The sequence below is a fragment of the Micrasema longulum genome, unplaced genomic scaffold (genome assembly GCF_059751315.1).
Source record: "Micrasema longulum isolate JH-2025_06_02 unplaced genomic scaffold, ASM5975131v1 h1tg001688l, whole genome shotgun sequence".
NCBI classification, from domain to species: domain Eukaryota; kingdom Metazoa; phylum Arthropoda; class Insecta; order Trichoptera; family Brachycentridae; genus Micrasema; species Micrasema longulum.
Window position 1 is genome coordinate 19,284 of NW_028278866.1, and position 144,179 is coordinate 163,462.

General features: G+C 30.8%; 1 protein-coding gene and 2 long non-coding RNA genes across 3 annotated transcripts; 2 read left to right on the top strand and 1 right to left on the bottom strand.

Annotated features, from left to right (window-relative positions):
• Window positions 1–23,258: 23,258 nt before the first annotated feature.
• LOC148274313 (uncharacterized) lies at window positions 23,259–24,212 on the top strand. The gene is made up of 2 exons (XR_015824325.1): window positions 23,259–24,103; window positions 24,175–24,212. It is a non-coding gene; the product is annotated as an uncharacterized LOC148274313 (long non-coding RNA).
• A 3,246-nt stretch (window positions 24,213–27,458) lies between these two features.
• On the top strand, window positions 27,459–28,938 carry LOC148274314 (uncharacterized). Its single transcript, XR_015824326.1, has 2 exons — window positions 27,459–28,083; window positions 28,398–28,938. It is a non-coding gene; the product is annotated as an uncharacterized LOC148274314 (long non-coding RNA).
• LOC148274315 (uronyl 2-sulfotransferase homolog pip-like) lies at window positions 28,463–118,777 on the bottom strand. Its single transcript, XM_088237292.1, has 2 exons — window positions 118,294–118,777; window positions 28,463–28,973 (listed from the first exon to the last, which is right to left on the bottom strand). The coding sequence occupies exons 1-2, from the start codon at window positions 118,341–118,343 to the stop codon at window positions 28,820–28,822; spliced, it is 204 nt and encodes a 67-aa protein (XP_088093418.1). The 5' UTR covers window positions 118,344–118,777; the 3' UTR covers window positions 28,463–28,819.
• Window positions 118,778–144,179: the final 25,402 nt, after the last annotated feature.

Below are 144,179 nucleotides of genomic sequence, written 5' to 3' on the forward strand. Positions count from 1 at the left end.
TGTTTCTTCTTCTTTCTCTTGGGTCGTATGACCTGTTTGTGACGGCGGGCTGTCCTGTCTCCTATCTTTCATGCGGTGCACATTCAGCACACCGCCTTCTGCTTCTTCCTCACCTTACTATGTCTTCAACACCACAGGAATACCTTTCCGTTTCATTTCTGATCCAATCACTAGGAGATCTGCCTGCAATGGAGCGGATTCTGCCGCTCTGAGAAAGCTTTTTGTCCTGTTGGCTGTTGGTGTCGGCTCTCACATTCATCCCGCAGGTCACGACGAGTCTTACGCATGTATTGTATATCCTGACCTTACTTTCAGTTAGCATGTGTTTGTTTCACCATATAGTGTCAGCAAGCAGCCAGCTTATATAAATGTCTGTACCTTAGGGGATAAAATTCGAGACCCCACTTTTTGCCGCTTTGAAGTTAAAAATGCAGATATCATCTAATATTAATAAGCTATTTTATATGTTAATAAAATACCAAAGTCCATTTAATTTGTGAAAATGTTTTTTTAAGTTGAAATAAAAATCTGATAACTTTGTTTTAATGCTAAAAAAATCAGTAGTCCCAGATACGCAATTTTAATGTTTTGTACTTGGTTGCGCGAGTGGTTGGTGGGATTGAGTGGTTTGTAGCTGGATGGACCGCCAGTGGATGAAAGTCCACCTATCCTACCGATCCTGTGATCTCCAAACTTTCAATGCATGTTTATTCTCCTCGTCTCTATGGCCATGGGTAGCTACGGTTGCTATGAGAACAATTTTTCATATCCATAACAACCAACATCAACAATCACACATTTTCTCTTCTTGATAATTTCTGTCAACTACCGCATGTTTATAATTTTATCTGCCCGCATCTGATCACCATTACATATTCTGACCGCCGCGCCGCTCCGCCACATTTATCTTTATATTTCGCAAATAACTATAGTAAAAGTGCCGTGTTCACCAAAAAAAGAAAAAACTACCCAGAAGCCAGGACTTGGAGATATCATCCGGATTCCTGTCCCTGATTCCCTTTCCGGTCTTCCTAAAGGTAGGATTTTTGTTTGCTGTGGTTTGTTTTGGCGGCATACTGTTCTTTTCCGCATCTGCCATCACCGCGCAAACGCATCTTTTATTTCCCCTCAAAAATTAATATAGATCATCGATTCAGTCAAATAATACTCACGCAAAATTATAATCGACACCCCAGTACTTTTATTGTTGTTTATATGATATGTTGAAATTATCGCTTGTTTATGTTCATAGAACTAATTTTGTGGACAAACATTTTAACTAATGTGAGTAAATGGCCAGTTATCAACTTTTTCAAGGATTTGCTAAAATATTTGACCACAAAGTTAATGCTTTAAACAAAAATAATATTTTATCGGCAAGTCCTGCATTAAAAGCAAACCATTGAAAAAGTCGGTAAGTGGATATAAATAATATATATTTATGAACATTAATTGAATTTATCTCATTTCATTACAATATTTGAGTTTGTCCAAATGTTCGTAGACAAAATACTGGATTTCACCTCCTCGGGAGTCATTAAGATAAACACATAACAACAGGGATGGAAAATTCCTTAAATAAGGGAATTTGGGCGAATTGGTGAATGTTACACAGTGCCTAAAGTGGCTACTTAAACCAGCCAATGACATGTCATAAGCCCTGTAAATGAAATGCCTAGACTTCCATATTCCCTTATTTGAGGTATTCTCCATCCATGTTGTTATTTGTTTATCTGATTTCGTTTAAAAGTTACGCTGTTTTAGAAATTGCAGAATCACAAAATGTTGGTTCCTGTTAAAATTTCATTTGATCAATAGATTTTTTCATAGATGTGACTCCCGCGGTTTATCCTTTGAGGTACAGATTTGCATTTACGTTTTTAAAAACAATAAAAATAAAACGAAATGTAAGAATAAGATGCCATGCAGTAAAAATCATTTGTTGAAATGTACACTATCCGTCGTAAATTGGCTTGTAAGCTATTTGTGGAGACCGTGCGTCTAACCAGGAAAAGAATTTAAGAAGATGTAAGGGAGTAAGCAATCAAGAGAAATGGGTTAAGGCTTTTTGTGAAAACCATATGCTTCAACTAAGGAGGAGACATGTTAATGATGGATTTACAACAACAACAACAACAAATCATCACGCCGTTTCCCCTTAAGGGTAGGCAGAGAGAACAGAACGCCACATCACTCTATCTTTGCACACAGATCTCTACATTCATACATCTTCTCATGCACGCGCGCCGATTATTCCGACTTTTGACATGTCCATCTTCAAGTATTGGTTAAATTTGGTCATGCCATGTCTTTCTCGGTCTTCCTCTATTTCTGCATCCATCAACATTCGCATTGTAAATATTCCTAGCCGTTCTTTCGCTGTCCGTTCATTCTACATGTCCAAACCAGCGCAGAGCTCCTTTCTTGATTATGTCGATAATGCTTTGCGATAATTCGATAGTGTCGATAGTAAATTTATAGTCTCTAAAATTATCTACGAAATTAAAGTCTATTTTGAATATAAAAAAATGTTTTATTATTCGTCCTTATACAGGGTGTTCTTTAAACCCTGTCACATCCGAAACCACGATGATCAGTATGGGCAAGAAGACAAATTAGCATAATAAAAAAATATTTAGAACAAAGAATTTCTTTAAAAATAAAATATGAAAAAAAAAAATGTTTGCTTTTTTGTGCAAGGGAGAAGCGAAGGGGGCGTGGCCGCGAGGTCGGTGGTGTATCAGACTCCCCCCTCCCTCTCCTCGTTTCTCCCCTGCAGAAGTAAGGAACGATTTGCTTTTTTTGATATTTAAAAAAAATATATATTCTTTCTAAAAAAATATTTTAATGTGCCAATATCGTGATTTCGGATGTGACGGGGTTTAATGAATGAAAACCCTGTTTAGACGTCGGAGAATGTATTAAATGATATTTATTAAAATATGCTTGTTATTTGTTATTCCGAACCGCATTCTGCGGAGCATTATTAATATCGATCGGTACAGATAAAATATAAACGTAGGTGCATAATAAATTACGTGAGCTCGGTATGAGTTCAGACTGTATAACAATAGATTATCTACTTTAGAAATAGAGTCTGGCAATATTGTGTCTTGTCAACGTATCAAGTCGACAACGGAGTCGATATCTACATAAGGCATAATGTATCGACTGAGTGAAGTTGTCAACTGTATCTGTCAATCAGTAAGGTAACATATTTCGTCTAGCCTAACGGTAGTCAACAGGGTATTAAATAACGTTCAAGGAACATTGCCATTTTACTTGGTATTTAGATGTAACAATAGGACCGAATAGAGCACAGAATCTCAAAGTTTCACTATACTTACTTCATTATTTTATTTTATTTTTATTTTTATTTTTATTTATTAAGGAGAAACAACAGTTGTTATATAAGAATACAAAATGTAAAAAATAGTACATACATCCAGTTAAAGTTTTCCACAAATATAATGAGAGAACATGTTACACAGTAAAGAGAAAAATAATATATTATATAAGACATGAGAGAAAAAAAAAAGAGCTCGTAAGAAGGTTAAGGGATGAGAAAATAGAGTGAAGGAGTGGAGAAGAGAGATTTTCATTGACCAATTCAAAATTTCTAAATAATAATAAAATAAAATAATTTAAAGGAATATAAACTTATTACACACTGACAAATGTATCATTTTACAGTGTTTCAAAAAGTCACAAAATTTTGTATTAAAAATAACTAAATGGCGACAAAGTAAATTAAATTTGGAGCAGCTACGATAAATAAACTATGTTTAATTTAACTTCTTTTTTGCACGCAAATTTCATGAACTTTATTGTTTTCTTTTAGTGGCGTGAAAGCAGTCCGGATATGACAAGAAAGTGTATAAGTAATCATAAAAAACTAATAAAAACAAAATTCCTTGTAAATATTAATTCATTTATTCTGCTTTTAATTTTATTTATAATTTTAAAACTGCCTGCCTTATTTATATCATGAGCTAATTATTTAGGTCTAAAAGAAAATGGTTTCAAAATTATTTTTTTTTGGTAAATCATAAGAAGATATGTACTCTCATTTCTATTCATTCAGTTTACGGGTTGTTTAACCCATCACGTAATGCAGACTACAATTGTCAAATAAATAAATAAACAATATAATAAACAAATAAAAATTAAGCATAATTTATGGTTCTATTTATGATGATAATCCATTTCTGTTTTGCAATATAATGGCTTTTTAAAGTGTCGATATTAAGTTCTGGTGCCTAACTAACGTTCAACTAAAATGATTAGGTACGGCAGCGATGTTTGTATTTAAATTCGATTTTAAATTAAGTTCATTTTAATGCGATTCTATGATAAAAGCTTACGTGTCAAACAACAAATAGAAAAAGAGATCCTTTCTGGCTTTGTATTTTAAGATCAGTTCAGTAGGGAATGAAAATTTCTTCAGGTAACTGACGAAATCTACCATTTTTATTTGAATAAATTGCCAACAAGTCCCTAAGAGATTTGTACAATTTCTTTGAATGGTTGACCAATTTTCTAAAATTATAAATTTGTATGTCATTACTTAATATGTCAATAACTATGCTTATATTTGCTCATTTCTAATTAAGTATTAATGAAGAAACCATAATTACTTTCTTAAACGTTTTTAAGACGTTCAATGCGGGTCAATTAAATGCTTATTTTTGGTGCATAGCAAGATAATTTACATTGCGTCAAGGCAGGTAAACTTATGAACTTTCATTTAATAATAAACTTTTTATTCACTTACGCTTTTATACTCGATAAAAAAAGCATTTATTACCGAAATAAAATACAAATGATACTTAAATCCACAAATTTAAAGATGTGAGTCTAGGGATTACGTAATATTGTAGTATAAAAATATTTTTTTTATAAATTGTTCATGTACCTATACTATATTAAACCCAAGATCTGTCTTGCCTAAAATAAGGTCTTTATATGCATTGAACGTTTGTAACAATCAGTAAATTTATCCACATACGATGGTGAATAAGCTACAGCATTGTTAAATAAAATGCAGCGTATCTCGATCATCTGTGCCAGTTCAAGCTAATATTATATGCCGACCTTCCCAAGAATCGAACCCGAGACCTCAAGCGTGGTGGGTGAATGCGCCAACCACTGCGCTACCAGGCGCATTTTTACCTGAGAGCAGCCATCGAATCGAAAGAACTCGTACATAATTCTGATCCTATTACACATATAGACCTGTATTCTTAATCCGTTCGGACACAGCCGATATTATAACGACATACAATAACGATAACCATTGGTGTTTATCAATTTCTCGGGTAGAAATAATAATAGCTTATAATCGCAGAATAGGCAATATCACTGTTCTGATTTTACAACCCGTCAATAGTATGACTATTGGACAAACGTTCCAATTCTCGAAATGATTACATTGATTATCATGGTCGCAATTATTCATCGGGAAGCGATATGGCCGATAGAGTCAAGATCAAGGACAGAATACTGCGGCAGCGAGATCGTGATCATGTTGCATGCTGGCCTTTGAGCATCAGACTGAAGTCTACATTATATGGATCAGAAAAGTGAACAAGAAATCGGTAAGATTTCGATTTAAAACCGACGTTTAGTAAAATGCACTAATTGAGGAAAATTTCGAAAGCGAATAAGTTAATAAATCTATAGAGCAATATTATTGTCATCTTTCCGCACCAGGGGAGATATTCCAAACACTCTCGCATCCAAAGAAAAAGCTTTTATCTCGCATAGCTACCTACAAAATACGCTTGATAAAAGTGTTTTCTGCAACCGCGAGAGCGGTTCAGAATAGCAACGCAGGGCCGTGATTACAAGCGCTATCCTCATCGGCACACATCGATACGGTATAAAGTAAAATCGATATTTATGTATGAAAATGTGCACATTTGTATGAAAATTTAAAGTATCTTCGTCGGCAACCTGTAATTTAACATATTAATAAAAACAACGCATACATATTCTATTTTTCGTACATACTTAATTTTATCCCCAAAGTGAAAAGTTCAACAATGTTTTGAGTATGTCCAAATGATCTCACCCGCATGATAAAGGTTTCAGATCTTTTACTTCACAAAAGTCAACAGATGGAAGAGTTGAGAAAATGTGGATGTTCAAACATAGGCAGACTGGTGAATGTTACAGTGTGTAAAGTGGCCACACAAACTAGCCAATGACACGTCATAAGCCCTGTAAATGCCTAGACTTCCATATTCCCTTCTCAAAAACGTTTTCCCTGTCTGTTGCAACAAATTGAAATTAAGTTTCCTTTATGAAAAATATAACATTTGTATTTATGTTCAACAACAGGTTACCGACGAGTTTTAGTTCAAATGTACACATTTTTGTACATAAATATCGTTTTTACTTTATACCGTCTCGATATGTACCATTGAAGATAGCGTTTGTTATCGCGGCCCTGGGCACTGCATTGAAACATTACTTTTTAAAATTAAATTAATTTAAAACGACTTACAGTTCTGTAGCTACTGTCGTGGATTCGTGAATGTCTGAGGTTCGAACATGATGGTGGTAAAAAAAAGAGTTATTTTAAAACTGCCATTCTTCGAAAATAGTTTCACATTATAAAAATGAACTTTTTTTTAAAAGGCTGAAACCGTTTTAAAATTATTACTGTATAGAAAAACTACTCGGTATATTTAATCAAACCGTTTCTAAAAATAACTAACAGTTGAAAGGTGTTTGAAAAGGAACCTTTTTAAATTAATAAAAAATACTTTTTCTTCATAAATACATTAATGAAGAAAAAAAACTCGAAAAAAAATTTTAAAATATGTATTAAACAACCAATAAATTAAATACATGCACATTGTTATTATTAGAGCATACGTAAGAATATGTTTGTGTGCCCTTTTTCATGATAAATATATATATATATATATATGTATATATATGTCAGCCAACTATCTCTATATCACCAAACATAGATCACAATAGCCTCAATAAAATAACGTAAGAGAAGATCTTCTCAAATTAATTAGTCAAGTGTGAAGTTGGCTAGCAACCAGCAGCCATTATGCTCCAGAAAGAGGTGTAGGATTTAGTTTGTTGAGAGGGTTGGTTAGAGCTTCTACCACAGTTAGAGATTGACAGAGAAGACACGAGGTTGCTGTTTAATTTATTTATTATTTATTACATGGTGAATAAGATACAGCACTTGGTTGTGTAGCACGAGCTTAGCGGCGATGATGGGTTAAAGAGACTGCACTTGAATTACATGCTGGAACGTCGTCGAGCTGGATTGAAGTGAACTGAACTCGTAGGGCTGACTGACTTAACGGGCTGACTAACTGGCGTTGCGTCCTATGGTCTCTTTATAGACGACGTTCCTTTGTAGTTCATTTCTTTATGATAAGAACGATGTGAACGTACTGCAGAACAATGCTCCCGGCTTAACGTGCAATACTATAAGAGTTGCATAATACGAATGTATTGGATTCGATAGAAAATTATGACATTGCATCGTCGGTCATTAGTCTACTTCAAGTGAACTAATTTAACACGTGTGTGTCATCGATTATGGACTATGAACCCCACAGAGGTAAGAGAAAATATGTGCATCTTCAGCATACATTTGAGACAGTCTAATTAAAAAAATACCTGGCAAGTGTGATTTTTGCTTTAGATTCTGAGTGTTGCCTGCACTAGCGCTAAGAGTGTAGCTTCAAACCAAAAGGAGCCGTGAAATTAAGATGATGTTGAAAAATGCCAAATTGAGTTCTTATTAGATGCTTGATTTAGAATTCTTACAATTTCTTGTTCTGCTTTTTATCCATATTAAACGGGTCTTTCTTGCGCTATCCCACTGTGCACATAAATATGTTGTACTTTATTTCTATACAAGTTGTACCCGCATACCAAGCCCGTCTACTTCAACTGGTCAGGCTTGTGCTGGTTCACTAACTAACACTAACTTCATTTTCAGGAGAGTTAACTGTTCAAGGAAAACTTCATGTAAGATATACACTTTCGTGGGAAAGTTAAATTTATCAGTATTTAAGATTTAACAGGTACGTAAAATTACACCTGATTTGATTAACTGATAAATTTTATACTTATTTTGTCTACTCGTCGTTTTAAAAAACCTTTATAAGCCTTTAAGCCTGGATGTCCATTCAAATATACCCCAATTTTAAGATGTTTTTATTCTCGTACCAACCGAAATTCAAAAGCGGCGAGTTTATTTTTCAACTACTAGAACTTCTAAGTTTTTATTCGTTTACGTTGGTAATTGGAGAGTAATTTTAAGAACGAATAGATACTCTAGGATAAAGTTGATGCTGAAACAAACAAACATTATGACAATACGTCAGCAAATACTTAAAGATGGACATGTCAAAAGTCGGAATAATCGGCGCGCGTGCATGAGAAGATGTATGAATGTAGAGGAAGCGAGATCTGTATGCAAAGATAGAGTGTTGTGGCGTTCTATCCTCTCTACCTATCCTTACGGGGAAACGGCGTGATGGTTTGTTTGTTTGTTTTGTCAGCTGATATATTTTAATTTTTTTATTTATTTTTTTATTTATTTGATTTAATAGCATAATTATACATTTTTACAATTTAAAAAAATTTCACTCGTTATATTTTTACTAAAACTAAAATCCCACCAAGCCACTTTTTGTAGCTTGTTGGTGAAGATTATATTTATACTGACTTAATAATATTATTTACATTTATAAAAACAATGAATTACATATAAAAATTAACATGAAATGTTTTTTGTTCACAAAACGATTAATGGTTATTTCTCAAAAGAGTTGACAAAAAAGGTGTTTTCTAATCAATGTAAACACGGATATGAAAACAAAAAATTAAAATTAAGTAAGACTGCCATTTCGTAAGATGAAAAAGACACAGAACTCGTTGATATTATAAGGAAATACCATTAAAAATAAGAGAAAAAAAAAATTAACGTAAGTTAAAAAAACATGTGTGGATCAGATAAATTAGCTCTGAAAAAGTCATTGTATTCGAGTTGGCTTTAGATAAGTTTTTTTTAAGTGTACGTATATTGATTAGAAATGTTAATAATTAGTATATATTTAAATAATAATAAGATAGAAGTAAATATAAGGACATTCATATATTATGTTTGTACTATTTTAAGACTATTTTTTAAATCGGCATTAGACAGAAACATTCGTTTTTATTTTTGACATTTGGCCTCTGGCTGGTTTGTTTGTTCTGGAGCGGATTCCTGTCGTCTTTTTAATGATACGTGAGGCAAGTTTGAAATATATTTCAGTAATATTAAATTAATTTTGTAGATTGATAATTAGTTTGAGATCCATTGTTTAAAAAAAATAAACGTTAAATAATTTCTTGAGTGTAAAAGATAAATAAACTTTGAAAATACAGTGTTTGTTTCATATAATTCCTTTTATTTAACACATAGAATAAAAATATTTTTTTTTGTCCAAAGAAGTTATTCAGGTCTGAAATTGTCAATAAAAACCACAAAAATATAGTTAAAAACAATGCGTCCACAATTGAGATTAAACATGCAAAAAACGCAAGGTTCTCGCGTTTGGCAATCGATTGGTGAATAATTGAGCTGTTAAATTATTTTTAGCTGTAATTTTTTTTTTTTTTTAAACTTCCGTATTAGTTCATTTCATAATTAAAGTTATATATTATAGAAATAATATACGAGTGAAAAACTAATCTACAAATTTGGAAAAACATCTTCGAGACTGGTATCTTTATTATTAAATTCAATTTATTTATACAAAACAGTAGGGACAGAGAATTCAAAATTATATGATAGTATTTTCAATTGAATTATTTTTTCGTGAAGGACCTTTCAACAAAGTGTTTCGGGGTTCTCTGTTTTTTTTTCAAATTTGTGGATGAAAGTATCACTCGTCTTTCTATAATAAATTACAATGAACTTCCATCAAGAAGTTTCACTTACAAACTTGAATGTTTTATATTAAAAGTGTTATTTATTAAATTGAAAAAAAAACTAACGTGTTACATTATCAACAAAGTTTTTAATTTATAATAATTCATTTAAAAGTCATTGTACTGAGGACAATTAATATGCTTATTATGTCATCATATCTATTAACAAAACTAAATAATGTGACGGGTTCTAGACCGCGCGTTGAAATATTATAATCTAAGGACGCGCTACGCGACGCTTGAAATAATAATAAGTGCATCTCATTTGTACGAGAAGACCATGGGTCGCTCTGGGGTGATATTCCAAACGCTCTCGCGGCCGTAGAAAACACTTTTGTCTCGCGTATTTTGTGTGAAAATGTGGCCGTAGAAAAAACAAAAGTGTTTTCTACGGCCGCGAGAGCGTTTGAAATAGCACCGCTAGTATGGTAAAATAGACGAATATTTAATGAATCAATAATCACATTATTTTTAATCGTTAGGCTTAAACAAAGTGAATATTGGTTCTCAATTGAATATTTGGGTAAAAGAACGCAAATATTTCATGTTATTAAAAGAGGGAAAAAAATATTGCAGATTAGACATTGTAGAATTTATTTTGAAGGCCATTTTCAACGAGTTGTAAATCACTCACTATTTTTAAATAACTCAACATTTACTGTTATGTTAAAATAATTTTTAATTCATTATAATATTTATAGTTGAGTAATAACTCAAGCTAACAATTTTTCTGTGTTAAAGATAAGGGATTATCATGATTACATATTTTTATACATTTCTAAAATTAACAATTTCTTTGTAAATGTTTAGAAATTGTTGAAGTGAAGTTAAAATTGTGTACTTTCTCTTAACAAAGCCCTTAAGACGTGAATTGTGATGTTACGAACACCTAATAGGTCTTAATTTACCTGACTTTCTCTAGAACGCTCGGACATTTATTAATACTTTACAATATTGAAAGGAAAATTGATGCAAGATAATTTCATTTTAAAGGCTTTATTAAGTATTAACCATTGTTGATAATACCTTTAAGCAAAGGGAAAGATACAAAAACAGATATTGAAAGCATTGGATAAAAAACCAAAATGAAAGTCAAACTCTAGTGGAGTGACTTGTAGTACAAATACAGTAAAATGTTTTACTGAATAGAGTACAAACTAATAATTGTTTTAATAAAAATACATTCATACATTACGATTTCATTTGCTTTTTAGGTTATTATGTTAAAGTAAAAAAAAGTTATTTAATTAAACTGGCGAATTGCATGAAACGATATTTTCATAAAATACATTAATATTGGGAGAAAAAACAAACCACAAGATACTTTATTAATATTGAATCGGGATGTGGTCTTGTGGCTAGTGTTGCGAACTCAGAGGTTCGAGGTTCGAACCTCACTCTACCTCAACTTGATTTTCATTTTCTAATGGTGAGTTATTTACAACTCATTGAAAATGACCACCAAAATGGAAATATTACAAAAAATTATAAGAACGCTAATATTTCTTTTTTATAAAAAAATCATAATTTGAATACGTTGGAATCTTAGAGTATATACATATATATACTCTAAGGTTGGAATACAAATTCTAGAATTTTAATTAGCTTTTCCGTTGTTCGCAAATTAAATGGAACGATCGAATTCGTTTTGAGGGTTTTAGGGGATAATTGTATTAAAAAAGTTTGAAATAAAACCTATCAAACTTCCTGGTTTTATCAATATAATGACAACGGTTTAAAAATATTAATACCATCAAAACTCTTTATTGCTCACTAGTTCGACCCCATCTAGAATACAGTTCTCCTATTTGGTCTCCATTCTACAGGACTCATATTGCCCATATCGAGTCTGTCCAACACCGGTTTTTAAGAAAAGTGGCATGGTTGCTCGGATTACAAAGGGGTAATTATTACTATTTTGAAATAGGGCAATCTAATAATCTGTTTGTATCGGAGAAATGGACCTTAGATGCATTTTCAAAATACTTAATGCTATAAGTGATGTCTCATCTCTGTTGCAATCAATTTATATTTTTGTTGCCTACCGTGTCACCAGGAGTCAAACTCTGCTATTCATCCTATCTTCTAAGAGCAACATTTGTTTTTATGCCCCAGTGTCATAAATTTGCAGATTAGTCAATTAACCACACAATTCGCAATTATTTAGGATAGATCTTCTGGCTTTTCGTAGATCTCTTCGCCATTGATACAGTGAGGGATAAAGATGAATAATTGGCATGAGTTAGCTCGTGGTTTATATCTTGATCGTGTTTTTTTATATATTGTTTACCATTATTGCCTTATTCATTTAAGCTACATAGTTTTACGTTATTTTTATTCAGATACTTGTACACGTGTTATTTAGTTGTTTTTTGATAAGGCCCTATAAAATTAGTGGAATGGGTTTGAAAAAAACTAAGCTTAAGGATGCCTTTTTGAGCATTGTTAAGGCATTGTTACTATTGTTTTACTTACCCTTTAATAATATAACTGAACCTAAGTGTTATTTTTTTGCAAAATAAACAATATATAAACTTCCGTGAGAAAATTTCATCTTGCATCATTCAATTCAATCCCACCTTAATGTTCAATGAAGCGTAAAACAATGCTTAACAAGTGAAGATCTAAAATACTTTTACTGATGGGTTTCTATTAAAATCAGATCTGTAGATTGGACTTGTACAAAAAGTAAAAATTGGTTTTGGTATGTACGAATTCTTTGAAAGATAAACGTTTTCCATAATTACCCATTATGAGGTGTAAAAACTTTTAGACCTTAAGAGCCTCCGTTTGTTATCTGTTGATCTCTGACCTTTCACTTTTCTACCTGAATAATTTGGCTACTTTTTACAAGCACTTCCATTCAGGTACTATCCGAGTGGTAACTACTTATAATACTCGAGTACACAAATTAGTGCTGATTTTTAATATGTATATTGCAATCGAATAATCGAATCGATTTGATTAGATTTATGTTATTTCTTTTCTATTCTTCGTTAAATTTTAAGTTACACGGAATAAATGCACTAAATGCCAAGAAATGCAATATAATACATTTTGAAACACAAAAGAAGAACCATAACATGAACATAAAAATAAACAACGAAACTCTTAAAGAACTAGAACATGTGACTTACCTAGGACTCACAATGGACAGACAATTAAAATGGACAAAACACATAGACGGACTCACTAAAGTAATGGCATCACTACATAGCCTCTTCTACAAAACTAAAGATCATATACCAAGAAAGGAAAAAATTATGATGTACGAAGCCTATGGGGGAACTGGCAACAAGACAGACATAACAAGAATACAAAGACAACAAAATAAAATTCTTATACTAACATACAACCTACCCTACCTGACCTCTACGACTGAACTGTACAAAAAAACACACCAGTTTGACATAAACTACATGAGTAAAAGTGAGACCTTAAAAATTGTGCACAAAATAACACTGGGAAACATACAAGACGACGACATAATATTAGTCAAAAATGCTGACATACACAAATATAACACCAGACAACAACAACACTATCATATTGAAAAAGCAAAGACAAACACAGGACAGTCAAAAATACTACATAATGGACTTAACACTACAACGACCTACCTTACTACTTGAAAACTTTTACTGGAGACAAATTTAAAATCAATCTGAAAAAGCACATGATGACTGAACTAACTAGACTAGACGAGACATAAAATGACTAGACAATATTAAATTTCTAATGTAACCCTAACGGGTTTTTTAAAATTGTAAATAAATAAAAAATTATAATTTCACCGGGTGATCTATGTAGACTAGTTGACCGTGAAGACGGCTCCTGCAATGGTAGCCAAAACGTTGTGACGAACCGACCTATACGGGGATTACCCAAAAAAGACGATATATATTGATAAAAGTGGCCATGAATATCTGAAAATCTACGCACCTATATGGATATGCCCGCTAGAGGGCGAAAACACTTATTGATCACATTAGTAGTACTAGGTACTCATGCCAAATGTTTTAAATAACAATTTCTATGAAGATTAAGCACATATGAATCTTAAAAATCAGAAAATGATGACACAGAACAGAAACCCTTCGCACAGAGCAAGAGACTGTCTAATACAAAGATAATTACTCCTTCGAAGTGGTTGAGCAATTAACCTACCTGGGCTCCAGTATAACAGAGAACAATGAGAATCCAGCAGAAATTAGAAAAAAAAACTGTTTTATCAAATGCTAATGATTGCTTAACGTTTTGTGAATGCATGAATTTATCACATAATATGTACTTATTCCCCCATTAAAAAACTGAATTTTTCTCCAGTATTTTTTTATCTGCAATATGCAAAAATGGTAAAGAATTTAAAAAACAAAATAAAATAAAAATATCTATCGAGAAAAAACTTTAAAATATGAACAAAATAATATCTAAACCCTCTTCTTGAAAAGGTTTAACAAGTCTCAGATACCAATAATATATACATAAATATTAATGTGAAAGTGTGTACTATTATGTATAAAATAAATAATACACTGACACTCCGGAACGTGCTTGTGGGCCAGTGGAGTGGCTGCATCCATAAATAAAAATGGAAATTTTATTGAATGTACCTATTATATAAACATTTTCTTTTGTAAACTATGTATTTGTATAATATATTGGATTAAATAAATAAAAAATACAATAAACATCTTAAATCTGAAATTTTATCAATTGATAATAACAACCGTGTATGTTTCGGCTTTGCATCAGCTCGTAAAAAAAGCCACCTTGACTTCTAGAGGGCCTCCTAATTGTTTCTGATGGGCCATTATGTTGAGCCATTATTGCTTCCTCATCAGGCGGGTAATGTATCTTTCAGTAAAAGGCAAATCACTTGATGCTTATGCCACGTCATCACCCGATTGCCAACATTCGGATGTGCTCGCGTAATTTCTGACTAAATCGCAACGGTGATTTAAAATGGCGGAGGAATGAATAATTTTGAGAAGACAATAAAGACGCCATTTCGCCTTTTGGCGAAGCGACGCCATTGTGTGCGGCCACGCGCGTGACGGAAAGTGCTCGGTCCATGGTCACGTGATCACCTAATTAGACAGAATAATCGTATGCGTTGAATTTGAGATGAGTGACAGCTGTTTCGTCCTCTCTAGGCTTAGATCCCCTGCGCGGCTGTGATGCCACACAAGTCTACATAGAATACAAGACATGATCTCTCATGTTTTGAAAAATAATAACAGGCCTAAATTATGTAATGATTTTTATTTGATATTTTTAGGAACTTCGCTGGTCTGTCAGTAAACCTTATCTTTATTATGTTAATTAATCATTGTTGACTGTTTGTTTCTGTAAAATAATTAAATAAATAATAAATTAGTGAAAAAATAGTGTACCGAAATTATTTTAAGAATTGCTTGTATTTCAAAATATCTCCCCTTTCGCTTGATGTAACACGACGTTTCAGCACCGCTTCCAAAAGATTTGTTTAGCAGTTTTCAAGTGTTCATAAAAGTTATTCTTATGTATGAGACCTTACTGTGTCAATACTTTGCATGTTAAGTAGAATCAGAAACCTGGACGAGTGTTTTCTATAAAAAATCAATTTAGATATTATGTTTTTTCCACCTGTTTTACTATCTTAATGAGTGTACGTTTCGAGACGTTAAAGAAGCCGACTTTGTAATCGCTTTGTAAATAAATACAGACGATTGTTAAGCATACCGTCTTGGTAATTGTCAAAAATCATATAAAATCATATTCAAGCGAGCATTTTTTGCTTGAATTGGAATTTATTGGAGTTTATAATCACTTTGAAGTTGCCACTTTTTATCACAGATGGCTATTTAAACTATAAATCAGAAATATTTTTAATTTTAATTAAGCAATGAACGTGGACTAAAATTTAGGGGTAATTCATTGGTTGGATTCGATCATATGATGTCGAGATGACAAGTCGGTAGAACATACCGAGGTAGATAGACATAGTACAGAAGTTGAATATACAGTCTCTGTTTTAGATTAAGACAGCCTTAATATAATCGCAACCCTGGAAGCTAAATTTCTGTTTAGTTTCTTTGTTTTTTACTTGTTTTCGATGCGAAATCAGCCAGTAGGCCAGTACGCGCGTGTCTGCGCTGACGAATGGATGTGTGTGGGGAGTGCGTTGCCATATTTAGATTTTTCGTAATATTATAAAACTCCACGCAGTTTATCGCGATTATTGACGAAGTTATTATTATATTATTTGTTTTTAGTAATCTTTATGTTTAGTGTTATGACAGAAAATTAATTTATAATATATTAAATACATTTTTTTACCTAAATTGAGGGGAAACAATAATTCCATGCGTTATATGGACAGATCGCGCATGTTAGTTACCTACATTACCTGGCAAGATAATTTTGTAGTCTGAATATCAAAATTAATGATATGTCGTCAGTATAAATAACTATTCACACAAACACACAAAAAGTCTATTATCTTAAGAAACAGAACACAACCGGCTTTTTCATAGTGAAATATTTTCACCGGTATAATTCAATTATAAATTAGAGAGGTAGTTTGAACTAGAAGGCATTTTATTTCATTTTTTGTGTCATTATTTTATCAATTAGATACGCTAGCACCATTTGCTGAAAACGCTCTTGTTATAATGTTCCAGAAATATGTTTTACTGTTGTTGATTAAAATATTGTGAAAAATAAAACCGATTTCAAAATATTTATTTGTATACTCTTCATGTTGTAAAACGCATTCCGTTTCTTAGTATATAAAATAACTTAGAAGCATCCCCCGGCAAAAAAAATACTTACGTTTTAATTAACGAAATAGCAGGTCACAATGAAGTCCGGGTGCCGACCCTTATGCGAATTATGCCTAATGCTATTGAAATGCGATCTGTAAGATAAATATGAGGTAAACTATGCACGATCGGTGCATAAATGTCGAGATCCACACATTATGTAAGGCTGAGGTAAGGATTAACTACAAAATCAATGAAGGAGTTCTGCGCTAGTTTTGGCATGTAGAGCGAATGGAAAGCGAAAGAACGGCTAAAAAAATATAACACGAATTTTGATTGCAGAAAATTTTCCGCTTTACGAAATATATTTGCTGTTACGTTAAACATATTATTTTATTTTATTACAAGCCTTCAAAATATAATGCACGGTGAAGATTATAATAATCACGATTTATTAACAAAAAATACAATTACTTTATCTGCTACCTGTTTTAGGTAATGGATTTCTCTGGATTATGTCTAGTCTGCCTAACTAGATACAAACTGTTTTAAAGCAGACATTTTTATGCAAAATAACAATAATATGACTAACTTCTAGTTAATTTATTATTCAGTTATACAGGATTCTCTGAATTATTGATTAATTTGTTGTAAAATAGTAAGCGAGAATATTATTATTAATTAATTTGTTTTAGACCTTAATTTGTTGCTGCAGAGGGAAAACATTTTTGAGATGGGAAAATGGAAGTCTAGGCAATATACAGGGCCTATAACATGTCGTTGGCTGGTTTAAGTGACCACTTACACACTGTGTAACATTCACCATTCTGCCTATGTTTGAACATCCACATTTCCTCAACTATTCCATCTGTCGTCTTTTGTTTTAGCTTATATTTACACCCATACGAAACTAAAGGTAACTGTTTTATAGGAAAACTTTCATGGCGATTTTTTTTAGAGAGACGTTCTTATTTCATACTGACCCAGATAATTCCCCTTTCATTATTTTACAAAAAAAATACACGATTATGAATTCTCCTTATATGTTTTCCTCTTTATTTCCTCAATTGAACGCGAACAAAATGTGTCGAAAATGCTCACATTCGTCGTCTTGAAGTCCGATTTAAAGGGTTTTAATCAAACAAAATAAAATAATTATATCACGATATTTGCTTTTAATTAACGTATTGCTTTTACTATTTTACTTAAGTTACGTTGCTCATTTTTTAATTTGAAAAAAAAAAACGGACATCACTTATATTATCACCTAATATGTAAAGTATTGCTTAATATTCCATCTGCTTCCAAAAAGTAAAAGGAAATTTCATTTTTCAAAGTAAACAAACATCGTCAAGAAGATTAGAGGTGTGCGCTACTTGACCGTATAATTACTGGGCTTAAATTTCATTTTCCATTCACTTTTGAATCGATTTGTTTGAACCTTCTCGAATGAAAAACATTTAATTTGATGCGTCCGTAGGTAAATATCCACATACATGTATGTATATTCTGAATGTCGGGTTTATTTAAACAGTTTTTTATTCTAGAAGTAGAAAGTAATTTGACTGACCGGATTTTAACACAAGCTAAACATTAATAGTGCGCTTATGTTTGGAGATTAGTGCTAATGAACTTGACTGTCAAATTTTACTGCTCTAGTGGGCAGTAGGTGATGAAAAGGTGAATCGAATTGGCAATTTTAGGCTTTCGAAATACAAAGAGGTGCAATCCGATACTATTTTTTTTTTTAAATTAACTTTGCAATCCACCCTAAAAAGGATGATTTATGCCATAAAGGCTTGAAAATAATATACATTGCATAAGGAAATAAGGAAGATTGTTGATTTTTTTTGTTGGTTATTAAACTAAGACAATTTAATTTTTTTAAATTTTATGTATCGTATTATCAACGCTATGATTTTTTTTAAGTTTTGGATATCTGAAATTACTCCGTGTGAGACGTCTCAAGTTCTCTTCCGCTTCTTCTCGGTCAGCTATGCTGATTGCTCCGTTGAGTATCCGTTAACCGGAAATCTTTCACAACTCTCTTATTATTTGTTGATTCATACGGACAAGTGATATCGTTCAAAGAAGTTCGTTTTAACAAAAAAATAATTTCATGCATTTTCACCAAACTTTGCCGTACAATTTAATGCTGTAACTTTTACGGCCCGTAAGAAAAAAAATTTTAAATACTAAATCCTGTAGGGCTGATTCTTATTTGATAATGTAAAAATGAAAGAACCCAAAAAAACTACGACCAGGTGGATTTATGAAGAAGAAGATCCATGAAGAAGTAGAGAAATTGAAAAAATAACATTCTCAGGCTTTGCCTAGTATGTCATCTCACCCGCATAATAATCTCACCCGCATAATAAAGGTTTCAGCTCTTTAACTTTACAAACATCAACAGATGAAAGAATTGAAGGAATTGAGATGTTCGAATTTGGGCAGAATGGTGAATGTTACACAGTGTGTAAAGTGACCACTTACACCAGCCAACGACAGGTCATAAGCCCAGTAGATACCTAGACTACTATATTACCCTCTCTAAAATGTTCTTCATCTCTGTTGTAATATATTAAAACAATAAATATGTTTACAGAATAGACCCTCTCCCAGTGTCACAGCCAAAACATGTTTTTAATACCTTTATTCCGCTCTGTTTCATTGAAATATTATGTACTGTATCTCTTTTGACTTATTTTTCAAATGTGCCTACACTTAAAATAATATTTAGTTTTATAAAACTGATTTTTTTACTGTATAATATTTACCAGTCTGAAGATGCCCATTAGAGAGTGAAAGCGCTAATTGGTCAAATAAATAAATGGAAGTATACCAAGTATTTTTAATTTAAAATTTATATTTCAATAAAAATTATGTCATTACAATGGAATTCCATCAAGAATTATCATTAAATAGTTTAAATAAATGAAGATGTTTTCATTTTAATATTAATTGGTTTTGAGCTACATATTAGATTATCTTGGAAATAAAAGCGAAGCCTTTTTGCTAAAAACGATTAAACAACCTGCATTAAAAATATGAATAGATTTTATAAATAAGATTATTTATGTAAAATACGCATTATTTATATCCTAACCTCTGCTATAAATTAAGAAATAAAACAATAATACAGACATAAATAGAATCAGGATGTTGCTGAACGATGGTTACCCTAATTGGGGCCATTAAGGGGTATTTTAATATTTCCGGGTACTTTTATTATGCGTGCAAAATGTGATTATAAAAAATAAAACAGATCTATGTTTATTACTAAGTTATAATTGCAGATTACACGTAATTATTGGGTCAGTCAGTAGCTTGGATTGCGACAGGGTTTCGATTGATTATAAAATATATTGAGGTTAATTTATTGTAAGCAAACAATCGTGTCAACCATTGTAAAAAAAATAATCATGAATCAATTTATTATTTCACATTTTTCCTAATATTAATTAATGGGATAGTGAAATATTAAGAACTCCGTGAAAAATAGTGTTCTTAGAAAAGTGAGGAAATTTAGTGATTTTCTATATTTTTTGTTTGTTTTAAGCCACATATTTATATTTTTGTATCGTTTTATCATTGTTACGATTTGTTTAAGTTGTTTATTTTTAAAATCTACACCGAAACTTCAAAATTACGCCGCCCGGCACCTTCGGCGTCACGAGTTCAAGTCGGTGAGTTTTTCAGGTTTTTTCGGTAAGCATTTCAAAGTAAGACTACGTATTTGCATCGGCCAAATGTCAAAAAACATGGCTACCTCGGAAATTGAAAATTCATCAAAACAATATAATTTTAAAAATGATTACTTTAAACATGTGTTTACATGAACTGTGTCGTTTTTAAGCGGTCCATTTTTATTAACACCATTTTTAATGTAATTTTCATACATTTTGAAAAGCCTCACAGCACAATTAAATGCTGTAATTTTTACCGCATGTAAGAAAACATAATTGTATACGATTTTTCGTACCACAGAACTTTGTCATTCAGTGTGCTTAAAATGAATGTTCTGCACACATTTATATATTTTGTAATGGCCACACTTTAATAAGTCCATCAGCGTTTCGTAATATTTTAAGCAAGTATTTGGCTTCTGAAAAAACCCACTGGAAAGCTTATTTCTACATCGATGGGCTTAAAGGGATATGTGATGCCAGACAATTTCAATAAATAGGTATTTGAACATTGTCACTCTCTCGCAAATGCTTTTCCGATACTGTACGAAAAATTGCGAGTAATTTTGCCCAACTAAAGTCGACAAAATACGCGTTTCTGTCCCGTTTTCCTAACCCCAAAACTGAACCAATTTGGTAAGTTTCTTGAGAAACGATATCAGAATGAAATCGTTTTGAAAATATTTGTATATCGTACGTCCAATAACGGTAGATAAAACTGGACGCTTCTTTGGATTTTCAGATGATCCTAGCTCCCATTACAAATAATTTATCATAAAAACAAAGCAAATGAGTCGCGCCAATGGCAAATATCTATAGTGTGTACAAAAATTGCTATAGTGCCATAATCCAGGGAGAATTTTTTTTTATAATTACTTCGTTGAAAACTTAAACTTTAATGGTAATGACATAGGATTTAGATATTTGTGGTACATTTGTTATTTATTTGTGTACATTTATTATTGAATTTTCAATGTGGAATTAGGGTACACACCATATTCGTATGTGTGCTCTAGTAATAATACTGTATACACATGTGTCTCATTTATACAAAAAAAACAACAACATACCATCACGCCGTTTCTCATAAGGGTAGGCAGAGAGAAAAGAACACCACATCACTCTATCTTTGCATACAGATCTCGCTTCCTATACATTCATACATCTTCTCATGCACGCGCGCCGAGTATTCCTACTTTTGAAATGTCCATCTTCAAGTATTTGTTTGATATGGTCATGCCATGTCTTTCTCGGTCTTCTTCTATTTCTGCATCCATCAACATTTGCATTGTAAATATTCTTAGCCATTCTTTCGCTGTCCATTCGCTCTACATGTCCAAACCAGCGCAGAGCTCCTTTTTTGATTTTGTCGATAATGCTCATCTCAGGCTAACATAATGTACATTATTTGTGCATCTATCGTTCATAATTTTACCACACATTCGTCTCAGAGATTGCATTTCGACAGCATTCAGCCTACTTTCATCCCTGTTTTTCAAAAGTCCATACTTCGCTCCCACACGTGGATCGGGACATGTACGAGTATTATGTCTTTACTTTAAGTTTAAAAACTTATAAGAAAGTAAATTATATTTTTGTCAAATATAACTATAAAAAAAAAACATTATTTACTGCCTTATAACGGGGAAACTATCCTTAGTTAGGCAGTTAAGATTACTCACCAGCAAAAACAAAAAATATGTTTGTCTAAATATAAATAATCTAAATATAAATAAATAAATGTAAATTGCTGTAATAAATATGCAACAATTGAATAAAAAAATAAAACTAAACTTGATCATGCCTTTGTGTGTGAAACTTGATTTTTTGGTTTTTAATCCTTATCTTGCTTAGTGGTAAAACCATGAAGGCATGATTACATGTTATACACTTTAGATTGCCAGTTTGCCAGTCCAGGAAACTAAGAAATATGACTGTGACAAAACACTTTTCTACGTTATATTTTCAGTCTAATTTTTAAATTTCCATAGATAAATAAAATTACAGTCTTCAGTCATCGTTCGCCCGGTAAAATTAAATCACGCCCAGAAGAAACAAAACCATAATTTGGCTGCGTGTTTCGGGAGGCGGGTCGCCTTATTATTTTTCCATCTCATTTCCTTATCTTACTGCTCTTTGATGTATAAGATAATTGAAACCACAGATATCGAATAAAAAAATAACACTCTTATTTAACAAGTGTACATTCAATAAATTACAACAGAGATGGAGAACATTCAAAATAAGGGAATATGGAAGTCGAGTCTTTTAGAGAACTTATGATCTGTCATTGGCAAGTTTAAGCAGTCAGTTGACCATTGTGAATTTAAATAATAAAAACCTTTATTGATGCGGAAAAGATTTATCTGAAATTTACTAAGGTATCTAAAATTATATCCTATTATTGGATTCATTCTTCTTTTTAAAAAATACATAAAATACATACACAAAATTTGTATAATGTGACGTGTTTTATCTTATTAGGACATTATCAAACCTGATATACCCGTTTAAAATTTACACATAAAAAAAATGTATATTTTATTTTTTACATATTTTTAATTACAGATCTTTTTTGTGGGCAGATAATTGTTCAGTTTGAATATTTTTATATGGGCTATGATATTAATTCTGAGTTTGTTGAACATTTTGAGTTTGGTCAAATTTTTGTGAAAGGACTGGATTCAACTCTCTGGGGAGCTGTTAATATTGATATGTTACAACAGAGTTGAAGAACATTTTAGAGAAGGTAATATATAAGGCTAGGCATCTACAGGGCTTATGGCCTGTTATTAGCTGGTTTAAGTGACCACTTTACACACTGTGTAACATTCACCATTCTGCCAATATTTGAACATCTCAGTTATTTTTTTTTTATCTGTTTATGTCTGTAAAGTTAATGAGCTGAAATCTTTATTTATGCGGGTGAGATTCATATATTTGAATTATTTCACCTACATACTAGGCGACGCATGAAATTTTTTTTTTTTTTAATTTCTATAATTCTTCATGGACCAGGTGTATTTATCAACAATATTTTGAGTTTGTACAAGTTTTTATAGACAGCTCCCCAGGGGGTTGAATTCAGTCCTTGTCCAGTGCAAAAATGTTGTTATATGCGTATCCCGCGATGAGTTTTTGGCCTAAAACTCGGTAATAATATCATGCAACATTTTGAAGGCTTTTTGATTGAATAATATTTTTTGTTTGGGCTTTTGGTTTGCGCCTCTGTATCACGCCTAGCAACCAGATTGTTGAACTTGTTCAATCACAAACAATAATGGCGGACTAATTCCCCGCTTTATTCCATTATCACAACTCAAATAACAAATGATGGCAGCGGTTGAGGGCTCAGTCAATTCTCCGTTCTGTGAATCACTGAATTTGGAGGCGTGAATAAATGGTCAATGCTTCTGAATAATTAACACAGCCCTACAATGAGAATTTGTTTACATTTAACGCATGGTTTGATCATTGTGAGAAAAAATGTGCATAAATTCCTGATGTTGGAATTATTAGAAAAAATAAGATTTTTTTTTTTTTGGCTGTAACGGTTTTTTTATACATAATAAAATAGTCTTCAAAAATAGAATAGTAGAACGTAAAAATATAAAGCTCATAAAAATACAATAAAACCTTAAAACGAAAGTAAAAGTTTTATAATTAACTTTATAACTAGATTGGTTGCAGATTAAGATAGGAAAACGAAACGTTTCTTAAATATTGATTGATTGATTGATTGATTGATTTGGTGTTTATTTTGTAGAACTCGAAATTATAAGTTTCTTAAATAGCTATTTTGGTATTTTATAGTATTGGCCTTTATATTTAGCATACTAATTAATTTTTTTTACATTTTTTTTTTGCACCACAACAGGCCAGGAGGCCTAATTACAGTGGAGAATTACGTCACAGAGCACCCAGGCTTGAGAAAAATCACATTTTATTTTTTGTGTTCTCACCGGGAATCGAACCCGGAACCTTCCGTGCGTGAGTCAAGCGTCTTGACCACTACGCCACGGAGGCCGCCGTAATCTTTATATATATAATTCCTCTGTTCGTGTGATGTCTTTTAAATTTGTAATTTTGAACTTCCGCAAAACAGTGGTTTCCCTGGCCGCACCCCTGATACGTCACGTCTATTTGTTCCTGCCATTGAAATTTGTGTAGAACAAAATCGCGAATCTTGTCGTCACAACAACCAAGACCAAACACGTCACGTTTTTCTAAGAACGTATTTTTATTGATTTACATTTATATATGAAAATGTTTCTCAACAATATTCACATTCATTTTGAAAATACAATTAATTATTCAAAATCCAATTCATATATTTTTATCAGTATTCGCAGTATGTGATATTTTCCTATTTCGTTTCGTAAGTTCGTTCGTTCGCCATTATATCCATTTCGTTTTGAGACACTCAAAAACATATTTTGCTCTCTTTCACTCTCATATGATACGAATGAATTGACGATACGGATTAGTTACAGCATAAGGCCCCAGTAGCCCGTATTAAGACTGGCAAGTGTTTTTTTTTTAACAAATTCAACACAATAAAAGTTTACCTTTTTTATACTTTATTTCATTGATTTTTTTATAACATACAAAATAACAGGAGTTTGATTAAAAAAATAAATAAATACGAACGTTGTTATACAAAAAGGTTAATTTAATTTGTGACAATATTATCAAAGTAAGGCCTCTGAAATAAAAATAAACCTTCACAATAATACGCTTACTAATAATTAAAAAAGGTAAGATATTGAGCTCAAGACTGTAATTTACTACCTCATATTATATCAAAGCAACCGATAAAAGTTTCACAAGAAAAAGTGAAAAAATAATAATCAAATAGCGATTATTAGTTTATAATGTTTAATTATTATGCCAGTCAATATAACTGCCAATTGTTTGAAATATTCTGCCAAGGTTCAAATAAACAAAAATTCACCATATTGTAGGTTGATACCGTATTTATAAATAATGCGTTATGTTTTGCGTCAAGGTTTTAAGTTTCCCAAAGAAAAATGGTTTTAAAAAGACAAAGGAATACTATTACACTCTAATTGTTATAAACTGTTATAATTCACGGGGTGAATTAAGTGATAATTATTGCATAATTATTGAAGGCATAATTCAAGTACTGAATGTTATTAATATGGATTGAGATTTCGATAAAATAATATCTCGTGGGTATTTTGCGAAAAAGCACTACGTCAAAATTTTGCTGTTTTGACTTAATGATGACGTTATACTGTTGAAAAAATACTCTTAAATCTGCAAAAACGCATTTTTTTCTTTTTTTAAATATGTAAATTGCATCATTCTTTCACCTTGCTTGTAATGTACAAGGTTTATATTTACTTCAAAGGGATAGTTATTTATTTGTTTACTTACTTAAAAAATAAAATGTTATGTTAAATTTACTTCAATGAAAACTTTGTTTAGTTATTTAGTTGATCTATTATGTGAGGATCGGGTGGGAGATTTCGGCTGTGGCCTGTTTCAGGAGTCTCTCCGCATTTGCTCTAGTGACGAGAAAACCACAGAAAACTCGTCAGGAAAAGGCGGACTATTGTCGTTCGTCAACAAATCTTTCGATCCACTTGAAGAGTGTTCGGCATTTGGTGTGATACCTTTTATTGCCTTTACTCTATTTATCATGTATAATGTCTTGACAAGTCCTTATGACTAATTACTACATGCAAAAACGCACTAAGTCCTATCTACACTACAAGTCGAGATATTTTCTGTAATAAGTCAATATAACATAAATCCGTTCAGGAAAAAAGCACCAAGGGACAAGGGACGCCGTACTGGTGGGCCATCAATAACAATATTTCGGATGTATTCGGTGGAGCTTATGGAGCAGTACTGACTTGAGAAAAGGTGAGATTGGGTCGGCGACATATCCTGGAGATGTCTAGTAAGCGATGTCTACATGCTTCACTCAGGGGTAAACGTCGCAATTATTATTTTCTTTCTTTTCTCTTTATTCTAACTAATTATTATTTTACATAACGTGATAGGTACTATACATTAGATAAAATGATTACATATTTTTTTTAATTAAAGAAAAAAAACATTTCTCACAAATTAACTATTGTAGGTATAATGTGTCTTCAATTTGAATTCCTTAAGCTAGGGTTTCCTAGGACAGTAGTGCCCGTATCTTAACGGCCGTAGTGAACGGTGATGCGGTAGGCAGCCGTCGTAGTGGTGAATAGAGAGTGGTTTTATTTTTTAACGGTGTTATCAACACCATTTTTATAGGAAACCACTTTCTAGTCACCGTTACGACGGCTGTCAACCGCATCACTGTTCACTACGGCCGTTAAAATACGGGCACCGCTGTCCTAGGAAACCCTAGCTTTACTGTGGTATTATGTATCAGCGAAAATGCACTAAGTCATGTTAATCCACTATTATTTTTTTTTTTTAATGTTTCGATAGTTCAGTGTTTATTTATTAAACTATTCAATAAAATGTAGTAAATATATCAATTTACAATTTTCTCAAGTTGGCTTAGTAATGTTTGGAATTAAAAAAAAATATTTCGTTACAAACTTTGAACTTCCATTAACTTCTGAGAAGAAGTAGTAATTTTGACTTGGTGATTTTTCGCAGAATACCCACGATCTGTTGCCTAAATTCAATAATGTAGAATTTCGGCAAAAGACCGTATAATAAAGATGCAACTTTTTCGGTTAATCCTGTGTAAGTTGGATTCGTTCCAAAGTTTTGGCTACCGTTGCAGGAGCCATTTGCAGGGTAAACTGTGTGTTTTGTAGGAAAAATCTGTGATTATGTACTTGTAATTTGTTGGAAATGGTAGCCGAAACGTTGGAACGAATCCAGCTTGCACAGGATCCCCCAAAAAATGTTCTCTATCTCTGTTGTCCCATGTTTATCTTAATAACTCCCTAAAAAGTAAAATCCAGTCAACAAACTCCAAATATTATTCAACATATTTATAATTTTATCTGTTGTATGTCCAGAAATGATGCCAATACGTGAATAGAGATTTCTCTTGATGTCTTGTTACACGTTTTTATTCTAAATCTTTTTTTTGAGCATCATATTACACCAGTCAGATTATTCAACACGAAGCCTTAACCCGGTTAAATCAATGTGGTAAGTTAATCGTACCTACAAACAAGCTGGGTACATCATCATTGCTTCCGGTTCCCCAAGTGGGGCACTTAATTAATAATGCTTGTAATATTTTAAGCAAAGGCATGTTTAAACCGACTTGTTTTTCTCCTACCGACCGTCTCTAGAATTGATGAAAATATCGCTGGCAACATAAAAGAACAATCACGATACACACTTATACAAACTTAATGTTAGAAAAAGATAGAAATATTATTACTTGTTCTTAATTATATCATCATCAAGCCCTAATCTGCACCTGATCGTACATTGGACACTACATTAAAAAATTTCATGCATTGTATTTTGATCATGTGTTACAGGAAGGGAAACTGATCAGTCTTACGCTTCGGATATTTATTCTGAAGGAGTGAAATATTGCGGAGTAAAATCACATTATCATCATCATCTTTTTTCATTATCTTTTCCCAAAATTCTAAATTATATATTTTTTTTCTAAAATTGATGTTTATTTTCTCACTCTGAACAACTATGAAGAAAATGCAATAACCTTAATTGCAGATAACAATTTACAAGTTTTAAGCAAATATATTATTTTCATACTTACGCACCCATACAAACGCACCCTCTCCCTCTTTCATTCCCACACGCACATGTATCCTCTCCCTCATTCATTCACGCATACACACATTCACATACACATGAATACAAACGTCACACAAATAAAATTACTAAACTTCTTTTCTTATATATTATGTGTCATTATATTTACAGTGGATTTTTTTAATTGGCTTTAGTATTGTTAAGATTTTTCTAATTATTTTGTTTATGTAATAGCTGTAAAAATCCCAAATAAAATGAAATAAAATAAAATAAAATAAAATAATAGAATCTAAATGTACCTATTTAAAAAGGTTTCACATGCTTTATTTTTTTGTGTACTTTCAGATTATATTTATTTTCTCTTGTTTGAAAGAAGAAAAGAAGGAAGTCTGATCTTGAGTTACTCCGTGTGCCGACAAGACAGATTAAAAAACAAAAAAATATTTTAATACAAATATTTAAAAAATACCGGTCGTCTTTATTTTTTCTAAGCTAGCGAAATTGTATGATGCATTAAAGAAAAGGGTTAAAATAGTTTGAAAAGGAAGAAAAAATATTTGGAGTCCAACCTATATAAAGTGACTGACTGTCACTACGTCATACTTGGTCTGTCTCAAATGAACAGGCGGAATCATGCGCAATAACAACATACATAGTTTCGGCGAAACCCGGACATTTTTAGGATAAATAGACTCAGTTGAGGACATTTTAGTTTGACTTACCGGTTAATTGGTTGGACGAGAGTGAGTCTTCTGGCTGAAGTTTCCCCTGCATCTGGCGCAACTTGGTACTCAGGTCTCGCGTGTGCAGGAAAAGAAACAGAGTCGAGGAAATTGCCATCAGAGCCACCAGCTCAATCGTTCTGGAATTAAAAAAAAATATTCAATAAATTTAAAATTCCTATTTTTTTAAATAAATTTATAGTACTTATTTCAAAATACAGAAACAGGATGTGCAAATTGAAGAATTATTTTTTCCAGAAGTACTTCGAATAAATAATATTAAGTGATCCGTTTTTGCTTGTATATGTAATTTTTAATACTTTTGAAATGATTTTTATGCTTTTTCATACATTTTTAGCTTGTACTATGTTCATATATAAGCTTTTGATACTTTTTAAACCCATTTTAGGTACATATATTTTGTTAAATTAAAAAAAAAAAATTCTTGTAATTATTGAAAATTTGCATATTCATATACATACATGTAATTTTTAAACTTTTCATATTTTTTAATTTGTCTTTTTTATTCAATAGATTGTTTTATAAATATATAAATCATTTTGAATTCATTTCCATACCATGTATGATGTTTTTTTTGTAATTTATAGTGTATCCTAAATTTTATTCTGCTTTTGTAAATAATGTTATAGTTAAAAATATGTAAATAATGTTATAGTTGAAGATATATAAATAAAGTTATAGTTTAATTTAAAACGTCTGTAAATAAATATTGTTATCTGCATGTTTAATAAGCAATGAATATTTTATTAATAACATTACGTTTAAAAATAGTAACACATTTTACTATAAAAAATCACAAAAAGATATTAACTTTAAAGTTACGTTAAAATTGCATAAATCAATTATGCAATTAATTAAATATTGTGCACAGTGCGTTTCTTCTATCTGAAAATTGTAGTACATTTAAGATTTCAAAATATTACAAATGTCTTTAGTAATACGATAATTACATTCAAGGAAATAAACCCATAAGTAATTTCAGTAGCCTTGTATTTGACATAAGTTACAAGGTCTCATATTATGCGTTCGAATAAATCATATTAAGGTCGAGATTCAATTTAAAGATCCTCTATAGCGCAAAGGGATTGAAAAGAGCATAGAACATAAAAACATCCTTTAACATACCAAGTCACAAAAATCGTGTAGCGAATTTCATGTTTAATTTTTTTGTACCATTCATGCGGTACAAATACAAAGCTATGTATGTCTTCGTTCTCAAAAGTCTTTCTTAATGGTTGAAAAAATACTACACGTAAATTTTCCAACGGAGTAAGGAAATATCATATTTTTTATAATTTTAAATTAAATAAGGTCTATGAAATACTGTAAAGTAAAAAAAATGTTTTTTTGGGCTTATAATTAGAATGAAAAATATTCATAATTTTTTATTCTCACAAATACGATTCATTGCATTAGTCACGCCCCTTATACATAACGATTCGGTAAAATTTTATCTATTTTTTAATACGAGTATATAATACATTCAGCAGAAGTTTAAAACAATTTAAAAATCTAATAAAGTAATAAAAATTCGCGCTCAGCCACCGTACGGGCTGGGCGTGAAATATAGTTCCTCTCCAACCGTAGCTTATAATCTTATAATAAATTTAAAAATAAGTTGTTATATGTTAGAAAACAATGAGTTAATGTTTATAAGTCGTTAGTGTGTAGTACTGTAGTCATGTTTTAGACAAACAGTGGAAAAAAGAAGACTATTTATTTAATAGCATTGTTTTATACTTTATTCTTAACAAAATATGTGACAAATAGTGAACAATGGAAACTTTCAAAAAAATTTTATGTGAATCATTAAAACCGTTTAAGAATCCATCAGCTTTTGACGCGAAAGTACCTAAATTTTGCTATTTGGAACGCTACACCCATAATTAATAAATTACAACAGTGCTATTAAAAGTGAACTGACATTTATTGATAAATACATAAAATTTCAAATATCTGCCTTCTAATAACATACAAAATGATAAATCAAACTTCTATAACTAACTTATACAAAAAAATATTTATTTAAAAATGTGAATTGAACAGGAATGTTGCGTCTCATAAAATGAAATAATACGGACCAAAATGGACACCAAGTCGTTGGAACAATAGGCATAATCCCCCAGTCTACACACGTGCGTTTCCAGAAATTCTCCAGCAGCCTAGTGGACCACATGGTGACGATATCTACCTACTGTCTACAAAAGATTCTCTTCGGACATCTATCTCCCTTTGTTAACCATGGAGTTGATACAGTGCTTTATTTATTTAGTTTTTTATTGCTTAGTTCTTGGCATGAACACTTGACAAACTTACTACTATGCTCTATTTTTTATAAATTTATTGATATCATTCTAACTTTGCTAGAATTCCACTCGTCCATGCGCTTTGTAGCTGCACGATGATTGGTTATCTAGCTTTCATATACCAACTTAAAAATACCTAAATTTTATAAATGGGGTCTAGAATTCCAATCGTCTATGCGCTTAGTAGCTGCAAGACGTGTTGTAATCTTACTCCTTTTTATAATTCATATTATTATTTTTATTTTTTTTTAGTATCATTAATACACTAAATTTATTTGTCAATTTTTAAAATGTGTAAATGGGGGCTAAATTTCTAACTGTCTATGCGCTCTGTAGCTGCAAGACGTCCTGTAATCTAGCTCCTATCTGTTATAATTTTTTATTGATCTTAATTGAAAACGAGGAACTAGAATCCCAACCGTCCATGCGCTCTGTAGCTGCAAGACGTACTGGGATATTTATTAATTGTACAGCGCCCTTGAGGTGATTTTCACAAAAATGGCGCTATATAAATTATCCAACTATATATATATAAAATGTTTTAAAGTATTGATTTAGCGAGAAAATTATAAAGTACCGTTTCAAATATTTCTAAAGTTTAAAAGGTTTGTACTTGATTAAAAAGTAATGTATGTACGACGTCGTTCAATTTCAAGTGATTAAGATTTTAAGTGGCAGAATAAACATTAGACTAGAATGTAAAGTGAAAACAATTTTTATATGAAATAAAATTAGTGTAATCTGTAGGCGACGCCATGAATGGACATTAAATGTGTTTACGGACCCAAAAAACACACAAACAAATGAAAGTTTGTATTTACACGCGATAATTTAAGATTTTTTCACTTAGTGAAATCTAATTTATCTTGCATCTGACCTTGCACGAGAAGAGAGTTTTTTTATTAACGATGGTGCTATAAATGACTCCGGTTAATGTGAAGTTTCGCTGATTACACAGGAAGATGCAACTAACGACATATAGGAATAATCTTACCCGTGCTAATGGTTTCTGTAATTAATCAAAACTCTCGGTGAAAATAATTACTAAAATTATTTATACAGATATTCTATCAAAAATATAAAATGTTTACACTATAAAATGTTGTTCAAGTTTATACTATTTAATTACAAAACCAATATTATTTCATAAACAATCATTTAATAATAAACTTTTAAACACCAGATTTTATGTTTGATACTTTCAAAATACTAAAAAGACATACAACATATTGAAAAAACTATTCATACAGCCCATATAACGAGTCATAGGTGAATATTATTTTACCTGCTTTAAATAGTGTCACAATAAATATTTTATCCCCCAGGGGCAAATCGTCAAAATTAGCGATTATGCACAGCTTACCATTATATTTGACTTTCAATAATAATGTTTTATCGTAAATATGTTTATGCAAAAAAAAGTAAAATAATTTTTATCTTTATATATATAATTCGTCTGTACGTGTGATGTCACTGAACTTCTCAGTGGTTTTCAGCGAAATGTAGATCTTTGCGCTGTGCGTGTTCGTAGGTATTAAAATTTTAAATCGAATCTGTGAAAAAAAAGTTAAAACTACAAATATTTTTTTCATAAGCCCACTAGGGTTACATTCGACGAGAATGCATTTACAAAAAAAAATGGAAGGATGTTGTTTTTTTTATGTTTAAAAAAGTTTGTTTTTGAATAATTACAAACAACATTGGTCAATAATTACTAACAACGTCAGATGGAATAAATACTTATTTCTTGTCACGCGAAAGGAGACATTAAGATTAATTTTGGAGAGTAGGCTAAAAGAGTCTACTTTATTATTTAATAATTTATGAGAGAATTCTTGTCTCCACCCGACCGAGTTTTTTCAAGGTATGCTGGGCTACAACAGTTTAGAGACTAGAAGGAATGTGTATTTGACTACACATTTTTATCGATTGTTGCGCGGTGTGATCGATAATTCTGAGATTATGATGAGCATTGGTTGGTATGTTCCTGATAATTACCTAAGACAGCGTCAGCATTGATTGTTTCATATTTCGATATACAAGAACAACCTGCCTATAGTTATGCCAGTTGGCAGGGCTACCGCTATGCTGAACAACATCGCTCTGGATATTGAGCTGTTCCATATATCCGAAGGGGTTTTCCAGAGCAGGATTCTCCTACTACTTTGACATGAGTCTCTTTCATTATATTTTAATTTCTTATAATATGTACGTATTGAATATATGTTTGTAATGTATATGTTATATCTAAATGAATTAATTGAATAACCTTAGCATGTTCATTATTGTTCATTGTGATCACTCAAATGCTTAGCATGTTTTTAAGCATGTTGATAGTTATTTGTGAGTGAGCTACAGATGTTAAAATACGCACTGTATTTTGTTTTTCGCACCGTTAAGGTTTAATAAATGTATGAAGTTCAAAGCTAGACACTGAATCAAATGCCCCGTGGGAACATTCCGTAGAAATATAATTTTCATAAAATATTTGTATCCAGTGCCAACGGTAACACTGTTAATAAGATGAATCTACATTGAGGTCGGTCAGATATTAGATCTGAGTCGTGTTATAATACTGAGGCGGTGAGTTATGAGTCGACACTCGGCCGAGATATCGCAGTCAGCACTCGACTCTCGGTTATGCCTGTTGGAAGTACTATCGCTATGCTGAACAACATCGTTCTGGATATTGATATATTCTATGTTTTTAAAGGGGTTGTCCGGAGCAGCATTCTTTTACTACTTTGACTTGATACAGACTGTAGGCGTGTCATTTTGTTCATTGGTAGACCTGCATAGATTCCATTACAATAATTGACTCTAGATACTACAAACGCATTTATTAATTGACAGGTGGCATCAACTGGCAACTTTTTGCGTATGCATTTAATTTGTCTCAGCTTATGGAGGTATGAACTTATCGTTCTACTAATTTGAGCGTCAAGAGAAAGGTCAGAATTAAGTAAGACTCCCAGTAGTTTACCGGTGGGTAAAGCGGTACTCTCTACAGCGGGTAGTGCCGTATCCTGAATTATATTCTGTCGTATGGCTGAAGCCACCCATAGTTGTTCCATTTTCGATGGATTTAATGATAGTCTGTTTTTAGCCACCCAGTTTCCTATTTTCTCAATGCATCCATAAACCAAATTAACAAGCACACTTCTCTCGCCTGGTTTGCAATAAAAATAAATCTGTGTATCATCTGCATAGCACTGAGACCACAATTCACATTCTTTTATAATGTTATCTATATATTTAGTTTATAGGAGATAGAGGAGTGGTCCGAGTACTTATTAAATATGAACGTATTTAATGTATGTTTGTAATATATATGTTATTTTAAAATAAGTGAATTGAGATGAATGAGTTTATGTTAAATTATGTTTTTTTAAAACACAACATTTCATGATCAGTATGAAAACGTTAAATGAATGGAATATTGGCACATCTAGAAACCAGAATTGTGAACGTACAACGGTTGAATCTTGTAAGAAGCAAAAGAGCCGTTGCACTATCTACCTGCTTTTACTCGTTAATCCAGAGATATTCTCACCTGCTTTAGAAAGCGTTAGCCTGCAGGTAAGCGATATGTAACGCGTGTTTTTATGGAGAATATTATTATGGAACATAAAATATATTTGTTTACGACAGTTACAAACAAGTAACTCTAGCATCTCTTCGCTTTCACTATGAAAATGACACCTGCATTTGAGTCATATTGTACAACATATTGTTTTCGGTGTTATGATTTTAAAAATACGTCTTAGGAAAATAGTAAATGCTGATTACCTGGCAACACGTGGGCCAATTTTTATTACATTAAATTTATTACAGTGAATGGTATTTATATCATGGAACTTTTTCTGATTGTTAAATCAAGACTTGAATATCTTAGTACACAGGAAAAAAGGAATAAAAGTAAATTAAAATTGTACTGGCGAAACAATTATTTATACAAAGAGGGCCTAATATGCATGCCAGTAAAAAAATATAATTAGCTTCCTAAAAATATTAAGGTGATTCTAAACGAAAATATGAAATTTATTATTCATATTAAAAATGCAATTTTTACGTTTATTTTCAATGGAAATTTTACAAAACTTGGTTTGCGGAAACCTGACATTATATTGATTTTCACAAATGGTGTATAAAACAAAAAATAAGATAGATATTTTTTTGTTTGGTTGAAATAATAAAAAATCTTTAAATGCGATTATCTCGGAACTTGTTTAAATGACTAATGCATTCTGTCAGTAAAGCCTCGATATAAAATAAAAAATCCTATAAACTTCCTCATAGTCTCAAAATTAAGATATTTAGGCAAATCGTAAGAGCGTGAATATACATTTTTGAATCTTTAAGACATCAGCCGTTTTTAACCCTTTCCTGCAAATTTATAAAACTTTCCCCTGTCCCCAATAAAATAATTGGCCTTTACAGTTGGAAGTAGGTTACCTCCTTAACTTCCACACTCCGGTTCTTGCCCATCAGGTTGTTATATCTACACTGAGGTTAATACATACTTAATATAACGCATAGCCCGGCACTTTGACCAACCACCGGTTATATTATCTAGGCAAGCTTTCTTCTGCCTGCTCAAGTAATGTAATGCCTGATCATGGCATTGCAATTTCCAATTTGCCGTGATTTGCGGTCAGAGAACCCTTATTAACTCGGTAATCACTATGTAGTCTTCAATGGGTAGCTTGACGCGTAGCTCGAGTAAGTATATTTCATTATCATATCTGGAGCAGTTATGAAATATTATGTGGGAACGCGGGTGATCTATGACGCTTACATAATATCATGCATTTATCGCAAAGGTGAAACAAACGGTTTTATAATTGCGGAGGAAAATGTTTACAGAAGTTGATTTTTGCATAAAATCTGTTTCGCTATTTATTGATAGTGTCATGCGTAAAACTTAAGATGCTGTTAAATATTTTAAAGCTTGCGCAATTATTGCACTAAACTTTTTTTTAAATATACGAACTCAATCTTAGATCTTTTTTGATTACGTCTTTTTTGGATTTCGACTGCAATTTTAACCCACAGAATGTGCAAATTTTGTTTTAAATTTTAACATAGATGAGCTCAATTCTATTTCAAGTTATTAATGGATAAAGATTTAATTTAACTAATTTCCTAGTCAGTCAAATCTTTAGTGTTTTGCATAAAATAAAAATTATTTATAACAATCTAGGATACCTACAATATGCATGCATATAACAATAAATTTATCGAGGCTGATATTTTTTATGACAATATGTGTAAAAAAGTAAAAAATAATAGAAAAATGCACCGATAGTGAGTAAGTAAAATACAAAAATACGAAATGATTTTTATAACATTCGAATGATGTAGTTTATTTTTATTTTATAGTTTTAAGAATTTTGAAAATAAAAACTAATAATGGAAAACGAAACACGTAAATTTCTCCATGGTCGTTTCCGAGCCGGTGTAGTCTGATGATAATGCATATGATTTTTCAAAGGAAACTTTGATTTTGTACATCTACGATAAATAACGCACGGTACTGTTAATGATAGGTACTAGGTTTTTAATTTTATAATTAATTAAAATTGGTCATATTAATTAACAAAATATTAAATACATTTTTTAAATTATTATTTCAACTATTATTGCACGCCAGAAAATCTGATTTTGTTTTCATTACAAAAATAAAAAAACTTTTATAGTTTTATTTCACTTTTATTTATAATTTTTTACCAGTGACCGGGTTTCATCGTGACCGACATCGTCATACTGGTGGGAGACTAACAAAAATTCTGATTTTCTGAAAAAACAAAGTTTAAATTTAAACATGTGACGTAAAATTTTTGTTCTTATTATTCTGCAAAATCTGAATATTTTCTAACTTCTAATAGGCAAACATGATTAGAGGAATATTTAGTGAATTTTTATGACAGATACTTACATGCACATAAAATGTGTTCGTACTGTCATGTGAAATAAAATACTTTTTTTCAAATAAAATTTTGGATAGCGCATAACTTATTTATTAAACTTTATTAAAATCGAATTGTATATGCGTAATTCAATATCGCGTTATTGTGTTACTCAGTAGATCTTGTTATATGAACTGGAAATCAGACAGTAAAATTTACGCACAAAAGCGCACTGGAGAAAAATTCTACACGCTCGAGTGTTTTTTCCTGAAACATTCCGTAACTTAACTGTTGGCAGATATTATTGTATCGATCATTTCATACCGCTACTTTGTATGAATATTTGATTGCCCTATTATTTTTCTTTCCTCTGTCTGTGTGTTGGGTCAAACGAGTGTGAGTGGATTGTTGCACATGTTAATTTAACACTCATGAGAACATTGAAATTAATGCACAATTATAAGCATTGCATTTGGAGTTATTACGTTTAGAAATGAAACATAATTTTATACCGTTTCTCATTGCAGCACTATAGAAGCTGTGAGAAATACGAGTATTAAAGAAAAAAATCAATTGTGATAACTAGCCCCTCCCAGTTTGCTTCCTACTTTCTTCAATGATGTATCTGTAATACACGAGTACTTAGAAATCTTTATAACGCGTTGGTGCAAAGTAGACTCGAAAATGGCTCGATGATTTAGGGACCGTGTGCGGTAAAGTACTCCCTTATGGTGGAGAGGGTTCAGAAGAAATTTCTTCGGTTTCTCTACATGGAGAGTACGGATATTATCCATGGATTTATCCCACTGAGTTCCTTCAGGGTATACTTGGTGACAGAAGTTTGAAGACCAGAAGGAGTGTGTATTTAACTACGCATTTCTTTCGATTGTTGCGTGGTATTATTGACAACCCCGAAATAATGCGGAGCATTAGCTTTTTTGTTCAAGATAATTACCTTAAACAGCGTCAGCTTAGACTGTTTCACATTCCAATAAACAGGACCAACCTGCCAATGGTTATGCCTGTTGGAAGGGCTGTCTCTATGTTGAACAATATTACTTTGGGCATTTTTCCCGTCTCTGAGGGAATTTTTCGTTACAAGATTGCCTTACTTTTTTAAACATATTATTCTCTGGATATTATGTGTTATTTTTATTCATACCTAATTTTACTTAAAACTTGAGAATTTTAATTATTTCTATATGTATGAATTAAGATATTCCATTTTGTAATGTACATATATATGAATAAATAAACTAGAAAAAAAAATATTTTCACGGACAAACGAGTAAATACGTTTTTGTTAAAACTATGTGTGTAATTCGTAGAAGGTACTATGAAATAACTTATAAAAAAATGATTTGGCATCCCCAGTGCCAGCGAGTGAAAGGTAACACGCTTGCCTTATGAGCTGGAATTTTGTGTTCGATTTGCAGGCCTCTTAGACTGTTCTAGTCGCAAACAATCTGGATCAAAAATTTATTCACCAGCTTGCCATTTTTTATAAAAATGGAATGAAAATAAATTAATGGTGGTATTTTTAGAAGGTATCGTGAAAAATTAATAAAATTAAAAAACGACTAGTAATTAATTATCTCAATCACATAATGTAATTTAAAATATACAATAAATGACGTAACAGCACAAAATAAAATGTTTAAATAATGATACTTATTTATATGTTACAAAAGAGATGAGGAATGAGAACGAGAATGATTTTAAAGAAGGAAATATAAATTTTATAACCAGCTAATGACAGGTCATAAGCTCTGTAAATGCCTAGACTTCCATATTCCCTTTTTAAGGTATTCTCTATCTCTGTTGTAACTTATTAATCTTAATTACTCCCGAGGGGGTGAAATCCAGTCTTTTGTCTACAAACATTTGAACAAACTCAAATATTGTAATAAAACCAACTGGTCCAAAAAGAAGTTTACAAAAAGGAAAATGTTTTCAGGTGTTGCCTAGTATGTGAAATAATTCAGTAACATGAATCTTTTCACAACACTAAAGGTTTCAGCTCTTAAACTTCACTAAAATCAACAAATAGAAGAATTAAAGAAATATGAATGTTGAAACATAGACAAAATGGTGAATATTACACAGTGAGTAAAATAGCCACTCAAACCAGACAATGACGGGTCATAAGTCCTGTAAATGCCTAGATATCCATATTCCCTTCTTTTTTTATTTATTTTTATTTATTGGGGATATCAACAGTAATACATGTAACAAAAATATAACAAATAAAATATACAGAGAATAAAACCAATGACAGATATCCACAGAAATACATTAAATACACGTACAATACATACTAGTGTGTTTGTGTGAGTGTAAGTGAGTGAGAGGGTGGGTGAGTGGGTGTTAAATCGGAATGAGGGTGAACATGTGTGTAAATATTGCACAAGTGTCAAATGTCGAAAATATAAATGTATATAAAATATTAAGAATTAGAGATAAAATAAAAATAAAATAAAATAAAATTAGATAAAAAAAGACTTTATTATTGAAACTAAGTATAAGACAAAAAAGTATGTTTTAAGACGCGCATTTTAAATGTTATTTTTTTACAATCAAATGGATCAATGAGCGGAAAGTTCAAATTATATTTACGAGCAAAACGTATAAGTAGAGAGTTCTGGGCATAGTTCGTACGAACTGCTGGCACGTGAAATAGAGAGCTCGACGTGTGACGGGTGCGGTAGCCGGGGACATTTAATGATAACTCGGACAAAAGAGCCGGACTATCAAGGCGTCCACTAAGTATGTCATGAAGCACCCCCATGTCTAATAGTAGACGGTGATCTTCAAAAGTAAGCAAGTGGTGCTTTTTGCTTTAAGATATTCTCCATCCCTGTTGTAATTTGATAACCAAATATAATGTGTTTTATTGGCTTTGTTATGCAACAACACTCAAAGATGTCTTATTATGGCACAAACCTCTTGACTTTCGAAAAAATATTTTTGTAATCTTTCAACGAATAGAATCCAAAGCCTCTTTTGTTAAAACAAAAGTCATCGCCATTACACCACACCAGTCGTATTACGGAAGAAAACACAATTTGACTTCTTAATCTAACTTGAAGTTGGGTATTAATGCATAAAGTAATATAATAGAATTTATATTTTTCTCGAAGTATAAATATAATCTACTAAAAAATCCATGATTTCTGGTTTCCCCGTCTAAATTCCGTATGGCACACGATCAAAAGAAAAGTGAAATTACACAACCTTATTATGTAATCATTATAATGATTCTAATCCGCATTTGGAGTAATTAACATTAAAAGTGAGACGGATTCTATTAAAAGCGTCCCGTTACATATTATAATGATAGTAATTCATCACACGAAAGGATCGCTGAGAACTTTTCATCGCTTGTCACTCCTTTTGATGAAATCATTTCACTGATGAAATAATTAATATTCATCCGAGGCATCTGATTCTGACATTAATTATTCGACTAAGAAAAAACGCGCATGCCAAAATAGAAGAAATTATGGTGATCTTAAAAACAAGTTTTCAATGAAAGTGAAGATGTGAATGAACCCAAGTGGTAGTATTTTATAATAAATTACTTTTAGTACAGCTGAGATCGTTAATTATTCTATAAAGATATCAGCAGTATACCTTTTAAGAGTATGCTTTTGTTACAAGGAATTTATATAACATTATGGATGAATTATTTAGCACGTAATAAATTTAATTTTGCTTTATGCGCCTATGGCAGTTAGTAGCTTTGTATGGAAAGTAATTTAATTAAATAACTATCGCTATTTGTAATTTATCTTTCTATATTTTTTTACTATTATTTAATTTTTAATTGTTTATAAAATTATATATTTTACATCTGATTTATGGTATACATTCAAACAAAACATTAGTTAACAATATTTTAAGATTGTCCAAATTTTTGTAGACAAGGACTGGATTCAACTTCCTGGGGAGCTGTTTATATTAACACATTACAACAAAGATGAAGAACATTTAAGAGAAGGTAATATATAGAAGTCTAGGCATCTACAGGGCTTATGACCTGTCAATGGCTGGTTTAAGTGGCCACTTTACACATTGTGTAACATTCACAATTCTGCCTATATTTAAACATCTATATTCCTTCTAAGAATTGAAGGAATATAGATGATCGAATATGGACAGAATAGTGAATGTTACATAGTGTGTAAAGTGGCCACTTAAACCAGCCATTGACAGGTCATAAGCCCTGTAGATGCCTAGACTTCTATATTACCTTTCTTAAATGTTCTTCACCTCTGTTGTAATATGTTAAAACATTAGTTCATAAAAAAAAAATATTTTTTACTCAAATTGTTTTATATGTTTTTTTTATTTGAAGCACTTTCTTTGTGGTTATTCATTATAACAAAAAGGTTACGTAAACCTTGACGAAGAAGCTTGTTTGTTTTGAAACCGGTCGGTGGAAAAAAAAATCACGGGTTAAAAACAAAGCTGTTTTATTTATTTTATTAATTTATTTTAATTTACAGTCTTTTAATTCCATAATTATATAAAATCATGATTTACAACCCCTGCTTGCACTTGTATATAACATAGTAATTTGTTTAGTCTCCCACCAGTCTGACGATGTCGGTCACGATGCAACCCGGTCACTGGTAAAAATAAAAATAAAAGTGAAATAAAACTATAAACGTATATTTGCTATTATGACTTATATTGTGTTTTATATAAATTTTAGTATAATTTGGAGAAATGTAAATGTTTCAACACAGGGCGAATGGTGAATGTTACATATTTTGTAAAGTGGCCATCTAAATGAGCCAATGACAATGAAAGAATCCACCCCTTTTCCGAAACTGTTCATAAAGACTTGAGTCTTCCTTGAGTTTCGCATATCAATATAATTTTTTTTAAACTAATTAAGCGAAAATTTTATATATATTTACAATCAAACCGCGGAAATAACAATGATGAAACTGGTCACTGGATATTGCAAATTTGTGGATTAAAGTATCACTCGTGTTTTATTTATATGATAAAACAAAGAAACTTTAAAAACTTTCATTGTACCCCTCACTGCAGTATTGTCAATGACAGCTTACCCACCACATACCGCACACCGCATCTGAGGACATAAGTTTCCTTGGCGGTGCCCACATACACGGAAAATTTGCTCGTTGTCAAACGAGAAAAGCTGCCCGAAGGAGCTCTCTGAAATCTGGTAGCCTTAGCATCTTTGTGCTGAAAGAAAGTAATCCAGAAGTACATAATATGTAGTTCATTGGATTGAGAAGAGAGGGAAGTGAATTCTTCACTGACTGGGATTAAATTGATTGGACATGATCAATTCGCCGAAATGATTACAAAACTTTTTTAAAGCCTTGAAATTCTTTTTAGAAGCCACCAGATCTGTTTATCCGACAGGACCTATAACAGGGCCACGGATAGTAGCGAGAAGCTCCATTCGGTAATCATAGAGAAGGGGAAAGGGACAAGACCACAGGATGTGTATTGTCAATGACAGGTGAAAATTTCTGTAAAAACCTAGAATTCTCTAATGTGTTCTTCATTTTTGTTGCGATAAATTTCTATCTTAGTGGAATCCAGCCTTGTCCAAAAACATTCTGACTTACTCAAAATATTGTTGATAATCTGAAAACCTTTTTTTTTTATCTTTCTTGTTTAAAAATGGTGGCTTCTCTTGTGTCAAGCTCTTTTAGATCCATTCCCAGATGATCATTCGGTTTTGGATTCTCAAAGTAGGTGCATTTGCAACAGTTATTGTTGCATTAAATGCACGACCAGTTAAATTACTGTTTCCTAAACAAGTAACAAGACGGGTAATCACGACCGTAGCCAAATATGGCGTAGATAGACCTTCGAAGCCTACCGTTTCCTCTTCTATACCAGCAGTGTCAGTTCAACCTTCAAGGCTACGCATATTAAGACTAATGAAATATTATTCTGTTTTCACGAATAGAGAATTAGGATCAGTAATTTCAAAATCAACGAAGGCTAAATTTTGTAACTAACTCATCGTGATTGATTTTGATCACGAATTAGAGCAATAGCTGTTTTGTTTGTAATGATTGAAAGAAAATTTGAATAGTCTTTAAGGTTTGGCATCAATTTTCCACAATAGTTTTTTTGCTTTTGTACTAAAATATCAAATGAAAATCACAATGGTTCGGGTTTGCACACCGTCTTTTTACTATATGTCCAAATATTTTATCTATTATATTCCTTAGAGATAAGATTGATTCGTGATTAAAGGATTAGAATTGGCAGCTGTTTCAACGAAAATTAAGACGCTCTTCTGAAAGAGGACATTAAAGTGAAGGCAAATGATCGGTATTTTTTTTTCTTTGGTTGATTTAGAAGAATTTTGGACGTCATTTAAAGTAGCTCATTTAAAAAAAATAATTCAAACGTGTTTCAGAAATTTCGCCGTTCAATCGACGCTCTAATTTTTACCGCGTGTAATAAAATATTTTTAGATCCGATGTCCCATAGCACTAAACTTTCTTATTGAATGTTTTATACAAAAATGTGTACATTTGCGTACTGATTTAAAGTACCTTCGTCGGTAACCTGTAATTGAACATGTTTCGAAGAAAAAAATCATACAAATAATACTTAAGCACTTTTTCTCATGGAAAATTAAAGTTTATGTTATTTATTGAATTGCAATTAACTTTGTAAAATAATATGATTAAATTTGTAAAATAAAACACTTGTTTATACATAATCTGTACTCTGTATTATTCTGCATATTTGTGTTTAGTTCGTAACTACAACTGTAGATGGAAAAATCTGTGCTTTTCTAAACTATATAAATTATAGTTGTGCTCTATTATAAATTTAAGTAGTTTTATGACAAAGTGTAAAATTGAATTATTTAAATTAAATTTTAATTAACAAGCAATTAAAGATAACTCAGTTAAGTTCCCATTGTTATCAAGTCCCAGGGTCTAAGGAATTTAAATTTGCAATTCAGATTTGTTAAAAAAATGTGTACATTTTCAAAATACTGCTAGTCGAATTGCATGGTTTGTTGTCCATAAAAAATGTAACAAATCTGAAGGAGTTATCCGTTAATTACAAGATTTAGTATTTTTCAAGCATAAATTACATTTTTTACGTAGCCGTTCATTCCATTACTTACTTCTTAACATACGTCAACTTTGATGACTCTTACGATCATAAACACTATAATAATCATAATTAACCGTTGCTAAACACAATAGAGACATAATTATTTTTCTGTAACTAATCCGTTACATTACAATTCTACGTAGTTCTACCACAAAAATAGTATTTTCTTCATTTTTTATATCTCCATGACCATTAAACCAGTAAATGAAACGAGTTTATCTGTGACAGATAGTTTTTATTACGTCAGTTTATTTACAGTTAATAATACTCTACTTTATATCTTACAGTAGACATACAATTAAATTCAGTACAACAACAATGTTTTCATTAATTAATTTATTGTTTAGTATAAATTATGTTATATAACAGCATGAATTTTTTTTTTACACCACAACAAGCAAGGAGGCCCAATTACAGCGGTGAATTACAATACAGAATACCCAGGCTTGAGAAAACTAACTTTTTTTTTTGTGTTCTTACCGGGAATCGAACCCGGAACCTTCCGTGCGTGAGTCAAGAGTCTTGACCACTACACCATGGAGTCCGCTGTTTGAAAACTAATAATATTTCAATTCGCAGCGCTTTAAAAAAAAAACACTTACACTTATACACAAATATAATATCGAAAAAGTATAAAATGGCGTAAAAATTCTAAATGTACATAAGTCGAATTTATATTTTGAAATCTAACATTTATTATTCGTTTCATGAACTTCAAATTTTTATTTATTTTATTTAGTTATTTCAACATTTTACTCCAAAACCCAAGACTAGAAGATTTCCAATGTTAAATATAAAATATAAATAAATATTTCATATGCGCCCTCCTAGGAATCGAACCCAGGACCTCAAGCGTGGTAGGCGAACATGCCACCAATTATACAACAAAGCAGACTTTTCTTCACTCTATTCCATGTTTTAAGATTTTCACCTGAGAGTGGCTATCGAGTCAAAAGTGCTCCAGTAAACAAGTGCCATATTAATTATTGTGAATAAAATTGAAGTATTATTTAGGACGATTTTTAGAGCGCTATTTTCGTAAAAACCATCTCAAGGTCGCTTAACTCGAAGACATATTCGAAACATTGTATTGGTCAATAGAGAAAAAAGTACTTATCTCGTACACATACCGCCCAGGTAAAAAATAAAACATTAGCGTAATTTGTAACATGAATAAAATGTGATTTATAAGTTTAAACACTCTTTTTATGTGGTAATCTACAGAAAACGGTTTTAGATGACTTATGGTTACGTCTTTTGGACAGCAAAAACCCACGGTGACGTAATGTCATAAGATGCCCTAAATGACGCCCTACATTTGGCAGTGACAGAAAAAAAGTTGTGACATTTCAACAGATCTGAAAATCTGTTGTGTACTTGAAAAGGCTTGTCTGTTGCGTAAGGAGAGCAGTTTGTCAAAAAATTAAACATATTGTCAGAAAATAACACCATGATATTATTGAGTAGTTAACTTTTAAAAGGGCGTAAATTGATATTTAGTAATAATAAAACAAAGTATTTTCTTTGTTTAAAATCACTACATCAATTTTATCTGCCGACCAGTTTCAGAACAGGTGTTTAGTGTTTTTTGTCCAGGCTACCATTTCTTAAGAAAAAGATGAGGGTTGGTAAGGTATTGGATTGGATTGAAATACAATTTTAATTATTTAACAAATTTAGCGAAGGACTGTTATAAAGCATGGAAAATAAATAAGTCAGTGTTTCGCATATTTATTTTATTTTATTATTAAGTAATCTATTGTATTACATTTTTTCCTTAAAGGATTAACAGCGGAAGTTCCATTGAACTAAATTTTCAGGAAACTAGATTTCCAAAACTTCATTACTTTTGAACCAAATGAGATAATTTGGTTCAATAGTAAAAAAACGCCTGAAACATAATTACTCGTATATATCCGCAGAATTCTGAACTCCTTGAGTTTTTTTTTTTTTTTCTTGAAACGTATTTTTTATTTATCCCGTTTTCTTTCCTAGGTTCCTTTTTCGTTGTTTTTCCTTCCAACCTCATTATCTGATCCCATATTTTCCTCATCATTTAATACGAATAACATAATGCACTTTAAAAAATATATGTATTATGAATGTTAATATATGCAAGCCTTATTCTCCCAATTAAAAAACAGCTGTTATTATTAATTTATTCGGTTTTTTTAAAACATTTTATTTTAACATAAATGAATGTTTCTTTTAATATATATTGATGTTTTTTTAGTACAAAATTTTGACGAATCTCTTTTTTTGACCAGTCTGTTCTTTGGTTGACTGGAAGATGTTGCTTTTAGCAGTAAATCCGCTAAAGTACTTATTATCTGTACTTAAAGTTTTAAATAATAATAATAATAATTTCAATTCATAATGAACTTCAAATGTAAAGAAATTATTATTTTAAAAACGACAGTGCATATAAAAAAAACATTTCTAATACCACTGATGTTGCATTAAAAGAAAGTTTTTATTTTAACTTAACAATTTATATATATTTATGTTTTCGACACATGACACTTGTGCAATATTTACGCACATGTCCACCCTCATTCTAATATAACGCCCACTCACCCACCCTCTCACTCACTTACGCTCACACAAACACACTACACACTAGTATGTATTGTACGTGTGTTTAATGTATTTCTGTGGATATCTGTCATTGGTTTTATTCTCTGTATATTTTATTAGTTATATTTTTGTTACATGTATTACTGTTGATATCCTCAATAAATAAAAAAAGCATTTTTATGACGAAAGCGGACTTTGGCGTTTTATTCATGTATACAATATCTTATTATGATAATTTCTGCATAACTTCAAAACAGCAAAAAGTGGACTCCCGTGTTTTATCCTCTAAGATATAGAAATAGTCATAATAACCCATTAAATTATTTGATATATAAAAATATGTATTTAACATATTTTTTTCGCATTTCACGAGAAGTAACGACCAAACCATAAGGGTTTTTCTACGATTTTTAACCCCGAAACACGATTTAGTCACAAAATATGAATGGTTTTCTAAAAAACACTATTTTTAAATTTTATTTTCTCGACTGCCCCAATATTCTTATTTTAGAGCATCATCACCATAATTCCCTCTCCGCACCTAATGATGCATTGGGCACAGGATTGGTACACCAATCGCAGCATATCTCGATAAATTTTGTTGCATAAAGGTAAGGTGATCAGTGATCAGTCTTACGATTCAGGTACCAGTCCAGGGATTATGAAAGATTCTGATGTGAAAACACCCTTTTAAATAATTAACATATTACAACAGAGATGAAGAACATTTAAGAGAACGTTATTTAGAAGTCTAGGCATCTCTACAGGGCTTATGACCTATCAATGGCTGGTTTAAGTAACCACTTTACACACTGTGTAACATTTACCATTTTGCCTATATTTGAACATCTATATTCCTTCAATTCTTTCATCTGTTGATGTTTGTGAAGTTAAAGAGCTGAAACCTTTATTTCTCCCTTCCCTTTATTAAAACACTTTTAAATAAATATTTCAAATCAACTATGTCGGGCATCGAACCCGAGACCTCTTGCACGGTAGGCAAACGCGCTGACCATTACACCACGAGACCGACAAAAGTAAATAATAATAAATATTTTTATAAAATACATTTCTTTTTTAAAGAAAAAGATAAATACTTTAGTTCTTATTATTTATTTAAATATTAAAATTTTCCGACCATTTCCTAAGTCTTTATATTTTCTTTATTATGTGACTCGTAAGTTTCTTCATATTCATTTTTATATATTTATTATAATTATAAAGGGTACGTGTAATAATGAGAAATATAAGAAAATAGTAATAGTCACAGTTTTTAGAGGGAATAGTCTAGAATCATATTTTTAATCCGAGATAAATATAACAAATCCGCTGCGTGTTAAATGACAACTTACTTCGACACACGCGTCACAATATATCTTTAAAGATCGCAGGGACGTCAAGAGCTTGTACAGTACTGACCTTCACCTTCAAAAGCAGACAAACACGTGATTTTAACAATAAAATAGCTAACTGTCACAAAACGAAGATTTAAAACAATATTTCGCTATTGTAAAAAGTCGGAGATTGATTTTATAAATACTGATGTGTCTACCCGGTGCTAAAATTTGTGCTTACTACTAATAGGGAAATTTAAATTAAGTGCTTTGAAATTAAGTAAAAATCTATTTTGAGCCATAATTTCAGCATGAAAGACTTATATTCTATGATTCAATATAAAAATGCCATCATGTTAACCAATTTAAGTGCTTAATTTGTTATAAAACCGTCACGATGCATGAAAAATAAACCTGGATGCGTTTATTAGAATTGGTTCCACAGATACTAAAGACCTCTATTTGCGCATGCGCGGACTGGTGAAATTCAGTACTGGGGTACCGCCTTAAAGGAATAAAAACACTTAAGCGGAGTATATTTGACATCAGTCCGCGCATAACTGCGCCGTCGGAAGGTTGTGTGTGGGTTGTCGCAAGTTATTAATAAATTAACATCGAACCCATTTCAGATCGCTACGATTAAAACACCAAACCAATAAAAAATCTATCTTATATTTATTAAAAATATTAGTTTACTTACAGCTGATTTTATTCAATAAATAAAAAAATACATACTGATTTTTAAGATATCAATTTTTTAGGGAAGCATTGGTTCCACCCAATATAAAGACGGACCGCGCATGGTATCTACGTACACAGAAGCGAATGTGGAAAAGAGAGAATTATTGCACTAAAACAGCGGGTTTCATTTAATTAAATTCTAACATCATTTTGACAATAAGTGTTTTTACGCTTGAGTCATTGAACTTTTTACAAAGACTAATGATTTAATATTGTATTCATAGTAAACAAAAGGTAATGAGATGTTCATTAAGCTATGGAAAAAAAGAAGTTCAGCGGTTGCACGACATTGTTGTAAGAAAACGTTGTTTGTTCCTAGTTTTTATTTGTCATTCCGCCGGATATGAAAGACAGAAGAAGAAAATTACTATTGAGATAAAATCGTTGTACTGACATTAGTTGGTCTATTTATGTTGAGAAGATAGAAATGACATAATATGGTAATAAAGATTCTTGCTGCTCTAGAATTTTGAAACAGTGACATGAAATTGAACAGTATTTTTTAGAAACCTTGACCTATCTATATTCCAAAACTGAAATTACATATACGCGTGTTTGTTTGCATGTATCTATGCATGATTTTGTTTGTTTGATCGTCACAACAAACGCTATGGATTTCGGATGCAATGTCAAATTAAATTCGGATTATTATTCTAATTATTATGGACAACTTATGTAGCGCCATTTCCGTAACCGTGATTCTATAAATATCGATGAAGAATATTTTGAGTTTGTCCAAATTTTTGTAGACAAGGACTGGATTCAACTCCCTGGGCAACTGTTTATATTAACATTTCACAACAGAGATGAAGAACATTTAAGAGAAGGTAATATAGGAGTCTCAGCATCTACAGGAGTATAGAAATATTGAAAGTATAGAAATTGAAAAAATAACATTTTCAGGCGTTGCCTAGTATGTAGGTGAAATAATTCAATTAGATGAATCTCACCCGCATAAATAAAGGTTTCAGCTCTTACACTTCACAAATATCAACATATGAAAGAATTGAAGAAATATAGATGTTCAAATATGGGCAGAATGGTGAATGTTACACAGTGTGTAAAGTGGACACTTAAACCAGCCATTGACAGGTCATAAGCCCTGTAGAGGCCTAGACTTCTATTTAACCTTATCTTAAATGTCCTTAATTTCTGTTATAATATGTTAATATTAATGAAATTTAAGAATTTAGAAAAATCGTTCACTTTGTCGTCACATACACTACGTTTTATTCAAATGATTCAGAGAACAGATAACTTCAATATCACAGTTTCCCACCTCTATTGTAAGAGAATTTCATGCTATAGGGCCTGCTACCGCAAATGCACGTTCAACGAATTTAGTGCGCTGGTTGCGTTCGGGTATAATTACTTTTCCTATCGTTATTTTCGACTGAAAATCTAGTCGGCTACATCTTGTCATTTTTTTTTCTCAAGCGTAGCGACGTGAAATTCAAATGCGTCAACGTCATTTAAAATGCCATTTCTACGTCAACTATGATAATTTAAACGTAAGCATTACTCGGCATTGCTCGGGAAACGTGATCCTCTCCCCAACAACAATATGTATTGGAAAATCGAAATTCTTAAACGTCATTCTAGACGGAATTTATATTTTAGACGGCTATTATATTTTCGAACTGATTTTTTAGACATCTTCACCACCAAATTATAAATAAATATGTTATTTTAATATTAGTAATTTTAACATAAATATTATTTTCAGAAGTTCAAAAGTTAGAAAATGTGTTTAGGCGTTGCCTAGTATGTGAAATAATTATTTCAGATCGATCAAATTTCTTCACAACAATAAAGGTTTCAACTGTTTAATTTCATTCAAATCAACAGATGGAAGAATTGAAGAAATATAGGAAAAATGGTGAATGTTACACTGTGTGTAAAGTGGCCACTTAAACCAGCAAATTACAGGTCATAAGCCCTGTTAATGCCTAGACTTCCATATTTCCTTATCTAAAATATTCTCCATCCCTGTTGTAATTTGTTAAAAATAAAATTATGAAACTATATCAATCGGTCATTTAAATGGGACAATTAACCTGAATATTATTATCTCGTATAATTCAGAGTTTGTAATAAATATTGTATTTTTAATAATAATTTTTTACCTTAAAAAATATACCTTACCGACCTGAAATAAAGAAAATCGTATTATTATTATTAAAACACCTAATAAAAAAATAAAATTTTGATTTCTAAGTTTTAAAAATAGGTGACTCATAAAATGCGCTGAAAAATACGATTAGTAAATTATGTTTTAAAAAAAATATATATTTACTATTTTAATCATAATCATCATCCCCTTTCGGCACCTAATGGTGCATAGGGAACTGCATTGGTACACCAATCACAGTGTATCTCTTTCTTCTTTCCATCCTATCACATAGCCCCTCCACTCGTCATAGTACAGTGTGAAGTTTTTAGTAAAAAAAAAAAAAATTTTTGTACAAAGTTATGGTGGTAAATTGTTGAGTTAATTTTTGTTTTAAATTGTATTATGTTAAAATATGTATATGTACTTGTGATTTTCTTAAACTGAATGGTTTGGGTAGGTAGGAATAAACTGCTTTAAGGCAATATGCCCGCCCTTATATGTTTATAAATTGTATATGTATTTAATTTTTTTTTTAGCTATTTGGCCTGATCCCTTCATCAATAGAACTAATATTGATTGCATATATATGTTCGGCATACTAAATGGTAAATTCGATGTTCCATCATTACTGGGACAAGTAAAATTCAATATTCCGACTCAAAGGTTTAGAAACAATGAAGTACTGTTTATCGATCAGCATAGAACAAACTATGGTTTTAATTCTCCAACTTTGACGTATTGTTAACTCAAGACAAGATCTGGATTTTTTTGGTTCAAGTTTACAACGATTTAAACGAGCACTAAATAAATAGTCCAGATCTTGTCTTGATGTCCCTTATGTTTGTCAATGCTTCTTTTCTTCTTTAATGTTTTAAACTATTCATATATTGTAATATTTAAACCCTATAAATTGTATACATGGACAGTGTCCGTTAATAAATAAATCAATCTTTGCACAATCCACCTGCATTATCCACTTCTTGATGGCAATTTTATGATGACAGTACTTGATAATCATTGTCCCGTGTCTCGGTATTTATTTTTTTAACGTATCTTTGCAAAACGTCATGTCTTAGTTAAATAAGCAACCTTACTTTTATCGCAAATCTGTTTACATAATGAACCGTAATTAATTAGCCACGTATGTGAAAAAATAATATTTTTTTAAGTAGATAATTAACTTAAGTCATTGTGGTTGTGCGTCAAGGGTGTCCATTTACTTACGATTTCACATAAGTATTATGATATGTGAAAATAATTCTATAGAAATAAGGCATTTTGAAGGATTTCTCAAAATAATAAATCATAAGCCATTTACCCCTGAATTTTTTTTACTTGACTCAGTAACCTTAGATCATCAATCACAAAAGCATATTTTTGGCGAACAACTGTGTTTTTATTTATTTTATTTTTTTCCACACTAAATTCCTATATTTGTACGAATTTTCAATATTGTAGAACCCTTGACGAGTATTTTCGACTCGGTAGCTGCTCTCAGGTAAAAATTTGAATAAGGTATTTGAGTAGAGATAAGTCTGTCTCATTGTGAAGTGGTTAGAGCGTTTGCCTACCTTTCTTGAAAACCAAGTACTGGCAGGAGAGATGTGTAATATTAATTTTAAATGTTGTTTAAACTGCAATAATTCCCTTTTTTGGACTGACACCTGACGCGTAAGACTGGTCTTCTTACTTTTGTGTAATTGATGGTCGAAATACTCTGCATTTGTTTTACCAATGCAGTGCCCTTTACACCACTGGATTCGGAAAGGGGAATAATAATGATGAATATAAAAATAATAAACTGGTTTTTATCTAAATTAAAAGATGTGAGAAAAAGATGTATAGTTCGGGTAGGTATCTAATTGAAAAAGAAATAACATTAAAAAAATAATAAAACTGATGTACCTAATACGTCACGTTGCGAAAAAGTTTTTTTTTTTTTTTTTTCTAGATATACTATTTTTTTTAAAATACATACTTTTATAGTATTATAATATAACAAAGGATAATTTTATCAATTTAGAAATGTATGCGATGCAATTTAAAGCTTTTAACGCAAGTGTTGTTTGAATTTGAAGTACTATTTATCGTTTATTCTACAATCCATTTCCAATTAAATTTACCCATACATTTTGACTAAACATAAGTAAACTAATCTGTTATTTGAGTATAAAACCAGTTGATGAAAATAACTGTTCATATAAATACCATCAGAAGTAATAATATTCAGTTCAAATATCTGATTCAATCGATTTACATCTGTTTTATCGGGAACGCCTACGCTTAAATTTGTCAATCTTATGCGATTTATATTAATCTGATCACTGAAAAACATATTATTTTAACGTTATAAACTAGCAAGTAACGATAGAAAGTAACTATTTGTTTTATAAATCTATTCGTATTTCAAATATCTATCTTTAAAAACAGGCTAGATCCACGGAACCTGTGGGTAGAACACTGTCCTGTCTCCTGTTTTAATTTGGGACATAATAAATATCACAAATAAAAACTTCATAATCGATTCAAAATTAAATACAATATATTTAAAATCAATTTATAAGGTGCTTATACCTTTCAAGAGTTTGATTTGTTTTTCAAGCGTTGAGCGTCGATATTTTATTATTATAATAAATTTAATAAAAAAATATTTACTGTATTCATTAATAAACAAAAATTGATGCTTATTTTCGATTTTTGACTTGATTTTTATCACCATTCCTCTGAAGACTTATCCAGTATATTTTTCAACTGAAGTTCTCTTCATGATACGACTATTTATAATGCATAACTGAAATAAAATGGGTTATTTACTTGCGATTAAATGGCGTTCAGAAAGTGTATGTTTGTAGGCAGTGGGCACATATTAATAAACTTAAAGCTCTTTTGGTAATTTATTTCAAATCGGCGATCTAGAAATCTGATATTTTATATTACAGATTGATATCTTTCAACAAAACACATATTTTTTTTACATTGAGACTTCAAGGTTTTGTATTGAATTTAAAACTGTATCATCGTGTGACAGTAGTACATAACGTCTATTTATCTTTTCTTATTATTAATTACTCTGATAACTCATAACATAATGATACAATAAGCTACACATTCTGTCATTGTTGCCATGACACTTTACTCTATGAAAAAAAACACTTCCATAATAATTTATGATGTATTTTTGCTTGGGAAAAGGCTTATTATCCGTAATATAATAAGCAGACCTCGGAAGGTGAATAGAATATTTTCTTTTTCAGTGAATTATGAATCTCGAATAACAGAAAATCTATGTAAGAGATATTATCTATGAAAAAATTTAATTATTTTTACGTTGGCAACCATATGCGGTTATAGAAATGATAGAGAAACTCAACCCATTAAAAAAATATAAATATCTTATTATTGACTAATAACATCTGCAGTTTTTTTTTTCTAATAAAGGAGTTGCCTATTTTTTGCCTGGCTTATTGTGTACAAGGCTTAAAGTTACGGCAAATGGTAGGTTCCTTCTAATTTTTTTACTATAGTGTGAGGATCTGGTGGTGGAAACTCATACAAGAGAAGCCGGACTATTGACAGGCATAATCATTGACATGCATAAGCAACAGACAGGCATATTCCGTTCCACTTTGAGAGCATTCGGCATTTTGTGTACTATTTTTATTTATTTCAACAATCACCTTTACTATTTTTACCATGTATGATATTACCCCATGCGATAAGACATTATGACTTATTACTGTTGCGATATCTTCTAGAACCCCTGCAGTTGGTTTAAGCATGAATTATAAGATCAATAAAATAAGTCACATTATATTTCAAATTTTAAATATGATGTAAATTCGCTAAAGGCTATTTGGTTATCATTAGCATACAGGGCAAATAATGCTTTATTGGCACTTCGAAACAGATTCATGTCAGCCCTCTGGGCCTCTGTTGTCTCTAAAGGCTAAAATCCTGCTTGTATATAAGTACGCACGCACACATTAAATAAGGATCTCTGTTACTCAACAAATATAATATTAATCTTACCAAGATTATGGTTATTACCAATGACTTATAACTTACTGACACGTTATTGACATAAAGATAATGGCGTTACAATTCGTAAGCAATTGTTTTCCGTGCTTTGATTCTCTAATGGACTTTTATCATGATCAGACGTAGTGTTATGCAAAATAATGATGTCGTTTGTGGTAAAAAATGCTTTAAGTGTTCTGCAGGTGTGAAAAACAAAACAAATATGTTTCATGACAGAAATAGATATTTGGCTATATTTTTAAGCACATTTTTCAGTACTTTGGTAGCCGCCGTCTAGTGTTATTTCTATTATAACACGTTACACAGAAATAAATACGAACTAATCGAATAGGTTTATCTTTTTCTTACATGAATGATTGCATGTGTATCATATTTTTTTACTTTTTTTATTGTTAAAAGCAACGCCATATTTGCTATATCTAAGATCAGCCATACTCAACCGGCGGCCTTCCATGCTTTTATGTGCGACCCGAAACACATTTATTATCAATGAAATCAGTCCCTGAAAAATACAATACTCAACAAAAACGTTCCTTTTTTTCACATATTCCAAAATGAAGTATACAAAAAACGTAAACACGGGATTCGACTTACTAATTCTTACCTTGATAAAAATTGCAGGTACCATGTAGCATGGAGAAATAATAAACCCGATTTATTAAAAATAGTTTTAAAAATATTAATTGAAAATCAGAGTAGTTTTTAAATGAACGCTTGGATTCGCGTGAGTTTTGAGTCTAATTTCTTTTGCTATTGTATTTTACAGATGTAACGAAAAAAATAATTTTTATGTAGAAAAATACGCTGTTGTAAATGTTTGCGCTGGTGTTGGCTGGTATGCTGATAAGCAATAAGTATTATTGTCATATTTTTTTTTAGTTTAATTTCTTTTAATGATTTATCAAGTGGCGGAGGCCTAATTTTGAATCAAACGAGTTTTAACAAATACTGTTTTTATTTTGAATGCTTAAATCACTAACTTTGTGGAACATTATTAAACAATACATTAAAATAGAAAAATTTAGTTTTTCAAAAAAATATATACTGAATACTGTTTTTCCCCATATACATATTTTTTTCATACCAGTATAATTTTGCGACCCTGTATTTAGCAAACATATGTATGTGACTAGAAGAAAAAAAAAGGTTGAGTATGTATGTCTTAGATAGAGCTAGTTAAGGAATAAAGTGTCTGTTTATTATACGTCAATGGCGATAATTACATTTTCACTATACACACCTCTACATAACGCCACACGTGCATAAGCACGTTTATAGAATGGATAATTTTATGGGATCTTTTAACGTTTAGACGCACCTTTAAGCTGTATACTTATTAGAAATTAAAAATATTTCTTAACCTTTTTAATTGAATAAAACTATAAATGATTTTTCCTAACATTTGTTTTTACTCAATTTCAAATAAAATAATAATAAAATGTATTAAATAATGATGTGCGTCAAATACACGTTTGTTGCTTAGAATTAAACCAACTGGAACCACAAATGTAGGTCTTTACACATCGCCAAAGATGTAGTATCAATAGAATTTTTATATAAAAAATCCATGCTTGTTTTTCAATACATATAGAAATTTGTATGGCGTTACAGTATCACAACATAACAACTGTGTGTACACGGTGGATGTAATTTTATAACACCTTTATGGCCTCAAAGGGAGCCATAAATGTAAAAATTGATGTGTTCTGTTTTAGGTATCCCAAACAATTTATCTTATTTTTTTATTTAGATTGCATATGAAAAAATTATAGTACTGGTTCAATTCTTATTGCGTCATAGTAAAAATTAAATTTAAAATGGATTGATTTCGTTATAATGTAGTTTTTTGTACTTCGCGACCCGAGGCTCAAATTTTACTCTTCTACAATATTATTTCAATTTATAACACAAATACGAAATCAAACGAAACTAAAAAAAAAACTAATTATTAGCTAATATTAATTGTTAAATTTAATAAATGTGTGTGTGCAAAACAAACCTGTTAAAAAATAATTTATCCGTCTGAAAAATCTCTTTCAAAAGACTTAGTGGGTAATTAAAATTGAAGAAATTTTTAAAAGTGGCTTAAGTATTTCTTAGTTAATTATGATGGTGAATGTTACACAGTGTGTAAAGTGCCTACTGAAATCAACCAATAATAGATCATAAGCCCTGTAAATGCCTAGACTTCCATACTCTCTTCTCAAAAATGTTTTTTTTTTCAACTCAGTTGGAACAAATTTAGATCAAAATAACTCCCTAGGGAGGAAATCCAGTCTGTTTGCAAACATTTGGATCCACTTAAAACATTGTTGAATGAAAAATGAATTTAAAAAGATGTGTTATGTTTACTGTAAGATTATGTAAATGGATATGTAATTCAAGTAGATGTAAATATTTATAGTTTTACTGATTGTAATATAGGCTGACGTAAAAAATAAATAAAAAATTACTACTTTGCAATTCGAGCAACAAAGCTTTTTTTCTTAAAAAGCGGTGTTGGACAGATTCGACATGGTCAGTATGAGTCCTGTAGAATAGTGACCAAATTGGATTTACATTTATATTTAAAATACATATCAGGATATATTAGTGCTCACGCTACCCTTAGGAATTATTTCATTTATTTATCTAACTTTATTTACAGCACACGAGTTATTGATTTATATACACACAAAATATTTACGAAAATAAAGTGCACACATTCACACATGATTCAAGTAATGTTCTGCATAAAAATACGTAGATATTTCAAAATTTATTTAATACGTATTGATTATCATTAGGTTCGTTTTTGTGTAATTATAAATTAAATCATTTAATTAAAACTTAGACACGTGATTTAATTAAAAATATATTACTGGTTTATAATACATCCATTTCATTGAGTTTTTTCCCACCGTGTTTTATAAAGTGAGTACATATTTGTGTTACTGGGTCAGGCGTATATTGTGGGGCCTACTTGCACATCACTTATTACGTATTTTGTTCATGCGTTAAACTTCAAAGTAGAAATTTTCATCCAACGAAATCCACGCCTTTCATGGTCAAAATAACACATCTCATATTTATATTTTTTTTTGTGCTCATTGCACTTGAGAATAAAATTATTATACTTCACCGATAAAATGTTGTTTTTCTATATTGTAATCCTAATTTATTATATAAATAAAAGACAAGTGATACTTTAATCCAAAAATTTTAAATATCCAGTGACCGGTTTTATCGCTTTCGCGACATCTTTAGACTGGTATCTTTATTAAGGAGTTCAATGTATTAATACAAAACAGAGGTAAGAATAGATAATTCAAAATCATATGAAAGTAAATGAAAATAAAGTTATTTTTATCTTAAGGATCATTATCAATTTTTTTTTGGGTTATTTAATAATAGTTATTAAGTATTTAATTTTATAGTATTTAATTTGTGGATTAAAGTGTCACTCGTTTTTTATTTATGTAATAAACTACAATGAACTTCCATCAAGAATTTTCACTTACAAACTTCAATGTTATAATCCTAAAATAAAAAAACAGTGTTTTTTATATCTATCCAAATTATGATAGTTTTATTAAATGAGTGTTTATAGTAATAAAAAAAACTATGGACACGTGTCTGTATCCCATAAAGGTATACCCATACTTATGTTTATTCTTAGTGATAGGGGTCATTGCTATGCAAGCTCCTGGCATCATTGCGACTAGTGAAGATCTATTTTGAAGGGTTCCGTGAATAGTTCTCGCCCTCCAAACCCAGGTCTATAAAAAGCCTGGCTACTGTTTGGAAGGCGAGAGTTTACATTTTGCTAAATCTCCCCCTCCAAGCCTAGATCCGAAAAGTATCGCGCTATTGGGTAGGGGGCGAGTTCTTTAATATTTTCAGGTTAAACCAGTGGTCGAGGATGAGGCTCCATTTAATATGTAAAGCATCACATTCACATAGAATGTGTATCTGCATTTCAGAACCAACTCAACTCGTTGAAACTCAATCAACATGTTAAAAATGGCACCCAAATTTGAAATATTTAGGTGAATCATAAGAACTTAAATATTAATTTTTTTCTTGAAAAAAAAACATAATTGGTTTATTTTTTCAATCAATATTGACCAATTTGTTTGGCCGCTTATTTTTTTACTATTTATGTATATTTGAACATAAAATTTAGTAGATAAAAATACATTAGACGCAATTATTTGCCATACTTTGATACAAAAAGTGCAAGAATGCATTAGGTAATTACTAATTAACGGAGGGAAAAGGAAAATTTCGTACATTTAAAGTGGTTTGGAGCGTTTTTTTTACTTCTTTCTGATGTAGCTGTTGGGCGGATGTAAGTGCACGCAAATGCACTGCCAACTGCATGATATGCACCAGAAATCTGAACGTTGCATCACTTCCAGCTAACTTTTCCGCCCCAATTGTCACGGAACCTGTTACAAAGCACAGTAACAATATTTTGACGGACCGCGTAATTAGCATCGCGTGGAGAGTAATTAAATCAATTTTATACGCGGCTATAACGATTACCCGGCCATTTAAACACGTTAAACACAGGTCTGTATAATCTTAGGCAAAAGGTAAGTTTTGATACTTAGTAAATAACTTTAATTAAATCGTAATCATTGCGTGATGCAATTTCTTCCGCATTTGCTCGCCCTTAGGAAATATATACAATAAAAACAATCATGTTTGTCAATATTTACTCATAGAAAGTCAGCTAAGCCGCTATAATTTTCATTCAAGAACCAATGTTATTTTATAGACATTTATCAAACGATCCAATATTTTCATCAACATTCTAAAAATTGAAGTTCATTGAACAGTCCTCTCTTCTGCTGGGTCAGTGTAACCCCACTTATTATGTTATTTGTACCATTAATAAACTTAAAAGACATATGTATTTCATTTTTCTGCTATTTTTTTCATTAATAAAATAGTACAAAACCTTTGATAAATGTAGTAAATGTTTTGCCCATACTGTATGGTGAAAAACGAATTCCAACGTGGATGGGAAACGAGAAATAGCGAGGGCGAAGCCCTAGAGCTTCTACCTATAGTGGACTGTATTTTAAATTAATTATAAACAAATGAATATCCTCCTATGCGGTATGCAGTGGCAATCAGTCACCACCCCAACAAATGAGATGAATCAACAATGGAAGCCACTTACCTGATTCGTATAAATTGTGACAATAATTGACAAATGCACACTCACATAACTCGCAACCACTGAATTTGTACATATATATTATTAATTATGTCTATGAAGGCGAGGCATGTTGAGAAAGTAAGTGTACAAGATTTTTATATTTTTTTATAAAAAGTTTATTTGGAAAAAAAAAACAGAAGATATTATGGACTTTTTGACTATTTATCTCCACATTTATTAATTAATTTCGTTCAATGCATGTGGTGAGTCGTGGTATAAGTTTCTCAAAGAACTCTCCCGCTAGTTTTTTCCCCCAATTCTCATTCTGCACTTGAAAATTTCATTCCAGTCGTGTGTGCCTTCAGAGAGATGAGAATATGATAATATGAAAGCGCCCAGTCAGGAAAATATGGGGGATGGTTCAGAACATTTCAACCAAATGAGTCCATGGTGGGTGGCAGGTGGGAAAATCGAACAATCGAACAATCGAATAATGTAGTAAGAATATTGAAAACCTTTTATTCGAATAGTACATGACTTAGAACTAACTAAATTAGAATCTAGAATGAAATAATTAATTGAATTTTATCTACTCTACTGAGGTTATGACAACATATCAATTATGTATACCACATGTATTGCCTTATTTATTTACTAGGAAGAACAACGGAAATTATATAAATTAATTACTACAAAAACAGTACGTATATTCAGTTAAAATTTTTCATTAATACAATAATAGAACATGTTACACACTAATAATATAAAATATCATACAAGAAAATAATTAAAAGCACTGCAAGAAGGTTGAGGAAATAAAGAGGAAATACCGATTCAGAATTCACTTATGATAAATAACATAAATGTATCAACAATTTCATTCATTAATTAAACCTGACAAGATGTGACAACAAACAACAAATATATGACACTAGACCAAGACAAAAAACAGTACTTCTACTACCAAAGACAAAAACAAATTACGGACAAAGACACTTCAATATTCTGGCCAAACTTTACAATTTTCGGAGTTTGGAAATATCAGTTAGCGAAATGAATAACAAAGCTTTTAAACCTCTAGTCCATCAATGAATAACTAAAAGGACTAGAAAGAAAGCTGAAAATTGAAAGTCTTCTTTCTTTTTGTTTCATGTATGTATTTTTAAAATTCATTTTCTTGTTTCTTTTAATTTTGTATATTAAATTATAACAGTAATTGATGTGAAAGTATTCTTAAGTATAAAAAAATAATACACTGACACCGAAATGTTATGAGCCAATGGAGTGGCTACATTCACAAATAAAAAATAAAAAATGTACTGCAATCGCATGTTTATATTTTTTGTAAACTTTGAAAGTATTTATATTTATCTTGTTGAATAACTGAAATAAATTAAAAATAAATAATTAAACACTGATGAAAACATGTTGACTTCGTGGTGTAGTGGTCAGCGCGTTTTCCTCCTATGCAAGAGGTCACAGGTTCGATTTCCGACGTCCCGATGGGTTGATGTGAAATACTTATTTAAAACGGTGTTTCTACACTAGAATATTTCCCTTGTCTGACACCTGAAGCGAAAGACTAATTATCTTTCCTTCATGTAACAAAAATGATGTACAATACAAAAACAAGATACGCTGCGACTGGTGTACCAATGAAGTGCACTATGCACCATTAGGTGTGGAAAGGGAATGAAAAAGAAGAAAGAACATTTTACTTAAAGGAGCTTCAAAATTATTATTTTTTAAATCAGAAAATTTCGTATTTAAAATATCTAAATGGGAATAAAGAAAGTTTAATTTGGAGCATTTACAAAAGATGAATGAGTTTTGAACACAAATCTTTAAAAACTGGAACTGTCTTCTTGCTTTAACGAAACAGTTTATTAAAATGTGCATACCTTAGAGATGGCGACTATCGATAAAATTGTTTAAAATTTTGAAGAGAAAGGTCTGATCAGAATTTTTTCAACGTTTAGTTAGGAAGTTAAACTGTGAAAGGAAGAAGAGTCTTTAAATTACCCAAAATAAATTAAATATATCGAATAAATATTGAAATACTGTTTTATTTTTTTATTATTCAAACACAATTATGATAACAGGGCAATAAATATTTACTAAAACTATTTCATACGTAGTTTTGTATGAAACGCACATGCGTAAATACGACTAATCATAATATACTCGTACATATTTTTGTATGTGGCATTTTTATTCCCTCAAACCTTAAGGTATCACCGATGCAATTAATATTTTAAAAATAAATTTAACATTATGGGCCCCATAAACCATAAATGCACGAATGGTTGCTATTACGTTGTAATATAAGAGGCTTATGATGCATCGTTATTACATTTTTTTTTTTTACATTTTTTTTTGCACCACAACAGGCCAGGAGGCCTAATTACAGTGGTGAATTACATCACAGAGCACCCAGGCTTGAGAAAAATCACATTTTTAATTTTTGTGTTCTCACCGGGAATCGAACCCGGAACCTTCCGTGCGTGAGTCAAGCGTCTTGACCACTACACCACGGAGGCCGCCGAAATTACGAAACTATATTTCGTATAACAAATTGAAACAAATTGCCGGCTGCTCTAATACTTTGATTCCTTATTTGTAATATAATATATATCGTCTCGACACAAAATATACGGCTTGTGAAATATTATTTTTTCTGATTAACTTTTTGCCAAACGAATTTTAAATTTGTCATTTTTATTTGTGTAAAATGCAGAAAACAGGAATCAAAAGCGATTTGTTGGTCACAGTGTGTACTACCGTACATTTACGGAGACTTGACCGCTGTCACGTGCAAACCACGAGCCCATTGCGTGATATCGCATGATTAGCCCATTTCACACCACAGCCAAAATCTACACGACATAATAAAATATAACACGGTGGATCGATATTGATTTTTTTTCAAGTATTTATTTATTTAATGCCTGGCAAACGCAATAATCAATACAACATGAGACCGACTAATCTCCAGTCGATTTTCTTTTGCAGGATTTTTATTTGAGAGTACCGGCTAAATTTAAATAATGATTTTAATTAAACTACAATTAAAATCTCTTTTGCTAAGTTTAAATATGTTATTTAAATCGGGTTGTGGTCCCGTGACTAGTGTTGCGGACTCGCGGATCAGAGGCCCGAGGTTTGAACCCCACTCTATCCCAACTTGATTTCCATTTTATAAAAGTGAATTATTTACAACTTGTTGAAAATGGTCACCAAAATTCAAATATTTGGGTAAATTATAAAAATGCTTTTTTTTGTCTTTGTAGTCGGTCGGGAGAATTTTATCTTCAACTATGACGTCATACTGAAGCTTTGTCATTTTAGAGCGTAGATTTTTTTTTTTTTATTTGGAAATTTATTTATTTATAAACCCTTACGGATTATTACATTCATATTACATAAAATAATATATACATTTTTCATTTATACTCTGTTGTTCAAGATAATATTTTTTACATCTTTTGAAAAGTTTGTCTGAATCTTTTGTTTAGTTTTGTCTGGTAGTTTATTATATAATTTCAGTCCCTGGTTCATTAGTCTTGATTGTCCTTGTCTTGTTTTAGAAAGTTGTATATGGTATTTGTCTGATATTCTCGTATTATGTCCATGTTGACTACAATTTTTTACTAGTTTTAGTTCTTCGTCTACAATTACATTAGTGGCTAATTTATGGATAAATTTTAATGATTCTAGTTGAAAGAGTTCAGTTATATTTAATTGCTTAGTTTGTTTAAAAAGTTCTCTAGTTGCAGTTAAATAGGGAAGGTCATACACTAACTTTAATATTTTGTTTTGTTGTCTTTGTAGTCTGTTTATGTCATTTTGATATCCTGCTCCCCATAATAGTTGCGTATAACATATTTTAGTTTTTACATAGGCTTCATACATTAGAATTTTTTTCCGTTTTTGGAATAAAATTTTTGATTTTTAAAAAAAGACTCGATAATGTCGCCACTTTGCTAATTAAATTGTTGATATGAATTGTCCATGTTAGTTGTCTGTCTATTGTTAGTCCTAAGTATTTAACATGTTCAATTTCAGTAAGTCGTTCATTTGTGTACCGTGACGTACGCTTCCCCTTGTTTCTATCGATGTACCTACCTAAAATTTGAAGGGGGGGGGTCCGTAGTATATATCTTTGTAATCGCTAGAGAGAATTTATCTTCAACGATACCGTCAAGGTGAAGGTATGAAATCTTCAACTTCCCATCATATTCAAGGCCCTTGTCTTCGTCTTTCTAGTAGACCGCCTAAAAGTTGGAGGGACAGTTGAATCTCAACCTTCCAAGAGTGGTAGCTTTCTGCCACAACAGATCTACATGAAGAGGAAGAAAAAAAGCATGAACATTGTTATCACTTTTAGTAATAAAAAAATAAAAAGACTAATTTTGTGATTCGGTTGCATGCTTTGGATTATTATAAGCTCTACGTAGATAAAGTAGGAAATGAAGTTCTGAGAATCGGGGTTAACTTGATTCCCATTTTCTGATATGGTTTCTATGACCATTTGAAAGTGATTATACATCTGAAGTATCTATAGGTACTGTTTTAATTTTCATATGAAAACAATAACGTGATTATCAAAAAAATGGATGGACGACGCACACCCATTATTTTTTTGTGGGCTTGTTTTCTGATTTGTCATATATTTTAATGATACCTATTAGAATTTTTGCGTATAATTGAATTCTATTAAAAAATATGTTTCTTTTTGTCTGGTATTTAAAAAACAAGAAAACTTTGGAATTTGTAAAAGAAGAAGCGAATTTAGCAAAAAAAAAACATCTATATATTTTTAACTCCCTTTCATAATGTATTCCGGATTGCTATAGTACAATGACACTCAATTTAATTCATTTTCTAAATTGACAAAAAGTCGGCATATGATTTCTACTCTTTAAATCCACACAAAAGTTTTGATGTAGTGTATTTACGTAGATATAATGATAGAGTACGGTGGTCGGGCTTCCTTTAATTACGACACCTCTGTGAATCTTCGGCCGTCTTTTTTCAAAGTGTAGGTACTTTCAGAACAAGATTAATGGGTTTTTTTGTTACAGAGTTTCTCTTAGATTACAGCATCATTACCACCATAAAAAATAAATAATCTTATTCAATTAATGCATATATATAATATACATTTAATGCGCTAAACATGATTTGTTACCGAAGTATCAGTATTTTGCTTTGGCTATTATTAATAATTACTATACGCGTTTTTCAGGGAATCTTCATGTGACTAAGTTTCGCTCAACAAAGTTTGGCAGTAGGTCCTTGGAAAATATTGGCCATTCCAAATATAATAAACTGCCTGATGAGCTAAGACACGAAAAACTAAAAATCCAGAAGTGTCGCAATCAAAAAATATTTCTTAAATCTTTTTGATAGTGATAATTATTAATATAGTTTATATGAGATGGTGTTTTATGTTTCTTATACAATAATGTTTCCTTTTTATATCGGATGTATAAATTTGTATGATATTATGTATTGTCAAAAAAATGTTTTATCTTATGTACGGTCCCAAATGAGTTTCTTTAATAACTCCTGGGAGTATAATATGTAATTTTTGTATCATATGTTTTATTAATAATAAAAATAAAAATAAATAAAATTATAGTCAGTAATGTTTAAGTAAAAACATATTGTTAGTAAATTTCATATTTGAAGCACTAACTTGTGGTTATTCACCATAGTAAACTAAATAAAACAATTTTGTTTTTAACCACTATTTTTTTTTTCACTAGCCGGTTTCAAAGCAAACAAGCTTCTTCGTCAAGGTTTACGTAGCTAATTGTATGAAATAAATTTCTTAATTTTAACACAATTTTAGAATAACTCATTTATTTTTAAATAAAATAAAACATCGTGTTTATGGTACAGAAATAGTAAACATATTCACGAAGACAATACATACTATGATGACAAATTCTCTATCTTTTTTTGTAAATAAAATAACAAATTAACAATATCAATTATGATATAATCAATAATTATAAAAATAGCACGGACAATCGTGCTGTCTGGGGTAGGCAGAGAGGATGGACTGCCACACACGTCTATCCTTACATACATTCCAAGCGTCTTCTACATGCATCCATCTTGTTGCACATTCCATACGGTTCTATTTGTTTTTGACATTACCAGACTTAAGAATATGGTTTATTTGATCATATCACATCTTTCTTAGTCGTGTTTGTTCTACGTTACCGTTCACTCTCGCCATATATGTCTGTTTTACAATTCTTTCGTCATCCATTCGTTCTACATCACCAAAATATCTCAGTGACCCTTTAATCTTATCAATTATACCTGTATCAGATTTATACTCTCGCTTGATTTCATCATAACAGTAAAATTTATATAATCAGTATACCTCGCTATACACAAACTTAGGCTAGGCTGTGGGGGATTTTTTTTCTCATGATTTTATCCTATTTTTGCTTTTACTGAAAACTACGATAAAAACTATTTGAAAAACTCTCGCATTTTCACGAACAAATAAAATGATGGCTCCTGCAATGGTAACCGAAACGTCTGAACAAATCCAACACACACGGTATCACCCAAAAAAGAAATAAATTGATAACAGTGACCGTGAAAACCTTCATACCTATCTGTTTAATTATTTCAAAGATAGTGCTTTCTATGTTTACTCTTGTATGGGTACTGTATTTTAATGTGTGCTTATTTTTTTATTATTTTTACTGTCATTATTTCATTTAGATTGAAAATAATTTTATTGCTCAATGGATGTAAAATACTTATATTATGTACCTCTTTAAATGAAAAAAAAAATCCCCTTCCTTTTTAAAACTTTTAATTTTAAAAGCGCACCGTTAATTTTATTAAATTTTTATTTGATATAATCCGTATCTAAGCATGTTTTTTATATAAAACTGCTGTGAAATATTGTAGTATTTTTGTGACAATTTCCTTTTTTTTTCACTTATAGTGAAATATTTATATTCTATGAAATATGTGTTTTTGTAAGGTAAACACACTGCGTGCCGTATGAGTTGTCGTCCTCGTGGCGTAATGGTCAGCGCGTTTGCCTACTATGCAAGAGGTCTCGGGTTCGATCCCCGAAATGGTGAAATGAAATACTTTTTTAAAACGGTATGGAATATTTCATAGTCCCTAGACTGGTACCTGAAGCGTAAAACTGATCATCTTACCTTCACGAACAAAAAAATATCGAGATACGCTGCTATTGGTGTGCCAATGCACTGTCCTATGTACCATTAGGTGCGGAAAGGGAATGATGATGATAAGTTGCTAGTAAGTATGAAATTTTTCATTTAGCTTCTAACAAAATATTATCTTTCATGTTACTGGGCAGTTTATTGTACGGAGTTCGGAAAACATTCTCTAAAGACTTTTAATCAAACTTGGCAGAGTGAAAGTTTGGAATATGTTAATTTATTGCGCTTCGATAAATAACACCTTGCAATATAAGCAATCGAATCTGGGACATCTTCCATGTTGGCCCGATGTGTAAATTCTTGCTTTGCAAGTCTTACAAGCGAATTAATATATATATATATATTAAAAGAGATCAAATAAGACTTTTATATATTTCTCATATTTTTATCGTCTTCACATAGTTGTGAATTAAATCATTAAATTCTAAAATATAAGAACACTCAGTCAGGCAATCATACAAGACGACATGGGTTCAGTCATTGGACTATTCAAGCTGTTAATAAATATTAATAAAATATAAAACGTAATCAAGTGCCAAAATAATTGCACACGCAGAGTTATTTCTAAAGCATAAAACTTAAAAAAACCATAGTGCTAATAGTACGATGTATAAAAATTTAAAAAAATAAAATTTGGCTTAGTTTAATAGTCTATTAACAAATAAAAAAACAAAAAAAGACACTAAACTTCCTCTATTTATATAGATATTTATCGTCTTATCCCATAATTCGGGTGTATTTTCAACCACCTTCATCATCATTCCCTTTCCGCACCTAATGGTACATAGGACACTGCATTGGTACACCAATCACAGCATATACACCGTTCCTTCTTTTATTTACTCCTTTATTTATACTTTTTTTTAATCCGTTATAATTTACAGATTCATTACCTTTTTTTTCTTTAGGACTATTTTTTGTGTCTGGAAATGGTAATCCGGTTGTGTGAGAACCGTTAAAAAAAATTACAATAAAAGAGTAAAGTTTCACACGAATGAAAACGAAATATTTTAATGTTTTTCCATTGAAACAAATTTCATTCAAAGAATTAAGATTTTCGTTTGTTTTCACAAACGTATAATTAACCTCAGACACAATACTTAAAAATATTTTTTGCATAATAGCTATCTCATTTAAATTTGTATCAATGGACTTAACAAGTGAAAGCTTTTACACAAAACTCTCTCAGAAAGAAAACAATAAAATGGATTTTTTTTCAGTTTTAACTAGGAAAAATCTCATCACAAAATTTTGAGGTAAGAAAAATATTTCTAGGGTATTTGTTAAATGATATTTATATTTCTGTAACTATAAAGTGTTGGTTCTATGTCGTTAGTAATATTAACAATATCGTCAGTGGAAATCCGAAATACCGAAGTGTAAATTGTTAAAAATCAAAAAAAAAATGCGAAAAAGACAACTACACGTCGGACTGATTTTGTCTTATTTAAATCGGCACAATCGAAATTTTGCTATCCTGTTTTTCGCACTTTAAAAAACTGAACCAATGATAATATTTTTTTTATAGAGTGTATAAAAATATAATATACTGTGTTGGTGTTTTTTCTTTTTAAAAAAACAGTTTTTATGTTTGCATACCATACGTTTGAAAATAGAAAATAAAATAAACAGAACTATATTGGCATGCCAATGGTATATTTATATCGTTTGTAAAAAAGTCATTGCCCTACAACCATAATCCAGGGAAAAAATACGGGAACACGTTTGAGTAAAAAAAAGTAAGACCGAGAATCCTCTTAATATCTAAATCATTGTTGACTATATTAAACAGCAAACTTAGTATTTATGTATTATTAAAACCAAAATATACTTTTTCAAAAAGTTCCCTTCCCTCTCTCAAACAATTTATGCATTTATCTATATATTTAAAGCACTTTGTGGTTGTTCATTATAATTCAAATAAAGATATACACAATTTTTGAAAATATTTTCTTTCCTTCAGACAGGTGGTTAAAAACAAAAAAAATTAATTTTAATTTATTTATATATTATGATTTGGTCGTTAGAGCATTTCAAATTTCTGAATACAACAGATATTGTAGTATTTAAATTATTCAAATTAATCGTAAAATTTAGTACTCAATAATTTTTACTTATTTTTCATGCAAAATAAACTAAATATGCACCGATAATTATTTTTAATGGTGTAAACGATTACGTTACCACTAGTAGAATATTTATTCAAATTACAAATATTTTTTAACAAAACTTCTCCAACTCTTAACCTTAAAAAATATCCAACCTGAAATTGTATAGATATGGAAATCAGAAAGAGCAAACATTAAGCAAAATGGTGAATTTTACACACTTAAACAATGTTTAAAGTGACAATTTAAACTATTCAATGACAGGTCATACTACCTTAATTACTACACTCCCCAAAAATTATTTCACCTCAGTTAAGATATCCATCAAAAAACTTTTTTTTTTGTCTCTCTTTAGATATTTTTAAAGAAGAAATTAAGTGTTGGAGATTCCATTTTGAAAATCAACATTAAGATAGAGGCATGCAAATGTCCTTACCCCTAAACTGTACAGCTTCTACTTGGAAGAGACAGCGGAAAAGGATAATTTAAGCCTCGCGTCTTCTAATAATTCATTTGTAAACTGAGTCAAAAATATGCATGTCAATGTTTTCTATTCCCGATTGACTTTTTATATGCTTTAATATTTTTTTCTAATTTAATTATCTAACTATAAAATTTTTGTATTTTCTAAATCTTATTTTAGACTTACTCATAAAAAAAACCTGAGGGCAAGTTTAATTTTTTTTTAAATATGTTTTTTCAATATATTTATATTTACATCTACACCACAGACGGATTTCATAATGTATTCTAGATTTAGTATAACCACGCACAGGCTATGCCTAGGTGGACTTTTTTGTTTTCATAAATAAATTTATACAACAGTATTTTGAGTAAGCCCGAATGTTTGCAGACAGCCTGAATTTCCTTCCTAGAGAGTTGTTCCGTTCTTAATTTGTTGCAACAGAGAGGGAAAACATTTTTGAGTAGGGAATATGGAGGTCTAGGCATTTACAGGGCTTATAACCTGTCTTTGGCTGGTTTAAGTCGCTACTTTACACACTGTAACATTCACCTTTTTGTCCATGTTTAAACATCCAAAGTTTCTCAATTCTTCCATCTGTTGACTTTTGTGAACTAAAATCAACAGATGGAAGAATTGATTAAATTAACAGCAAACATAGGCGAAATGATGAATGTTACACAGTGTGTAATGTGGTCACTTAAACCAGCCAAAGACAGGTCATAAGCCCTCTAAATGCCTAGACTTTCATGTTCCTTTCTCAAAAATATTTTCCCTCTCTGTTGCAACAAATTTAGAAAAAAGTGATATATTATGTAATAAAAATGTAAAAAAAATAGTTTCTTTAGATGAAATCCAAAGGAGTAAATTTCACTACAGTTCTACAATAATTTGAACATACTCAACATATTTTCATTAATGTTTGATCTACGTGTAATGTCACTTGATTTTTATTTTCACAACTTTCCAGGTATAATCCCCATTCCACGCTCGCCGGATATCCGGTATCGGCTAACGGGACTTTCGGTATAATATTGGATCTGGTTAGAGCGTTGTCATATAGGTAGGTATAATTCCATAACCAGTTTCTATAAATTGAGTGATTGGTAAAGAGTGCTTGCTGATTGATTATCACTTTTGCAAAATAAAATTTTTATACAAATATGAAAATAATTCGGTATATGAAGATTATTAAAAGACAATTAATTACTCTTACACATTAGTGTGTTTATTAAAACCATGTATTGATACATTAATGGGACTGTGTTTCTTAGATATTTATAACTTCAAGTCCATGAGATGAAGGGAAAATTGTCGTCCTTAATTAATGGTGGTCGGTATATGATGAATACATATATCTAGAACACAAAGTCAAACTTGGTTAAGGTAACCAGATAGCAGAGTTACCAAATAGAATAGGGCTAGGTTGCTTTCGGCAAACTAAAATATATTTTTGAAAATAAAGAAGTCCCTATATACTTAAAAAGACAAGTATATGAAATGTGCATATTGCCGGTGACAACAAACGGACTATTAACCATGTCTGTAACACAAAAAAGTAGCCAGAAACTAAAATGCACGTAACGATCCATGGAAAGACAGATGCTTGGTGTATGTCTAAGAGACAGAGTAAGAAATGAAAAAATAAGGCGCCGAACCGGAGACTTGGATATCATGGATCGTGCAGTGAAATTGAAATGGCAGTAGGCAGGACTCTTGGAGAGACAAAATGATGGCAGGTGGACACCCAGAATAATAAAGTGAAGACTATGGGCAAACAAAAGAAGTGTTGGAAGGCCACAGAACAGATGGGTCGACGACATTGCCTCTATTGCCAGTAAAATGTGGATGATGAAAGCGGGTGATATGAAGGAATGGAGACGTTTGGAAGAGGCCTTTATCTAGCTGTGGAGAGAACAAGGCTGAAGAAGAAGAAGGTATATTAAGCCCGAAACCGCCTACATGCCAAACACGCTTACAATAACATTTTCACAAGAGCACAATGAAAATACGCGATTCATATTTTTTATTAAAAAAATAATTTGAGCTCTGTTGATTAATAAAAGTTCTTAAGAATAACTTGGGCCCCGATTACAATGGAACGTTAAGAGAACTATTTTCAATAATATTTTTGTTAAAATCTAATTTATTGTACGAAAATGTGTAAAAAAAATGTAAATATCCTCGTCGGAAAACTGAAATTATTTAATATGTTTAAGTAAATTTATGAATATTCCATTTTTCTAACAGGAAATTTGTTTTTACATTATAATCAATTAAAAATAACTTTGTTACTTTCCAAATAACATTACATTATTAAAATCACTTCGTTTTTATATAAGTATACGCCATATAAGTTTCCTTATCAAGGTGTAATTTAGTAAGGAAGCTTGTATAACTACGAAAACTTTTGGTTTTTAAATAAATATTACGTTGTTAAAAGCAAAATGTTTTTTTTTGTTTTTATTAAAAAATAAATAGTCATAGAATGAGTGCTTCAAACATAAAAAAAAGTTTTAAAAATAGAGTACATCTGAGGATAGGAAGATTTAGAAAGCGATCTCAATTTGGTATTAATTTGGTATTATTTGAATTTGGTATAATTTGAATTTGGTATTATTTGAACTCGTGTGAAAAAACAACATAAAATTTTAATTAGTATGAATGTATTATTGTTTTTTCTTTATAAATCCTATCGTTTTATTTTTCTTTTCATTTACTCGTATTTAAAATTATATCAACTCTAATTAATAAACAACTAAAACAGTGTAAGTCACTCTCCAAGCACAAGAGTTAGTCTCTTTTTTTAGAGAGTTACAGTGATAACATTTACTAGATGTGTAAAAGTAGATATGTTTAGAATTTTACAAAAACATGTACTTTTTATGAAATTTATGAATAATTTTTTTTTTTTTTTAATTTCCACCAAAACAGTCCAAAAGGCTTGGTTACAGAAGAAAACTATAGCACAGATTACTTGAAGATCATATTTCAATCATTGTGATCTGATCAATAAATTCTGAACCTCGGTGTAAAATGCAATCGTCTTAATCAATACATCACGGACACTACCGTTTTTTTTCACTACCGCTTATCTGATACCATTTTTATAAATTTTATATAAGATAAGCCATTTTCTTTAATCCGTGCACGAACATGAAGGTAACCGTATAAATTTGTTGATAAACTACTAAAATTATCGTCATTGTAATTTTTTGCTTACTGTGTTACATTGCGTGACATTTTCTGCTTATTGAAAATTAAACCGTAAAAATGACCCTTTTTAACTATTTTTTTTACGGAAATAAAAAAAGGAAAGTTTAAATACGGCATTTATTTATTAGTTAATAGAAAACTCTGATTCTATTAGATACCAATTACTGAACAAAAAATAAATAATACATTTCATTACCACGGAATGCCTAAATTCGTGTGTGTAATATTATAACAATCAGAAATAAAGATCAACCTTCACTTTCACGCGAAGGTCCATCCGAAAATTGAATGATGGATTACGTGAAGTAAGTGGTTTTATCCACTTATCTGATATTAACTATTCAATAGGTCTTTGTATCTCGAAAACCCTTCAGAAGTACTTCCTTTGTTGTTTGGAAAGATATCGAAATGCCCTTTAGAGTGTAATTTGATTTACGTATTACCTATACATCCGTAGAGAATCATCCATAGAACGGCTGCTCCTTCATTAATTTATTCAGAAAGATGTTCGTAATAGGCATAAAATAATACACTAATACTTTAAGCTATTTTAAGATAGGAGTCCTCAAAGAGTAACCTCCAGAATCCCTTGAAAAATATTTGGAAAAAATTCGAATACTTAAATCTTTTCTTTCTACGATAATCGTTATTTGCATTTGTAAATTAAAGAAAAGTCGGGTAATTATCCGATATTTTAATTTTAAATAATTATGAATCTGTTGGAGAGTGCACATTTAGACTCTTTTGAAATAACCCGTGCTGTGTCCTTGAATATCTAATCGTTATGCTAAACAATATTCTAGTTATTCAGCAAAAAAGTCATATTATTTATGTGGTATTTATTTATTTATTTCTGTTATTAAATTATTATTTACGCTTATTTGTTGATAAATTTGTATAAACCACTTTAATTTTTTTAATTACACTTCGACCGGTTTCGGGGTTACTACCTCATCGTCAGGAATTTAACTAACTTATAATTACACGCGTTGCTATTTATATAATAAAATATTGTATGAAAGAGACAAAAAATTGAAAGAAAAGGAGAGAAAGAAGATAAAATAAATCATAACGGGAATAGTTTTAAAAGAGGACTTGGAGTTAAATTTAATTGATTATTTATTATTTGAAGTTTTTGATTAATGGCTTTACTAATTTCTAAGCGTTCTAAATTATATAGTTCTAAAATAGCAACGCGGGTAATTATAATTTAGTTAAATTCCTGACGATGAGGTAGTAACCTCGAAACCGGTCGAAGTGTAATTAAAAAAATTAAAGTGGTTTGTACAAATTTATAAACAAATAAGTGTGAAATGTCATACCACAAAGTGAAAAATGTTTTTGCTAACAATAATAAATTATTATTTGTTTAAACCATTTCCCAACAGATTCGAAAAATTACAATTTTTTGCGCCAAAACTCAAATTATTGAATTCAGTTGATTATCAACAAAATTTTCAGATTTTTCAAATATTTCTAGAAAAAGACTGGATTTCACCCCAAGAGAGTTATTATTATTAAACATTACAAAACAGATGGAGAAAATTTTAAAGAAAAGAATATAAAGATCTATGCCTTCCTACTATGTTGGTGAAATAGTTTTGACTACGAAATATTCATAGAATTTAAATTCTCTATCCTTACATCTGTCTTGTATAAATACACTGAACTCCTTAATAAAGATACCAGTCTCGAAGATGTCGCGAAAACGATGATATTGGTCACCGGATATTCCAAATTTGTGGATTAAAGTATCACTCGTCTTTTTTTTCTATAATAAATTACAATGAACTTCCATCAACAATTTTCACTTACAAACTTAAATGTTTTAATATAAGATAAGACTTTGAGAACAGACTGCCTTCTTAACTTTGAGAGTAGATGCTTTAGTTCTACCGGATACCAACACGTTACCGAATGCATCCCGTATAAGCGTGGAAGTGGCTATTTGTGTGTACCCATTATACACGTAATGAAATAATTGACTCATATGGAAGAAGTGATATATAAGTTAGTCAATGCATTCATACTGCGCAGATGACGCTAAAATGCTGTTTTCAAAGGCATTAGAAAGCTCTGTAAGCGTGAAAGTGATACCACCAGACCTTCTGCTATTTTTCTGTCCATACAAATTGAATTAAGGGGAGATATAAACATGATTTAGGGCCGCGGCTAGTTGCATCGATAAAATTAAAATTAGAAAATTAACAGAGCTTTTCATAGCAACTTGCAGCTGCTTTATGGGTCCTGCGAAAATAATTATTAAACTTTGAAGTAAAGTACAAAAATATGTGCACTTTGTGTGGCTTGTTATTAAAACAAAATTAATATCTAACTGTATAGATGCCCATGATATTCTTGCTCAGATTAACCTTAATTTACCTCACCACAATTTGCGTACTAATGCTGTCTTTGCTGTGGGAAATTATAAAACCAACATCGGATTCTTTTCCCCTCTGCCAATGATCCTCAGAAGAGTGAACAAAATCTCATTAAACGGTACTGCCGATGTGTTCCTTCAGCAAAGGCAAGCCGTTGTTGTCCGCAAAGATTATGCAATAATTATACCTTTTGTAAATTATAATAGATTTTAATATTGTTTAAATTAGGTGTTATTGTATAAAAACTCGTTAATGGCAATCTGTTAGGGCTTCCATAAGCCTGTTGATTGGGTGAAAAAAAAAAACAATATCTACTAGTCAACCAAAAAAAAACTAGTTACATCAATTGGTAAAACAAAAACAACTTTTTTTTAACAAACAAAAAAAAACAACCTTACGGTTTTCAATTGAAGATTATCAGGTAAGTTTGTTGTTTTTTTAAATATTATTTAGTTATTTATCGAATTTCTTTGTAGTCATTGTTTTAATATTGTGCATTTTTATTTCATTGTTCATGAGTTGGGATTGGCCTATTATTGTTTTGGCTCTTTATGTGGTAGTGTTGTGATCTTCTCGTGTTGTGATAGTGTATGTCATTTATTTTTTTCAGCAAGATGTCATCGTCTTTGATGTGTCCTTGCGTTATTTTGTGGATTAGTTCTAGTGTTTCTAGTTTTCTTTGACTATTTATGTCCAGGCGTTTTCTGTTTTTATAGAGTTCTATAGTCGGTCAGATTATGGGTTTTTTAAATATTTGGTTTTGTTGCCTTTGCAGTCTTAAAATATAACTATTTACTCTCAATTTTTTTTCCTTGATCCAATGATGTTCAAAAGATTTATTTTTTCAAACATTCTGTTTTTCTGCTTAAAAAAGCTAAGGCTACAATATTACAAGGAACTCCGGGCAATATTTTTTGTTCGGCAACTAAGCATTTTTCTTTGTATGTAGGCATGATTATCGAAACTTATGTCATCAGTTGCAGGGTGTAACATGCAAGTTATATTATGCTAAAAGCGAAGCGTCTTATTAGAGACGTGTATCGTGACATTGTAAAAAAAATAACTAAAAACCATTGAATTTCAACCTCTCTCACCCGTCACTGCATACTTCCCTCCACAAACACAAAATACTAATTGAAATAATGACTTGATTCTAAATCTATGTATGCAGACACTGTTAAATTAATAAAATAGGATTAACTAGGATAAACTAGGATATTGAAAGAAGGGTTAGTGCCGGTAACAGAGTTAATGGTGCCTTAAAGTCTGTCGTAGCAAATAAGTGTCTATCGCAAGAGGCTAAATTAGCAGTTCATAATGGAGTTCTGGTACCAACCCTAATGTATGGAAGCGAAGCATGGAGTTGGAAAAAAAGGGACGAAAGTAGACTGAATGCTGTTGAAATGCGATCCCTCAGGCGAATGTGCGGAAAAAAAATGTATGATAGGTGCCCTAATGTCGAAATTAGAGCAGAATGCAAGGCTGAGTTAAGCATTATCGACAAAATTAAGAAAGGTCTTTTGCGATGGTTCGGTCATGTGGAGCGAATGAATGATGAAAGAACGGCTAAAAAGATTTATGATGCGAATGTGTCTGGTTGTAGAAGTCGAGGAAGGCCGAGAAAGACATGGCATGATCAAGTACAACAAATTCTTGAAAGTGGTCATGTGAAAAGTCGGAATAATCGACGTGCGTGCATGAGAAGATGTATGAATGTGAAGGAAGCAAAGGAAGTGTGCCAGGACAGAGTGGTGTGGCGTTCTATCCTCTCTGCCTACCCCTCTGGGGAAATGGCGTGATGGTTAGTTAGTTAGTTAGGATTATATCAATTTATAAATCCAAAATTGTACACTGAAAATAGCTTTCGTTTTGGAGAACTTAAAAGCCACATCAACCACATTACTTCTAAAATTATGAAAACTTCGTGTTTCATTCTTTGAACCATAAAATATTTTTAATTAGTTAAAATAATAAAACTCTTGTTTATATTCTTGGTTAGAAGCTTATTAAAGTACAACTACTCTTCTATATGGTCCCCTTTTCACAAAATTCACATGAATAATGTTGAAAGAGCCCGACGAAAATTTTTAAGATTCATTAATTTTAACTGCATATTCACATAGAGCAAATTTACCACATGTCTTTGTTAAATTTTTTGGATATCAGAGGATTGCAGGACAATAACTGACCTAATATTTTTTATATAAATTCATTTATTCTAAATTCGATTGTTGCAAACTCTTGTATTTAATAAATATTAATATACCAACATGTAGAACTATACAAAATACTCTATATTATAGTCAACCTTCTCAAACCAACAATCTTTTCCACTCACCTATACCGAGAATACATAGACTAGGAAATGAATGTACCTCTCATATCGACATTTTTAACTCGAGTCTGTTAATTCAAATCATCTCTTCATAAATATTTTATGATGTTCTATAGTAACGATTAACGAATTATTCGCAAAAGCTCCTTTGGCTAACGATCTGGTGATAACTAATTTCATATTCATATACACCGACTTTTATATATCTTTTGTATGCTGACATGCATACATGTTTATATATTTTTCTTGTTATTTTTCTTCTTTTTTTTATACCCATGTTTTGATATTGTTTTTAAATTTTTGAGTATCTTACTTACATGATATATAATATAAATAAAAAAAAAATATAAATAAAACATATAAATATCCAGTGAATAATTAGTAAACTCGAAAATTTTTTATTAAAAATAAATTAATAAAAATATTTTATTTAATTTACTTCCATACAATTTCGAATTTTCTATTCTTACCTCTGTTTTGTATAAATACACTGAACTCCTTAATGAAGATACAGTCTTGAAGATGTCGCAAAAGCGATGAAACCGATCACTGGATATTCCAAATTTGTGGATTAAAGCATCACTCGTCTTTTATTTCTATAATTAATTACAATGAACTTTCACTTACAAACATAGATTAACAAATTACAACAGGGATGGAGAATACCTTAAATAAGGGAATATGGAAGTCTAGGAATTTACAGAGCTTATGACTTTCACTTTCACCACTTTCACCATTTTGCCAATGTTTGAACATCCATATTTCTTTAACTCTTCCATTTGTTGATTTCAGTGACGTTAAAGAGCTGAAACCTATATTGTTGTGAAAATATTCATTTGACTGAATTATTTCACATACTAGGCAACGCTTGAAAACAATTTTCCAATTTATAAACTTCTTCTTAGACCAGTTGGTTTCTTTTGTCTACAAACATTTGGACAAACTCAAATATTGTAACAAACTTAGATGTTTTATTATAGGATAATCTCATATAAAATATAAATTTTAAATTTAAATTTAATAACAGTTTGAGGCAGTACTCTTTCCATGGAAAGAAGACGGTAAAACATCCATGGAATCGATCTCACAAATAGTTTCCTACAGTTATTTGAATGCTCGTATAAAAAATGGATCAAGTCAAGATCAAGAATAGATCCAAGTCAGATCAAGTCTCACATAAATATCACTTCACAGTACACATTTTTTTGTATTTTCCTATGAAACATAACCGCATTTTCTACACTCGTGCTGTCGGAAATCTCTTCCTGGATTCCTGTTTGTTTCTCCATTCTAGGGAAGAAATAACCCGCAATCATCGGCAATCATCTGACATCGTAATGTGCCATATCCACATGATGCTTCGGTAATATGCGATCATCGACAACAATAAACAGCTATAGAGGATCGTTCTGTGGGATCAATGGAAATTGTGTGGAGCCAATTTGTCGGCTTTCCTATGTGTGCCATTGTTTAGAAATTATCCCTAGGACATAAACGGTAATTTGAAATGCAAGACGTATTGTGTGAAATCGGATTTAATTATTATTTTTAAATCCTATGGGAGTTGCTTTTTGCATTGCTTATTTACTAAACACTTTATATAAATTAAGGGCGGGCATATTTCCTTAAGACAATTTCTTCCTACCTATCCAAACTCGCCTCGTGGCGTAATGTCAGCGCGTTTGACTACCATGCGAGAGATCTCGGGTTCGATTTCCAACATGGTTGATATGAAATATTTATTTAAAAGGGTGTTTTCACACCAGAATATTTCTAAGTCCCTAAACTGGTACCTGAACCGTAAGATTGATCATCTTACCTTCATGTAACAAAAATGATCAAAATTCGCTGTGATTGGTGTACTAATGCAGTGCCCTATGCACCATTAGGTGTGAAAAAGGAATGATGATGATGATAATGATCCAAGATGTTCAGTTTGAGAATATAAATAGTAGGTATGTGAACATATTCTACGTATATTAATACATAACATTATGATTTTGTAATAAAATTTATAAGTATATTGTGGGGAATTATTTATACAGAAACAAAAATTTACCAAAAATCCACACTCTACTATGTTGAGAGGAGAGAGAATATGTTGCTTTTTATGTATTGAGCTTATATTTACTGCAACACGTATGTTTTTTTTAAAATTCATTTTATTTTTTTATTATGTACACGATTTGTTTTTTTAAAGTGTGTTTTTTTATGAGGTGGACCTTTTGCAACTTATTTTTACTTTGGGGTGTTTGCCTGAGAGTAACCATTGGTGGAAAACACTCGTTCAGTTTTTTGGTTCTATTTTACACACATCACTGTACTTTTTATCCGTCTAGACACAGATATGGTCTAAAAACTATCAAATTAATTATGTGACTTCTTACCTAGGTATAACTAGAAAATCGAACTGGAATGGAAGCTGAGGAATGTGTCTTATGCCTCAGTGTATATTTATATAATTAATTAGTTTCATCTCACTATAACAATGTTTCCATCAAAATTAAAATTCTATTTTCATTGAGGTGAGAGATGCACTTGTATACAAAATAATCTATTTGACTCTCTGGAACGGGTATGGGTTAGTAGAGCCATCAAACAAAAAAGGGAAATGTAGAAAAAAAGGTGTGTAAAACATTATTTTGTTTTGGCTTTGTAGTTGGATTATTGAAATAAAATAAAAAAGTCATGCTGTAATAACCCAATTATGTAAAATACTTTATATGTAATAAAAATGTGAAACTTAAAAAAACATTTAAAAATTAAAACTTCACAAAAGTCAACAGACGGAAAAGTTAAGGAAATGTGGATGTCCAGACATAGACAAAATGGTGAATGTTACACGTTATGTGAAGTAGCCACGTCAATGTAATATAAAGAATATTTTATTTTCTCTTTATTATGTTACACAAAAACTTTATAACTGTCTATTATAGGAGCAAAAATTCATTAACATTTTCTTATATACCCACGAACAGGCTATGCCTTTGTTTGTTTACTATTTTTACTATTAATATGAATTTTATTGCTGTGTAATTATCCTTTATTTTTGTAATACTCAGTTTTAACTCTTATGAATATTGTAAAAAAAACTTTTTTTAAATTTTTTATTATTGAAACCGTAAAACCGTACGTTCTATGTTTAAACATAAAATATCAAATAATAAAATCGGGTGTTTGTTTTCTAATTGCTGGTAATCTTCTTTATGACGCCTATTTTTTCCGCTAGGCTGCAATTCGTAATCCCTCCTAAAACAGCATTCAAATTTTGACAGTTCGACTCTCGTTAGAGCACCTGATTCCTTGCGTTATTATTTGCATTATTTAAGGTCAAATGCCAACGGGCCAGTGACCTATTATGTTTAAATTTATGTTTGTTTTATGTATTTTTTCATTAAAATGGATTTCAGCGTGTATTTGCAACTGAGGAGGTTAAATGCAAAACCACCACTGTCCATAATCACTGTTTTTGGGAAAGCCAACGAAACCGTAGCCAAATGATTTTTTTTTTAAGTTCAATGTGCACATTTAACTAATAATGAATAATATTTTCGCTACCTGTCATACCACGCACAAGTTGCACATTAAACTTAAAAGCAATAGTCTTTTTGCTGCTGATTTTGTTGGTCTTCCTAAAAACAATGACTGGAGAGTGGCGGTTGTGCATTTGACCCCCTCTACTGGTAATTATCTTCCATGGTAATAACAAAAGGCCATTTGAAACCTGATGCATGTTCACACTAACATAGCAATATAAAGAAAAATAAAACATAGATTAAAAAAAAAAATCTCTTGTCTCTATTTTTTTTCTGGTTTCAGTGGGTTTAACCAGTCAATGACAAATCATATTCCCTGTAAATGCCTAGACTTCCATATAACTTCTGTTGCAATAAATTTCAATATAATAAATAAATTTGAATTAAGTTATTTATTGATAGGTCTTGATGGAATTCCATTTTAATGATGTAAAACAATGTGGTGTAAAACAATAAATGTTTTTCAAAGAATAGAATCCTCTCTTACAGTACACCGCCAACACATGTTTCAATATACGAAACAGCGTTGAGAGGATCATTACCACGCTTCTTCTACAGGTAAAATCACTAAAATGTTTTTCCCAACGCTGGCTGATGCAGCAAACTTCTGTCGTCATCACCAAAGTACTTTCGGAACGATCCAAATTTTTACCGGACACGGAGCTATGAGAAGTTACCTACTCGTGTATTGGTTTAAATTAAGGAATGATAACTATAGTCCATGCGATGATATTTCTTCATAGAGTATTGAACATCTATTATTTCAGTGCCCTTTTTCCGTTTACAACGCCATAGTCATGAAGCAGAATGCAGGAAAGATGGAATATCCTTAACAGATATCCACAATGTAGTTAAAAGTAGTTATCACGCGCCATTGTTCTTGAACTTTGCAACAATGGTGATTGGACTCATAAAGGTAATAAACCAAAATCAGTGATCAAACATCCCATTTCCAAGACAAACAAAAACGATTTTTTCCGAGTACCTTAGCTTTGTACATAACACGTAAGGCTAGTAAATACAGGGGTCCAAATATATATTTAAAAAATATTTAAAAAACGCATGTTTCAATAATTTGTCCCACTCTGTTCCATTGAAATATTGCGTATTGTATCTCTTACAAATTTTTTAAAAATGTACCTACACTTAAGATAATTTTTGGTTTTATATAAAGTATCCTTAAACTGTATAATATTCACCAGTCTGAAGATGCCCATTAGAGGGTGAAAGCGCTAATTGGTCAAACAAATAAGTGGAATTGTAGCAAGTCTTTTTTAATTAATGTGTAAATATGATTTTATAACTTATATATGTAAATATAAGTTATTACATCATAATAAATCAAGTTATATTTCACAATCAGCCCGTTAAAGTTGAATCGTTTTTTAATTTTACAATACAAAATGACGTTTTGAAAAAAAACGACTAATATTACAATTTGTATCGCAATAGGTCCCTGGAATGATGTAAGGTACTCCTATGCATATCTTCCCACTAATACGACCACAGATAGAAATGACTGGAGTCGCACGAACGATCATACTGGGAAGCAAAGTATCGAGAAATAAATTGGAATGCTGACATAAGAACGTGGATGAATGAGGAAATAATCAAAAGATAGAAATGCATGAATACCTTATGGATTGTTTCTGTAACAAGTATCATTTCAAAGGGGAAACACTTGGTTGGCTGTATTATGCAGAGGTAGTGGCAAACATTATGACTTTCTGAGAGACAATGCCAGAAGTGTCTCTGAAAATACATTTATAATTTTTTTATTTAATCCATCACGTAAACACAGACTATGAATCTGAAAGAATAACTTATTAATGCATCTTATAATAAGTAATAATTGGTCGACGGAAAAAATATGTTTTTAATTTTTTTACATCAAGACGTATATATATATTTATTTATTTACACTGGTTATCTTTTCGGACTTCTTAATTTCTAAATAACTGTAATTATTTATATTTTTTATTTTAACTTTTACTTATAATGTTATAATTTTATTCTACGTACATGTACGAGTATCTATATTATTGCATCTGTAACTGATATGTAAATGACACTGAGTGCCGTTTATTTCAATAAAATAAAATAAAATATCAACACTGGAAATGAAAAACTTGAGTAAGAAACTCCTCGATGGTTTTTCAAATATTTAAGTTGGTTTTATTTCAAATTTTTTTTTCTAATATTTTAAATGTTTTTTCATTGCATGTTCTTTTTTTATTTAATTTTTAATTTTGTTTATTAAGAAAAACAACAGCACAACATATACACAACATTATAAAAAAAAACATAAAATAAAGCCAAATCAGTTTTCCACATAAATACAATTATAAAAATCCAGTCCAGTTAAATATAATTCATAGAAGTGCATGTGTGCGAGTTTTTTTTGTGTGAGGATGCGTGTGTAAAAAAGTGGAGTGTGGTTTTGGTAGGTATGTGAATATGTGTGTGATTGTATATGAGTGTGAGGGTAGGTTTAGGGACAGGGTAAGTGTGTATTTGATATGAGTGAATAGAAACAATTTCAATTTGTAATGTAAAAATATTTTTATTTTTTTTATAACGAAACATAATTTTTTTCAAATAATAGTTTTTTAATTTTGGTTTTAAAAGTGAGTTTACTGCAGTTAAATATGTCTATGTTATTGAAAAATAAATTATAATTACGCGTCAAGCGATTCAGAGGAGAGTTCTGTGCATAGTTGGTGCGAACTGTGGGTACATGGAAAAGAGATAGATTCGTGTGACGGGTGCGGTAGCCAGGTACGTTAAGGGCCAACTCAGAAACCAGAACAGGACTATTAAGACGTCCATTAAGAATGTCATGTAAAATCCCCATATCTAATAACAATTATATTTAACAATTATATTTAACACGCCATGTATTTTAAAATTATGTTTTTGTTCCATGTAGTATAGTAGTATATGGAGATATTGATTGTTAAAGTTTTATACATGTATTCGTCCCAACTCAACACAGGGCCTTGGTTCCATGGAGTTGGGACTTGTGTCTCAATGAATGTTGAATTAAATTATTGAGGATAAAATAAATAAATAAAAGAAGAACCAAAATTTTTTTTTTATTAATAAAACAATCTCATACAGACATATTATTTTGACGTAATTCTTACATAGTTTAATTTTAACATACCAAATCCTTTACTGATTAAAAAAAAATTGGCTCTTCTGTAAAGTTACTGCATGTTGCTTGGAAATGTTTCCTTTTAAGCATATTTTTTTTTTTTGAGGGCCTTATTTTCTGTTCCCTTTTCGGGTCTAAAGAGGGTATCTAAGGTCTCTCAGATGGCTTTTTTTATAACTTTTTTTGTTAATTCGTATGTTGGAATCCAGCATCTCTCTTAGAAATAAAAAACAAGTTGTGTTTTATGTTCCATGGCGATGTGTTCTGGCCGCCATTTTGGTTTGGTTGTCATTTGTCGACTCATATTTGACAGTTATGGAGAATTAGTTGAAAACATTCATTATGGAGCATCTAACGCCGCAACAACGCGTTGGAATAACATTAAAAAAATATGCAAAGGAATAAGGATATTTGAAAAGTTTTTTGAACCCGAATGATATCAATTGGGTCTGCAGCATGTGTAGTTCCAACGGGATCACACCACGTCACAAACAGCTCATGCAATGGTGCAAATTGTCGCAGAAACTTTTCTCGGCTAAAAAGTAAGCTAATATGTAAGATATAAATTAAGACTCATTCTTTCTGGCTGCGATACATTCCCACTTGCTATTTAATTATGCTCACGCTTACACACACATGAACACTTACTCTCAAACAAATACCCAACAAAAACACCTCTACACATTCTCTCATACAAATACACACAAACACACCCTTTTGTTGTACCACAATTAAATACGTATGATTTTTATTTGGAAACTTTGCTGTCTGTCTTTAAACCGTATATTTTTATGTTATTTTATCATTGTTGACTGTTTGTTTCTGTAAAATAAATAAATATAGACTGGCCCTCACATTTTGATTTGCCCATCCCTGATTTTTTCTTTAAGGAATCTTAGTGAGAAAGGTGCACAACAGCAAACAACGACCATTCTGATGTTTAAGAACAACATCCAAAAAAAAAAAACAGTAAATTTTAAATTGTGAAATTGTACCTCATCAAAAGGTATTTAAAAAACATTGGCTTGGAACACAAAAAAAACAAAAACAGAACACACCAGTACCTGTCATAAAGCAAAACAAAACGCCCTAACCATTTTGCTTCCTTAATATAAGGAGGAATTTCACATACACGGAGGCCATTTTAGCAGTCCGCATAATTAAATTATCGCGAGCTCTTAGTGACGTGACAATGGTTGTTACTGATACATCATTTACACTGACGCATGTCGTACAAAATCCGTGATGCATGGTCAGCAAACTTCTCATGTGCAAATATTGTTCTTTGGAATTAAGGACAAATTTAGAAACCCGGTTTTCGCAGAGGTGTCTGTTATTTGGCGGCTGTCTTAACTCAGTTATTCTATTTTTACTATTTGCTCGATTAATTATCATGGGGCTATACAGGCATTGACAAAAAAGGTCATTATACCTAAATGATAAGCAGTATATATTTATCTATACCATGTTCCTTTTAAATCATAGACCCATATAGTATTGTCGACCATTGTGGGGCTCAAAGGAGTGATAATTCTAGGTGCCCGAGATCCTAATCAACCGAGGCCCGTAAGGCCGATAAAGCGAAGTCCGGAGGGTTAATTACACGAGGCTTGAAGGTCCGCATTCTTTAGCATGTTTTCTGCTAGTTGCTAATTATAATTAGATTGTCAATAACCTCAAACGTAAAACTGTATTTTTTTAAAATAAAATTATAAATGCGCAGGGACCAACACAATAAAGTTTATATCTGTAATAGGTGCCTACATTAATTAATTTTTTTTACCCTTGTGGTTTTATTGTGAACAACGCATTTTTAAAAAAAGAATTATTAGTAAAAAGAAACATTTGCGTTCTTATGATTTACCCAAATATTGAATTTTGAGGGCCACTTTCAACAAGTTGTAAATAACTCACCATTAGAAAATGGGAATCAAGTTGGTGTAAAGTGGGATTTTATCTACAGTCCTTTGAGACACTAGACACGGATCACAACCCGATTCAAGAGGTCTCGGGTTCGATTCCTGACATGGTTGATTTGAAATATTGATTTAAAAATGCGTTTTTCAGTTTAAACACGCCACTGCGCAGTTGGGTAGACGGCCAACTGTGAAACTGGCGTCGCGGGTTCGATTCAAGCCAGTTGCAAGAAAGAAATCAAATTTTTAAAATCTAAGTTGGTCGGGGTATTGTGCAGTATTATTCACAAATATTTACTACCTCCCCTCTTTTCACATGCTGACAAGCCTATAAAATAGAAGCTTAACAGATGATTTCGTTCAAAAACGGCAAAAAAACTTTTCGTGCTTAATTTTAAATTTAGACAAAAACAGAAAAAAAATATGTTGACACCCTATATTACATTAATACCCAATCTCAAAAGGTTTTTTTAGTTCTAAAACGATATACTATTTGAAAAGTACAATACGATAACATTTAAAATTATTTTTTAGTGTCTACTTGACTTTTAAATACGTATGCATGTATGTTAAATCTCAGTCATAAATTATATATCTTAGTTCAAAGAATACTGTAGCAAATAATGTTGCGAGAACCCGTAATTATTGTTTCTCGAAGGCTTCATGAGATTTCGCTTTCATTTTGGATTGTGTCCAAATTAACTGATATTTGTAGAGTTTACGTGTTTGGCATGACTATTTTCAGAGAAATTTTGTATAGAAAGTAAATTTAGCATTTCACGAAAGTAAAAAAGAACATTAATAACATATTTTGGATTCGCCGAATGGAGTGTGATCAGCTCTAAAATAATGTCTCGCGGGGAATTTGATGCTCGCGAATTTCGCTTTCAAAAGTTTTGAGAGTGAAAATTGTTAAAAATTATATATTCTAGCACATATTGTGTTTCCGTGTGGATAACGATAAAGTTCTGTGTGTGAAATAAAACCAGATCCCTGGAGGTGTATATTTGACTCGATTTGACTCTATAGTAAAAATGCTAAAAAGGTAAGTCGAGCGGAGAGAAATCCCCCTGCGCTTGGCCATCGGCTTTGACGGATGTAAAATATAACTTAAATTGGCGGTTCATTGCAATATTTTATTATCTAATATCCGACTTAAGCATTTCATACAATTTTCCGAATTCCCGGTGGAAGAGACAATGAAAGTAGTATAGTTAAATAAATGAAAATCGCGTTTTATGAGATTGACATTTTGAAAGTTACTCGTTCATTGAAAATAAAACCGATAGGAAGACCAGCGGTTTTAAAAAACAGCTTTTTGATATATGAAAAAAGTGCTTTAACTGAAATATTTCATTGTTTCGGGACCGGGACCGAAAGCGTGACCTGAGCCCTCGCCTTTCATGTAATGAAAATATTAAGAACGTTGCATTTGGAGAACCAATGCAATGCCCTATGCACCACTGAGTGTGGATAGAGGATGATGATGATGATGACACATATAGTAAAGGGGTGTTATAAGTCAATTTTTTTCAAACATTTAATATTGTGCAAATCTGGATTACGTAATTGGGATCATAAGGAATTTGTCAGTGGTTTCAACTTGAAAAGACCCTTTAAAGAAAAGTTATTGAATTTCAAGTTTCAAAACGCCTTCCTAAAATTAAATTGCCTAACTTATACGAGAAAAACTACTATTATTGTACTCTCCTGAATAGTCCATTGAAGTCTCGAAATCCATCAAACTTTCTCCTTTTTTGTCTGTTATTTTTTTTACTATTCAGAGCACTAATTGGGAGCCTCTACCAGCAAAATACTCACCACTACAAGAAGCAAGTTCCCAGAATGCATTAACACTTGTAGTTTCACTCGATACACAAACAGACAATAAAATAATTGTACTTGTGAAGAAGATGGAGCCATTCGAAGTTATTCATTTGTGGGAGTTGCAAAACATTCACTTTTGTAAATACTGCGTGGGTTTGTTGAAAAACTACCTTTCCAAACACGGAATATGATTTCAGATCGAATATATAATTGCTCTTTATCTGAGTCTAATTACGCTTTGAATGTACACGCGAAAACACGTGAGATAGATTAGATTAAGATAATTTAAAAATTGGTTTTTAAATGTCGTGATTTATGGCCCCATTATTGAAAATAAAAAAAAAGTGCAATTTAAAAAAAAAAATCTCTCAAGAATTTATTATTAAGTCTTCTTTGCAGTCTCAATTCTTGCGATTGGTTTGCAGCAAAGTCCTGCATCTCGCCCTCTACTGGTCTCTATTTTATGCAGCCCTCTTCAGCTCGATATATGAGGCGCAGTTCAGATCCTCGCACACTTGCTCCAAATACTCCCGTCGGGGGCGCCCTCTGTAATTCATCCCCTCAGCCATTCCCTCAATTATGTCATGCAGGAGACCCTCGTGGCTCATAATGTGGCCGATTCATTGGGCTCGCCTCTCTGATATGGTTTTGATTAGGTACCTCCCTTCTTCTATTCTGCAGAGAACCTCGTCATTAGTGATGTGGTCTCTCCAGAAAAATCCTAATAATATTCTGTAGCACCACATCTTAAAGGCTTATAGTCTTTTTTTATCTCTTTCGGTAAGGCATCATGTCTCACAACCGTACGTGAATATTTATATTTTTTAGTGTAATTTACTCAAATTAAATAGAACAATGATTGAAATTAAAAAGACATTTAGGTTCTCTGACTTTAAAACATTTATATATGAGTATGTATTATGAAATGTGACGTACGAAAACCGATAAATCTAACTGTCTTATAAATAAAATTTATTTGGAGAAAAACGATGTCGTTCTTAGTTGTGTCACTATAAACTGTGTCTCTGTAAACAACCTATTTTTGTGTAATGTGTTTAATAAACATGTTATCTCATTTGTTCATTTAATGGTTTCTATGTATATTTATCAGATCTATATATCTATAGTTGACAATACCTCCTCTCAAGGAAATTAATGCAAAAGTTGTAGAAAATTGTTTTAAGGTTAATTTAATGAAATGAGTAATAATATATATATATATATATGTGTAAATAAATAAACATAAAAAAAAATATGAAAACCGTTATATGAAAAAAAAACTACTTTTCCCACTGTCCAATTTAAAAAATTCAGGCTTCTAGATATAAAATATTTACTAATAAATAATTGTTTACTTTAATTCCATAAAGACAAATACATTAAAGTCAAGATATGTCATTTTTGGATGATCATCACCATACTTACAGAGGTATTCTTATATTTTTTACTTTAATCAAATTAACAAAGGAAACAAAAAATGCGGTTTGGAATAAAACATATATTATTTAAGAAAGAAGTAAAAATTTATATTCATAATTCTTTTTTATGTAACACTCATTGATAGTACCGCATATATTTTTTATATTTTAGATTACAAATATACACTAAACAAATTTCGTAATTTTTGAAGAATTTCCAACATAAACGTGACAATGCTGTCCATCAACGAATATACATAGCGTGCGCCCTTGAGATATTATAGTTTGAACACGTATGGCATTTCAAAAATATTGTACCATCCAAGCGAACACAACAAATGTACATATCAGCCTCTGTTTCATTCGATAAAGTTGTGTTTTCGAGAGCAGACCTAATTCATAGTAACATTAGGTAAGAATAAATTCTATGGCCGGCATTAATGTTGACCGCAAGACCCATTAGTATACTTGTTTTGCTTTCTTCTGTACGTGCACTATGAGGATAGAGTTCTCACAGAAATGTATTGTGGTTCAAATCTAATTAAAATCTTTTGTGTTTTTTTACCACTTAAGAACACAAAAGCTTTCTTCAAAGCATCTTCCTATAGCTCTTCTTTTTTTGAAGATTACCCAACCTTAAGAAGAACTTTCTCATAATTACGTGTGAGTACAATCGTTTTAAAAAATGTAACGAAATATATGTGACCCGTTGATTTAAATTGAGCTTTTATTGAAACTCGTCCATGTGTACGTATTACATATTTTACTATTAATTAAGCTGTGTTAACAGTCGTAACTTGGGACAAGAATCGCGTAATTGTACATGATAAGATACATTATTTTATATTTTCGTATTTCTTAAGTCAGCTTATATTATAATATTACAATAAGTATAAAAACTAATATTAACACTTACTTCAATAACATGTTTATTTACATCATCATCAACTTCCGACAGCCATAAAAAACTCCACAAGTGTCAATGTATTTAAGAAAAATGTTTGCAATTGTTTGCTGCACATCAATAGGGACGAGGTTGTCAATTTTTTTAAAGTTCGAGATTAGTTCTTAAGATGTTATGAACTAACTTAATAAAGCATAAATAAATCAAATGTAATATGTATTTTCTCCCATTTTTTGTTTTTTTTTTACTTTTTTGAATTTTTTACATATTTTTAAATTTGAATTTTAGGCCGGAGCATTTTTAACAATTTTATATCAATCGATAAGGTGGTTAATAGGTTTCCTCATTAAGGTTTTTAAAAAAACGTATAATTTTTGATAATCATCGTTCAATAAGTCCACTTATATTCACTACACATTGTCACATACATGCAATACTCACACACCCATACACATATACACACATCCTCACCCACCCTAACATGTACAATAATAACACTGATACACTAAAGCAAGTACTTAGAATTCAATATTATTATGTTATAATAAAAGTTATTCTCATAATGTAATCAAGAGGCATTATATAAATATATTTCTACCGACATACTAAAACTATTATATAAATTATACCTATACAGAGTATTCTTTAAATCCTGTCACATACAAAACCACGATGATCAGTATGGGCGAGAAGACATATGAGCATATTTATAAAAATATTTAGAACAAAGAAAATTAAAAAAAAAAAAATTAAACAAAACAAATGGTTGCCTACTTCTGCAAAGGAGAAGCGAGGGGAGCGCGCCGCGCATTTTTGGCGTATCAGACTTCCCATCCCCCCCTCCTCGTTTCTCCCTTGCAGAAGTCAGAAACCATTTGCTTTTTCTGATATTAATTTTTTTTAAATTTTATTCGATCTAAAAAATTATTTTCATGTGCCAATATGTCTTCTTGCTCATACTGATCATCATAGTTTCGGATGTGACAGGGTTTAATGAACACCCCGTATAAAGTGTTTTGTTTTTATGAGAAAAATTAAATAAAATAAAATGTCGAAATAAAAAAATATCTTAGTGCATTATAATACGGAGCCAATAAACATTGATGATTTGATTTGACAATTTACTTAGTAAATGTGGAATTTTGAAAGGTAAAGGAAACAAAATATAATTATCAATTAAAATTCATTACTCACTGGTATCCTTATGGATATAAACATTTTATAAACAATTAAATTGTGAAGAAAGAATGACTTATTTTTCAAATAAAATGTCTGCATTCAGCGTGTCTGGATAATACAGGAAAAAAAATGTTTTTAAGTCAACATGGTAAAAACTATTTTATAACAACACTGAAATAAATTAATTAGGGCCAAATAATTTAATATTGCGTTTAATGAAAGCAGCTTTAAAAAGAATTATGTTTTAGTTTGTAGATTAAAAATACTTTTAATTTTTATTAGTGTTGTTTTTTCTTTCAACTTTCTTCTTTTGCTTACCATAATGACATGATAACACTTGGCTTAAATATAATGAATCACGAAATGAAGATGTCAGTATTTGAGAGCAGTAAAATGTATGAATGTTGGCGCTTAAACCACGATCTTTTAAATTACTACTGAATATCGGCAATTTTATAACAGAGCTCTGCGAATGTTTATTACGATTGCTAGGTAGCAACAAACTATCACAAATTAATTCCTAATTTGTATTTGAACATATTAATTAATTATAAAGTAAAAAACATTTCATTTTGTTGATTTCGTGGTGGAAGTTAATAAGGTATTTTCACAAAACAAAAAAAATGCACGCATATGAAATATTTGGAGCGAATTTTAACAAACCCGTCACTTTGACGACATCCTTCATCCCTGCCATGTGTATTTCTAACAAACATTACTTGAAGTATGGTACTGGTAACATAATACGAGCCGTTTGTCTGATATTTTCAGATCTTTAAAAATACGCGTATTTTAAACTATTTCGCGTATTTGAAAACAGTAATAAACAGAAATAATATTTACACCCAAAAATTTGGAATAACCAGTGAACGGTTTTATCGGCCTTGCGACATCTTCGAGACTATTACTTTAATTTAAAAAAAAATATATTTATGCAAAAACTGTAAAGATTAAGAATTCAACATGGTATAATATGAATTGATTTTTGATTAATTTTATTTTATAATCATTTTTTTTATTGTATTATTATTCGTTACACATTTTTACATGGATTCAAGTAATACCCGTTTAACAATGTTTTGAGTTTGTCCAAACGATTGTAGACAATGTCTGGGTTTCACCCTCTGAGGAGTTATTATGGTCAACATTTTACAACAACGATGGACAACTTTTTAGAGAGGAAAATATGGAAGTCAAGGCATTAAAAGAACTTATGAAACTTAAACCAGCCAATTTCCCCCTCAAAATTTTCTTCATATCTCTTGTAATCAAATTTAATTATTTTTGTTGCAAAAAGATCCTACCGATAGAAAAAAAAAATTCGGAAACCTTCGTGGTAAAAAGGCTTGTTCCACGCACAACAACTCTAGATATAATTTCTGACAAGATCACAGTAATTTAAAACATTTTTTTAAGCGTATGGCTCTATTCTTACATGCCACGCAAATTCACCCGGCCCGGTAACTTTACCGCGTTCATCCTACAAACGCATACACAACGTGTCAGCTTTTGTAGGGTGAACCCAGTACCGCGCCGGGTAGATTTGCGTGGCAAGTGTGAAAAGGGCCTATGAGTTGTAATCCACCTTTGTTATCTCATCATGTTTTGGTATAAAAAGCAGACGCAAGGTTGTGGACGTTAAGCCTCAAATAATAAAAACGGAAAAATATTTATAAATACAAGTAGATTTTTCTTTAAAAATATTTGCAAATTATTACAAAAGTTTATAAAACCTCGCACCAAACATATAAACCACTCAAACTTTTCAATTATGATTTAGAATTAAAAGGCAAGCAGACCTATGTTTGTATATTTTAAATACATTTAATTGCAAAGTACCGTACTTTTAAAATATTTCATTTTCGTGGTGATCGCGTCACAAACAGTAAAATGAAAATTAAATTAAATTTCAATAAAATGAGGTTCTTAATTTCTATTCTCGAGATTGAAAAAAACGTCCTGATTCTTGCAGTTCAACCACGGCAACGGGTTATTAAGATTCACTACATTTGGTGCGACAATGCATCAAATGCCACAGTAGGATCAAACAGGGAAATGGTATTGATGATTAAGTGCAATAATACAATAAGTATCAAAATAAAATTGATTTTAAAATATTAAGAATGAACGTTAGTAAAAATATTAATGAATTTTAGAAAATACAAAAAATAATTTAAAATTGTATGGGAAATAGCCACATACTTGTATTTAAAATACAGGGCAAAATGATTTTTTTGGCTCATGGCGGCCATATTTAAATTTCAAAATTTGACATCTGCTTTCAGTTGTTATCAGTGAGGATTTGCCATTTCATCGTGAATCGTTTCACGTTGCCCGAATTGTTTAAATATTCTATCAACATTTTAGAAGTTTTGTTGCTACTCAAAGAGCATTTCGTACAAAATATAGTCGTCATTTTTTCCTTCTGAGCTCGCATTCGTCGCATAATAAAAAAATGGATACTTAATTTACTCGACACAATAGTAAGACATTGACACATTTTTTTTCAATGAGGCCATGATAAATCACTAGTTTACATCAAACTCAGGACTCTCGATGAGCTCGAAGCCAACATTTGCTGCATCATAACCATAGCATCAGAAATGCTGCACAGTGTCATCCAAAATTGGCGTCACCGGTGCAAAAGAAGCCGCGGTGGTTGTTCAAACGATATTTAAAAAAATCATAAATGGTATTACACGAACCATCTTATAAAATCATTCCGCAATTTTTTTTATTATTTTTATTTTTGAATTTTATTTAGGAAATCACAGTTCTACATACATATTTATCGTAAACAAGCAGATATAGTGTATAAACTAAGAACTAATAACTGATTTCCACAAAGTATACAAAGTTAGTAAAGAAAATATATCAAATATTAAATAAATACATATAAGTTTATACATTTAAAAATGTCATTTTCATGTACTCGTAAATATTTTATTTTTTTAAATTTTAATCGAATTTAATGTGTTTTATTTAAATTTTAAATCCTTTCGTTCTTATTTATTTATTTTTTATTTATTTATTTATGTATTTCACGGTTTTAAAATGTACAGATTTTCTTTGTTTCAGGTCCCGACTAGCTAGGAAATTCCTGTGTTTAGGAAGGACCTTATTTTTTACATGTGTTTTTTTTAATCTATTATTTCATTAAATGATGCTTAATAAATTCAAGAATAATAATAACATATGAAAAAATCAATATAAATATAAATTAGAAAACATGCAAGTAATAATAATAAAAATTGAATCATAAAAATAAATTAGAAAATATGGCATTAATAATAAAGAAATGAGACATAATTATTATAAAATAGAAAACATACCGATAATAATAAAAATTGAAGCATAAATACACATTATAAAATATAACATTAGTAATAAAGAAATTAAACAAAAATATAAATTGGAAAACATACCGATAATAATAAAAATTGAAGCATAAATATAAATTTGAAAATATATCATTGGTAATCGAAAATTGAAGAACAAAAATAAATTACAGAATATACCATTTATTATTAGAAAATTAAAGATACGTGTAAATACTAGTATTAATAATAAAAATAAATTATTGGTAAATATGTTATATGTTTTGATAAAATATCCATTACATTATAAAATTATTTATGGATTTTGTCAAATACGTACATAGAACTGTTTACCTCTCAAGTATACGTACCTATATTATACCTGTATTTTTGTACGGATGAATAAATTAAACAAAAAAATGTGTTTTTTGGAGAGGCACAAATTGTTTCGTTTACCATAAGGACCTACTGTGGTAAAAACACGCTACCGAAGGCGCAAATGTTATATTAATATAATGTTCAGAACATCGCCAACGCCAGCGGTAATCTTCTTACACGAGAATCAAAATGGTTGCGGTCAGGTTTAACCTAACCTAATGAGTCTTGATTTACTATTTCCGTGTGGTCTAACGTTATTAAGCACTACCATTTTATGGTCGTTGACGCCATTGGAGAGTAAGAGGGTGAATTATAAATTAAATTCAGCATGTGCAACGATAAAAAATGAATTGAAAAAAAAATTTTTGGACGTGTTGAAACCGGTTACATATTTTTTTAATTACTGATTATGAATGCATCATATTTTTAACTATGTTTTTATTAAAAAAAAAAAGTTTTTTTACTTTGTATTTTACTATGTTTTCATTCTGTCAAATACCTTTACTTATTTTTTCTACGTATTGAATTTAGTTATTTTTATATTTTATTTTGACTGGCTTAGAACAGGGTAAATAACTTTAGTAAGACAGTCAAATGAACTTTTTTTTTCAATGTTTAATTTTATGTACATAAAATGATAATAATAATATAATTAATATTTCGCTTGCTTTAATTAAATAAAAAATATAACAAGTACAATTAAATAAGTAAGTAAAAACAATGTATAAATTAGTCACTATTTTACTACTCAGTTATTCTATTGATGAAATAACCTTTCTACATTTGACAACAACAACAAACCGTCACGCCGTTTCCTCGTAAGGGTAGGCAGAGAGAACGCCACAACACTCTATCTTTGTATACAGATCTCGCTTCCTCTACATTCATATATCTTCTCATGCACGCGCGCCGATTATTCCAACTTTTGACATGTCCATCTTCAGGTATTTGTTGGATTTGGTCATAGCATGTCTTTCTTGGTCTTCCTCTATTTCTGCGTCTGTGCATTTTTAATTTCTTTATTTTCGGTTTTATTATTTAAGTTATTAAATTACAATTTGTAAAAAGTAAATTGCGTACTTTTCAACAAATTCTGTTGTATCTTTTTAAGCATGTTTTTATCACTTTACTTTTTAAGCCTTTGTATATATTTTTTTTTATTGAAATCTTTTTCACATAAGCATTCTTCTAAGAAATTTTTTTTAATTCCCGTCAAACTGCAAAAGCAGTTTTTTTGCAGGGATTTCTCTCTTTAAACATTTTGGTAACACAATATAATAATGTTTATATAAAAATATAAAAAAAACTTAAATATACCAATAAAATAAAAGTTTAATAAAATTAAACGCAAGTAAGTTAAGTTTTTTTTGATACGGAAATATATAAAAAATAATTAACAAACGCTTTTTTTGACACTGTTTTAAATTGTTTGGTTTCCCCATTTTTTAATTATTTTTTTTACAAACTAAACTTAGAAATTAAGAAAAATATTTTTAAAACCAATTTTACTTTGTTTTTATTTATATCACTATTCTTTATTTCGTCCGGGAGTCTCTTTACTATGCGAGGGAGTATATACGCCCTGGTTCTGTCTCCATACGCATTTATAGCTCTTCTTTCTATTATTGATACCTATCATTGTTTATAAACTTAATTATATATATTATAAGAAAGCATGTACTTGAATAGGCCGTTTGAGCGTTTAATGTTTAGAAAAATCCTTTTTTACAATCAACAGTTTTAAAAAAAATATTTGTAGTTATCAAACTGATCAGAAATTAACAATGTATTTTTATGTATCATATTGTCTTCACAATGATTATTTTATCATCCTTGAAATGCTTGTTGTGATGGGCGGAGTGGAGGGAAAAAGATCCTGAGGTCACTCACGTACCCGATGGAGCGACTCAATTAAATCTTCGCTAAGGTCTTCGGTGACTGATGCTCCTAGCTCTGCCCAGAACGAAACTACCTGGAGGCAGACCACAAAAATAAGATCGAGTGCAGCCGCCATTCTCAGTCATGAGGAAAAAGATGAAATAAAATTATGTGATTTTGAAAATCCCCACCGAAACGTCGAAATTTAACCGCCCGGCCAACGACGTCACTAGTTTCCGTGAGTATAAGGTGAAATATCAAATATTCTAAAAACATGGCTGACATCGATACTAAAAATCTATCATGACAACATAACCCCCTTCGTATTGATTGGTTATTGTAAGCACGTATTCACTTGAACGTCCAATGTTTCAAATTAGTTTATTTTTATTAAAACCATTTTTATTTAAAACCATTTTTATTAAATTTTTTCATTAATTTTCGAAAAATTTTGCCATGCAATTAAACGCTCTAATTTTAGCCACGTGTAAGAAAACATTTATATCCAATTTCCCGTAACACTAAAGTTCCTCATTCCATTTCCGCCCCTTATTAACAACCACTCAGTTAGCAAAACTATATTTTTGAGACACATTATTTTAACTTTTAAAAGCGGTCATCTCGCTGATAAGAATTTTACGTTCACCTGAAAATTTAAAAAAAAGACTAGTTTGTTAGGTATATTATGTAATTTTTAAAACATTTTTCAGCTCTTTAAATTGAAAATCCACATTAAAAATGGTAAGAGAATGTGGATTATAAAACGATTACTAAAACCAGGTACTTAATGTGAAATTATAATACCATACTTATTTTTTTTTAAATGCTTGTTGTACCGGGTTGTGGTCGCGTAAATAGTGTCACGAACTCACAAATCCGAGATTTAAATCCCAACCTCATATAACTTGACTTCCATTTTCTAATAGCGAGTTATTTACAGCACGTTCAAAATGCCTTCCAAAATGGATAAATTTGAGTGATTCATAAAAACGCAAAAATTTATTTAAAAAGAAAATTAATTTCAATCCCTCGAGAGTTGAATCCAGTCCTACTCGCCTATAAATTTTGACTTACCTACTCCACAAATAATTTTATTGGCTACATTTACAGTGTAAAATGTTCACGATATACGTACGAAGTACGAAGGACTACAAATCAAATTAGATTCAGTGAGAAACGATAATACTCTCATATTCATTAATCAATGGACCGAATAAAATTAATAATTATATTACATGCGGTAGAAATCTTGATTCAAAATTATAATGCAGGATAATACGAATATACATATTTATTAAGATTATAACATAATTGTAGAACATTTAAGATAAGAGAATATGGAAGTCATAGGATTATTTCAGTGTTCACAGTACTCACTGTGTAAAATTTACCATTCTGGTTTAACCATCCACATTTTTTTAACTCTATCAGTCTGTTGTAAATATAGAAAAAAAAAAGTTTAACCGTACCAGAAAAAACATTATGTTAATTTGAAAGAAAAATGAGACACGAGGATATACTGAAAACTAATGCACACATGCTTGTAAAATGCGAACAAAGTGCGCCAGGTGGAAAAAATTAGTGTGGAAGTAACATTCCCCATCCATACACATGCCCAGGTTTAAAGGTTTTGCATTCATCCAGTGTGTTTTATGAAGCGGAAGAATGGAGACATGTTCTAGTGTTATGTCAACGCTATTTAAGCAGCGTGCTGTTATCAAATTTTCAACAGCTAAAATAGTTACCCCTACTGAAATTAATCGTCACTAAAAAGCTGTTTATACTGACGAAGCTGTTGATAAGCCTACTGTAAATCGATCGGTCGTAAAATTTCATGGTTGCGAGCATGGAAAAGTCATAATTGTTGGTATACGGACGATTAACATCGCAAACACCGCGGAGATTTTATTCAAAATGACCGACAAATCATTCAAAAGCGTATCGCAAACCGTATTACCAAATTACAGTCAAGTTTGTCGTGTTAGAGGTAGCCTGGTGGCAATAATCTTACAACTTGACAATGCTCATCCACACACCTCGCGCGCAACTAAAAATGCTCTCCGAAACTTGAGGTTTGAACCGATTTCTCACCCTCTTTACTCCTCCAATCTTATGCTTTGCGATTTTCATTTTTTCTCTACCCTCAGACCTCAGGGGTAATCATTACACCTCGCACGACGAGGTGAAAACGGTTATCAATTCCTGGACTCAAGAAAAGTCTAATAATAAATAATTCAATTAGATGAATCTCACCCGCATAAATGAAGGTTTTAGCTCTTTACCTTCACAAACATCAACAGATGAAAGAATTGAAGGAATATTGGGCAGAATTGTGAATGTTACACAGTGTGTAAAGTGGCCACTTAAACCAGCCAATGACAGGTCATTAGTCCTGTAGATGCCTAGACTTCTATATTACCTTCACTAAAATGTTCTTCATCTCTGTTGTAATAATTTAAAATTAAATCAATCAAAAATCTCTTTAAAATTGTAACTTTCTTAAGAAATACGCATTTTTGAAATACGAAAACATTTTGGTTACTACAAAATTCAAGTCTGCTTGTATGACGAAGAATTAACCTAAGATGCAAAAAAGGATAAATGGTCACTTTTTCTAAATGCACGAAATGAGTTGTATTAAATCCACGGGTCAATGACATAAGCGTAATAGTATTATGGTACATTATGTTCCATCTTACACTGATAAAAAATTAATCATTTTGTCTCATTATGACAAATTTATTGCCAGAAATATCCGTTACTGGGGAGGGAAAAAGTGTGAAGATTCAAACGATGAACTGTAATGACGCGGTACTCTTACAGTCCGTAATTCACATCTAACCGTAGTGTCGTAAAATTAAAAATAAAAATAATTATAACTAGCGCAAAACGTGGTTCAACGTACTGAGATTAAGGCTCATCAAACACTGGCGAAATTGTTTTCGATTGTCCGACAAATTCATCGTTCATCTTCTAGTATCTTTGTTATTTTTGTAAGTATTTCATTTGTTTATTACTCATACTTACATTTTTATTAACAGGAAATCTATATAACACTAGAGTATTTAAAAATCAATATGGAATGTCCTCTAGACCGCGATTGAAAATGCTATCTTCATCGGTACATATCAAGACGGTATAAATGAACACCGATGTGAATATTTGTATTCAAATTCAAAACATCTTTGCCGGCAACCTTTTATTGAACATGTTGAAAAAAAATGTGAAAATGTTTTGTTTAAATTAAAGCCATTTTAGTTCTTTAAATAGTCCTTCATTGTTGGTAAAGAACTACTTATAATTCCAAACACAATAAACCTCCACCTAAAAACAGGTCAAATATAAAAGATAATACTACTACTACTACTTCCATTTATGTTTTTTTCCTTCCTTTTTTTGTACTTGAAATAAAACAAAAAAAATAGTTAATTTATAACCTAAGATATAATTATATTATAATATTGAAACTTCACTGGTCCATTAGAGTTAAGTTTAACTGTGTAAACTAAAAAACTATGTAATTGTACTATGTTTCCAAAATAAAAAAAGAAAAAAAGTAATATCATCATTTATAGTATAATAATAATATGTATAAACTCAATATGTATGTATAAAATATAATATGAATAAATGTATCCGAAAACATATTTATATATGTGTGTATGTATGTATATGAATGCATTGCAAGGGCCCCGACTCAACACGGATTTTTTTAGCGAGTCGGTGTAAGCTCACAGGCATGAGCCGTTCCTGATTGTGTCGCTTTTAACTGTGTCTCTGTCCCTAATAAATGTATGGACAATGTCATGAATAAATAACAATTTAAAAAGTTATGCATATTACGTATGTCAGACAAAAATTAAAGATAACGCGTTACAAAATTGAATCAAAAGTAGAAAAAAATAAACGACGCCTACGCGTTGTAACTGTATGTTTTTTTATAAGAAAATGTCTTATTAAGATTTTGCAATATTACAATTTTAATGTTTGATTGGAAAATCAGTAACAAAGTAATACTCTGGAAATTGTAACGTATTGGTCCGTCAAAATGTTCGTTCACCCTTAGAGGCGACTAAAACGTCGCGTCGGCGTCGCCCGTCGCTGTTCGTGCGACTCGACGCTAACACAAAGTTGCGTTATGATGTTTACCAAAAAGTTTCGGTCATTTCACGGCAAGATCAGTAGCGTAAATAAAGGGTTAATCTCAAATTTGTACCGGACAGCATTGACATTCATTACTGTGACGACAGCGGCAAACGCTCGGCGGAACATTCAAAAGAATAATCGTCTTCTTGGGTACTTAAGATTTCATTCCGGTGGTTGTATGAATTATCAAATAATACAGTGAAGGTTTTTTTCATCGTGTAATTTTTCATTTTATTCGTGAAGAAATGGGCGCAACGAATATCAAATCATTTTGAGGCAGTTTTAATTTAGTAAAGTGAATAGGAAATAATCTTGAATTCCTGCGTTTTCTGATTTTTTATTGTGAAATAACGATTTTCATCAGAGAGCATTATAAATTAAGGTGATCATAAACGAAAATATGAAACTAATTATTCATAGATGGCGCTTTTATCATCTATTTTTTTTTTTTTTGAAAAATGCCGTTTTTACGTTTATTTTAAATGGAAATTTTACAAAACTTGATTTGCGGAAACTTTAATTGTAACAAATACCATGACAATATAATTAAGAACCTTTTCACAAAATGGTACACAAAACAAAAAAATATTTATCTTATTCAATATAATTTCTAACCTTTACACAAAATGGTTTACAAAACGAAAACATATTTATCTTACTTGTTGTTTGGCAACTTTTAAAACTACAATATTTTCTGATGACAACGTCGTAAAATATTAAACTGATGTAAATTATGCTTTTTATGCTATCAGAATGTGATTATTAATGCATTTTAATTACGCATAACAAAGATTACGGAAGCACAACAATTGTCTGTAATAAAAGATTGAGTTATAATACTCGGCTGAAGACCCGAGGTAACCCTTCAATACAATCTCCAAAAACTTGGTTTAAAGGTCTTTATTTAAATTTTGAACATAGGTACGCAAATATATATTGTATTTTTGATAATGTTTGAAAATCACTTCAAGGGCGCTGTACAATAAATAAATATGTCTTGTACGTCTGGCACCTACAGAGCGCATGGACGGTTGGAATTCTAGTTCCTCGTCTCCAATTACGATATATAACAGTAATGATATATAGGAGCTAGATTACAGCACGTCTTGCAGCTACAGAGCGCATGTACAGTAAGAAATCCAGCCCCTATTTACATTTTTTTTTAAAATTGACAATAAAGTTTAGAGTTTAAGTGATGTTTTAAAAAACGAAATAAAAAACAAATTTATAAAAAATAGAAGTTAGATTACAACAAGTCTTGCAGCTACTGAGCGCATGGACGATTGAAATTCTAGACATCATTTACTAAATTTAGATATTTGATCGTTGATAACATTTACATAATATGATAGTTAACATCACAAAAACTCTTGCAGCTACAAAAAGCTACATTCTGTCGGATAGCTATTAAAGATTTTTATGCATAAATATCCTTAAGTTTTTTGAAATTGTCTAGGGAAACATTTTGGTAATCAAAAATTATTTGGAAATTATAAAAATGTACTGCTCAGTGTTTAACTTCGTTTCGTTATTTTATTTAAGCAACTGAATGACCATTTTTTATGTCAGTTTGTCTATGTTTGGATTTACTATTGTAGGTTTTAGTTCTAATTTTTTTAAAAATTTTTTTTAGTTTTTTTTTTACAATTTACACAAAAGGTAAAACAGAGTATTTAAAAAAAAAAGAATTATTATATAGAAATAAAATACATATAGTAACAAAAAAATCCCACCAAGGCATGACCTGTTCGTGGGTATACAAGAAAATGTTAATGAATTTTTGCTTCGATAATAAATAGACAGTTATAATATGTTTGTGTAACATAAGAAAGAGAAAATAAAATATTCTGTTAAATATTATATATGGTTTTATTTTAATACTAATTATAAAAGAAAATAAAAAATATTAAAAAACATAAAAATATTCCTTATTATTAAGGGCAACAAAATATATCATAGAAAAAAGAGTTCATATTTTAGTTTGAATCCAGGATAGTGCGTGTTTTTTAAAAGAAGGAAAATTTTGAAAGTTTGGAATCAATGAAATGTTTCTAGATGTGGTTCAATTCTAATTGAAATAATTTGAATTTTTACGCTGACAATAAATAATAGTGTTAGAAACATGATGCAAGGTGAAAACTAGGTAAATACAGTAAAAAAATATGTAGTGGGCGTTTGTTACTTAGCAGGAAAAATATAATTGTATGGAACTTGAACCTTGTTTACTTTACATTGCCTCTTCATCGATAGACGTTCTGATGTCTTGCGTAACAAGACTCAATTACTGACACGAGAATGTATTCCTAACATGTTATCAAACGGTTAAAATGATCTCAATACATTTTAATTATTATAAACAACAATCAATTACGTTTTATAAGATCTTCAAACCTACAACCTAAGATGTTTAAGTTATCAAAACATTAACCATTGCCCGTATGGAAAATTTAAAAACATAAATACCTAGCGCTAATTATGCCCCCCCTATAAACGTATTTAAAACTGTTTCTCTGTAATACGAGTGATAATTTTGCATTTTGTGTTTCGTATTTTTGGTTTTCAAGTAAAAAATACTTGAGTTTTTATTATTTACTCAAAAATTTAAATTTCTAGTTAATTTCCTAAAAATCGTATAAAACCTGTGATGGAAAAATGGAAATCGAGTTTATTTATTTAATTTATTTTATTTGGGATTTTTACAGCTATTACATAAAAAACTAAGTAGAAATATACTGATAATACTAGAGCCAATTAAAAAAAATCCACTGTTAATCTAATAAAATATAAATAAATCTGTTAATCTAATAATAATAATAATATATAAGAAAAGTGTTTACGTAATTGGATATGTGTGACGTTTGTATTCATGTGTGTGTATGTGAATGTGTGTATGTGAGAATGAATGCGGGAGGGTGTGCTTGTGCGTGTGTGAATGAATGAGGGAGAGGATGCGTGTGAGTGAAAGTTGATAAGTGGTTTAATACAAATATTTAGTAATATTTGTTAAGATGTTATTTAAAACCAAGTCCAATGACAAAAACAATTTTTGTTTATAAAATACTAAGCTTAAAGCATTTTTTGTTTAGAATATAAAAATATTAGAGATGATATAATATGCATTACGAAAGTAATTCAATATACTTGACAAAGACGAAGGATACTCAAATCCACAAATTTTGAAAAATAAACGACCGCCTTTATCGCTTTCGCGACATCTGTGACGACTGTGATATTTTCAGATATACAAAAACTATACGGAAATTTTGTATTTCTTTTGAAAAAAAAATTATTATATTTTAACGTTCCTATAATTTACCCATGGTATAAGTATTCGAAATAAAAAAATATTAAGGAAGATATTTGGTGCTGTCAACCAAAACGAAGTGTGGAGGAGACGGTTTTATCATGAATTAGAGGCACTGTATGGCGAACCCAACATTGCACAATTCATCAAAATAAGAAGACTACAATGGTTAGGCTAAAATTAATATTTTCTTGGGCGCCGGAAAAGTTAGAGCATTAAATTGTACGAGAAAAGTTTCCTGAAAATGTTTAAAATAAAAACAAAAAACATTTTAATTAAAACGGACTATTTTGAACGACATCACTCGTTCTTGTAAATCAACCAATGCAAGGAGAGTTATGAAAGATTTCCGGTTTGCTTGCTGTGAATGGACAAAATGAGCAGAACTGATCGAAAACAAGCGGAAAAAAACCTTTGACGTCAGACGCGGGGCTGTTTCAGAAATACGAAACTTTAAAAAATCTTAGCGCCAATAATACGATATATAATAAATGAAAAAAAAAATGTCTTAGTTAAATAGTCTGTTGACAAATAAAAAACATTTTTTAAATCACTGAGCTTCCTTCTAAAACTGATAACATACATATCCTGAAAGGTGTAAGGTATGGTTGCATATTTTCGCCAATGCTTTTTAACTTATACTCCGAATTTTTATTTCGAAAGTTCTTGCAAGATGTTGACATATGAATTAAAATAAATGGTTATCAATATTATAAGATACGCTGATGAAACTGCCATTATGGCTGACACTGCCGATCATCTACAGAAACTTGTCGACAAGGTAAATAATGCAGGCAAGGAATTCGGACTAAAAATGAATACTCCAAAAACCAAAGCTATGGTGGCCAGAAAGCGGAGAGGCTTTAACATCCATCTCACTATAGATGTTAGTGGGATAGAACAGGTTACCCGTTTTAGATATTCAGGATGCTGACTAAATAAAGACCAGAATTGAAATTGCAAGATCAACCTTCTATGAAATGCGTAAACTCCCGTGCAACCGAGATCTTAGACTAAGCACAAGCTGGAGAGCAATAAAAGCCTATGTATTGCCAGTGTTGCTGTATAGAGTGGAGCAGAAGAATGCTTCGAATCTCATGGACTGATCGTGTCTCCAATTAAGCGGTTTTAAGCATTATGAACTAAGAGAGGAAGTTACTGACCACTGTCAAAAGAAGAAAAGCCTCATACTTTGGTCACATATTCCGCAGTGAGAAGTATGCCCTTCTTCAACTTATTATGGAAGAAAAGATAGAGAGCAGGCGGGGTATGGGGCGGAAAAAAACATCATGGCTCAGAAATCTCAGACAGTGGTTCGGTGTGCCGAATGCAGTAGCGCTGATTATACTGGCCCAGGATCGTGATGAATTCAGAAAGATGGTCGCCAACCTCCGGTAGGAGCGGCAAAAGAAGAAGAAGAAGACTGAACTTCCTCATTGCTTTGACTGAAGGACTTTAAAGTAAATACAAGAGCTTATGTCATGTTATTTTAATGAATTTTAATACGCACATTGTTGTGAAGATTTTCCCATCCCGGCGAACCTAATGACCGTCATTTATATAATAAATAACAATAAACTTCCACCGAAAATTCTCATTATCAAAATAGAATACTTGATTAAGGCTAAGGGCAATCAATAAACTTGTATTTTATATTGAATTCATGATACTGTCATTTATTTGAATACGAAAGCCACGAAGTAAACGCCGTGTGATAAATTCATTTATTTATTATTTAAATAAATTTATTGCAACCGATTATGTATTAGTTTCACGCAATGGAAATAAATCGATAAAAGTCGCGTCACACTATCTGAATATTGAATCATTTTACACACACAACATCGTTTTGTTTATAGTTTTAAATTATCAACACCGTAAACTTTTATCACATTCATACCGTGAAATTCTACCACGTACAAAATGCAGGTATCAAAATTTATTTTCGGTAATTTTAGTGAAACACTGACATACAAAAAACAGTTATTTAATCTACTTAGATAAATTCTTATTCACTCAAATGCCGATGGAATTTACTGGGTTAATTATGTATCTGATCAACCATTACAATACCTTACATTGTTAAATTTCGATTTATAGTTTGATTGATGGAATTTCTCGATGTCGCCTGAAATTTCGTGATCTTTGTCAACAGAATATTTCGTAAACGATACGTTTATTTCTTCACGTGTACTAAATCTACTTCGTGAAGAAAAGTGAGTAAACAGTGCTATATCTATTTAGATCAGCGTGATTCACGATCATTGACTTTATGCATTTTTTAAAAAGAAGTCGATACACTCACGAACATTAAAATTTTGAAAAGGGAATATGAAAGACGAGACATTTGCGTTTTATTTTTTTAAAGACATTCAAGACACTTTTTTTTTTTGAAAAAGGAATTATGGATTTAGCTAATATTTTTCAAAATAAGGCTTAATTTAAGTTTAATATATATGCGCTTAGCACGGGTTTCTTCCGTGTTTAGACAGTATCTTTATTCTCTAAAATAATAATTGTATGTAAGTGAGGTGAGATGGAATGAATGCAATTAAAAATAATGAGTGGGTGGAGAAATAATGTTGAAATTTTGATTCGGTATTTAGACACAGTACAAAACCAAAAACGGAACCATTATTGAGTTAACGTTGGTCTTCATAATACTTCACGTGTTCGTAATGGCTGCTGTATGATGTGAGTTCATTGATATTAAGAAATAATACAACCAATTGATTATTATGATTTCTGTTTTGATATATCCAAAAAGACTATCTTATTTGTAATTTATTTATGTTAGATAGTTGTACAAATAAAATTTGAGCACCTAGTTACACATGTTTTGTGAAGATTTTAAATTAAGAATTATATATTTTAAAGTTATCAGAAGGAATATTAGTGCTAGGAACAGGGTAAGCGGTGCAATAAAATCAGCCTTGGCAAATAAATGTTTGTTGTAGGGGCAAAATAAGTCGTTCACAATGGAGGTTCTAGTGCCAACCCTTATGTATGAAAGTGAAGTTTAAAATTGGAAAAACAAATATGAAAGTAGGCTGCATGCTGTTGAAATGCAAACTTATAGGCCAGTATGTAAAAAAAAATTACTAAGATTGGTGCACAAATTTCGAGATCCGTACATTATGTAAGGCAGAGATAAGTATTATTGACAAAATCAATGTAAGAGTTCTGCGTAAGTTTGAACACGTGGAGCAAATGGACAACGAGACAGCGACTAAAAATATTAACGTTGCAAATGTAGATGTATGCAGAAATCGAGAAAGACCGAGAAAGACATGGCATGATAAAATCCAACAAATACTTGAAGATGGACGAGTCAAAAGTCGGAATAATTGGCGCTTGTGCATGAGAAGATTGATTAATTTAGAGGAAGCGAGGTCTGTATGAAAAGACGATTGAATGTTTTGTTTATTAACTTTTAAAAATGGCAAGTTTATTTAATTTTACGTTCAAATCTATTCAATCAGAATAATACTAATATAAATTATTATGACGACCAATTTTTCGTAGCTCGCAGCATCATTTAGGCGGAATATTTAATAAGTTCCGTTAACATATTATTATATTTAATCCAACCGTAAAATATGTACGCTTTGTTTAACCAACAGCCAGCGGATATTTAAATGATTATAATCTGATGGATATCACATTCAAAGGGCTTTATTACCATTTTAAACAACAAAAACTGTTCAAAAAACAGTTCACGGTAGAAAGTTAACGTTAAGGTTCGTATTTTAATTGCAATTCAAACAATAGCAAACAAACGCATTAATTAATTTAAAACAGCGATATTAATGAGTTTTAAACAGATGATGTCTCAAAATGAATTTCTTATAAAATACCTTAACATCTTTCTTCATCATCGTTAAACCCTAGTCTACTGAACACTTTATTTTATTTATACAAATATAAAAACAAAAATTTCGTGAAAATTGTTTCGCCTTGTTAGGGCATTTTCGAACGAATTGGAAGATATTGGTTTTTCCCACAATTGTGATTAATGTATATCCTATAGTTCAAAAGATTATTTTTAATTTTTACTTAAGTACCTACCTTGAATAATATAACTATTTAAGGACATTCAATCCATCTAATCTTCACATTCGTCTCGACCATAACACATTCGTCTTCCTGGCCTCGTGGTGTAATGGTCAGAGCGTTTGCCTACCATACAAGAGGTCTCGGGTTCGATCCCCGACATGGTTGAAATAAAATATTTATTTAAACATGTGTTTTCGCACTAGAATATTTCATTGTCCCTGGACTGGTACTTGAAGCGTAAGACTGATTGTCTTACCTTGACGTAACAAAAAAAATAACAATATATGCTGCGGTTGGTTTACCAATGCAGTGCCCTATCCACCATTTTACGCGGTAAGGGAATGATGATTATGATGGATATAATATTAAAGCTAACATGACAAAAAGTCTTGCACCTACAAAGCACAATGAAAAGTGGAATTTCAGCAACATAAGAATGATTTCACATTAATCGATGCACCATGATTTGTAAACTAAATAGTGTATCATTTCAGTGTGAAAATATTTATGGCCTAATTGTTCTGGTCAGATCAAACTCAAATATTAAAACGAATTTCTGTAGGAGCGTACAAACTTACGAATAATACATCAATCTAGACATATTTATTTCAAAATTAAGTTAATCAAACTCGTTTCGACAAATCTCAATGATAACCAAATGAATTCATCGTGCACCAGATGTTAACCATCACAAAAAGAATTAATTAAGTTGTCTTTTGTTGCGAAATTTATTTTAAATAAAATTGGATTCATATTTTTAAATTTGGGTTATTGATCTTTAGATCATAATAATTATTACGATTCGTTACCAAATGAGCAGATCAAAGGATCCATTGTATAGAATCGCATGAATACATTTTCAATTCAAGAAACTAATATGAACCAATACATTTTTATTATTGAGATATTTTCACGGTATAGGATTACATTTGGCTTAGTGTCTCGTTAGTATTTTTTTCACATTATCTATAATCTCATAAGCTGAACCCATCATACGTCGAATTTTATTACTAACAATATCATCAAATAACCATTAATAAGATCTTAGAATATTCTACTTCTGTATCACTTGAGAATTTTAAATATTTTACCGCCATAATTACATAACAATTGATAGATATAATAAGATGGCAAAAATATGATTCCTTGGTTTAAAAAGACCTCGTACATCTCGAGTCTTGTCGATAAAAACCTCGCCGTCTACAAACACTACCACGCCCCGTACTCGGGTATGGTTCTGGATGCTGGGTATTGAGTAAAAAAGTTGAAGCACCTTTCCTTATATTTAAGAGCAAAATATTAAGAAAGATATTCAGCGTTGAGTAGGAAAATGGAGTTTGACGAAGAAGTCTACAATACAAGTCTACGGAGAAGCCTGCGAAGGGCAGGGCACTAGGAGAGAATAAGTGAAAAGAGAGAGTCCAATAAAATACTTCACACAAAGTTTTAAGGAAGAAGTAGCGTTGGTCCAATCTCCGATGGCTAGAAGGAGTGCAGTGGGATGTGTATGCTATTGGCATCAGAAACTGAAGAATTACATGCCAGGATAGACAGAGGGAAATGGTGAAGAATGTTGGAGGAGGTAAGGACCACAGCGGGCTGTAGAGCTAATGATGAACAGCATTTACTGATGTTATTCTTAGCCGATTACCTTTCTTTCCCATCTTTCCCTTGACCCACCCCTATGGTACCTACCTTGCATCAAGATAGAAGAAATACGAAAATAGAACAGTTGGATTTAGAGCATTATAAACAAAAAATTTAACTGACATAAAACATTGCATACAAATTCTTGAATTCACCGCGTGTCGTTGCAAAGTAATTATAATTCGTAGTGAACTTTCATCGTCAAGTTCCCAAATTTGAAGAACATCCTCATAGCATCAAAAGTAGGTCCATTTCCGTGTTTCTTTCCTTGATTAAAATATTTCCAACCTTTTACAAAACCGAATGAAATTCGTTTTTCCGATTCAGTCCGCTTTTCATTAACACCACTGGGTATATTTTATGAGCGCTTATTTTTTATTTGCCTTTGTTTATTGAGTCTCATAACTCATTCGCCAATTTAAACTGTCGTACAATGAATTATGATACTGTAAAATTCAACTTTCTTTAATATCCTTTCTTTAATACCTGCGGACAAGTTTTTTTAAAAGAGAGGCTTAGCGGTTTAGTTCTTTAAAAACAAAAAGAAGAAAAAAAAACTTTTAATACGGTGATTGACAATCAACTCTAAGAACGTATGACCCACAAAGACGGCAGAACCTTAATAAACGCGTATCTGGTCACCCGCAGATTAATCACACATATTTTATTGATTTATATAAGGCCTTAATTAATTTGAACAAAATATATAACATAATTAGAACCAAAGAATTATAATAGCCCAAAAACCACGTACACACATTAAACCGAAGTCGACAAAACTACTCATAAATTAGTAGTTTTACGTTTTGGCCATTAGTTACTCTGCAGACGTCGCTTAGTACGCAACTGCTGATTTAAATTCAACTACGCCGTTTTGTGTCGTGTCAAGTGTCAAAATACTGCTGAGATTAAAAAGGAAATAACATTCCGTATGTAAGTAGCGGATTCACAAATAATATTATTGAAGAGTTCGACTATTTTACCGTCTCTCAGATTGTAAAATAAAACAAGGCGGATATTTTGTTAGTATTTCCAGGTAGTCGATTTTTTTTCCCGGCTTTCTATCAATAAGTCTTTGTAAAATAATAAACTGTATTAATTTTACCAAATTACTTAATGTATTATTATTATTTAATGTATTTTTTTACGTTTCATTAATAAAAGTACCTGTTTTTTTTATAGTTCAGTAAAAGAATTGGCACTTGATTAAATAGAAGCAGTAAGAGATTTTCTGATGTTCTTTTAAATTACAAAGAGTTGCCTTTATTTTCACACACAAAGTTTAAAAAAATGTATTAAAATGTAACTATTCGTTTGTTTATTTTATAGTACCAACTACGACTGATAAAAATTCATACAAATATTTCAATTTAAATTTCAAAACTGTCGAAAAGTTTTATCAATTTATCTTACCTTATCCAACCACTGTCAATTTAAATATGTTTTGGACCAGGTGGGAATTAAACTCGTAACTTCAGGCTCGGTCGCCACCGCGATAACCACTAGGCGAGGCGGACGTTGTATTTCTCATATGCTTTGTGAAAGCATTTTACATAAATAATGATTAAGCCAAGCTTTATATCTAGCATCTGCGAGAAATGCAAGAATCTTACACACCGAACTTGACAATAGCAATGTAAGATTCGTTCTTCAGATAAAATCATTCTTGCCTTAACATGAAGCCTACATTCTGCGTCGGGATTGGATTTAGTTTAGTACATTGTTTTACTTGGTAACATGGTTTCACCAAGAATTTACCAGTAAATCAACGCTTTGTTTCTAACGTATAGGCTTGGGTCATTGACGTGAAGTCCCGTGGGTAGTCTCGCAGACTCCGGATCAAGGGTCCGAGGTTCAAACCCCCCTCAACCACAACTTACTATTTTACATTTGCTAACATGTCAAAAATTAAAATACTTAAGTGAATCATGGGACAGCATGGACTATACCTTTGTTCTAGTGACGAGAGAACCCTTTCAATACCCATTTACCGCTCTACTTTTTTGCCTTTTCTTTCACAGTAGTAGCAGCTCGTTTGTGGAATAATCCACCCAGAAACGCCCCTTTTTATTTGTATTCAAATCACGTATAAAACGTCACTTCCTGAATATTTGAAATTTTTCTTTATATTTCTTCTTTCCTTTTCTTTATTCTCTCTCTTTTTTTTTATAGCATAGTGTAGATATTAAGTAAATTTTCATTACTAAAAAAAATATTTATGTACATTAACGTTTTGTTTTATGGTGAAAATATTAAAATAGACCTACAATATTCAATAATATTAAATATTTGTAAATAACCACTTACTGACTTTTCTATGTCTACCAGTTTCGAAACGTATCCGTCTGGTAACTTAATACCAATTAAACTCACGCCCATCCCTTCATCCTCCCTCTTTTTTCAACTATTTCTCCCACAACATAAAATATTTTTCTTAACCTAATCAGTGCATTTGGGTTGCTAATTAAAATGCACGTCGTGTTGGTTTTTACTTTTACCTGAGAGCAGACACCGAGTCGAAAGCAGCCATCTAGGATTCTGGTTCTATTATATACACATTACTGTATTCTTTGTCCGCTTGGACAAAAAAAATATCTTTAAATATTACACGTGTATGTCACTGAACTCCTACTAAACGGCTGAACCGATTTTGATGAAATTGTTTGTGTGTGTTTGAGTGGGTCCCCGGATGGTTCAGTTCACAATTGGATCCGATAGGTTGCACTCTATTTTTTATTTTGCTTTGGGCAACAGCAAATCACCCAATGAGGAAACGAAAAGATTGAAATGTCAAACTCAATGTCAAATGTCACTCAGTATATAGTTTATCGAAAATTCTAATGTCGAAAAACGTTTGCTGAACCAGCTAATAGCAAGCAAGCTAACGTTCTAGCGGGACAACGTCTGTCGGGTCCGCTAGTTATATACGAATTCTCTATCCAAATAGGTTAAAACAAACTGAGTTTATGAATAAATCTCCTTGTATATAAAACAATGTTTTGGAATTCCGACAACTTTAGGAAACACTGATATATCGATAAACATCGATAGCTAGATTTGTTCCCCTGAAGATTTACAGCCAAACACAAAAACATTCCTTTTTTTCATTGCGTATTTTTCTTCTGAATCATAACAAAATGCTTTCCGCTTAAGGCACTTAACATATTAATGAAGAAATTTGCAAACGTATTCAAAAATGGGTTGTGAAATATTAACATTATACAGAGTACTTCATTTATTTATTTGGGAAAAAAACAACAGTTTTTACAAATATTGTATACAGAAAATAAGAATACATATGAATGAAAACTGTGGAAACAGTCCAAAATAATGTAATAAATATTAATGATGGTAAGACATATGATAAAATACATGCATTTACATAAAATTATTAATTTTAACCATAAGGTCAATTTTCAATTGTCGGTTTTAAACTTAACCAACGAACTTATTTTTCAACAATATTTTGAGTTTGTCGAAATTTTCGTAGACAAGGACTTGATCCAACTCACTGGGGAGCTGTTTATATTAACAAATTACAACAGAGATGAAGAACATTTAAGAGAAGGTAATATAGAAGTATAGAAATTGAAAAAATAACATTTTTAAACGTTGCCCAGTATGTAGGTGAAATAATTCAATTAGATGAATCTCATCCGCATAAATAAAGGTTTCAGCTCTTTGACTTCACAAACATCAGCAGGTGAAAGAATTGAAGGAATATAGATGTTCGAATATGGACAGAATAGTGAATGTTACACAGTGTGTAAAGTGGCATCTTAAACCAGCCATCGGCAGGTCATAGGCCCTGTAGATGCCTAGACTTCTATATTACCTTCTTTGAAATGTTTTTCATCTGTGTTGTAATATGTTAGTACTTATTTTTATCTACTCTGTGAGTTTTTGAGAAACATGCGTATTGGATCGCCTTGCCTTTATGTGACAAATGATCGAAATGCACAGCATTTGGTTAAATAGAGTGCCGTATGCACCATTGGGTGTGGATAAGATTTTGATGATGATGATTATTCGAAAATTATTTCAATTAGGTAATACGCTCTGTTTTCATAAATATATAAATATAAACCTTTTTAAAGTTCACTTTCCTGGAACTATATGACCCATGAAGAAGTTCAGTGATTAAAAAAAATATGAATAGAGTATTAAACTCAGCCAAAATACATTTTTTTGTGTTTCGTGTTTTCATCGCAGTGATTTTTTAAAGTTTTGAATTTCTGAAATTACTCGTAAAGATTCTCTTCCGCCTATTCTCGGTCAGTTCTGCCGATTAGTCCGTTCACAATGAGTAAACCGGATATCCTTCAAAGCTCTTTTATCACTGGTTGATTTATATCAACGAGGGACATCATTCAAAGCAGTTCGTTTTAATGAAAATATTTTTTATGATTTTTTCGTACATTTTCAAGAAATTTTGCCGTTTAATTTAATGCCTTAATTTTTACCGCACGAAAAAAAAATTTGTATCTCATTTTCCGGGGGGCTGAAGTTTCTTATTACAGTTTCTATTGGACATTTTCAAAAGATAGCTGATCATTAATTTTCCCAGCCCTTGTAAGAAAAATATAAATTAGAATAGCATGTTTTATTAAAGTAGCATACAAATTCAATATTATCGTGTAAAAACAAAATGACAATACTATGTGGAAAACGAATCACAAAACAAAACATGATGTAACATGATCTGGATTATCCTAGAATACATATTTTTTAACGATGTATAGACATGCTGTAATATCTGGCCGTTTGTTATAATACAATATTCATACATTTATCAACTGTCGTTAGCGATCGAATTTTACCTCATTGGTCACAGCCTTTTATAACATTATTTATATTATGTTGCTAGCTATAATACAGAACTCTCCACTTATACGTTTTGTTAGTGAATATAATTTGAACTTTCCCCTTATTGATCCATTTGATGGTAAAAAAAATAACATTTAAAATGCGCGTCTTAAAACATACTTTTTTGTCTTATACTTAGTTTCAATAATGAAGTCTTATTTTATCTTATTTTATTTTATTATATTATATTTCACCTCTAATTCTTAATATTTTATATATATTTATAATTTCGACACTTGACACTTGTGCAATATTTACACACATGTCCACCCTCATTCCAATATAACACCCACTCTCTCACTCACTTACACTCACACAAACACATTAGTATGTATTGTACGTGTATTTAATGTATTTCTGTGGATATCTGTCATTGGTTTTATTCTCTGTTTATTTTATTTGGTGTATTTTTGTTACATGTATTACTGTTGATATCCCTAATAAATAAATAAAATAAAAAAATAATAATAATATGTGGTATAATTTTTTTGCAATGGTGTTTTTACACTAGAATATTTTATAGTCCCTGGACAGGTATCTGAAGCGTAAGACATATAATCTTTCCTTCATGTAAAAAAAATGATCAAGATACGCTGCAATTGGTGTTCCGATGCAGTGCCCTATGCACTATTATGTGCTGAAAAGGGATTATGATTACGATGATCATCATAAAAATATAAATAGTAAAAAAATTAAGTTCATAAAAGAAAACATTAGTGCTGTGCAGATATTGAGGTGAGAAACAAGCCTTTGTCGCATGTCGCGGGTTACTAGGCATTTTCACACCAGCAAGTTCCTGATAGCACAACATTTGCACAAATAAATAATAAATAATGCTCAATATTTTGAGTGTGTTTAAATGTTTGTAGTCAAAATACTGGATTTCGCCTTCTAGGGAGTCATTAAGATTAACAAATTACAACACAGATGAAGAACATTTCAGAGACTGGGAATGTGGATGTCTATACATTAACAGGGCTTATTTTTATTATTTTTATTTTATCCTATACAGAAAACACACAGTCATACATAATAAGTATTAAAAACAACAATATTTTTTTAACATAAAAATACCAATTAAGTTTTCATAAATTATATAAAGATATAAACATTAAATGTGATAAAAAAAATATAAAATAAATAATAATTTCAAATGAGACGATACTAATTGTTGATATTTGCGTTTTCCGTGGAGGTAATAAATTAAAATGAGATGATACTAATTGTTGATATTTGCGTTTTCCGTGGAGGTAATAAATTAAAATAAATAAAAAAACAGAATGTACACTCCGAGCCATCCACGCACACACATGAACGCACATATAAAACATACACAAACATATGCAACTTATGCATCACTGTTGTAATTTGTTAACTTATACATATGATAATTTTATGGATAAAATATAAATCAAAATACTATTATATATGGATATAAATATAAATAATAAATACTTTACATGACATGCAACAATACTTTAAATTGGTGTTGATTTCGAATGTACCACTCAACATATGGATAGATCTCGTATATTCTCAACGCAATAAGGTCGATAAAAATGCTTAGACAAATTGGGGGCGATGCGTTAACACAATAGAAAATTATTTTCTAGTGCAGAGCTCTCACTAGTCGAAAATTTATCTAAGGAATATTTTTTTAAATATCAACATCATCGTTCCCCTATCCATTTCTAAATATTCCATCTGTCAGTGTATCGGTACTCGCAAAATATCTAGACCATTTGGAAATGAACATGTTTACAACCTCTTTAAATATAGACTTTTGAATACACGTTTATGGTACTTACTCTATAAAAATTCACAGAAGCAATATACCGTGTGATCTAAGACTAACGTGTATAATAAATTTAAATTTACGCAATGCATACAATAAATTCACATCTCATAAACCATGATACGTGTGCCTCAGTAATCATGTATGTAAAAATAATATTTTCCCACTGTAAACTCTTACAAAATAAACTGCTATATTTATGTTTTCGCAGTCATTGTGTCATACCTCGCGATTTGAATTTACTATGAGTAGGATTTTTAAATATTTACATCAGTGGTGTGAAATACTTACTTAAAAAAATGAATTAAAAAAATTGAAAGACACCTCTGAAGTATGGCATGAAAAAATACAAAAAATACTTGAAGATGGACATGTTAAAAGCCGGAATAATCAGAGGGCGTGCATTAGGAAATTGTACGAATGTGAAGGAAGCGAAGGATATACAGGATATTGCGTCCTATCATCCCTGTCTACTCCCACAGAGAAACGGTGTGATGGTTTGTTAATTTTATCTGACTTGAAGTAATACGTGTTTATTCACTTTTCAGGAATGAAGTGTGATTTTTTACTACCATAATTATAGTCAATTAATATACAAGTTTATCTAGTGTAATGAGTAGCTCTTTGACTAGCAGCCAACCGGTTTTAGGTTTGATTCTATAAACGTAAATATTATTAAGGTACTATTTATCTACATGCACAGCAAACAATTTCCCTTTTTATAAATAGTTTTAGAGTTTTTAACACGCAGGTAGAACATTTTTGTAAAATAAATGTTTTAACGAAATTAACAAAGTTTTTAGAAAATTTATTTTCTTGGTATACAAACATACATATTCCAAATCATTAAATTAAATTTATTAAATTCTGTCGCTAAAATTTTTTTTATAAACATATTAGGTAGGTTTGTCTTTTTTTATTATTTTGAATTTTTCTATATCACCAATAATAATATGATGGAAAGATAGTTTTACTTCAGTATTTTTTTTTGCATTTTAAAAAACATACAAATAATTTGGCCGATTCGCAAAAAATAGATTATTAAATTCAGCATTTTCTAAACGTTGGTATAAAGATCTTACCTTTTTGGCACAGACAGCCTCCTTTGCCTGAAGAATGAATCCATTGTCATATTTGCTTATTTTACTAAACTTTTTAATTAATCAACCAACCACTATACAAATAATAAATTATATATTTTTTCAATCCTGGAAATCGGCACAAAAAACTTGGCGTCAATTAAAAAAATCACAAATGTTCACTGTTTAAAATAAGTTTTTAAAAGCACATAAAACATGTAATTTCTTGTAATATTGTTTAATTTTGGTTGATATAAATGTGAAAATACAAACGATAAATCGTTAAATATTGATTTATAATTTTATTTCATATTCAGTCTTTAAGGATTTGAAACATTTCGTTATGTTGTGTGTGTTCATAAATTTTGATAATAATACAATTTTGTTATCTGTCAAACACGCGGATCGAAATATTTGTCGGAGTGCGACACGCGAACCACTATCACGCCCTCCCCGTATGAACGTTTGTGCGCTACTGAGCAACGAATAACAGCCTTTCGTTGCACAGTCAAAGAGAATGCTCCACTACCACTGGAGAAATGGTGGGAAATTGGAGTAGCCACACATCAAAAGCTCTTATTTCTCCTGCGCGCAAAACTCACTCGAACTCGATTCCCGATGAAGTTGCTTAAATTTCTCTAGCGTTTTTTAAACTGCTGCACTAAGTGGATGTCACCTTAAATTATTGCAATGTGTGCCAAGAAAAAGGAAAGCTCGTGTTAAATTAACTGGGATTTTCGAGTGCTGTCGCTCTTGCTCTTTTTACTAAACTGTTTGTTTCCTTTTTTGTGTGGTTTTTGCAACCATCTTCCAGATGTTGGATAAGCAGAGCGTCCAAGCGTGTCAACCGTAATGGACGGTAGACTAATGGCGAGAATACGTATTTTATTCAAATAAACAGTATCATTTATACCAGTAGACGTCATGGATGTTACCTATAACAATTATTGTTCAACTTAACATTGGTTTAAAAAGAATACTAAGGGCATTTTAAAAACTCAACAATCAATTTGATAAAATTAATTAAAAATAGCCATTTCAACAGGCGCCGTGGCACAGTTGGTTAAACGGCCAACTGTGAAACTGGCGTCGCGGGTTCGATTCCCGCCAGTTGCCAGAAAAAATCCAAGAAATATTTTTTTCTCAATTGGTCTGGGTGTTGTGGCATATTTTTCATTACCTCCTTCCATATCTCCTCTATCCCACCTGCTGACAAGCCTCAAAATAGAGGCTTAGCGGGTTATTCCTTTTTATTTTATTTTATTTTTTTCTATCTGTTTTCTATTTATTTTACGAAAATTATTACAAAATTTTCATTGTTTTTAATACCTTCTCAAACTTTTAACTGTTTTACGTATTTTGAATAAATATAATTATTAATAGTTAATCTTATAAACTTTTAGCATTAAGTAATTTGTAATATTTTATCATACTTTCAAAGCCCATATGTACAGGTTATTTTAAGTATGTATTTATAATTTTTTAGGTTGTATCATGTATATTTGTAATTTCTAAAACTTTTTCATTGCTTTTTAACTTGTATTATCCGTGTGTAATTTTTAGTACTACACAGATACTTTTTAAGGTTGTATTACGTACATATTAACATGTAATTCTTAATATTTTTCATGTTTTTGGCATGTATTATGTAATTTTTAAATATTTTTAATGCTCTAAATAGCATAGAATTTAAAAAATAAGTTGTGAACATACATGTTTTTTGTTTTTTTGTGATTAAGATGTTGATTTAAAACACATCATCATTCCTTTTCCGCACCTTATGGTGTAGGGGGCTTGCATTGGTAAACTAATCGCAGCGCATCTTGATTTTTTTTTACATGACGGTAAAATGATCAGTCTCACGCTTCAGGTACCAGTCCAGGGACTAAGAAATATTCCAGTGTAGAAACGCCTTTCTAAAAATAAATATTTCATATCAACCATATCGGGAATCGAACCCAAGACCTCTTGCATGGTAGGCAAACGCGCTGACCATTACACCACGAGGCCGACATAATTATAACAGATCATATTTTTTATTCTACTTTCGTAAATAATATTATAGTTGATAGCATAAATACGTCTGTTTAAAGTTAAAAGAAATATTATTCAATCAAATAATTGATTTTATGTATTACATTGTAGCATTATCGGTAAAATCAAGAAAGGAGCTATGCGCTGGTTTGAACATGTAAAGCAAATGGACAGCGAGTGGCTAAAAATATTTACAATGTGAATGTTTATGGATGCATAAATAAAGGAAGACCGAGAAAGACACGGCATGACCAAATCCAACAAAATTTGATAAAGATGGACATGTTAAAAGCCGGAGTAATCGGCGCGCGTCCATGAGAAGATGTATGAATGTAGAGGAAGCGAGATCTGTATGCAAACATGTGGTGATGTGGCGTTCTATCCTCTCTGCCTACCCTGACGGGGAAACGGCGTTTTGGTTTCCCGTTGTTGTTTATTATTGTGGTTGAATTACGAAATAACATAGTTTGTAGGTGGCAATATATTTTTATATTTCCTAAAATTTTGTTTTTTTCTCGAATATATAAAAAAAAAATCATGATTTTTTTTTATGAACGCTTTTTATTTTTATATTGTTTTACTACTAAATGATGTAGCAGAATCTTATCTTAAAAAAAAAAACAATCTTAGATCAAAGCATTTTTTTTTATACGCCTCCACTCGTTTGCGAGTGATTTTGGCTCTTAGAAACAAGAATAAGAAATTTAAAGAATATACGCTTCAGTGAACGACAAAAAAAAACCCATACCCACGAAAAAATATAATATAATGTGAGGTAGTTAAAATCAGTATGAAAGAGTTATGTGACAATAAAATATTATTACTGTCTAAATCTACCGTAAAATATACGTTCTGAAAAAATAGTTAATACTGATAATTTTTCGATTTAAAAAAATAATAATAACATAGTTTTATAAAATAATAAACGTTGTTTTTTCAATCTACTTTTATATATTTAGTTAACCTTATAACTGTGTTTTTTTAAGGAGACTAGCTCTTGTGCTTGGAGTGTGGCTGTTACGGTTATTTAGTATTTTGAAATTATTTCATTTTAAATATACATACATGAAAATAAAACAAAACATTACAAGAAACAAAGAGAAAAACAGAAAATAATAATACTGTAATTCTAGTTAAAATAAAATGCTGTTTTGTCTTGGGTTCAAATAACTTATTTGAATTTATTTTTAATTTATTTAGCGATACAATAGTTTTTAGTAATTGCTTCGCATAAAAAAAAAATTGTTCAAAATAAATTAAAAAAACTAGAAACGTGCGCAAGTTTCCTATTATTTTTGCTTTGTATAAAAGCTGAATTAAAATGTTAATCACCGATTTGGTTGAAATACGCCAATCTTCTTTCACCTACTTACTCGAGTATCGGTACATTTTCCGATTGTTTTGTTCAGATCGTGAAACTTGTAATTTAGGTGTGAAAACGTTTATCTTGAGATTTAAAAAAGCTAGGTTATTTTTTCACAGTGAAAATGGCAAACTACAATTAATGTATTTTTAACATTATGGTATGCCGAGGCGTGTTGAACACAGGGGCTTGCCCACCACATACCGCACCTGACAATATAAGTCTCCTAGGTGATGCCCGCATTCACGGAAAAACTTCTAGTTGCCAAACAAAAAAAGCTCTTTAAAAGAACTTTCTGTTATCTGGTAGCTTTAGCATCTTCGTGCTGAAATATGGTAATCCAGAAGTACATAATGTGCATCAATATATTTATTTTTTGAGTGATACCGTGTGTTGGATTTGTTCCGACATTTTAGCTACCATTACAGTAGTAATCTTCAGGGTAAAATGTGTGTTTTGTAGAAAAAAACATGTGCCTAAGTACTGATAATTTATACCGTGTCGCAGTCGGCAGTAGACACATTTCTATTAGTTTTTGTAGTATGTAGTGCTGAGAACCTTGTTGAGTGGAACTTAAGCCCGTCGTCTTTGTTTTTTTTTTGGGTGTCTGTGTATTTCGATTGCCTCTTTTATTAGTCGTGCATTGTTATTACTGGGTTTTTGTAAAAAAAATTGGTTTGAGAAAATGTCTGGTGTGTATAAAGAGTTATAAAGTCAGGGTGCCCAAGTTTACACGCTCTTTTGTGTTCATCAATCCTTTTCTTTGCTATGCGCTCTGTTTGTCCTATGTACACTTTATAACATCCTTGGCAACTTAGTTTACAAACAGCTTCCGTTTCCAGGGGATTCGACACGGTGCAAATTACCAGTACTTAAACACATGCTTTTTTCTACAAAACACACCGTTTATCTTGAAGATGGCTCCTGTAATGGTTGCCGAAACGTCAGAACAAATCTAACACACACGGAATCACCTAAAAAAGAAACATATTGATAACAGTGACCGTGAAAAACTTCGCACCTATTTACATCATAATATGCACTTCATTGGATTGAGAATAGAGGGAAGTGAATTCTTCACTGACTGGGATTAATTGATTGGACATGATCAATTTGCCGAAATCATTACAAAACTTGAAACATAAGGGCGTGTAGCACCACCTTCATATCGATGTAACCCTTCATAATATGAACATGTTTAGCGGAAAGGGAGCGCGGGCGGAATGATCGCGTGCCATTTAATTTCCGATTAGCGTTTAGGGCAAAAAATGTTCTTTTGGTAAAAATTAAAAATATATTTCGCATTCTTTATGAATTATTTGGTTGAATTCTATTTAAATAATTGGTAATTAATAAAAAAACATCATTAGATATAATTCTACATTTGTTTTATTAATTTATAAGGGTAAACAATGTGACGCTTCTTCGTCTTGTAGGACATTATTTAGCTGGTCAGTTAAAATATGTAAATTACATCATCGGAGATGAAATAAAGTCAGTGTATATAAACATCAAACATTTTTAACAAATTTTGTAAGCTTTTATTATAAAAATATATCTCACAGTAAATACAAGACAGACAGCGTAGCGAAGTTGGTTAGACGGCCAGCTGGGAAACTGGCTTCGCGGGTTCGATTTCCGTCAGTTGCAAGACAAGAAATCTAAAAAAGATTTTACTCAACTAGTCTGGATGTTATGGTGTGTTTTTCATAACTTCTTTTCTTTTCCATCTACTAACAAGCCTTTAAAATAGGGTCTTAGCGGGCATTAAATTATGCTAAAAGTAAATATTTCTTCGAGTACTATTCTATAATCCCCACACCAAAACATCACAATAAAATAAACGAAGATTAGTGTAAATAATTGCTTTTTAAATATCCATAAATCATTATGATGATTTCCAATGAATAATGATGCCCGCTCTTATTTTCAACATCAAACATTTCCTCATTTCTCTAGCCATAAGTAATTTTGTTATTTGTAAAATCTTAATGATGTTTGCAGTAATTTGAAATCTATTATTTACAATAAATTTTGTACGGCTTAATTAATTTCATAGTGTGGAGTCTCATAGACAACAAACACGACAGGTTAGCAACACTAATATCCGTATGCAGAGACAAACCTTAAGGTGAGGTAAGTACATTCTATTGTACAATGTTTGATTATGTCCAAATGCTTGCAGACTGGCTGGATTTCCTCCCTAGGGAGTTGCTCATATTTAAATTTATTTCAACAGAGAGGGAAAACATTTTTGAGAAGGGAATATGGAAGTCTAGGCATTTACAGGGCTTATGACCTGTCATTGGCTGGTTTAAGTGGCCACTTTACACACTGTGTAACATTCACCATTCTGCCCATGTTTGAACATCCACATTTCCTCACCTCTTCCATCTGTTGACTTTTGTAAAGTAAAGTGTAAAGTGGAATTATTGAAATTATTTAGTCAGATGAATCTCTTCACAACAATAAAGGTTTCAGCTCTGTAACTTCACTAAAATTAAGAAATATGGATGTTCGAACATAAGCAAAATAGTGAATGTTACACAGTGTGTAAAGTGGCGATTTAAACCAGCCAATGACAGGTCATAAGCCCTGTAAATGCCTAGACTTCCATATTCCCTTTTCAAAAATGTTTTCCCTCTCTGTTGAAATAAATTTAAACATTATATTGTCTTCACCTTCGGGTTATTCTCTGCATATGAGATTAGAATGTACTTTCCTCACCTTAAGTTTTGTCTCTGCATACGAGTATCAGAGTCAGCGACCTAGGTAAGCATATAAAAGCACCGACGCACTTATCTCTGTTCCTTCTCTACCTCTGCAGCCCGCCACCTACTACCAAGATCCACGTCTTCCAAAATTATTGTCGACCGTGTAGTAGAAAATATTCTTAAATCGTAACAGCATCGTTCAATTTAATTAGTTTAGTATTGTATAACATATCTCGTTCATTTTATTGTATTAACTACATACATACCATAAATAAAACATTTAAGTTTGTAAGTGAAAATTCTTGATGGAAGTTCATTGTAATTTATTATATAAATAAAACACGAGTGATACTTTAATCCACAAATTTGGAATATCCAGTGACCGGTTTCATCGCTTTCGCGACATCTTCGAGACTGGTATATTTATTAAAAAGTTAAATGTATTTATACAGAACAGAGGTAAGGATACATAATTCAAAGTTATATGTAAGTAAATTAAATAAAGTTATTTTTATCTTAAGGATCATTATCGACAAATTTTCTATGGGTTAACAAATGAATGGATATAATGTTATTTTAATGAGTTTAAGTATTTTATTTTATTGTTGGTGTCCCATCCTTCGTGAGTGTGGTTTTGTAATGATTTCTGAAAAACAAGGGGTAAAAAGTCATTAGTAAAATTATATTACAATGGGTAAAGTAATGGAGAATGCACATGTGTTATCTGTTCATTAAGTAATTCTACGTCGGGTTTATTTTTTAATCTATTAATTTCGAGAATTTCTAATTTGTCAAGTTTATGGCCTTTGGGTGCAATATGAATTATTTTTACATTATTTTTTAATTCGAAGGAATGTTTGTTTTCTATTAAATGATTGGCAAAATTTGAATTATCTTTATTATTAGACCATGATTGTATGTGCTCTTTTATGCGTGTTTTAAAGGCTCTACCCGTTTGGCCTACGTAGCATGTATTTTTACAATCGTTACAATTAAGAAGGTAAGTTCCTGAGTTGGAAAACTTATCTTTTTTGTCTTTAGTATTTACTAACAAATTAGCTAAGGAATTATTATTATAAAAGGCTGCAGTGCATTTATTTTTATTTATTATTTGTCCAATTTTATCACTAGTTTTTCCAATATACGAAAGTTTTGCCCACCGCTTTCGGTCTTTATTATTATTGTTTTTTGGTGTCAAACTTTGGGTTAATTTATTGTTTACGAGACGCTTTTGTTTCTTTCTTATTAAGTTATCAACTAGTGTATTGTTATATCCGTTATTTATCGCGATAGATTTAATTATGTTTAACTCATTGTTATAATTATGTTTGTTAAGCGGTACGAATAACAGTCTATGAATTAAGGAGTGAAATACAGACAATTTATGTGAAATATGATGTCGCGAATTATTATGTATAATGTTATCACTATACGTTGGTTTCCTAAAAATATTGAAATGAATTTTGTTTGATTCTATATTTAACGTTAAGTCTAAGAAGTTGAGTTTTTCCCCTCCTAACTCCATTGTAAATTGGATTGACTTATTAACTGAGTTTAATTCTAAAAGGAACATATCAAGCTGGCGTTTCGTTCCGACCCACAAAATAATGATATCGTCGACATATCGACGATAGAATTTAACATATTGAAATAATTTTAGGTTTATTATTTTATTTTCAATAAAATCCATAAAAAATTCTGCAAGTACAGGTGAGATCGGACTCCCCATCGATAATCCACAAGGTTGTATATAAAATTTATCATTGAATTTGAAAAAGTTTTGGTCAATGCAAAGTTCTAAAATATTTTTTATTTCTGATTTCTCTACGGGATTAATGTTTTTGGTGTCCATGTGATTATCTAAGGCTATTTTTAATTCTTGCCTTTAAAAATAGCCTTAGATAATCACATGGACACCAAAAACATTAATCCCGTAGAGAAATCAGAAATAAAAAATATTTTAGAACTTTGCATTGACCAAAACTTTTTCAAATTCAATGATAAATTTTATATACAACCTTGTGGATTATCGATGGGGAGTCCGATCTCACCTGTACTTGCAGAATTTTTTATGGATTTTATTGAAAATAAAATAATAAACCTAAAATTATTTCAATATGTTAAATTCTATCGTCGATATGTCGACGATATCATTATTTTGTGGGTCGGAACGAAACGCCAGCTTGATATGTTCCTTTTAGAATTAAACTCAGTTAATAAGTCAATCCAATTTACAATGGAGTTAGGAGGGGAAAAACTCAACTTCTTAGACTTAACGTTAAATATAGAATCAAACAAAATTCATTTCAATATTTTTAGGAAACCAACGTATAGTGATAACATTATACATAATAATTCGCGACATCATATTTCACATAAATTGTCTGTATTTCACTCCTTAATTCATAGACTGTTATTCGTACCGCTTAACAAACATAATTATAACAATGAGTTAAACATAATTAAATCTATCGCGATAAATAACGGATATAACAATACACTAGTTGATAACTTAATAAGAAAGAAACAAAAGCGTCTCGTAAACAATAAATTAACCCAAAGTTTGACACCAAAAAACAATAATAATAAAGACCGAAAGCGGTGGGCAAAACTTTCGTATATTGGAAAAACTAGTGATAAAATTGGACAAATAATAAATAAAAATAAATGCACTGCAGCCTTTTATAATAATAATTCCTTAGCTAATTTGTTAGTAAATACTAAAGACAAAAAAGATAAGTTTTCCAACTCAGGAACTTACCTTCTTAATTGTAACGATTGTAAAAATACATGCTACGTAGGCCAAACGGGTAGAGCCTTTAAAACACGCATAAAAGAGCACATACAATCATGGTCTAATAATAAAGATAATTCAAATTTTGCCAATCATTTAATAGAAAACAAACATTCCTTCGAATTAAAAAATAATGTAAAAATAATTCATATTGCACCCAAAGGCCATAAACTTGACAAATTAGAAATTCTCGAAATTAATAGATTAAAAAATAAACCCGACGTAGAATTACTTAATGAACAGATAACACATGTGCATTCTCCATTACTTTACCCATTGTAATATAATTTTACTAATGACTTTTTACCCCTTGTTTTTCAGAAATCATTACAAAACCACACTCACGAAGGATGGGACACCAACAATAAAATAAAATACTTAAACTCATTAAAATAACATTATATCCATTCATTTGTTAACCCATAGAAAATTTGTCGATAATGATCCTTAAGATAAAAATAACTTTATTTAATTTACTTACATATAACTTTGAATTATGTATCCTTACCTCTGTTCTGTATAAATACATTTAACTTTTTAATAAATATACCAGTCTCGAAGATGTCGCGAAAGCGATGAAACCGGTCACTGGATATTCCAAATTTGTGGATTAAAGTATCACTCGTGTTTTATTTATATAATAAAATACCATAAATAGTGTTCAAAAGTTATGTAAGTACCGACTTTCTTTTATTTATGAAGTTTGAAAAGTGAGAACCACGCGTGAGATGTTGGCTGTAGGATGTAGGACTTTAGACGACTTCTTCCACCACGTTTTAGTCTGCAGTGCAGGAATGGAAACATCTCTTCGTAGAGTATACACGCTGGTCGACCTACCTACAAAGCAGTGGCGAATTGTGATTTTATTTACAGGTAAGCTATAAAAAAATATCATATATTTGTGCCTATATTTATTTATTTATTTATTCATTCCAAATTACACTAGTTTAAATATTAATGAACTTATTGAGACTTTTTAGGCTATGCCCGTGTCAAGCAACAATAAATAACAATAAAAATACATAGTTAAATTAATAAGATTAAATTATAATGACATAGAATAACAATATAGAAAAAAATGTGAAAGTAATAAATAATAAAATTCCAAAGAATATAATGCAAAAAAAGATAATCAGAAATAATTTTTAATATACAAATTTTACAAATTAGGAATCACATATAATCAAGTATACAAAATAATGATATCATTAAAATCAACAAAATAATAGTAAAATATAGTAGTAATAAAAAAACAACATCAGAGTATCATTGAAATCAACAGAAAAAGAATATATATATAAAAACATACTTGAAATGATAATTGAGATATGTTTTCTAGAAACTCACTCAATACTTAAGTAAGAAATAGGAGCAATAAATCATATGCCAAATAATAGTACATACTTAATTAAATTATCCAAAAATACATAATGAAAAAACGTAAAAATATTTTTAAAAATAATTTAAAAATCAAAATATAAGTATAGAAGGTACATAATAAATTGAAAGTAATATATACTATAAATTGATATTTTCTGTGGTTTTGTGTGATACAACAACTCTCATCCATGAAATCAACTCAAACTATGTAACTTCGTGATATATTATATAATATAAATATATTATTCTTTACTTTAATACATAACTCAGAAAAAATATTAGGTATTCAATTGAAAAGTCAACTAGCCGAATTGTTCCGGAAATTAATAGTGCTAAAAACGGCCGCATTGAGCGCCATATGTCCGGCAATATGACGCATGAAAGTAATTATGGTCTTATGTCAAAAGTACCATCTCAAAGAAAAATAGCCCTTAAGAAACAATGTTTGAGATACTCTTTTCCAAATCAAGAATCTTCAAATAATTTGTGTAATCTGCAAGTTTAATCTAGGAGTAAAAACCCGCACAATAGTTAAGTTACTTATTTGTATGAAAAAATAAGCTGGAATAATCGGCTAGTTTTTTGGCTCACCGCAGGCGCTGGACGCGCTTTATTTATATTTATACTAGCGGACCCGACAGACGTTGTCCTGCTCGAACGTTGGCTTTCCTGCTATTAGCAAGGGAAAAGACTTTTCATTTATAAGTAGATATCTAGGTACTTGTTTTGATTACATTTCAAAACTAAAAATTGTCAATATTAAAAAAAATATTGAATTTAAGTAGGTACTTGTTTATGGTTGAATTCCAAAACATAAAATATATATTGTTTTAAATATGGCATTCTTTTTGCAAACGTCAAACTCCGGTCGTCTCACCAACAAAGGGGTGTACTTAATCTATTTTAATATCTACGAACGCGCACAGCTCAAACATCGATATTTCACTGAAAACCGTCCGTAAATCGGTTAAGCCGTTTAGGAGGAGTACGGTGACATAACACGTACAGAAGAATTACATATTTGAAAATTAAGATATTAATACGAGTATAAACGGTGAAAATGATTTAAAATAAATGATAATTGTTTATTTGTTTTTCTGTAAATAAAGTTACATTAAAACAGTGTGGTTAGTCAAATATAATGGTAAGCTGCGCATAATCGCTTCTATACACGGTTCGCCCCTGCTACATAGACAATAGTAGAGTCGACAATTGGTGACCAATACAACTGGTGACCCCGACAATACGCCCTTCCACCAGGGATGAATCGTCAAAATAAGCGATTATGCACAGCTTACCATTATTATATTTGACTTTTGATTATAATGTGTCTTAGTAAATATTTTTACGCGAAAATGAATAAAATAATTGTTATTTTTTTTAAATCACAATTCTCGTTTATATCTTCCTACAAAAAAATGTCTATGACGTGCGCCCAGCGCCCAGCCCGTTCTCAGTGAACGATGAAACCATTCGATTTTCTCAGCTTATTTCTCTATACAAAAAAGTACCCTATATTTTACAACTTTAGTCGTCTTTAACAATGCAGGTTACAAATATTTGGTGAAGATTCTCTACTTGGAAACTTGTATTTTGAATGTTTTGAGTATGTACAAATGTTAGTAGACCGGCTGAATTTTCTCGCTAGAAAGTTTTTCATATTTAAATTTATTGCAACAGAGACGGAACCCTTCTCAAAAATGTTTTTCATCTCTGTTACAGCAAATTTTAATATCTCAATCATTATTTCCGAAGGACTTTTATTCTTTGATGGGATGCCGTTTACATTATTTTGTATCACATAGGACATGTGGCGTTCGCGGACGCCATTTTTAGCATTCTACATTTAAAAAAGAATTGGCTAGTGCTCAGTGTTGACTGCTGAATGTCATTGTGGTATTTGTTAATAAACTTTTGTACAAGTATTGTATAAAAATAGTGTTGAATAATTCTACGTAGATATATCGCGCGGTTAATAATAATTGTTGTTGAAGAACCAGAGAAAAAAATAGTATATTTAAATTACTGACATGTTATGTACTTAATGTAGGTGCATATTAATGAACATTTTTTGTAGATTCCCTATAAAATAAATCATGACTCGCCACTGCCCTCCACAATTGTATTATTTTATTAATTGCTTAATATTGATCATAATAAATCCCTCGTTTTTTGAAGTATCAAAGTTATATATATGCACATATATATTAATATATATGTATTTGCACATATTGTAAATTTTATGTATATAAAAGGGCGGGCATATTAACTTAAGGAAATTTATTCCTACCTACCCAAACCGTTCAGTATGAGAAAATAAGAAGTGTACGTACAAAAACTGGGTATTAATACAGAATCTTTTAATTATACTCAAAAATTTTAACAAAAATAAACTAAAAATTTGCACTTTTCTATGAAAAGACCACTTATAATATCATGACATAATATGGTTTATGAGATAAAAGTGGAAAAATAATAATTTATGAAATGATTATCTGTCGTTTCTCCGGTAGGTCAAGCGCGAAACCTTCGGGATAAGTTCTAGGGAGGAAATCCAGCTAGTCTGCAAGCATTTGGACATACTCAAACATTACTGATATATTTATCATAAAATTCTACGTATGTCTACAAAAATACGAACACGTAACTGAATTAAATTATTTTTATCTGGACGACATTTTTACAAAGTGTTCTGGGTAAATACAATACTTTATTTAAAATAAAATTTATAACACATTATGTAAATTTATTGTTGTGGCTCAAGTCCTGTACTATCCCATCACGGTTATTCAATTAATATGTTCAATTACGAGAGCATTGGCAATTTTAGAAAAAAAAAACTATTTTAGCTCAATCATCACTTAAAACTTTTATTTAAGTAAAATTACGAAAACAACTCCTTATGTATTTCATAATTATTAGATAATTAAACTCTAAACTGTTAGATTTCATAATTTTTTTGTGTCCCACGTAGATCGAACAGACTTTTTTGTTTGAGAGTTATCATCATACTACTAATTATTAATTATATGCGCCAGTTATCAGCTTGCAGAAGCTTCCAAATCAATAAGGTAATGATTGGAAGACTGGTTCTGTATTAGTTTTGGAAGAAATATTCACATTTTATCATGTCTCTACAATATTTTGAATAATCCCTCTTTGCTTGTTTATCTGAGAGAGCTCTTCCAACTTTTATCACAATAAGGACTATCTCTTTGCTCTAGTAACGAGATAACCATTTTAATATCTATTCACGGCTTTAATTTTTTTCTTCCCTTTTCACAGTAGTAACTGTTCAATTGTACAATAATCTACCCACTAATGTCAGAGACGCCCTTTTTATTTACATTTAAATCAAGGTTGAATTGTTACTATCTATTTTTTCAAGTTTTTTCTTTCTTTTTCTCCTTTCCTTTCCTCCCGCCCTCCACTCTTCATAATATGGCGAGGCTTGTTAGTTCATTTTTGTTTTAATTAAATTATAAAATTATAAAATTATGAAATTCTGTAAATACCTAGAGTATGTCAATATACTTCCTTTATTTTTCAAACTGAACGGTTTGGGTTGGTAGGGAGAAATTGCCTTAATTTAATATGCCCACCCATATATGTATATAAAATGTTAATTATTATAAAAAATAAAAAAATGTTAAAATCAATTGTCTGGAATAAAAATATACATCAATTATGTAATTAAGTATTTTTTCTTTTTCTATCAAGTGTTTAATATATAAATTTTGACTTATTTTATAACTCGCCGCTGATGAAAAATTTGATAACCAATTTGATTTTTATAATGATTTATTAGACTACTGGTAACTTAAGCGCATCTTTTTTACACATTTTGAACATATTAACACTATGATTTAATATTTGTCTTAAAGAAAGCGTTGCGCTGTTGGTTTTTCTAAAACCTGCATTATAATTTAATACTTAAGTTTTAAAGAGAGCCTTGTGTTTTTTTTTAAAACCAACATTCTCGTTCTTTCTCTTCTGTGTCATCTTTACAATCACAACTTTCACTAAATTGCTAATTTAACGATAAAATTTCAGTTTTCTAAAATGCACTGCACTCGAAACGTGGTATTTTTTTTTATGAACAGTTCTTAAAAATATACGAAACCCTTTTTTGTTGTTGATGTCATTTTACTATTTTAATTATCGACAATCTTAGTGACTTGTATTGACGTTTATGTAATTTCGTAAATAAATGAAAATATGTGTTTGGTGACCTGATCTGACCTTGTAAAAAATTAGTCATTATCTTATTTATCAAAGTGCTTTTGTTTGTTTTTTTCCAATCTAATAATGACTCATTAAATAAATGTGTTATTTAAATTTATAATAATTCATTCATAGTAGAAAGCTTTCGGTATAATTTTAAATTTAAAATTTGGTGCATACTTCGAAAAATCCTTAACAATCGAGGAAAGAATATGAAGGCGTCACAATTTACAATCTTCTTCTGTAATTTCTCAAAAAAAATATTTTTTGAGTTGAGTCGTTTTCGTCCTAAAGGTGTGATATGACGTATCCCATAGGATTCATTGCCAAGAAAAGGCTTCATTAAATTTCCACCTAATAACACACTTTTGTTTTACGGCATTATTATTCTTTAAAAAAAGTAAAACAATAAATTCAATTAGCTGTGTCTACATGTGCACATCTTATGAGTTTACAGTCCTTAAACACACATTCAAGTTGAGTCACGACATGATAATGTATTGAGGTAAATGAGTAAAAATATAAATCGTTTTAAATTTGTAGTTGAATTCATTTTTTTTTTTTTGTATTTTCATTATTCATATTTATACATGAACAACTTATGCGAGGCGTGATGCAGAACTTAATAATGGTTCAAAGTAAATTTCAACCCGCCATGTCACTGATAATTGTTTAATTTTGATTAATTTATTTATTTATACATACATTTCATATTTTACAAAATGGCACAAAAAACGCTCTGATAAATTCTGCTTGTACTAGGAGTAGGCTCAAAATATGAAGGGTTGGCAAGCCAGAAATATTAGTATGCCTAATGTTGCAATCGGTTCCTATATAGACAAATGACTGTTCTAAACAACCGATGTGTTGCGGCAAATGTGGTTATCGAACATGTTTCCCATAAATAAAAATAACATTGAAGAAATAGAAAAACAGTTATAGCCCAAAAGAGAATAGATATAGACCTGTATTATATATTATATATCTGCTAAGACATAAAAAAAATGTGTTTCATACAATGTGTCATAGTCAGCAGCTCAATTTGACTTGACGATTACCCCTGTCAGATAGAGATTAATTAAATCGATTTATGACAGCATATTTAATTGAGTTTTTCAAGAGATGGCGGGCATCAAACGGCGGGGTGATAATTTGTCGTGTAGTGTCGCTGGCAATAAATAATATCATTAATTTTCTATCGAATATAATAAAAATACGCATCGCTTCGCTAACAGCATTTATAATAGTCGTATTACTTCCTTCTTGTTAAATATATTATTTTTTCATTTTTATTAAATAATACTATTTTTTTGTTGTACTCCCACGAGTTACAACAAACTCATTTTGGAGCAAAATAATATTTACATAAAGGTATGGTAATAATAATAATATAGTTACAAGTAATAATATGAAATAAGATAGCAAGCTAAGTATATAATATTAAGAAATTAAAACAAATCACAATAAAAAATAATATTAAACATTTACATACAGTAATAAAGATATATCCGAGGAAAAAGAAGAACTTAAAACTAAATTTTATCTTCCACGTAGTAATTCTCCTCTTCCTCAAGTAGTAATTTTTTGATGAATATAGTCATTTTTTGGCGTTCTATAGGACTCCGGTAGCCTGTTGTATTCACTACAATCAAGGTACAGCAAAGACCTTAGACCATACCTTGTCGTGTGTGATCCAGGTACGTGAATATTTTGTCTTTGAAAAAACTGAACGCACCACTTAAAAGTATAATAATATATCGATGCACTTTTAACACGTACCATCATAGTGCATTTGTAATATTCGAATTAACAGTAGTTAATAGATGCGTAGGTTTTCACGGTCACTGTTATCAAATTGCATATTTTTTAAGTGTTTACACAGTTTACCCTAAAGATGGCTCCTGCAATGGTATCCAACTTACACTGGATCACCCAAAAAAGATACATATTTATTGATGACAGTAATAACATTTTAATTAGGGTTTTCGTGATTTACCCAAATGTTTATACGTTGAAGGCCATTTTAAACGAATTTGAAATACAAATACTTAATCTATTTTATGCCTTCACCTGGTATACATAAAAGTTAAGAATAAACAAGTCTTATAGATGCAAAGGTTGTTAAGATTTTTTAAATCGCCGGCAGGTATTACAGTGCTCAAGTCATTATCTTTATAATTACATCAACATGTTTAACATTTCATTTCTCTTTTTGAATCGTTCCACAGGATACTACTGGCCAAATAAAAATTCAAACAAGATAATCAACAACAGCAAAATACTCTCACTTTTCTAGACCACAAAGCTTTTTTATTTTATCTCAGTGAAGGGTTAGTTTCATTTAATAAATGTTTTTAATGTTGCAACATAATTACGAAAGAAATTGCAATAGAAAACACACAATACGCCTTCTCTTAATAATTATTATGTGTGCATTCGAATACAGGTATTTAATAATATAAATTTATTATTGTTTGCGAAAGTTATTCACCTCATTTCCGTAGGACAATCTCTTTTAGTCTTTTGTTCGCTTAAATAATAAACTAGGTTGGTTAAAATCGCTTTGACGGGTGGGTAAACTATGTATGTCTTAAACATGAAATAAAATGATTTGATTAAATCAAAAATATTGATGTCAACTCCTTTAACACGCGCCTTGAAAGTGCTTCTTAGACGCGTCCTGCGGGTGCCTCTGGAGAGCCTCAAAATGATCGGAGGTGATGAATTTTAATAAATAGGAATTTGGACATTGTTTTTCTGCCACTATTTCGCAAATGCCTCTCCGATGCTGTGCGAAAAAAACAACTGCACGTCGGACTTATTATGTCTAACTAAAACCGACAAAATCACGTATCACTCAAATGTGGGTGCTTTGCCGAGAAAGGAAAAAAAAACCGACAAATTAACGTTTTGCTGTCTCGTTTTTTGCACCCCAAAACTGAACCGATTTGATGATGTTATAACTTACATTTACATATAAGCTATTAATTTAAAAAATACTTGATACACTTCCACTTATTTCTTTTGACAAATTAGCGCTTTCACTCTCTAATGGACATCTTCAGACTGGTGAATATCATACAGTGTAAGGATAATTTATATTTAACTAAATATTATCTTAAGTGTAGGTTAATTTAAAAATAAGTTGAAAAAGGTTCAATACGCAATATTTCAATGGAACAGAGTGAGACAAATTATTGAAACATGTGTTGGTGGTTAAAATTCTATCGCTATTATCTTTAATATATGTAAATTATATGTAAATTTAAGTTATTACATATTTACAATGAAACTCCATGAAGAATTGTCAATAAATAATTTTAATGAAAAAATGAACCGATTTGGTTGTTTTATTTTAGAAATAGTATAAAAATAAAATCACGTTCATCGGATTTTTTTACAATTTTCAAAAATAGTTACTTTATTTGTATAACGTGCATCCAAAGACAGCAAATAAAAATTAGTGTTTTTAAGAATTATTCGATGGTCTTAACAACAATAAAAAAAAACAATTTATCATTAAAACAAAAGCATAAAGACACGTCTTGAGTAAATATAATTAATCAAGGAAAGATTTTTTCTCAAATTCCATCTATTTCATTTCTTTCCCACCTGCTGACAAGCCTCTAGAATAGAGAGGCTTAGCGGGTTATTCCTTTAACTTTTTAATTTTTTTTTTAAATGTACCATAATCCAGAGAGAAAATACGTGAATACGTATGTATGAAGTGAAGTCACACAGCCTTTTACTTAACCTAGGTTGCTTCTTCTTGAAACCTGTGGACAATTTTCCGGATGTACTCGGTAGATTTTACAGATGCTGGATTGAAGTGGGAGGAGACGAGAGTGCTGGCTGGCGATAGGGTCTTCATGAGGCGCCTGGTGATGTCCGCTTGCTCTGATGTGAGAAAGAAGAAGGAATGAAAAAATAAAAGGATATTTATTTTATTTTTTTATACCTACGTATACGTACTTCCCACCATAGAAATCAAGGACCCTGTTTTTTTTTTGTGCATTGTTTTATTTCTACTGTAAGATAATTTGACCTATTGTAGTGCAAATAAATTGATTTATTAATAATCCCCAGAATATTACCTTTTCGACTCTGCTTCTCTAGGGTAAGAACCTTGAAAAAAAATGAGTTTGAAACTCGCCTACCATTCTTGAAGTCTCAGGTTTAATTCCTGACACCGCAATTTTTTATTGTCATTGGACTGTCAACTGAAATGTACAAAACTGATCACCTTACCTTCCATGTGACAAAAATTATCTGTAAATAGAAACAAAGCTTAGATCCTAATGGTATTGGGCTATTTCACGGGAGAATCTTGAATAACAATGATTGTTATCTGCAAGCTTGTTTTAGTACTAAAAAACCTGACTGGGTTAAAGATGTCAAATGTTTTTTAAGGCGGAATAAGTCTCTTAAAACGCGATCGGTTGTCCTTCGTGTTATGAATGGAACAATGCCTTTACCCGCACTGGAAAATTCGTCGTGTTTTATGACGCGTGCTATTGAAGACGACTGTCAGTAATAGTTAACAGAACGGTTTGTGGTTATATCTGGGACACTATTCATCATGTTTTTATAGCTCCATAATTTTTCGAAAAATATTATAAATCAATTGCAGTTGTACGTATTAAAAAGAGATGACAAAAATAATGAAATAGTCTACAATTACAATGATACTCATAGAGAGTCGACTCAACGTTTTCATTTGTAAAATATTTATTATGTAACTCACATTTGTAATAAGCAGTATCGGTATAACAATAAAGCCGACCAAATAACTACTTATCTAGACTTATCTCTACTTGATTTCCATATTTAAGATTTTTACATGTGAGTGTCCATCGAGTCATAATCGCTCATCCAGAAGTCTGGTTTTATTTCATAAACATAACTGTATTCTTAAACCGTCTGAATAAACATATTTTTGTATGATTTTCTTGTCTATTGAAATTTTGCTCGTTAGCTTTAAAAGGTTATATCCTATCCTAAGTTCTTTGTGAAGTAGGACTCTTTTACGATGAGATTTAGATAATTTAGATTTTACCAAATCAATGAATATTGGAACAACTATTGTATAAAATTTCGACATTAAATTATTGGTAATATGCCTACAGATTTAACAAAAATGATACGTTTTTACAATACGAAAATTTGTACAAATATAAGAATTTTGTGCCGCAAAAAAAGTTGAGGTGAATTAAAATATAGGTGTTCGCAAAAAATATGCTTTTGTGATTGATGATCTAAGGTTACTGAGTCAAGTAAAAAAAATTCAGGGTTATACGGCTTATGATTTATGATTTTAAGAAATCCTTTAAAATGACTTATTTCCATAAAACTATTTTCACTTATTATAATGCTTACACTTGACATAGAGATTATATAATACATTTGTATATCGGAAGAGTCGAACTAAACTGCTTGGTTTGTACATTTATATTATATTTTTTGAATATGTATAATGTTGTTTTTTTTAAAATATTTTTTATATATTTTTTTTTATTATAACTGTGTTTGTACTTACTTCTATTATTTATAAAAATACACCTCGGGCATGTTATAAAATTAATTTATAAAAAAGTCGAATATAACAAAAACGTAAATACATGGTTGCATAAAAATCAGTTGATTTTTAATGGAAATTTTTTTACATTAGTTTTTTTTTTAATATTCGTTTAATTCCCGCCAAAGTGCAAAAATCGTTTTTTTGCAGGGATTTCTCTCTTTAAATATGTAAGTAACACAATATAATGAACGCATAAAAAAAACTTAAATATATCAACAAAATAAAATTTTAAAAATAAAACATAAGTAAATCAAATATTTTTTGATACCGAAATATATAAAATATTAAAAAAAAACATTACTTCTTTAACACTGTTTTAAACTGTTTGTTTTTTTTCTTTACACACTAAACTAAGAATTTAAGAAAAGGGTTTTTAAAAAAAAATTCAACTCAATTTTTATTTTTTTTATTTCATCTGGGAGTCGATTTACTATGCATGGGGGTAAACACGCCCTAATCTTCTCTCCATACGCATTAAGAGATCTTTTTTCTGTGAAATTTCCTTTCACCTTTTAGCACGTTTCATACTTATGTATCGGCGTTTTGTAGAAATCTATAAAATCCTCTGTTACTAGGTGATAGTATTTCATATTTTGTATGGTCAAAACTTTACAAATATTTACTGTAAAATAGTCTGAAACAACTAACCTAATTAGAGGACACTCCATAATTATATTCAAATGCTCTAGTGTTATATAAATTTTCTGGTAATAAATGTTCATAATGCATATTACATATCCAAAATTCTATAAGTACATTATCCAATAATATTTAATTAAATATAGACTTTTGAATCGCGCAAAATGATACATAATTTCAATTTGTGGCTAAATGTCTTCCTTACCTTCATTTTTCTTATCAAATATAACACTGTCGAAGAATAATGCCGCTATATGTGATGAAAAAATGCTTTGATTACACTGAAACTGTAAAAAACACTGCAGATATATAGTTTCATTAGTTAACACAATCCAATTTATTAAATAAGTAAATAAGGAAATGTTGAAATTTCGTAATTTAGGAGGCCAATATAAGAACGGCCCCAGTGCCTTAATGCAGCGGATCTTAAAAGGTGTTCCACAGAACCTTGTCTCTCTGTGGAATATTGCAGAAGTAGGGCGTATTGTCATAAAAAACTCTTAAACCAATTCTAAACTAGATTGGATGCCGTTCCAGATTTTTGTATTTAACTGTCGGACATTACACCTAATTTTAGTGCAACAGTGAAAAAAAGTTATACCCGTATGCAGAGACAAAACTTAAAGTGAGGAAAGTACATTCTAATTTCAAATGCAGAGAATAACCTGAAGGAGAAGACAATAGAATGTACTCTCCTCACCTTAAGGTTTGTCTCTGCATACGGGTATTAATATTTAAAATTCAAAATAGAGTATTTGGTGTTTTCAAGTCGAACCTCACAACATGCAAATAATAAGGTGTCATGGGTCTTAAAAATGTTTTTTTTATGTCGAGATTAGGTTAGGCCAAAAAAAGTAGGTCAATTCTGGTTCCATTACATAAGAAAAGTTGGAAACCGCTGCTTTATTGGATTACATAATTAAATTCAATAAAAAAATTCGCTTCACAAAGATTCATTTTTCAAATAAATTTTCGAACAAAGAAATCATCGTATCGTTTGGTATTTTTGACCATTTATATAATTGATCATATCACATTGTAATATTTAGCATATTTCTATTTTTTCAATTAAATTTTTATTTATTTATTGAAAGAAAACAACAGCCATAACAACAAAAAAAATATTACTAATAAACCAAAATTTTGGTTAATTATTGTTTTCTGTACATTACTAAATACAATTTCAAATAAGGAAGAAAAAAAGGGTGAATTTAAAAACCCATTCCGCATCATCTCACGCGTAAAAAAATAAAATATTACAATATTAAAGGAATAAAAAAAATAATTAAGAAAAAGTTTTTTGTTTAATCAGACTTAAAAATCTTTTTGCCGGCGGATCCATAACAAAGTAACCCCAGATCAGCCTTCCCTCTATTCTTCTTTCAAACAAGATAAAATAATTACAATTTATAAGTGTACAAAAAATATTTTTTGTATGAATTTGAATGAATTTAAAATTAAATGTTAAGATCACGTCAAAACCGGGCTGGCGGTTAAAAACCGACTAAATACGCCTAAGGCATGACTGTTCGTTTGGGCATGAGTTAAGTGTCAATTTTTTTTTTTTTTTTTACATTTTATTTTTTTTTTTTTTTTTTGCACCACAACAGGCCAGAAGGCCTAATTACAGTGGTGAATTACATCACAGAGCACCCAGGCTTGAGAAAATCACATTTTTAATTTTTGTGTTCTCACCGGGAATCGAACCCGGAACCTTCCGTGCGTGAGTCAAGCGTCTTGACCACTACACCACGGAGGCCGCCTGCTTTTAGAGGGTTCCGGGTGCATCTATGTGTGTTAATAGGTCGATGTTTTTTTGTTTGTTTTTTTATTGTTCCGCATGAGGCTAAGAGGCCCAATTACATAACAGAACACTCAGGCAAAAGAAAAAACACATTTCATTTTTGCGTTCTAACCGGGAATCGAACCCGGAACCTTCCGTATGTGAGTCAAGCGTCTTGACCACTACATCACGGAGGCCGCCTATTACAATTTACTTTTATATATTTAGTTGATTTTAAAACTGTAACTTTCCAAAAATATGACTGACTTGGAAAGTGGCTTACACTGTTATAGTTATTTCGAACATATGTACATGAAAATAAAATTTAAAAATTATCCGATATAAAGAAAAAAACAGAAAATAAAACAGTTATATTAATTCAAATAGTAATGCTGTTTTTACATAGGTTCGAAAAAATTCTTTGAATTTACTTTGAATTTATTTAGTGATATACTTTTCATAATTTTTAGTTCATTGGGAAGATCATTAAATATATATTTTTACTCCTTTGAAAACAAAACACTTTTGACTATGACTTGAGTGGAATTCAGAAATTTCGATATTATGTTCGTATCTAAGTGATTAATTCATCTCAAATTCGTTTATTTTTTCATCTTTGTAAATTTGTTTTGTTTTAAATTTATTTTGCAAATAGTGTCTACGGTGTGAACTTTAAATTTGCATTTTCGAGTTTGACTTGCAATTTGTGAAAAGACAGCTTGATTAGTCATTGTCTACCTCAAATATTAGTATCAAATTACAATTATCTTTGTAGTAATTTGTCGAAAGCACTGCCATAAATTAGGAGGTCAAAGTTATATCCATAGGCATATATTATCTAATATCATAAACGGTCTATTAGGTTGTTAAAAAGATAATTTCTGTGTATTTTGAAAATGTAATTGTGTTTTGATTATTATAAAAATAATTTCCATTCATTTATTGGGCTGTTAATAAATATACAAATTAAGATATCACATCTGAAAATTTACTGCCGTGCGAAAAAACACGCTCGCCAGATTAGATAACAGATTGTATTGAAGCGTACATATTGCTGGGATTTGAGTAGGAAGGCTATTTGAAGGCGTCCAAAATAAAAACAGGTGACGGTTAATTAACTAATTAGTGTGCTTAAAATTAACGGTGCTTAGAAATACTTTTTAATTACTTCGTAATAATTAGGAGCTACTCGTAAAAAGTCCTTGTCTACGAGCCCATTTGATTGCCTTGAGAGTGTTTTATTTATGTTATCTCATATTTTATTACTGTGAAACATAAACAAATTAATGCATTTTAATGCAGATGAAGGTAATGAAATAAAACGGTAAGTACATATTTTAAAATATAGTGCTTATGATCCTAATATTATACAACCATATTTTGAGTTTCTCTAAATATTTCTAGACCAGAACTGAATTTCAACTCCCTGGGAAAAGTTAAAATAAATGTATTACAACCGACAGAACGAACATTTTAGAGTAGATAATATGGAAGTCTAGGCATTAACAGGGCTTATGACCTATCATTGAAAGTACATTCTTCCACATACTTAAAACCGTTTTAAAGACCGTGGATCTGTCAATCGGTTTTACTCATGCAAAAAATGAATTTTTTTTCGTTAATAAACGAATGACTCTTTTAAAATTTTCAACATCATATATGGCGATTTTTATTGGATTTAACTCTAGTACTTTCATTGCCCCTTTTACTGTGTGTTTGGCAAATTACATGAAGGGCTTTTGTCGGATATGATTGCATTCCTTCTTATGACCATATTGCAAACACGAATGGTAGAAAAAAATGTATTTATTTGTTATATATCACAATAGCCTTCATCCTTTATGTAAGTTATAAGTTGAGTAACGTCAGATTATCAATATTTTTAAAATTACTAACTACGACGCCCTGTTTATAAATCAATTTTTTTTTTTTAATAATTTTTTTTTTATTAACAACATCATTTTATCAAGTCACAGTGAAATGATTATTAGTAAGTAGCTACTACGTTTGACAATTTCCATCTGATAACCAATCATTGGCAGATTTAAGTGGTCACTTTACATAATGTCAAACATTCATCGTTCTATCTATGTTTGAACATCAATATCAACATCTTCCTCTTAAGTGAGATTATTGAGGGAAATGAGTGAGACATCCTTAAAGGTTTTCAAATATTTGAGCTAGTTTATGTTTTCATATACCTCATTTTTTTGCATGTTCTTTTATATGTTGATATACTCGTACCTATTATATAAAAAATGTTATTACTATTTTATTTTATTTTTACATCTGAGTATTTTTTAATTCTTTATTTCGATTCTAAATTTTTAATTACTCTTACAAATTTTCAATTAACTTTTTTTTTAACTTAAATTTTAATTTTTAAACAACTTTCATTTATGTTTTTCTTTTTCCTTCTCTTTTTTATACTTTCATAACTAAACTTACATATAATTGCTTTATAATATGGAAACTTCACTGGTCCATTAGAGTTAAGTCTAATTGTGTAAAATATTAAACTTAACTGTACTGTATGTTTCCTAAATAAAAGAAAATAAAAATAAAAATTTAAAAAAATTAAAAAAAAATACCATGTATTTTTAAATGGGGTTTTTGTTATGTATAATATACTATGGTATGGTGATATGTTTTTTGTTAAAGTGTTTTACATATTCGTCGCAACTTAACACATGACTTTGGTTGCAAGGAGTTGGGATTTGTGTCGCATAAATGTTACATAAATATATTGTGAATAAAATAAATAAAATATTTCTTCCATCAACCAATTACAGGTAACAATCTTGTACATGCTATACAACCATTTTTCTACTCCAAAATGTTCTTCTCTGTTATAATATACTCGCATAACAATATATTGTTTTAATCATATTTTTAATTATATTCCCTGGCGGGATTAATATCAATATCAACATATTTTTGAACAGAGATGAAGCTATTGAGAATACAAAAATCTGGACGTTTAGGGTTTTTTTGATCTCTCATTGGATAGGTTAGGTGATCACTATAGTTCAAGTTGAAGAAACTCACATACGTCTTTGTTCTGCAATCATGACAATCTAATGGACTGTACGTTACTGTAAAAGCTCTATGGTCAGTTATATAGGGTTGTGTAATATCATTTACAAGAAGTAAAAAAACCTATTTTATTCGATTACAACATCAATAATATCAATCTGGGAAGAAAACAACAAATATAGGATTGGGGATAGTTTTTGATGAAAAATTATCGTTTATTCCTTAAATTGATACCATCACTAATAAGGCGATGAAATGTCTTGGATATTTGAAGCGCATTGTAAAGGATTTTAATTCTATCACTACCCTCAAAGTACTATTTACTGCCTTAGTAAGAAGTAATT

Bases quoted from the DNA above. Each gene is read 5' to 3' on its own strand.
- LOC148274315 (XM_088237292.1), bottom strand. From the start codon at position 118,343: ATGACAATGGATTCATTCTTCAGGCAAAGGAGGCTGTCTGTGCCAAAA. The intron at 28,974-118,293 runs GTAAGATCTTTA...TTTTAATTCCAG, and splicing joins AGGCTGTCTGTGCCAAAAAG to AACGATTGAGCTGGTGGCTC.